The sequence below is a fragment of the Diospyros lotus genome, chromosome 8 (assembly GCF_014633365.1).
Source record: "Diospyros lotus cultivar Yz01 chromosome 8, ASM1463336v1, whole genome shotgun sequence".
In the NCBI taxonomy this organism is placed as follows: domain Eukaryota; kingdom Viridiplantae; phylum Streptophyta; class Magnoliopsida; order Ericales; family Ebenaceae; genus Diospyros; species Diospyros lotus.
The window spans coordinates 40,333-182,723 of record NC_068345.1 but is presented as its reverse complement, the minus strand read 5'-3'; the positions used below and the strand labels follow the sequence as shown (position 1 = coordinate 182,723).

Genomic DNA, 142,391 nt, shown 5'->3' with positions numbered 1-142,391 from the left:
TTCTAGTGTTGTTTGCCTCATCTCCAGTGCTACCTGGCCTCTCTCTAGTCGCTGCAATTGAGTCCTCATTTGACCCATTTCCTGGTCAAACCGTGTCCTCATCTGACTCATTTCTTCATCCATCATCCGCAGTGTCTTAAGCGTTAGAGTCAGCATCTCGGTGATTTGCAAAAGATAAAAAATCAAATTAAAAATTAAAAAATAATTACAAAAAATATAAATTAAAACTATTATTATAATAATAATCATACCCCAATCTCATATTGTTTGTGGTGCGAGCTGTTGAATGTCCTCCCTCCTGCCTAACTTCTGATCTCACCTCTTTATGTACAGGCTTTTCCTCATCCTCATCCTTATTCTCTTGTCATCCCATCCCCAATGTGTCCTCATGTATCCTACTTGTTTCCTCCTTATCCCCACCATTCTTCTCCTCCTCGTCACCCCCTTTACCCCCAAATTTGTACACGACGACTCCAACTGAGTGATGAGCGTTAAAAGACCTCCAAAATTTTGTTTCTTGCTCAACATTGGTGGGCTTGAGCATCGGACTCAATCCTCGTGCCTTCAAAATTATATTATTTAAATAGATTTTATATAAAAAATTAAACAAAATTTAGGTTATGTTACACACTTACATCATTCGTAAGGCAGTCATAGTAATTTTTTATTTGTGGCCTTTTCTTGGATAACCATTTTCTGCACCTGAGAATGACTTGGTCGGATATTCTAATGGCCTATGTATTCTGAATTCATGGGAATACTTCAATCAACCACCACTGTAAAAGGAAATTAATAAAAAATAAAAAAATAAAAACATTTAATTAGTATAGACAAATCATATATAATAATGTAATGTAATGCAATACGAAGAGAAACATATTACTGATTGTACCTGAAATGGCCACCCAAAACCATAAATGTTGACTTTCTTCCCAACTGCACCAGTCAGCTTCCCATCACTTGTGGCCAGCCGGATGTAATATTGACTCTTACTATAGACATATATCCTCCAAGGGAACACCTCAAATGCATGTAAGTCTTCGGCCAGAGTCCCAAAGAAATCTTCTACCTATACGCACTCATCTTGGCCCAACAATAACAAGTTGACCATAAATATGTAAACTAGTTTAAGGACATCCTCTGAAACCAAGTCATGTCTAGTACTAAGTAGAAACTTCATGTCGTCTCCAAACACTCTTTTCTTAAGCGATGGAAACAATCGCGCACGTAAACTATTAGGTTCAATAGGTCTCATTTTAAGACATTCCTTATCAATCGCTCCAAACCAGAGTCTACTAATAAGTATGAACTCCTATTTCCCATACATGTATGGCATGCCACCAATTTCAAACCACATTTCATCATCACGGGCACCTAAAAATGTCACCTCTCTTACTAGAACATGAGATATCAATTGTGGTGCAGTCAAATGGAGGGACAAAGGGATCTCCGAAAAATGTCCTAATGGGCCCTGCATGAATCTATTCAATAACTTATATCGCTCTAAAGCACAATGATTTGCATCAAGGTGTTTGATCCCACAATGAGTAGTGACTCACGTTCCCAACAATATTACCCTGTTTACATAAATATAAGTAAATTGCTTAATCTGTTGGTCTGCCATCTGTAGAAAAAAAAAATCATGTTAGGATTCAATTCAACCATAATATCACTTAAAATTGTTAAAGAAACATTGTGCAACAGTGTGTGAATAATTGTGCACAGTGGAATGGAAGAGATGAGGCCTGAATGTTGGGTTTCGTCCCCAATGATCAAGCTTCATCAAGTTGTCAGGCTTTGTGGCCCCCACGAAGCCCACTGTCGGGCTTCATGGGCGGACGAAGCCTAAAGTCGGGTAAGCGGACAAAGCTGTCATACGAAACCAGAAGTTGGGCTTAGTGGGGCTACGAAGCCCAACATCGGGTTGAGTTGCCCAATTGGTCGGGTAGGACGCCCCAATGATGGGCTTCATTTGCGAAGAAACTCAATGACCAGGCTTCGTCGTCGGTGACCATGTCCACCAGCACCAGTACCATATTTCATCCAACAAATCTACACCAAAATCACACACAAAAAAACTAACCTCGTCCAACGATGATGAGATTGACGTCAGTGGTAACGGTGGCGATCACAGCGGCGGTAACTGTAAAACCCCGTTTTTTAAATAAATAAATGCAAGAAATGTTTCGTGAAACTTGGCATTAAAATGGCTGAATCAAGATCTTTACTGTTTTTTAGCCGAGGCAATCGATGGGAGTACCTCAAAACTTGAGCAATTAAAAAGAAGGCCACGAGGTCGTTAAGTAATTCGAGATATGAATTTTAGCGCTGAAAGAAAACGGATTCGAAGCAGTTTTCGATGCGGCTTCGGTTAGAGCTGATAAAATCGAATCACCAGAAAGAACCTCCAAAAAGGTGACTAAACCATTATGAGGCTTCGAATTATTAGGTAGAGCAACCCTTCAGTGTTTTCGGGTGGGAACGAGAAGATTTCAATAAAAATATTACAGTCGGGCCTAAGCGCAGTTTTTTAAAATTTCCCGAGGGAGGTCTAAATGTTGTTATTTATAAATCCTCAGGGTATGAATGTATATTCCTGATTTTAGGGGTCTCATTGGAAGCAATGGAAACTTTAAGGGATTATGTGAAGGACCAAAAGTAAAAAGGTCTAAATGAAAGGGGGCTAAAGTGTAATAATAGGAAGTTTGAATCTGCCATGGCCGACAGTAGCTCTGGCCAGCCATCCTTCGACATCTTTGACCCTGGGAATTCTGAGAAAGTTGGTTGGGGAAGCTCGAGCATCAACCAAGGCTTGCAAACAAGCACGCGGGTGGCCGAAATTTCAAAAAATTTTGGAAGGCATGGCCAGTTTGCAGCACCTATAAATGGGCCATTAAGGAGGTGGTCAGATGCTTTTGGGGCGACCAAGGGCGGTGTAAGATGTGTAAGACCTAGAAAGTAAGCAGCCATGGGCGTTTCGAGGTTCTATTAGGCTTATAAATAGAGGTTTAATGACCGAGGATGTTGCCAAATTGAAGCATAAAATTGAGCGAGTTAGAGGCCGAATCGAGAGCAAGTAATAGAGGGCTTTTGCTCTAGGGAGGGTAAGGATCATTTTTGGAGAAAATGGAGGGTTTTGGCATGCATTTGATAGGGTTTTGAGGGCTCGTCGGAGAAGGAGGCGGTGGTGTCAGCCGAGAGTTTGAGGCCTCGGTTGAGGCCCTTCTAAGTGTCATTTCGAGCTTCCAAGCACGCCAAAGTGATCGACTGAAGAAGGAGATCAACCCAGAACCAAAATCGAAGAAATTTGGTGTGCCATCGTCGAAAAAGACGACCAGAGCGTGGCCTCTATGTGCTTCTCCCACTCATAGTCCACACGCTGAGCACGTGAGAGCGCGTGCGCATCAGGTTTTTTCTAAATTTTTTTTAGAATTCTTAGAAAATTATTTTACAATTTTTCATGCAAAAAGATTTGGAAAAAATGGGATGTAGATATTTATTTTAGAATTTTAGTGAGGAAAAATAGAGAAAAATTAAAGGAAAAATGTGAGAAAAATAAGAAGAAAATTGGTTTTGGTATTTATGGATTGAATATGATGTTTAGGGTGCCTTAGGGCTTGAGTTTGGGTATTGGTTCGAGTTTCGCGAAATTGCGTTAATCAAGGTGAAGCTTATTTCGAGGAAAACCAAATTTGTCAAAGGTGAGTAGTTTTATTCCAAAGACTTGATTTAATGTGAGTGTCCTGATTTAAACCTTGGTTAATGTGATAATTCTTATCTAAGGACTGAATTTATTAGGAGTGATTCTACCTAAGCTTGATTTCATGAAATTGATTTTACCATGTTGACATGTCTTGATATGCTATGCATCACCTAGATTACTTTACATGTTATGATGAAATGTGCATATGTATACAATGAAATTATTGATCATGCATCCGCATAAGGGTTTGAGAGTATGGGTCAGAACAGCTGTTTTTCCAAAGGTGAACCCATACACCTCGGCCTGGGAAGAAGGCTGTAAAAATGGAGAGTAACATTAAGGTGCGGTTGGCTCAAACCGAAATGAAAGGAAATGACATTTTGCATTCATGCATGAAATGTGTTTATTATACTCTCACTTAGATGATTCATCATCTAACTTGGGCTTCACCCCTAGAATATTCAAACGTTCCAGATATTGTTGTAGCAGAACCAGATACGGAAGAAGCATGTGACGGCACTTTGCATGTGCAAGATGAGTTATGATTATGATGTTGAGATTAATGTACGTAAAGTTCCTGCTACTCAACATTTGAACATTTGAAAGACATTGATGTATTATTTGAGACATGGTTATTGTAATATTAGGTTCGATTCTTAGCTTTCATGTTTAATGTTTACAATTCTCCTTGAGATGGATGGGAATTTTAGGATAAGGAATGATATTATATATCAAAAAAAAAATATTATCCCAGTATTGTTTTAATTTATAACATGCCCGAGAAAGTGGAGTGTTACAATAACGACAGCTATCACGGTAGCGATCAAGCAGTGATAGTGAGAGAGATAACACATCTGAGTTTGTGAATGGTTTGTGAGGGTTGGGTGAGGGTATTTTAGTATTTGCATAGTCTTGTGGGTTTAAAGTGTGTGAGGATATTTTGATATTTTTTTTTATTTTTAAATAAAATGAAGGTTAAATCTAGTAAAGTGGATATTTTGATATTTAATTAGTTTATTTGAAATGATAAAAATATATTTTTTTACAGAAAAGTGGTTAAAAATAAATTTTGTAGTTGAGAGATGGTTAGTTTTTGCAATTTCCACTACAGTACGTATATGCAAACATAGACAAACATATGCATATCTTATATATACATATTGTTATATATATTTTCTGATCGCATGAAGCGGGCTGGACTCGACCCAGTAGGCCAGCCCAATCTCTTGAAGCCCAATGGGCTCAAGGCTGAGCTCACCAATATGAGGTCGCACATCGCCCACTCTGAGCTCAGACCACGGAATCATGCGAGCTCCTAGCAACACATAAAGCTCGTAGACCGCGAGACCCCCGAGCGAGCTCCCAGCGACGCGTTCAACTCACAGGCTGACCATTCAGCTCGCATATGCAAGAGGGCCACGAAATAAGCAGAGAACAGTCATGGACTAGGCATCATTCTGAAGGATCATAAACGAGGAAACATAGCATGCAACGGAAGCGGTTTAAAATCAAAACCGTTCCTCGTATTGATTAGAATCTAAGAGACTTACTTTTACGGCGGATTACCTTTCGGAATGGAGCGATAGGAGCAGGATGAGCGGGAGCTACGGCGCGTGGTGGAGACGACGGCTGTCCTGCGATCCTTCGGCTCCTTCGCATCAGAACTTGGAAGCTCTCTTCGGTGTTCCGAAATATGACTCGAACTCGTGGCCTCCCTTCGGTGAAGAAGAGCAAAAACGACCTTGGATGAAAAACAAGCAAAGAGAGATATATATAGGGAGAACCCTAGGGTTAAAACCCTAGTAGGCCAAACCCTAATGGGCCAAGTCCATTTAATTAATTTTCTAATTGGGTTAGCCCAATTTAATTAATTAAACTAATGAACTATTATTTTATTCTAGCCCAATTAATTATGGACCATCATGAATAAAATAATTCTCTCTTAATGTAATTCACCCAACAAGCCAAATGTATTAAAAAATACATGAGTTACATCGAGCTACCCCGGGGACCAAAAGACAAATTATTCACGGTTACTAAAATGACCAAAATATCCCTGCTATCTAGTAGCTATATTTTGTCATTCTAAGTGTTCCAACTATCACCATATGGTAACACTGACCCCACGAATAATTTTGCATACGCCATGTCTTTGACCTACTAGTGTAATGACGAAAATACCCCTCTGCGTAACACCCATCATTTAGAAAGGAATAATGTACTAACACTTCTCTAAATGATTTCTACCATCCTTAGATCACTAGTCCAATAATCCGTGACTACTCGAATGTACTTGCTTATCACTAGGAGCTACCCAGAAGCACACACTCTTAAGTCACGTTCCCAGGGCCCTGGATTATTTGATTATTCTTGGACAATCACAAGGGGGTGAATCACAGAAACTGTCTTGTATTAGTCTATCTTAGCTAATTAGAAACCATACTCCCAACTCAAAAGGATATTGATCTTTGATAGACCTCACCTACAATGAATCTAAGAATATAGCTCTAGGTTCACTAGACCACCAACTAATACTCAAGTATTAGAGTACTCGTCCACGTAGTAGCAGTGATAGACTAGCTCCATGATAATTAGTACTTTGTCATTAGCTTCTATCACAGGTCCACTCTACGCATTCCAAATGCGCTTGTACAATTAGAGTAAACGGACTGTTTACTGGCTAAGGCAAGCCATCCTCCATTAGGATCTATTGCACAATCATCTTATCATGATAGAATGTCCAGTTCTATCAAAAGATCAAGAGTAATGTTTTTCTTGCTTATTAAGTACCCATGATTCATGCCTAACTGTGAAGAACGACCCATCACATGAATCACTTACTTAATAGCATTGACACTTTTTCCAACAATTAAATGCAAATAATATATGTGCCATGAACTGAATAAAAGAAACATCATTACCATAAATTAAACAAAACATGTCTTTAGGGCATACATTTCCAACACATTCTGGTTGGACCGTCCAGGCCCAATTTAGCCCCTTTCTCTCGGCTTATCTCTTGGTCCATGTTGGTCCCATCCTGGCCCTATACCAGCCTGTATCACATCTTTGCAGCCTTTACTAGGTATCTATGTGCCCATCTACATCCACATTAATGAGAGTCCCGTCAATACTATGTTGTCACCTAGGAACCCGTGTCGGCACTGATATTCAGTCCCATCACCTACAAAAGCACGATGCAAACGGAGATGACATCTCCTCCTATATAAACAGACTCTCTTCAGGGCCAAGGTATGCTTTTTCCACCAACTTGCTGATACTCTGCATTTCCTTATTTGCTTACTTACTTGAACGTTAGAGTATTATTGCAGGGACCGGACAACGAATCAACAGACCAAACTAGATAACTCCATTTCTTCTCCCTTTCGGATTCATCACACCAGTGCGGGCCAACGAATCACGGTCGATCAATTTTGAACATCGACATAAGTGCGGTGGGGCTCCCACGTCAAGTTGCCCAGAGGGCAACCACTGAAGGGCTCATAAGTGCGGTGGGGCTCTTGGCCATTGAAGGGCGAGAGCTGAGAGTTGATCCGCGAGTGTGGGCCCATGATGATTACACGATGTGTGTAATACCCCAAGAGCCCAGATGAGAGTAGTATATATCGAGAATAAGTAAGGAAAGAAATAACACCAGATGGATACCTTTTGGACTGAATGCAGGCAAAAGAACTCCCAAGTTAAGCTTGTTTTACCTAGGGAAACCCAAGAATGGGTGACCTCCCTGGGAAGTTCGCATAGGTCCATCAGGGTAAGTTATCCCGAACTTTCCTATCGCGCGATACAGGGTGTTACAAAAATGTGTGTCAACACATATATACATATATCCATATAGATATACATATATATATGTGCATATGTGTACATATGCATATATATATATGTGTGTGTGTGTGTGTGTTTCTATACCTATATTGCATATATCCATATAGATATACATATATATATGTACATATGTGTACATATGCATATATACATATATGTGTGTGTGTGTGTGTTTCTATACCTATATTTGCATATATGCATATTTATATATACAGATATATGCGTATAACCATATATCTTTATAGATTTATGCATATATACACCTAAATGCATATATGTACCTATATATACTTTTGCATAAAAATGGATATACCTATATTTATATGCATATGTAGATCTGCATATATGACATATGTACACAGATAAATACATATATACATATACATGTATATCTTTATATATAAATTTAGAGATATATACCTATATACTTGTGTTTATACCTATATGCATATATAGATATGATTATCTATCTACCTATATACATATATATATGTATGCATATGTACCTATCTATGCATATTTGCATATATGTAATCTTATACACACACACACACACATATATATATATGTATATGCTCTTACATATATGTGTATACGTTTATATTTATGTATATATTAGTGTATGCATATGCTTAAATTTGTATACATTTTATATATGCGCATATACATGTACACACATGCATATACAATATACATATATAGGTATATATGCATATTTGTATGTATTTACCTATGTATAAACTTATATATGTATTTAGACATAGATAGATAAATACTTATATGTGCACATACAAATGCATAGGTACTCTTGCCTTTTTATATAAATATATATATATCTATACATACATATATATGATGTATACGTATATAACCATATGTTACACCGATATATGCATAAATATATATATGTATACACCTATATAAACCTATATATGCATAATTGATTTACGTATAAATGTATATGTACATATACATATATGTGTATACATATTCATATATTATATACATATGTGTACCTATATAAACATACATAACTACATTAAAATATTCGTATATTTGTATAGAAGTAAAAACACATATATATACACATATCCATATATGTCAATGTATGCATGCAAATGTATATGTATATGTATTTATAGGCACATATACGCATACCTACAAACTTGCACACATATATGAAAACATAGATACACATGTATTTGCCTATATACTTATATATACATATATCTATCATACATATTTGTATATATGTATGATACATATAGAGGTATATATTTATCTATGTATACATACATATATATGCTTATATATATTTGTATATATAGGTTTATATGTATATATGTAAATATATATACATATATATATTTATATATTTGCGCATGTATACATGTGTATATATATCTATATGTATGTATGTTTGTATGCATATATATATATATATAAATATTTGTATGTATAGGCAAAAGGCATAAGTATGCCCTTCCAACTTTACCATTTGACCTCCTCAACTATAGAGTGGACCTATCATATCCCTCAACTTTTAATTTTGGAATAATAACACACCTCACTTGGTAATTAAGAGTGTGTGAGTTACAAGCGCTATGCAAACCCTTCTGTCACAACCCAAAATCTGATATGTCATGATCGGCACTAATCCCTAGGCCCAGCGACCCCATAATAGACTAGTAAGCCTCTTCTCTAGCTTGATTTGAATAAAATGATACTACTGGCAAGATATAGAACATGAAAAAAATACCAATTCATATTTTAACATAATATCTCAATATTCCATATACAGCAGCTGTACAAAATAAGAATATCTATCACACCGCTGTCATAAATACATGTCTGATCCCATATCTCGGGCCCTTGGCACAATTATGTGCCAACAAAAATAAAAGACAAAACATCATACTTTACAATACGTGTATGTCTCCACAGAGCATCCTATATCACATCAAGGTTCAAAAGAAGGTCTGATATTATACCAGAAGATCTGCTGGACCAATAATCAAAAGGAGAATTCCCTGAAAATATTTTTAATAAAACGAGGTGAGTCTTGTGGACTCGCGAGTATAAGGTATGTCATGCCCACTAGGAAAGTATTCAATAAAAATGCTAAGATGATCATTATGAGTACAATAACATAATAACAGTATAAACAACAGAAATATGAACCATAAGTTTAAATAATTTAAAGTTTCAAAAGAAAACGTAGTGTAGGAAAAATAGGTGCCTAAAGACAACCCCCATAAGTTGTTCCCTAACCACCTAAATCCCTATACTTTTATATGAGATGCATGCACTGATTCTGAGGACACACTAGTAGAAACTGGCCTAACGCCTATATACACATGCACACAAGTATATATATCGGCACATACATCATCATCACACAATATCATCATAATGGCTCACGTGATAGGAGTGCTGAAACATACTATCCGTGTCTCTCATAGCCTTGGCATGCCAAGCCTCACAGTACCATGATCTTTTTCTGCTGTGAGTCACTAGGGAATCTACTAGATAGTCCTCTAATAGTAATGCAAATGATACCCTAATTTATGCACAAGTCATAACCATTTATCAATTTAAGTGGTGCCTAAAATACACCATTTCATCATATATTTCACATGCTCAAGATAAGAATTCAGTTAGGGTATCTTTCTGTTTATGTCTCTCCTAGTAGGATGAAAATATTTCATGCAATTTAGGAACATTTAAAAGAGAATATTTTCTATGATTCGCATATAGAAATCATTTACAAGTTATGCATAGAACAATTTATATACGTGCATAAAAATATGGTAAACATAACATATCCTGTCTACTCGCCTGGGAAATGATGACTCAAGTCCGAGTCTGGGGAGAAAATCGAACAAAGTCCTGAGAATCCGAGCCTACAATAAATAGAATGGGTGGTCACATTTAAGTAACAAGAGTACGAAGAAATGAAATTACCAAAAACCCTAACCATTACCTAACACCCTGAATTGATTATTTTATACCTTGGCCCGCGCAATATTCAAATCTGGCGTCTTGGAATTTGTCGAGCTAAGCCATCGACTACATCATCATGTCTCGCCTTGCTTACTACGCGTAAGTGTATAGTAGAACTACACACCCACTTACAGGCTGCAATAACATAATATATGTTGACGTACGAGAACCGTCAACCAGAGTTTGAGAACCCACAATACGATAACAGGTGCCGAAAAGTAAGGAACAGAAGCAAAAGAACAAACAAGAAGCACAAGAGATTTTTACGTGGTTCGGCCCGAATGATGCCTAGTCCACGACTGTTCTCTGGTTATTCCGGCAGAGTCACAGTATGTAATTCAGTCATCGATCCCTTTACAGTGGCGTATCCTTCTCTATAAATAGAGTCGTGTTGTTTACAATTCGAATCAGTTCTAAGTATGGAAGGAGTCTATTCCGTTGATGGCGTTTTCCTTATCGGCTTCAGAATATCAGGGATAGGTTCCTTGTCTTCAGGGATTTGAATTACTTCTGATAAGCAGGTGTATATCACTTCCGATTATCTCGCGGTCTTCTAGCTGTTCTAATCTTTGGCGTGTCTTTCGGCGAAGCTGAAGTCGTGATGTTGTGATGCTGGGATGTTGTTTTGAGCGAGCTCGCTATCTTCAAGCGACCTAACTTTTTACCGTGAGACTCTTCATTGGTGGTTCTCGATCTCTGGGCCTGGCGGGCCTCTAAGGAATTCCGGCCGGCCTATTGGGCCTTGGGTATTTTGGGTTCGCCCTGCGGGACCTAGTCCAGCCCGTCAGCTAATTCTCGGAGATTGCCCAACTTTTTTCATTAGCTCTCCTTTTTAAAAGGGTAGGCCTTGAGCCTCCATCCCCTAGGATCATTAGGTTCCTCTTCTCTTTCAAGGGTTTAGGTAGCGGGCTGTACTATCTCACCGCTCGTAGGTCCAAATATAAAGATCTTCTGCCAAAAGGTAAGGCAAAGGGGAAGTCCAACGTAGGGGCATATAAGGCACGGTGGTTTTTTGCCTCTTGCATTTCTCTTCACGAGCTCACGAGCTACGACTTCGTTCAATGTCCCAGTAAGTGGGCTCATATCCTTGTCTTTCATGCTTTTCCCTTATTCTTTTGACTAACTGCTTTCATTTTCAGATACCTTTGGTGAAAAGCCCAGCTTGACCAAGGACGAGGTTGAGTTGCTCGAGAGTGTTGCTGCTCTGAAAACGGACGCCGATGACATCGAGCCTTCTGACGACCTGCTTCGCAAGTTCGGGCTCGCCCCCTCCCTCAACGTAAAGGAGATAGACAAGAAGAGGATAGGGGTCCGGGGGTGGAAGGACGTTAAGTCCGCCCTTAAACAGATTGACTTGGGTGCGAGCTCGGACGAAGGTGATCGAGAAGAACAGGCCGGTCAATCGATGCCGAAGACGGTAAAACTGAAGTACGCCCCGTGCGGCAAGCCGGCGGTGACCTCTGCTACAACTCCTTCAGCTCTGACCTCGCAGGCTCGGGTGGATGCGCCTGGGTTTGAAGGGTCCATAGTACCTGCGGCTGATCCTCCGGCGATTCCATCTGCTCTACCCGCCCAAGAGACAGTCACGACCCACGACCCCAAGGTGGTTGTGGCCATACCTGCTCATAAGAAGGCTCAAGTCGAAGGTCAAACTGCCTCAGCTTCTGGGAGCAAGAGGAAGGCTCCATCGACTTTGTCTCCTACTACAAGGAGCCAAGCTGAGAAGAAGAAAAAGGCTGCCGCTCCTCCGGATTCTGCGGCTCAAGAGGTTTCTGCGGGGGGAGTATACTTCGACCTAATTTTAGACAACCTGAACCGAGTCCTTGGGAATTCTGCCCAGGCCTTAGAGAGGGAGAGTGTTACAGGAGAAAGACTCCCACTCTTTTCTGCTCGTCACGGCCTCTTGGTAAGCTTTCCTTGTTTTTCATATCTTCGTCGTTCCTTTTGTTTGCAAGTTTACACGTTTGTTTTGCCTTTCAGTTTGTCCTCAGTTGCGTCAAACAAGCTGAGGAGCTCTCTGTCCTCCTGAAAGAGAAGGACAGGCTTGCGACTCTCGCAAAGGACCTCAAGGAGGATAAGAAGAAGTTGCAAGATAGCCTCTCCTATCTGACGAAGGAGACCCGAAAGATTCGGAGTCACTAGGAGGGGCTCGCAGACCGCGTCCGGGTGGCCGAGGAGGCTAAGAGGGAAGCTGAGGACGAGCTCTTTAAAGAGAAATCCATGTATGTCGAGGCCTTTTCCAGTTATAACGTGAAGCTCAAGAAAGCTTCGGAGGAGCTGGAGGAAAGCAGGAAGGCACAGAGGTCGGCCGAGGAGCAAGCTGAAGCTGTTGCTCGCGAGCTGGAGAAGTTCAAGGAGGAGCTTGTGCGGAAAGAAGTCGAGGTTGGAGCTCGGGTAACCCGGGAGCGCGAGGAGGGTGCTTCAGAAAATTCAATCGAGTTTCTGTATACTTTGTGGACAGTTCACCCCGATCTGGACGTCTCTTTCTTTGGTGCTGATGCCATGGAAGAGTTCACGAGGTATGCAGCTGAGGCAGCTGAAGGAGGGGCTATTGGGACTTCCACTCAGCCTGATCAGACCGAGGTAGCTGAAGGAGAGGCTGCTGGGACTTTCACTCAGCTTGATCAAACCGAAGCTGCCCCTCCTACTCAGGATGCTGCCGGCCTTCCTCATGAAACCGCGATTCCCCCCTCTAGCTAGGGTTTTTCTCTTCTTTTTTTTTTGTAAGACATTTATGTTTCAATGAAACCCCGATGCTTTTGTATCTCTTTGGTTTTTTCTTCAAGCTTAGATTTGGTCGAGCTTTTGGGTCTTGGTAGCTCAAGTCTCGGTAGGTCGGGCTTCAGGGTGCAACTTTTAGAGAACTTCATAAATAATCAAAGTAAACTCAATCAAAATTTTGAAGAAGTGGAACTTAAACCTGACTTATCGAGTTGGGACGTTAGGTCGTGTCGGAGCGGGCTTTGAATTGGCTTTGGGTCGTTGTTTCGAAATTTCGAAATTTTTGCACTGCGAGCTCGTTATTGGCTATTCGAAGACCCGTCAAGGAGCTTGCACCTCGCAACGCTTCGAATATTGGCCCAACTCAACCTCGTACCTCGCAACACTTCAGGTATTGGCCCTGCGACCTATCCTTTGCTTTACGAAGTTGGACCGTCGTCTTGGGACTCGCCATATCCTTGGGAACAATTTTTGGGCTCCGAAAATAGTTAGCGGACCCAGGAACAATGGCTACCATTACGGCCCCGCTTTTCATGGTTTTAACCGTGCGTCCCCCCTTGTTCCAAGACGGGGCTTATAAATACCCCATTTGTTTTCAAGCTATCAAGGCTTGTTTATTCTGGGTTGCTTAGTGGAATGTTCTTGAAGGCATGAGACTGCTCGTTGTACTTTGATATTTCAATTATGGCCAAGCGGTCCGGCAATCTTCTTCTTCCTTTTCTGTCGAATGTGGGACGAAAAGGATTGCCGGCCGCTCGGTCAAAGCTGAAGGTTGTTGGATCGCGCGGCTAAAGCTTGAAGATTGCCGGGCCTCTTGGGATCCGTCTAACTGTGTCTTTTTCTTGCTTTCGGGGGAGGCCAAATATCATTGTGGACTCTGGTTATCTTCTAGTTTGTTTAGGCTTCATTCCTTCTTCATGCTGTAGTTCGGTAGAAAATTCTTGTATCAGATACCTTCTTGTAATAAAACGATGTTCGCTTTGAATTAATCATGTGATCTTAAAGAGTTTCTCAGAACGATTATTCTTTAATAATAAATCTTTGATTGTAGGTCGCAAGTTGCTTGTCTCGAAAGCTTTGCCTAGTTGAGCAGCAGGTCGTAAATAACCTTTAGACACTTTAATCAGTTCGTCGAGAGGATAAATGATCTACTGTTGAAATAACTTATAAAATCAAAACGAGCTGTTGCAAACATAGAGAGAGAGAGTTGTATTGCGACTTGGCCGAATCATACGCCTGCATAGACCATTTCACGATCTCAGCTAACGGGCTGTGGCTCGAGACGAGCTTCCTGTGGGAGATATATTCCTGCAGAATAGTTGAAGACAGCCAAGATACATGTCCAGGGCAGGTCGCGGAGCGACCTCAGCTAACATATCAGGGCTTTTCTTGTAAATTCGTGTAGGAGTCGATGATCCAGCCAAGATATATGTCCAGGTAGGTCGCATATCGGCCTCAGCTAACATACCATGGCTCTTCTATAATTTTTTGCATGGGAGTTGAAGACCCAACCAAGATATATGTCCAGGTAGGTCGGATATCGGCCTCAGCTAACATACCATGGCTCTTCCATAAGTTTTTGCATGGAAGTTGAAGACCTAACCAAGATATATGTCCAGGTAGGTCGCATAGCGGCCTCAGCTAACATACCATGGTTCTTCCGTGGTTGGCTCGAGGGGGGGGACACCCAGGTAGACCGCAGATCATTGCCGTATTGGAGATGAAAGGGGTCTCAGTTAGTGATCCCTTCGCTCGAGATGGAAGTGGTTGCCCAGGTAAGCGCCAAACCGTGACATTGGGTCAAGATGAATGGGCCTCAGCTAGCAAACCACGACCTGGGGGAGGACCAAGAGGAATGCTCAGATAAGCCACAAACCATAGCCCGTCGACTAAGATGAATGGGTCCCAGCTTGCAAACCATGGTTTTTACCCTTCCCCCGAAAATGTTAAGATGTTGTGGTGGAGAACAGACAACAAAGTGCAACAAAATTGATCAGGCAAAAATTTATTAATCTCAATTGAGCTTAAAGAATTGTAACATGAAACATAGGCAAAGATAAACACTTTTACTGATAGTAGGGGCGGAGGTGCTCCGCGTTCCAGGCTCGCGGGAGGACAGCCCCGTCCATGTTGGCTAGATGGTACAACCCGTTGCCCAAGTCTTTGACAAATGGTCCTTCCCAGTTTGGGCCAAGCGTGCCGTCACTGGCTTTCCGAGCTGCAAGAAGTATTAAGCGTAGTACGCGATCTCTAACTTTATAATGCCTGATCCGGACTTTTCTGTTATAGTAACGCGCTACCTTTTGTTGGTATATGGCTATCTTTAAACAAGCTATGTCTCTTGCTTCCTCTAGTAGGTCCAAATTTATAGCTAGCAGTTCGTGATTCCCTTCTGGGTTGAAGGTGGCTCTTCGCTGGCTTGTCACCTCGTTTTCTGCTAGAATCATAGCTTCGGATCCGTAGGCCAACGAAAAGAGAGTCTCTCCTGTGATGGTGCGAGCTGTTGTCCGATATGCCCAGAGCACTGTTTGCAGTTCGTCTGCCCAAGCACCCTTCTTGTTCTCCAGCTTCATCTTTAAGGCGTGCTTGATGATTTTGTTAACTGTCTCGACCTGCCCGTTCGCTTGGGGGTGGTCTACGGCCGTGAAGCTCTTCTGAATGCCTAGTGACTCACAAAATCGAATGAACTGCTCGCTGGTGAATTGAGTCCCGTTGTCTGTAATTATCTGCTATGGGACCCCAAACCTGCAAATGATATTATCCCTGATGAATTTTTGTACCTTGGAGGTGGAGATTTCGATTAGTTCTTTCGCTTCGGCCCACTTGGTGAAGTAATCTACCGCCACGATAGCGTGCTTGCAGTTGCCTCGAGCCGTTGGGAGCGGCCCAATCAGGTTCATGCCCCAAAAAGCAAATAGCCATGGGCTGCTCATCTGTTGGAGGTAGACCGGAGGAGCTCGCGGGACTTTAGCAAACCGTTGGCACTTTTCACACCTCTTCACCAGCTCTATCGCATCCTGTTTCATTGTGGGCCGATAGAATCCCTGCCGAAGTGCTTTCTGGGCTAGCGACAGAGCCCCAGTGAGGTTGCCACAATGTCCAGCATGTATTTCCTCCAGCACGGTCCGACAATCAGGGCCCTCGATACACCTTAACAGTGGAGCTGTGAATCCTCGCTTATACAACACCTCATCGTAGATACAGTAGCGGACAGCTCGAGCTCGCAGTCTGCGCACTTCGAGTTTGTCTATTGGCAGCTTTTCGCCCCGTAGATACTCCAGAATAGGACTCATCCATGAACCCTGGGGCGCTCCAATCACCATCGTCTCAACCGATTGTTCCGTGTTAGGGGCGGCTAGAAATTCCACCGGTATAGCCCCCAGGAACTCTGTATCTCGCGCAGTTGTCAGTCGAGCTAGTGCGTCTACATGGGAATTTTGAGAACGGGGAATCTGGAGTACCTCGAATTTTGGGAGAAGACCCAGAAGCTCGCACACTTTGAGCAGGTATGCCGCCATCTTTGCACCTTTCGCTTGATATTCCCCCCGTATTTGATTAACGACCAGTTGGGAGTCGCTGAAGATTACAACTGCTTCGGCTCGTACCTCCTTTGCCAGGCGTAGCCCTGTGAGCAATGCCTCATACTTGGCCTCATTGTTGGTAGCTTGGAAACCGAATCGTAGGGCATAGAGGATCCTGTGGCCCTCCGGGCTGATTAACATAACTCCAGCCCCAGCTCCTTGATCGCTTGACGATCTGTCAACATATAGCTCCCAAGACGGTCCTTCCGAGGCTTCTTCTCCCACTTGGGCTGGTCCAGTGAATTCAGCAATGAAATCCGCGAGTGCTTATCCTTTGATAGCCATCCTTGGTTTGTATTCTAAGTCGAACTAAGCGAGCTCGATCGCCCATTTCAGCAGGCAACCTGAAGTGTCTGATTTCTGCAAAATCTGCTTCAGGGGGTACTTGGTCAGAACGTCGATCTGATGGGCCTGGAAATAGGGACGCAACTTCCTCGATGCTGTGACTAGGCAGTATGCGAGCTTCTCCATCGGTGTGTACCTTGTTTCCACGTCCACCAACCTCTTACTGATGTAGTAGACGGGGTATTGCACTCCTTCTTCCTCCCGAACCAATGCTGCGCTAAGAGCGTGCTCTGACACTCCCAGATAGACGACCAATTTTTCCCCATCCTTAGGTTTTGAAAGTAACGGCGCTTGCCCCATGTACACCTTCAACTGCTGGAAGGCGAGCTCGCATTCTTCACTCCAATTGAAGCCTTGGGCCTTTCTTAACGTATTGAAGAAAGGAATACACTTGTCAGTTGCCTAGGAGATAAACCGGCTTATGGCAGCGGCCTGACCGGTAAGGCTCTGCACATCCTTCATCTTTGTGGGAGATCTCATATCTAGTAAGGCCTTTAGTTTTTTCGGGTTGGCCTCGATGCCTCTGTTGTTGACCATGAATCCCAAGAATTTCCCGGAAGCCACTCCAAAAGCGCACTTCAGTGGATTTAGTTTAATGTGGTAGCTCCTGAGCATCTCGAACATTTCTCCTAAATTGCGAACGTGATTTGCGACCTACTCAGATTTAACCAACATATCGTCGACATATACCTCTATTGTTCTCCCAATCTGGGCTTCGAACATCGTATTCACGAGCCTCTGGTAGGTGGCCCCAGCATTCTTCAGTCCGAATGGCATAACTTTGTAGCAGTACAGCCCACGATCGGTGATAAACGACGTGTGCTCCTCCTCACTAGGATTCATGGGGATCTAGTTGTATCCCGAGTAGGCGTCCATGAAACTGAGGAGCTGGTGCCCTGCTGTTGCATCCACGAGCTGGTCAATCCTGGGAAGGGGAAAGCTGTCTTTTGGGCAGGCCTTATTCAGGTCGGTGAAGTCGATGCAGGTCCTCCATTTTCTGTTCTTTTTCTTCACCAGGACTGGATTGGCTACCCAGACTGGGTACTGGGCTTCTCTGATAAATCCATTGTCCAGGAGCTTATCCACCTCCTCCTTAAGGGCGGCATAACGCTCTGGAGTCATTGGCCTCCTCTTCTGTCGCACTGGTCTGTAGTTGGGGTCCACGTTAAGCCTGTGCGACATGACCTCTGGGGCTATGCCTACTATATCTTCATGGTTCCATGCAAACACATCCAGGTCAGCTTTAAGGAATTCAACCAATTGGCACTTTACCTCAGGGGCCAGATTCTTTCCGAGCTTCAGACACCTTTCAGCATCTACTTCGCTGGCCGGGACTTCTTCAAGTTCTTCTTTCGGGCCAGAGGCCTTGTCACAATCCACTTCTCGGGGATCTAGGTCATAGTTTACCCCGCTCTGACTTGAAGGTCGCTGAGCTCCTCCTGCGACCACGTTCATTTTCTTTCCTTTGGCCCCCATCTTGACCGCGTCCTCATAGCAGCGTCTCGCGAGGTGCTGTTCTCCCCGCATGCATCATGTTCCATTGTTGGTCGGGAACTTGACGGTCAGAGACCTAGTTGAGGCGACCATGTCCAGCTCGTTCATCACTGGCCGCCCGAGTACGACGTTGTACGCTAAGGGACAGTCAATAATGAGGAATTCCGCCATCACCGTTGCTTCGCGACCTGGGCTCCCAACAGTGAATGGGAGTTTAACCCTGCCCTATGGGAACAACTGCGTCTCCCGTGAATCCGTAAAACGGCTCTGGGGACGAGCTCAACTACTCGGGCCCTAGTCCCATCTGGTCGAAACAGGCCCTATAAATCACGTTCACCAAGCTGCCAATGTCCACCATTATTCTTCGTACCTCCATGTTGCCGATGTGAGCACGAATGACAAGCGCGTCATTGTGCGGCCAGTGTATGTCCTTGGCATCATCTTCGGAGAAGGTGATTTCTTTCATTGCCACCCTAGCTCATTTAGATGGTCCCGTCTGCTCAACAGATCCTGCTATCAAGACGTGATTAGCTTCGCGTACATACCTTTCATGCGACCTATTCGATGTGCCTGCGAGGTGAGGTCCACCGTGGATTGTGTAGATCGTTCGAACTGTAGGCGCATGCTCATCCTCGAGGGGAGGTCGTTGTTGATTCGTCTGCTAGGGGTGGTTGGTTTGCAGGTCGCACCACGTAATCTTGCAGTCAGCCCCTTCGAATCAGTTCTTCAATTGCATCTTTCAGGGCGTAGCATTCGGAGGTGTCGTGCCCCACCTCGTTGTGGTACACACAAAACTTCTCCCGATTTCTGAACTTATTGGGAGTTTTTATCGGGTTCGGCCTCCCGAAATCTCCTCTCCTCTTTTCCATAGCGAAAATCATCTCTTGAGAATCCGATAGGGCCGCGTAGTTTTTGAAACGGCCCTGCCTTGGAGGTCGCTCCTCTCGCTCTTCCCGTCGAGCTTGCTTGGCTACCTGATTGCTGGACCGCTCATCACGGCTGTCTCTTCCATTTCCCCCGTCGTTTCTTTTCCTGTCTCGACTAAAACTTCCGGCTTCCTCCGTATGTCCGGCGGGCTTCTTCAAACCGAATGCCTCTTCCCACCGGATCTCCTTTGCAGCTCGCTCATAGAACTCTCTCAGATCTGTAATAGGGGATTTGTAAATGCTCTCATAGAGCTTCCCATCTTTCCGGAGGCCTGCCGAGATGGCCGTCAAGATACTTTCATCAGAGGGACTTGCGACGTTACTCACCTCGCGCCGAAAACCTGGCGATGTAGTCCTTGAGGGACTCGCTCGACCTTTGGAAGACCGTGGCGAGGTGGCACGGAGGAGCGAGCTGTCGCCTCAGTGCCCTGTACTGACTGAGGAACCTCCGCTGGCATTCTTCCCAACTGCCAATGCTGCGAGATGGAAGGCTTCTGAGCCAAGCACGCGGAATGTCTCCCAAGGTCGCAGGGAACACCCGACACCTTACCAGCGAGCTAGTGGTTTGCAGGTTCATCTGGACATTGAATGCGTCCAGATGGTCATAGGGGTCGCTGTTGCCATTGTACTGCGGTATGCTTGGAACCTTGAATCTCCTGGGGAGAGCTTCGAGCTCGACTTCTCTCTTGAACGGCGTCCTCTCTTCGTAGCCACTACTTTGGCCATGAGCTCCTTGCCGTGCCTCCAACTCCTGCACCCTTTGGAGCAACTCCTCCACGGCTGTGCCCTGGTCGACAGATCGCTAGAGCTGCGGTCGCCTGCTTCCTCTCCCCAGGGAGCGATATAACAGGGGGTCTGTACTCTTGGACCTTGAGTTAGAGGAATTTACTGACCCTTCTGGCGAGGGAACTCTGTCAGCTTCTCCATTTGGCGGGGGCCTTTCCTATCATGGGTGGCTATCTCTCCGGGGTGATGGTGGTTCTAGCTGTCTCGGGATCGTTTGCGACTGGGCCCGGGCAAGGGCCCTGACCGCTTCAGCGAGCTGCCTTACGGTGTTTTCTAATGCCTCCTGACGTTGCTGCCAGGCCTGAATCGCCTCTGCTCTGACGGTTAGGGTGGCAGGTTGAGTCGGAGCCCGCGGGGGCACTCCAGCAGAGTCAGTGACTCCGGTAATTAGTGGAACCAAAGTTTTCATTGCTGGGGCAACGGACCCTCCGACAGGCGGATCGTTATGCGGTTGGTTGTGACGATTTTCTGGTAAATCGGCGATTGCATCAGAGCTTCGTGCATTCCTTTCTCTTGCCATTGCTATCGATCAGTATGGGCCCTTCTTCTAGCACCAAGATGTTGACGTACGAGAACCGTCAACCGGAGTTCGAGAACCCACAATGCGATAACAGGTGCCGAAGAGTAAGGAACAAAAGCAAAAGAACAAACAAGAAGCACAAGAGATTTTTACGTGGTTCGGCCCGAATGATGCCTAGTCCACGACTGTTCTCTGGTTATTCTAGCAGAGTCACAGTATGTAATTCAGTCATCGATCCCTTTACAGTGGCGTATCCTTCTCTATAAATAGAGTCGTGTTGTTTACAATTCGAATAAGTTCTAAGTATGGAAGAAGTCTATTCCGTTGATGGCGTTTTCCTTATCGGTTTCGGAATATCAGGGATAGGTTCCTTGTCTTCAGGGATTTAAATTACTTCTGATAAGCAAGTGTATATCACTTCGATTATCTCGCGGTCTTCTAGCTGTTCTAATCTTTAGCGCGTCTTTCGGCGAAGCTGAAGTCGTGATGTTATGATGCTGGGATGTTGTTTTGAGCGAGCTCGCCCTAAGCGAGCTCGCTATCTTCAAGCGACCTAACTTTTTACCGTGAGACTCTTCATTAGTGGTTCTCGATCTCTGGGCCTGGCGGGCCTCTAAGGAATTCCGGCCGGCCTATTGGGCCTTGGGTATTTTGGGTTCGCCCTACGGGACCGGGTCCAGCCCGTCAGTTGATTCTCGGAGATCGCCCATAACAATATATATATATATATATTTCTATATTTACCCATAAACCAGTTTTCTTTTGATATAGATAATATATATATATATATTTTTATCTAAATTCATCTTTTATAAAAAATACATATATATTTATATTTATAACTAAATTGATAAATTTTCTTAAAAACTTAATAATTAATTAATAATTTAATAAATGGTTTAAAATGAATAAATTGCAATATTCTAGCCTCAGAATAAAAGGAATCCATCAGAAATCAGGATTTGAAATAAACACACGTCATCATCATAGGCTAGCCTAGAACGCACTCGGGGTCAGTCTTACTCGGTCTCGAGTCATCTAATAGGGCTTCGTTCTTAGAACTCTGATCAACAAAATGACTCGCCAATCATATCGTCAATTCTAGGAGACCTAAAGAGAACCCAAATTAGACCAATCTCGATATCCTAAGTAAGACCAACATAACCAAGTCATCTTAGGTCCACGGAGAAGCGACGAGGGAGAACAAGCCGAGTGGGCTAGCCCAAGGGCTGCCACAACTGGGTCAGTCATGCCCAACACATTGGGCCATCCTAAAACCCAATCGGGCCCCGCTATCCTAGGCTAAAACCTAACCCGACATGCCTAACCCCAAAAGCCCTCATTTCCTTTTTCGTTATATTTTATTTTCTTTCCTTCTATTCTTTTTCTTTTCTTTCTTTCTTTTCCTTTTCTTTTCTTTTCTTTCTTTCTTTTCCTTCCCAGCAAACTGCCATCGCCAACGACCACTGCCGGCCGACCAAAAACGGCCGATCAATATACCGATACGAAGCCCTCACCACGAATAACAACATATCTTAAAATGAAACCCATCGGACGGTCAGATCTTAATAGATCTGAGAATTAATTTTCGGCCAAAAATAGGGGCGAAATCTGGACATTGCCGTTCACAGGCCGCCGGCCATTTTTCCAACGATCAGAGGCTACCCCGAGGTGCGCAGCACCAAGGAGAGCAACATACCCCAAAATGAGAAAGATCGGACGGCTAGATCTTCGTAGATCTAGAGTCAAACTCTCGGCCATAATGGACAAACAAACTGCCAACGTCGCCAGCCACCGTGGTCGGCGATTTCCGGTGATCCAAGACCGCCACCCAACTCCCTCAAGCAAACCGACCATCACATCCAAAAATCAAAGAAATCTAATGGTCGGATCTTCGTAGATCTGACCTTGAACAACCGGCCAAAAAACCCCATCGCGCCTCAACCCACATTTCACGAAAACAACAAGAAAAATCGAAAAGATGAAGCCAAAATACTTACCTCTTTGTAGATCGGGGGCACTTTAACGGTAAAAATGAAGTTTGATCGACGATCGAATGGTTCAATCGTTTGGAATCGCCAAAAATCGAGAGGGAGCAAGAGAGAAAATAAAAGAGAGAGAGAGAGAGAAAGAGAGAGTTGATTCTGTTTGGGGGGGGGTTGTCGAGCGCCTCCCCCTTTTCTTTTTATATTTTTGCCTTTTTTTTAATTATTATATATATAATTTAATTTAATTTTTTTTATTATTTTTCTTTTTCGAATCTTTACATTCTCATCTACAACACCATCTACAAATATGTTAGTAAGGTCGGTATCCACAACACCTACGAGGGATGTGAGAGATGGGTTGGCGGCGATGGAGGCTAGAGGTAGGCCACCATGAAGTTGGTTCGACAATGCAAATCTCGAGGTAACACAATCACGAAGAAGGTTGAACTGTCAGTCAATCAGTACAAATGAGGCTAGATTGGCATATTGGGTTTCTTGGTCGTCTTTCTTGTGCTTTTTCTCAAGAGCGTGGTCGGTTGATTGGCGTGATGGAGGTTGATGGTCAATCCATTGGGTCTCCTAATTGTCTTTCTCATGCGAGAGAGGTCGGTTGATTGATTGGCGTGAGGAAAGCTATGTCAACGTGATGGGTCTCATAGTTGTCTTCCTCGTTCTTCTTCACGCAAAGGATGTCTATTAATCGATGCAATGGAGGTCAAAGGTCGGTCCATCGTCTTTCTCATCCTCTAGTTGGTGGGTCAGCGACAGGCAATATAGTTTACCCATCACATTTCTCTATTGTGCATGACTTCACGTGCAATGCTAACAACAAAAAGCAGTGCATGATTGGTCCAAATTTGCAATATGAGAAGTGTGATTGTTCCAAAATTAAGAGTTGAGGGACATGATAAGTCTCCTCTCAAGTTGAGGAGACTAAATGGCTCCAAAGACAAAATTTGAGGGCATATTTATGCCTTTTGTCTATATATAAGTATTTGTACACACATGCATAGATATGTATGTATATAAATATACATATACATACAAATACACATCTACAAATCTACATGTATATAAATACATATGCGAATATGATATACACATATATATATGTATATGCATATATGCATATATACACGTATATGTTATATATCTAAAATTTATGTATACATATGTATATTTTTACGTTATGTATGTTATATTATGTATCTATATACGTGTATACTTATATATGTTTATATAAATATGTAAATATATTGGTATATATATGTATATACATATGTAAATATATGTATATGTATGTATACATACATACAAGACGTATGTTTGTACGTAAATTTCGTTGGATGAATTTGTGTGCTAGTTTATGCTCGTATATGGTTGAGATTTGTAAGCTATTAGTGTAACAGTGTTTTATTGATGAATTTATTTAATATATATTTAATAGGTAATATTTTTAGGTTCTTGTGGTTAAAAAAATAGAAAGCTTTTGTTAGCCATCTTTCTTTTGAAATTTGTCAAACATCACTTGGGTATGGGTTTATTGAATATTTAGAAGATATGCCAAAATGTATGTAATATTCATGATTAATTATTAATTATTATTAATATTATTATTATTATTATTATGAAGAATCAAAGATGCGATAATTTGTAATTAACCGACAATTTAGGCGTGCACACAAATAATGTTTTGAGGCATAATGAAGTTGAAATAAAATTTTGATAATAAAAGAAGAAAACTATTCCGCAAAGTGCCACATATTGATAAAAATATGATTTCCTTGTTTTAGAATGTAAGAATAACAATCAACGAACTAACAATTTGGCGCTTGTATGTAGCATAACATGTAGCAGTTGGACGACGATTATTAATTAATTAATTAATAAATCACACACACACACACACACACACACGTATATATTTATATATATATATATAGAGAGAGAGAGAGAGAGAGAGAGCGAGCAGAAGCAAAGCCGGCAAACCCACCCGCCACGCACCCGGATCTTTTTTGGATTTCCTTGCGTCTCTCGTCCTCTGTTTCTATATATTCTTCCTCTCTTCGCTTTGACATCGCAAGAAAAGCAGGTTTTTATTATTTCTTTTCCATAATTCCATCCGATCCCTCAAAGAAAAAAGAATACGAAAATCCAATCTAAAAGCTCCTAATTTCTTCTTTTTTACAGTTGTATTTTTGACCTCGGATTGGAGTTCAGAGGCAGAGCCAACCACGTCCAATCGCTTCATCCGCAACGGTCCATTGCTCGTCGATCGTATCTGACAAAGATTTACAGATTTTTACAGAATCATCCTTTAACCTCTTCTCTTCCTTCTCCTTCCTCAACAGTTTCTTTGTGCTTTATTCGAGACTCTTTTTGTGGGTGGGTCTTTCTTAGAAAGAGCGCAAAAGGGCTCACATGCCATGTACATATAAAATTCAATTTCTTCCCTTTCTTTTCTCTCTCCCCAAATATATTCATTTTTTTTTTTGGACAAATAAAATCCAGTGAAAAACCCCCAACCCAACGGAGTTTGATGTGTTTTACTTCGTCAAACCCCTTTGGGTTGAGCCCTCCAAAACTCCAGATATCTACGTTTTTCTTTCTTATTCTTTGACTTTAAGTTTGCGTAAAATTCAAGATCTCTTAGATATTCTCAGCGTTTCCCTTTCTTTATCTTTTGCGTGTATATGTATATATATGTGTCTGTATATTTTCCCCAAGGTTTTGTTATTAGAGATTGGGACCCCGAATTCAGTTTTTGAACAGCTTTTGTTTCGGTAGGCTCTTGTTTGGACTGAAAGAAAAAAAAAAAAAAGAAGAAAGGGCGGGCGCAGCTGACCATATGTTTTTTCGACTGCAATTGTTGAGCCTGGTAATGTTATTTTTGGCTGATTTGGTTCTTGTCTGATCTGGGTCTTTTGTATTGCCAGCAGATTCTTCGCCTGTCTGAGGTGAGTCAGTAATCCAGAAAAATGGTTTCTTTATATTATTCTTAACCTGAATCCATATGTTAATTGTCATGGATTTTCTGGGCACATTGAGCTGGAAGAATCTTCCTTTCCGGTAATAAATTTTGCAGGTGTTGTTTATATTAAGATCAAGACTAAATAAGAGCTTTTATTGACTTGCAAAAGCAATTTTTTTGTTTCTCATCAGACCTAAGAGTTTAGGATAGCACATTATGGCTGGTGCGTCTATTTGGTATTGTCTTTCATTTTTTCGATGTGGTTTTAATGTTGTCTTTCTAAATTCCTTCTGTTATTTTAATCTACTCATGAACGAAAATCATATTCTTCGTTTGGATTAGATTTGGAAGCTTGGTTGTTGAATTTGAGATTTGCAAACTTAACTTCATCTTCCATTTTTTATCTCCTTATCACAATTGATTGCCCATCCAGTATTTCTCCGCGGTCTATCCCTCTTGCTTGCAATTTCCGTATTTTAAAATTCAGTTGCATGAAAATTTCTTTATTTTGCCTCCTCCCATTTTTGGCACTACCAGTTGAATCTGCTATGTGAGAGAGATAAAAGTGTTCCAGCGAAGATGCAGTTGTAAGAAGGTTGGGAGGTTGATCATCTTCATCCTCCGTTGGTCCCTTAGGCGTTCTGAATGTTTGTTACCATTTCCCGTAGCATTTTGCAACCATTTGTTCTGATAGATAATAACTCTTATTTTATGTTGTAGACATCTCTTTAGTAGTGGCATTCGTTCCACAGTGCGGATTATAAAATTTAAATTTTGACTGAAAATTATTTGCTTTGTTCTTTCGTCTGATTTGTTATGCACCATGATGATTTTTATTTGGAAACTGGTTAAAATTCTACTTTTTCTTTTAGAACTTGTATAATTCTTCACCATCTAGGAGAAATATAAAGAAGCATTGCTGTTAAAATATTTCGTAACTATAAGTGTAAATGTATTTAGATTTTGTATGCTGTCAAGGTCCTGAGGATAATTGGGGCATCTGAAATATTTTGGGTTCTATTTTACTTTTCACTGAATAATGGCTATTCTTTTTCTTGAACAAATACTTCCTGTGCTGGTAACAACTTTCTTGATCATGCTTGGGTAAAATTTTTATTTGGAAAGTGGTTGCAGATTTCTACTTTTTTCTTCCCATACTTGTATAATTCTTCATTATTTAGGAGAGTGGATGACATATTGCTTTTAACATATTTCGTAATTGATAAGCATATATGTTTTTTCATCTTGTATGCTGTGAAGGTTATAAGTATCATTGAGGCATCTGAAATTTCTGCTTCTACACTTTTTCTCACAGAATAAAGTCTGTTCTTTTATTGAACAAATAATTATTATGCAGGTAAAGGCTTTCTTGATCATGCACTGATAGCATTTCTTATTATGGGCTGGCTTAGCAAATTCTTCAAGGGCTCAAGCCACAAAATTTCAGAAGGACAATATCATTGGAATGGGGGATATGGAGAGGATGCAATTGGGAATGATCCTTCGAGTTTAGGGGTATTCATTTGCTAGTCCTTACATCTAGTTTTTGTCTTGCTACTTGTCATCTATTGTAAATTTCTGATCATTGTTTTCTTTATTTTATTTGTACCTTAACTCATGTTAAATGCTGGGAAACTTGACTGTTGTCAACCATTTTTCTTTTTTCTTTTTGCTTAGTCTTTTTGTTAACCTACTTGATTGGGTCACTATAGGATGCATGGTCAGAAATGGAAGATATTGATCGTGCTATTGCACTATCCCTTTCAGAGGAGGAGCATAAAAGGAATAATATTGTTGGTGAGTAATATTTTCCTATGTGATGATATCCATGACTACTTTTGGAAAGATAGTTTGTTCTTTGATGTGGACAAATATTCTAGCTAGCTTGTTCTGTACTTCGGATTAGCAATCAAATTTAGATGATGAAATGGTAATGTTTATCAACTCGCAATCAAATAATTAGAAGTGGCAAAAATGGATTTTTTTTGGGTAAATTACTATAAAATGGCTTTGGGTCAAGGCACAATGCATTGGTCTGTGGTTGAGTATGATTCTTGTCCTTTAGAACTATACATTTTTGATGATATAGTGATGTTCAATTCAGTTAATCTCCTTACTACTGCGATAATACTTGTGATATTCTTATTTTAGTCCTTTTGTTCTCTTGTGCCATGGGTATTACATCTCATGATCATCATTGTATTTGTACCATGTCCTCCTATTCTAGATGGGGAACCCTAGACTCAGTAAACAAAGAATCAATCATTCAAATGGGCTTACACATTGAATACAAAAATTGGAGGTGCATGGTTAGTTACTTGACAACAAGATTGTATGGCATGGTCGCAAATAATATACCAACTACCAAGACATATGATGTGAAAATAATATATACCAAAGCTTTATGACTTCATGCATTACAAGAACAAGGGGTACGGGCTCAGTACAAATTCTTGGTATGATCCAATTGTAACTATAAAAGTTTTAGTATGTGTTAGAACTTGATTTTGACAAGGGATTCTCTCGCGCAGGAATTGCGAACCGAAAGAAAGGGAGAGAATACAGAGAGAAAGAGAGAGAATTGAGAGAGAATACGAGAGAGAGAAATGAGATCCAATTGTATTCAAGCATACCCGCTCCAGTTACGTGTGTTGGCTTATATACCTCTCTCGAGGAGTGGCGCTAATATTTGAATTATATGCAGTTAACTATCGATCTTCTACATTCTTCTATCCTTCTAACTGCTTGCCCCTTTTATTATACTATTACCCTTCTTCTAATAGGCTATTACACGGCTACCGTTATCACATGACAATTCCCCTCCCCTTGGAATTCTTTTTGTCCTCAAGAAGAGTTAGTAGTCCTACCGCCTTTGGGAATTGTTGGAGTAAGTCCAGTAAGTACTCCCATGTGTTGTTCTCGGGGTGTAGGGTGGACCATCGCACCAACACTTGGGTAAGGGGTAGTTTTTGTTTGCAGATCACTCTCTTGCCCACAATAGCTACAGGTTCAACCACCTGTTGGGTCTCTGGAACTATCGGGGGCAGGGTAACACTCACTGGACTACTGCTTGGAGAGGGTTTGAGAAGTGATACGTGAAAAACTAAATGGATGGAGGTCTCTTATGGTAGTTGTAGTCTATACGCTGCCTTTCCCACCTAGGCTAGCACCTCATAAGGCTCATAGAACTTGGGATTGAGTTTAGTCACTACCTTTGGAGAGAAGGTCTTTAATTACGATTGCCTCAGTTTCAAATATACCCGGTCCCCAATTGAGAAGGATCGTTCGCTCCTCTTCTTATTAGCATACTATTTCATCCGGTTTTGGGCACTTGCCCATTCCTTCTTTAGAGTTTGCATGACTTACTGCTGCTGATCCAAATAATCATCAATTGTGGCCACCAAATTAGGACCTCCACTAATGGGTAACAGTGGTGGTTTGTACTCGAATAGTGCCTCAAACAGAGTCATCTTTAGGGTGGAATGGTGGTTGGTGTTGTACCACCATTGTGCCAAGGGTAGCCATTTGTGCCACCCTGTCGAGTGCACTAAGCACACGCACCGGAGATAGGTTTCAAGACATTGATTGACCCATTCTATTTGTCCATTTGTTTTCGGGTGGTAGGCAGATGACATATGGAGTTGTGTGCCCAATGACTTCATTAGCTCCCTCCAAAGTAGGCTTGTGAAGACTTTGTCTCGGTCTGTCACAATGACTTGGGGCAATCCATGCAATTTACCCACCTGCTCTAGAAACACCCGTGCAACCTCTTGGGCCCTGAAGGGATGTGCTAGGCTTAGAAAATGGCCGCACTTCGTAAATCTGTCCACGACTACCAGTATGCAGTCCTTGCCCTCTGACTTGGGCAATCCTTCAACAAAGTCCATGCCGATGCTTGACCAAGCCTGCTCTGACATATGCAACAGTTGTAGCAGCCCTAGGGGGTGGATGTTCTCATGCTTACATCGGTTGCAAATGTCACATCCCTTCACATATTCTTGCACCGCCTTTTTTAGCCCCGACCAATAGAATTGATGGACTCTATTGTAAGTACTCTAAACCCCTGAGTAGCCTCCCATAGGAGAATCATGTAAGGCTGTCAAGATCTTTCGTCGTGGCAACTCATCATCTCCAATCACCAATTTCTCTATGTACCTTAGCAGTCCATTCCTTAATGAATAGCTCGGTTTTCTAGTTGGGTCTAGGGTCAATTGCTCGATTAGATCTCTGGTCCAGTCTTCCTTCTCATAATTGGATGCCACTTCCAAATACCATTTAGGTATAACAGAAGTCATTGCCGTCGAAGTCCCTTCTTCCATGCAGCAGGAAAGGGCATTTGCTGCTTTGTTCTCATGTCCCTTCCTGCATTGGATAATATAATTAAGACCCATTAGTTTAGACATACCTTTCCTTTGGAGGTGTGTATGGAGTTTCTGCTGCAATAGGAATTTTAGACTTTCATGGTCTGTTCAGATAATGACTTTACTCCCCTCTAAATAGTGCCTCCACTTTTCTACCGCTATTAGGACAACTAGTAGTTCTTTCTCGTATACAGTGAGGCCCAAGTGCTTTGGTGATAAAGCCTGACTGATAAAGGCTAGTTGTCTACCCCCTTGTGCTAACACTGCTTCAACCCCATAATTGCTAGGATCGGTCTCTAGTACAAATGGTTAGTTGAAATCAGGCCCAATGTAGGGACCTCACTCATGGGCCTTCTTTAGCCTGTCAAAGGCGGCTTTAGCTTCATCACCCCAAAGAAACCCATAATTCTTCAGCAACTTAGTTAATGGCTTGCTGATGATGCTATAATTTTTAACAAACCTTCTGTAATAGCCTGTAAAGCCCAAAAATCCCGTAGGGCCTTCACGTTCGTTGGCCTTGGCCAAGTAGTCATTGCTGCCACCTTTTGGGGGTTCGTGCTCACTCCCTTTTTAGATATAACATGGCCAAGATATTCCACTTGGGTTTGTGCAAAGGCACATTTGGACTTCTTGATGAACAACTTATTGAATTTGAGGATTTGTAGAGTTATCCTTAAGTGCTCTAGGTGTTTAGGAAAATTGGGGCGGTAAATTAGGATATCATTGAAGAAGACCAAAATGAATTGGTGTAGGTAAGGCTCAAATATTTAGTTCATGAGGGCTTGGAAGGTTGTGGGTGTATTAGTTAAACTTAATCCAAAGGGTATTACCAAGAATTTGTAGTGCCTTTGGTGGGTTCTAAAGGCTGTTTTATGGATATCTTGGGGGTTCATATGGATTTGATGATATCCCGAACGGATGTCGAGTTTAGAGAAAACTTTACCCCTATGTAACTCATCTAATAGGTCCTCGATGATTGGAATAGGGAACTTGTTTTTGATGGTAAGAGAGTTGAGTTGGCGGTAGTCAATACAAAACCGCCAACTGTCGTATTTCTTTTTTACTAAAAGTAGAGGATAGGCATATGGGCTGATGCTAGGTCTGATAACTAATTGGTGTAACATTTCTTTTATCATGCGTTCGATCTCAGCTTTTTGTTTTGGGGGGTACTGGTAAGAACGAATGTTAACAGGCTCGACATTGGATTTAAGGTTTATAGTATGGTCCAAAGGGTCTAGGGGGTGGGAGAGCCTTAGGCTCCTCAAACAAATCCTTGAATTCAGCTAAGAGTACATCAAGTAAGTCCAATTGGTTTACCTCCCAGGGAATGGAGCCATTCCTCTTTGAGTCTAGCATAAGTTTCCCACCATAGTCCGGTTCCTCCTCTTCCTAGTTAACTACTTGCATCGAGAACAGTTGAGTCACCTATGTCCACTTGTTTTTGGATAGCTTATGCAATCTCTTTCCTGAGATAAGTTTGCAAGTACCAACCTTCGCACTGCCAGTGATAGTAATTTTTTTTTCCCCTTTTTCAAAAGTAACTTCCATTTTCTTAAAATGAAAGCAAATGGGGCTTACTTCTCTCATCCAGTCCACACCCAAGATCATGTCACAGCCTCCCAACCTGAGGAGTTTTAAGTCAGCCTCGAAGACTTCCCCCTGCATTTGCCAACAAAATCCCATACAGGCTGATTTGCAAATTACTTTCTGTCCATTCGCGACAGTAACAGACAATGGTCGAGTCCCTGTTAGTCTGCAATGAAGCCTCTTAGCTACGCCTTCATCAAGGAAGCTATGTGTGCTTCCACTGTCAATGAGTTTTGACAGGTCGTTGTCTTGTGCTTTACCATCTACTTTTATGATCTTACTAGTGGACACTCCCCTTAGAGTATAAAGGGAAATATAACGACCCGCTCCCACTTACGGGCGTTACTCGTGAATAGTCACCGAACCACTCACACGTTTGGGGCATTTTGAGAAGAGTTGGACTATGTTTTTTAAGGGGAAACGCCTTAGATGGGAACTTGCTTTCGTTCTTCCCTTCGGTCCACTCAGGTTCTGGGCAAGAACCCAAACTCCTTGGTGGTCATCATCCTTCTTAGGCCAACTCAAAGCCTGAGGATGACTATCCCAGGATCAACTAGCACTACTCTAATGACGCCTCAAATCCCTAAGGTTGACGAACTACGACAAAGGTCAAGGGACTTTAAAAAAAATTCTTCTTCCTTTATTGGTCCTTAATTTCGAATTTTAAAGAAAAATCCCTCCCTTGCCAAATTGTATAATTTATAAACACTTGGGCCCAATTTAGGCCCATTATTTGCCTTAGAATTTCCAAAAATTCCCTTTAAGCAAATTTATCGATTAACAATGTAAGGGCCCAACACATACCCTACTCTTTGCCAAACTTTATTTTAAATTGCTTTAATCTTCCCCCAATTTTTAAAACTCCACTTGGTTTCCCAAATTATTCAAAGTAATTTAGGCCTTCATAATGGCCCATTATTGCTTTTAAATCTCCAAAAATTCTCAAGTAATTTCTCAAAATAACCATATTTTTTTTTCAGAAAAGTCTTAAATTTTCCAGAAATGCCCTTCAGCCCCTGAAATATCCTTTTTAAAAAATTTAATTTTTTTCCCTTATTTGCTGTTTTTCCACCTCAAATACATTTTCTGTGAGACATGCACCAAGAAACCCATTTCCAACTTTATACATCCACAAAATCAGATTGTTTACAAATATTGGAACCCCAAAATTTTATGCTTAAACCCTTAAAATGGCATGACAATATAAGCATCACTCCCTTTCCCTTAGAAGACGTACCATCTACAAGTGAGGTAAAATAAACCTCATGAGCTCGAAAGCTCAATAAGGGTGCATGGTATGTAAGCATGAACATAACATAAATGTGATGACAAATGCATGTTTGAGGCTTAAACCTACCCCTTTTTCCCCTAACCTCATGGCCATAGGTCTTAAGATCACTTTGCACATGCCAAACATTCACATAGAAAGTTAAAGAAGAACTTACTACATGCTAGCCACCATCCCATGGGGCTCCCTTACCTTAGATTTTTGGATGCTTTGGAACAAGGTTGCTTTCAAGAGCCCTTAAGCTTCCAATACCCTAAAAGAAATGAAACCCCCCTTTGAATCAATCAAAATCTTAAGGCTAGGAGATAAGAAGACTAAATCTTGAAGTAGATTAGATCAAATTTAAATGTTGGGAGAGGTAGTATAAATAGGGAGGTTGTGGTTGACGGCCAAACTTTGCTTGGCTGAGAGGAGAATTTGCTAGAAGGAAAAAGAAGGGAGGAAGAAAGAAGGTATGTTCTTGAGTTTAACTTCTTTGAGTAAAGAGAAGAGTCCTCTTAGTCTTCAAGATTTAATCTACTTCAAGATTTAGTCTTCTTATCTCCTAGCCTTAAGATTTTGATTGATTCAAAGGGGGGTTTCATTTCTTTTAGGGTATTGGAAGCTTAAGGACTCTTGAAAGCAACCTTGTTCCAAAGCATCCAAAAATCTAAGGTAAGGGAGCCCCATGGGACGGTGGCTAGCATGTAGTAAGTTGTTCTTTAACTTTCTATGTGAATGTTTGGCATGTGCAAAGTGATCTTAAGACCTATGGCCATGAGGTTAGGGGAAAAAAGGGTAGGTTTAAGCCTCAAACCATGTTGGTTGTAATACCCCATGTTTAGACAAGGTTGCCATGTAATTTTAATAAGTTTAGAATACCGAAAAAATTGGCTTGATAATAGTTATAAGTACCAAATCGACTGTAGGGAATGCCTCGGAGTGAAATTGTCTAAAGAAAATTATATGGTTCTCGACGAGCGTTTCGAGATAGGATTTATGGTATCGAAAGAAATCGAATTGGAACAGTTTTCGGTACAACTAAAATACAGCTGCTAATTAGGCTGTAAAACTGAATTGTCGTAGGGGACTCTCGAAAAATCAACGGAACCCTAGGGGGGCTCTGATTTTGCTTAATGAGCAACCCTTCAATGGTTTCGGGATCAAACGATAGCTCAGTGAGGACAATGGGACAAAATTGTCCAAATTGAGTAACCTTAAAGTTATTAATAATGGATTTTCAGTATTGAAATACAATTTAATTCAGCGTTTGAGGGCGTATTTGCTATAAGGGAATTACTCAAGTGATAATATGAGAAAATTGGAATTTAATGCATACTTTTATATATATTAATGTAATATATGATATATAAATATATATATATATATATGTGTGTGTACACGCATGGCAGAGGCCATGCCTCTGTAAAACGCAATGGCCATGCGCTGCCACTCCATACTTCAAATCCCATGCCCTGCAACTCCAGATCAGCTGCGCCCCTACAAGATTCAAGCCATGCCTCTGAAAATTGGCCGAGATTTGCGCAAAGAAGGTATGGGCAAAAGCGTGAGGTGAGGCGATGAAAATCGGCTATAAAAAGGGCGAGGTTGAGAGCAAATGGGGAAGTGCAACAGAGAGTTGCAGAGAAGGAGAGAGAGCAGCCGCGAGCTTAACGGCTGGTTTGCAAGTGTGGAGTAGCTCCCACGGTGGTTCTGAGGCAGCGGGCGAGCTCGGTGGAGGCGCGAAAGGCTTCCGGCGTTGGCGGAAGCAACCATGGTAGTCGTGGAGCTGCCATTGCAGCAGCTTGGTGACGCGGCAGTAGCGCGCAGGAGCCACGGCAGCGAGCATGGGAGGCCGAAAGCGCGGAGAGGCGATTGGCGGAGGCGCGCGGTGGTGCGAGCAAGTAGCGGCGGCTGGCGGAAGGGCCGGGTGCCGGCAGGGCGCGATGCTGTGCGTGCGTAGGTGTTGGTTGCAGGCAGTCGCGGGTGAAGAAGAAGAAGAGGAAGAGAAGAAGGAGAAAGGGAGAAAAAGAAGAAGGAAGAAGAGAAGAAGAAAGAAAAGAAAGAGAAAAGAAAGAAGAAAAGGAAAAAAAGAAAAAAGAAAAAAGAAAAAAAGGAGCATGGTTGTATGAGCATGGGGCGGGAGGAGGAAGAAGAAGGTGGAGAAGAAGAGGTGAAATAAAAGAAAAAAAAAAAAAAGAAGAAAAAGAAATAGAAAAGAAAAGAAAAGAAAATGGAAGAAAAAATAGGAAAAATAGAGGAAATCTGGAAAAAATTTCTGAAAAATAGGAAATAGAGTTTTATGGTTATTTCGGCGATTTTAGGCAAGAAAATGGTTCGGGCACGCATTTCGAGATCAGGGCACGTATATTGAGAAAGCTAGAGATGCTAAGTTAAGGTGAGTAAAATTCTCTAGAAAATTTCAGAAATTCAAAAATATTATTTTATGAATTGTCGTAGTGAAATATTTGAGAAAATAATTGAGAAATATTTAGTTTGGATTTATTGAGGAAAATTAGGAAGAAATAGAAAGAAAATTAAAGAAAATGCTAGAAATTATGGAAAAATAGGTTTTAATATTTATTTAAATAAATATGGTGATTAGGATGCCTGAGGATTAAATTTGAAGAGATTTGTGCAAATTTTGAGGTTGGCACGCAAATCGAGGCGATGCACGGATATCGAAGTAGCCCGATAAGCTTGAGAAGGTAAGTGGTACTTCTCAATTGAATTTAGTTTTATGGAAAATGCCTGGTTTGTAAGTGATTTATGTTCCTCGAAAATGTTTTCATCATATTGACATACTCTGATATGTATTCATCACGTAGACTGCATACATGACATGACTGTGAAATGCATAAATACACGTTAATATCATTGATCACTCGCATTGAGGTCATAGGGAGTACGAACTGGCACCGCTGCTTTACTAAGGGTGCACCCATACACCCCGGTTTCGAAAGAGGTGGTCGCAAAAATAGTAGGTAGCATGAGGGGTGCAGTTGACACCTACGATAAAAGACATTGCATATACACATGATATAGCATTATGTACCCTTACTTAGATGGTTCATCATCTAATTTGGGTTTTTGCCCCTGAAATATTCAAACGTTTCAGATAGAGATTATAGTAGATTCGAGGATAAATGAGGTATGAAATGACACTTAGTAGAGTGCATGAAAAATGAAATGTATGTTATGTAGCCCATGTATTTAAGTTCTGCTACTTTGAATTCTGAACGTTTTTAGAAACGTTGATGTATATCCTTATGGTTAATAAAGATATAAGATTTGATTTATTATCAATGTTAAGATATCAAGTTTCGATCATTGCTTCCGCATTTGATGTGTATAGTGATTCTCTTTTGAGAAAAATGATTGGAAGTTCTGGGACAGATTCGAGATATGATGTGATTTAGCATTAAGTTTGGAAGAAAAAAAATTATTGTCCTAAAATTGTCCCAAGTTTATAACGCGCCCGGGAAATGGGGCGTTACATTGGTGGTGAGGATCTAAAGCCCTTACTTGTTGCATGCATTTGTCATCACATTTATGTTATGTTCATGCTTACATACCATGCACCCTTATTGAGCTTTCGAGCTCATGAGGTTTATTTTACCTCACTTGTAGATGGTACATCTTCTAAGGGAAATGGAGTGATGGATGCTTGAAGCTTGTTGGTGTTGAAGACTTCTCTTTGTGTAATTATTTTGCCAAGATTGGAACCATATCTCGTGATGCTTATATTGTCATGCCATTTTAAGGGTTTAAGCATAAAATTTTGGGGTTCCAATTTTTGTAAACAATCTGATTTTGTGGATGTATAAAGTTGGAAATGGGTTTCTTGGTGCATGTCTCACGGAAAATGTATTTGAGGTGGAAAAATAGCAAATATGGGAAAAAATTTAAATTTTTTAGAAAGGATATTTCAGGGGCTGAAGGGCATTTTTGGAAAATTTAAGACTTCTGAAAAAAAAAATATGGTTATTTTGAGAAACTGCTTGAGAATTTTTGGAGATTTAAAAGCAATAATGGGCCATTATGAAGGCCTAAATTACTTTGAATAATTTGGGAAACCAAGTGGAGTTTTAAAAATTGGGGGAAGATTAAAGCAATTTAAAATAAAGTTTGGCAAAGAGTAGGGTATGTGTTGGGCCCTTATATTGTTAATCGATAAATTTACTTAAAGGGAATTTTTGGAAATTCTAAGGCAAATAATGGGCCTAAATTGGGCCCAAGTGTTTATAAATTATACTGTAGTCTTTAAAACCGCCACACACTCACAACAAACTATCCCTCAAGAACTCACTGATTATACCTCTAACAATAGACACACAATCACTCAATAGAAAGGACAAGAATAGAAATAGAAAACAACAACAAGATACACCAGATTTTATCCTGGTTCAGTCTCATAATTGAGGCTTACATCCAGACTGCCTTAGGCCCATGAAATCTCCACTATCTTGACAACTTTACAGCAATTATATGAACTAGGAAACCCTTTCTTTCCCTTAGTCTAAAACCCTAGACTACCAAGAGAAGAAACCCCAAGAGAAATATAGAATCTCTCGGCCTAGCGCATCAGCTCAACCTTTACAAGATATTCCTGAGATCTCACACCCACAACCGAGCCCTCCCAGCCCCTATTTATAAAGCATAGAGGCGGGCAAGGCAGTTACAACCAACTGCCCTAACGGATTGAGAAACTAACTAACTAACTTCTGGACAACTATAAAAAACAATAAGGAAATTCATTACATCAAGTAAACTATGGTAACAGATTTATACAAGCAAATAATCTAAGTACATAAACTAATCTAAAACAAATGTCTTCACAATTCTCCACCCATTTGAATTAGATTCTCTGCACTTTAGCTTTCTGCACTCCTACTCCATCTTCAATTCTGATCTGGACTAAGATTCAGTTGCTTGATATGATGCTGAAGCTTTGAAACTGGAACAACTTTAGTAAATATATCTTCAGCATTATTTTCACCTGTAACTTTGATTAGATCAACAAGTTTATTTTCAATGATATCCCTAATGAAATGATACCTAATATCTATGTGTTTTGTCCTCTCATGGTGAGCCTGGTTCTTTGATAAATGTATGGCACTTTGACCATCACACATCAAAGTAACTTTAACCTCTAAACCTAGAAGCTCTCCCACTAGCCCCTTAAGCCATATAGCCTCTTTAATTGCATCAGCAACAACTATATACTCTGCCTCGGTAGTAGATAGAGCTACCACATGTTGGAGGCTAGACTTCCAACTAATAGAGTAATTCCACAATTTAAACACATAACCAGATGTGGATCTACGCTTATCAAGATCAATAGCATAATTTGCATCTGAGAAGCCTAAAATGCTAGGATTTTCACCTATCTTAGCTCCACCATAGGACAATACATTCTTGCTAGTGACCCTTAGGTATCTAAGCATCCATTTTACAGCCATCCAATGGGATCTACCTGGGTTTGCCATGAAGTGGCTAACCACACTCATTGCATGATCTAGATTGGGGCGGGTACACACCATTCCATACATTAGGCTGCCAACAGCATTTGAGTATGGAATGTTCTCCATTTCTCTGCTCTCCACCTCATCTTTAGGGGACTGTTTTGAAGATAATTTGAAATGAGGTGCAAATGGCACGCTCACTGGTTTTGAAACAGTCATACCAAACCTAGAGAGTAGCTTTTCTATATAGGATTTTTGAGATGAGAATATTTTCCTATGCTGTCTATCCCTTGAGATTTCCATCCCTAGAATCTTTCTAGCCTCACCTAGCTCCTTCATTTCAAATTCAGCCTTTAATTTCTGCTTAAGTTGCTGAATTTCTTTATGGGATTGACTTGCAATAAGCATGTCATCCACATATAGCAGTAAGTATATTGAAATGCTAGGAGATATGTGCTTAAGATACACACAACAGTCATAGGAACATCTTGAATATCCTTGGCCTATCATAACAGTATTAAATCGACGATACCATTGCTTTGGAGATTGTTTGAGCCCATAGAGAGACTTTTTGAGCAAACAAACTTTCTCTACCTTATCCTTAACTTCAAAATCTCTAGGTTGGTTCATATATATCTTCTCTTCCAACTCTCCATGAAGGAAAGCTGTGGTAACATCCATCTGCTCCAATTTCAAGTTCAATTGGGCAGTGATGGCCAGCAAAACTCTTATTGATGTATGCCTTACAACTGGGGAGAAAACTTCATTATAATCAACCCCTTGGACTTGAGTAAACTCTCTAGCAACTAGCCTAGCATTGAATCTAGGCTTAGAATTTTCATCAGCTCATTCTTTTATTTTGTAGAGCCATTTGCAGCTTACAATCCTTTTCCCTATGGGTTTTTCTACTAGTTCCTAGGTTTGGTTTTTCTTAAGGGAAGATATTTCTGATTTCATGGCTTCTATCCATTTTTGGGAATCCTTGGATGCTATAGCTTGGTCATAGGATTGGGGCTCTTCATCAGAAATTTTGGAGGCACTATATAAAGCATAGGCTACTAAATCTGAGTAGCCAAACCTAAGAGGAGGCCTACGGACTCTAGGCTGCCTATCTCGAGCCACACTATACCTATTAGGGTTTGGGATATCTGCAATGCTAGAATTAGCATCACTGTCAGCCTCTTCTTCCTCATATTGAGAGGTTTCAGCATGCTGTTCTTCATCTTGAAACTAGTCATTTTGGTCCAAAAATGATCCAGGTTCTATCTCATTTATTTTAGACTCTATTCCATGAATATCTACCTTCATAGAGTCCCTCTTTTCACCTAGATCCTTCTGGGTTTCATTTGTGCTTAGACTCATGGTAGTTGACTCATCAAATGTCACATCCCTTGAGATTATTGTCTTAGGTCCTTCTGTTTCAAGGTTCCATAGTTTATATCCCTTTACACCAGTTGGGTAACCTATAAAGAGACATTTCTTGGCCCTAGGTTCAAGCTTGCCTTGCTTCACATGAGCATAGGCTAAGCACCCAAATACCCTAAGGTGGGAAAGACTAGGCTTGTGGCCTGTCCATTTCTCATAAGGGGTTTGCAAATCTATGGCTTTAGATGGGGTTCAGTTGAGAACATGGGCTGCAGTGGACACTGCTTCCCCCCAGAAAATTTTCGGCAAATGAGCATGGAATAACATGCATCTTACCCTTTCTAAAATTGTCTGATTCATCCTCTCAGCCACTCCGTTTTGCTGAGGATTTCCAGGCGCTGTTAAGTGCCTAATTATGCCATTTTCATTGCACATTTCACTGAATTCCTTATTGCAGAATTCTAGACCATTATCTGTCCTAATGGCTTTAATTTTCTTTCCCATTTGAGCTTCTATCATTGTCTTCCAATTTCTAAAGGTCCCACAAGTTGGATCTTTAGTTTTCAGCACATAAACCCACAACATTCTAGAATAGTCATCTATGATTGAAAGAAAATATCTAGAACCTCCATGGGTTGGGGTTGGGGCTGGTCCCCACAGATCTGAGTGTATGTAATCTAAGATAGACTTAGATGAGTGAATGACAGTCTTATTGAACCTAAGTTTTGCTGCCTTTCCATAGGTGCAAGACTCACATTTGGACAAAACCAAGACTTGGCTCTTTTCTAGAATCCCTTGTTTAGCTAACTCCTTGAGCCCTTGCTCACTTATATGTGACATCCTTAGATGCCACAGTTTTGCCAGATCTTGGGATTTGCTGCTTACTGCTGCAGCCTCACCACTTAAGGTGCAGGCTTGTAAGATATAAATGCCATTCTGCAATTTAGCCTTCATGCAGACAAGTGACCCCTTGGTTACTGTTATGGCTCCTGTCTCCTCTTTAAATTTTAGGCCATTTCTGTCCAATTCTCCAAGGGAAACCAAGTTTCTCTTGAGATCGGGCACATGTCTGACTGCAGAAAGAGTCATAACAGTGCCATCATTCATCCTCAGCCTCACATCTCCCACTCCAATAACCCTACACTTATGATTATTTCTCAGCAAGACCTTACCCCCATTGATTTCTCTATAGTTTTGAATCAAAACCTTCCTTGGGGTCATGTGGTATGAACAGCTCGAATCCATTACCCAATCATCATTTCCAGCCATTTCAGTGACAGTTAATGCCTCTGAACTATCATACCCAAGGTCAACTAGATTTGCTCCACCATCGGATGATTTCTTTTCAGCCATATCTTTCTTCCTTTTAGGGCAATATCTCTTGATATGCCCTTCCTCCTGGCAGTAGTAACATTTAGTAGGGCCCTTTCCATTTCTAGATTTTGATCTAGACTTTCCCTTTTTCCCTTTTGAGTCCTTTTTGGTACTCCTAGACCTTATGGTTAGGGCATCACTAGGGGTGGATTTTACATCCATTTTTATTCTCAATTCCTTTAAGTTTAGGGCTCCTATTACATCTTCTAAAGTTAGCTTGTCCCTGCCATGTTGTAGAATGTCTACAAAGTTTTCATAAGACTTAGGCAATGAATAAAGAAGAACTAGGGCTCTATCTTCATCCTCATAGTTTACTCCTATATTCTCTAAGTCAAGACACAGCTTTTTGAATTCATTTAGATGCTCTTGAAGTTTATGATTTTCTTGCATCTTATATGTGAAGAATTTAGCCTTTAAATACAGTCTACTGGATAAAGTCTTCTTTAAATAAAGAGACTCCAATTTCATCCAGATTTCAGTAGCTGTTTTTAATTTTGAAACTTCTCGGAGAACTTTGTCTCCAAGACTCAAGATAAGCATGTTGTATGCTTTCTTGTTAATTTCCTTATCCTCTAAAGATATGGTTTTAGGATCCTTACCTTCAGAGCTTCCCTCGGTAGTTACCTCTTGTTCGATTGCTTTTTCCAATCCAAGACTGCACAGCAGGGCTTCCATCTTGATCCGCCAGAGACCAAAATCATTGCTGCTGTCGAACTTCTCCACATCATATCGAGTGGCCGATGAGGGTGCCATAATCGCCTACCAGAACTGACTCTGGTTTCTTGAGAATCTTGAAAATCTTGATAGAGTTGCTGGAGATGATCCCTAGAGCTCTGATACCAGATTGTAGTCTTTAAAACCGCCACACACTCACAGCAAACTATCCCTCAAGAACTCACTGATTATACCTCTAACAATAGACACACAATCACTCGATAGAAAGGACAAGAATAGAAATAGAAAACAGCAACAAGATACACCAGATTTTATCCTGGTTCAGTCTCATAATTGAGACCTACATCCAAACTGCCTTAGGCCCATGAAATCTCCACTATCTTGACAACTTTACAGCAATTATATGAACTAGGAAACCCTATCTTTCCCTTAGTCTAAAACCCTAGACTACCAAGAGAAGAAACCCTAAGAGAAATACAAAATCTCTCAGCCTAGTGCATCCGCTCAACCTTTACAAGATATTCCTGAGATCTCACACCCACAACCGAGCCCTCCCAGCCCCTATTTATAAAGCATAGAGGCGGGCAAGGTAGTTACAACCAACTGCCCTAACTGATCGAGAAACTAACTAACTAACTTCTGGACAGCTATAAAAAACAATAAGGAAATTCATTACATCAAGTAAACTATGGTAACAGATTTATACAAGCAAATAATCTAAGTACATAAACTAATCTAAAACAAATGTCTTCACATATACAATTTGGCAAGGGAGGGATTTTTCTTTAAAATTCGAAATTAAGGCCCAATAAAGGAAGAAGAACTTTTTTTAAAGTTCCTTGACCTTTGTCGTAGTTCGTCAACCTTAGGGATTTGAGACGTCATTAGAGTAGTGCTAGTTGATCCTGGGAATCTGGGATAGTCATCGTCAGGCTTTGAGTTGGCCTAAGAAGGATGACGACCACCAAGGAGTTTGGGTTCTTGCCAGAACCTTGAGTGGACCGAAGAGAAGGATGAAAGCGAGTTCCCACCTAGGGCGTTTTCCCTTAAGTAACATAGTTCAACTCTTCTCAGAATGCCCCAAACGTGTGAGTGTTTCAGTGACTATTCACGAGTAACATCCGTAAGTGGGAGCGGGTCGTTACATGAAATCTTCATTTTCTCATCCTTTTCTTTTTTCTCTTGGTTATCTGTTTCACCAACCTCTTCCTCCTCTCCCTCTATTCCTTCTAGTAGCATTAATTGGCGTTTGCACTGATGGTCCGAGGTGTACTTGTCCCCACATCCAAAGCAAAGCCCTATTAACCTCATCTGCTCCCTCAAACTATTCCCAAATGACTGAGATGGAGCCAGGAGAGCTAACCCCTCACTGCTCTGTCCCCATGTTCCACCCCCGGTTACTCTGTTGCAAAGGCATCGCCTGCCATCCTTTGCTCATCCCCCTTCTGCTTCTTTGTTAATGCCTCTACTGTTAACTTTTGCAACTTAGCACACTAAGTGGCCTGTTGTATTGTTTTTGGTGGGAACATTTTCACTGTGGGACAGATCTCCCCGTTCAAGTTGCTGATGAAACTTAACACTAAGTATCTCTCAGTAAGGGTGGGATTGAAGATCAGCATGAGGGCCTTCAACTCCTCAAACCTTTGCTGGTAAGCTTGCACAGACCCCCCTTGTCTAAGCTTATTAAATTCTTCTACCATGTTTAACATTCCTTTCTCCCCAAATCTCCCACCTAGTCCTTCCACGAATTCTTCCCAGGAGCACTTTTCCTTCACTCCCATCCAACCTTGATACCATGCATCTCCTACGTCGTTAAGATAGGCCGCGACGATTGTTACCTTCTGCTGTTCGGCCACATTGTAAAGGCTGAACACTCTCTCACATCGTCTCACTCGCCACCTCGGGTTTTGGCCATCAAATAGGGGAATCTCCATTTGAGGCATAAGTAGACCAATTTGGTTTGATTCGTGTGCAACGCCCGGCCTCCTAGCTCCCACATTTTCCTCCATCATTGGTTGATTTGTTTCTAATATGGCAGATCCCTTTGATCTGCAATTACCTCCTTGGCCATTTAGGATCGGTTTTGAGTGCTCCCTCGAAGGGAACTCAGGTGAGATTTGTACTTGAGTTTGGCAAGAGAGCATCATCATAAACTGATGTATGTGATCTCAAAGGGTTTGGCTCTATTTTCTCATCTGTTCCTCTAATCGAGCAGCCTGCGTTCTACTCTCCTCACGCCATACGTTCACTGCTCCATCGATTCTTCTTTCCACCGAATTTTCAAACGTGTCCATCCTATTCTGCATCTTCGATACCGACGTCGTCACCTGCTGGAGTTGCGCTTCCATCTGCTTCATCTGTGTTCTGTCTGCCATGGCCTACCCAATCGCCCAAGAACTTGTTCTAATACTAGATTGCCAGAACTCGATTTTGACTAGGGATTCTCTCACAATTCAGGATGAATTGTGTGGGAATTGTGAATCGAAAGAGAGGGAAAGAATACAGAGAGAAAGAGAGAATATGAGAGAGAAAGATGAGATCCAATTGTATTCAAGCATGCCCGCTCCAGCAGCGTGTGTTGGCTTATATACCCTCCTTGAGGAGTGACGCCAATATTTGAATTACATGCTGCTAACTACTGATCTTCTACATTCTTCTATCCTTCTAACCGCCTACCCCTTTTATAACACTATTACCCTTCTTCTAATAGGCTATTACACGGCTACTCTTATCACATGACAATATGTTCTCCACAAGTTCTAACGCACATTTTTGCATAATGATACATGCCCTTAATAACTGGTATATAAGCAATCTGAACTCTTTTCTTCTCTAAAACTATCAATAGTACTTCTTTGGGGAGTTTGTTTGTGTTGAATTATTTGCCCAAGGATTAGACATATAATCATGGTTGGTCATGGGAGAGGAAGGTTGAAGAGAAGGAGTTAGATTAAAGCTTCTAGAAGACCGGTAGTTAGGGATTGTAACGGTAATCCCCACTTGTGTAAGGTAGTTATCGAGGTTAGTGCCCTTATATTTTCTCGCCCTTTATACTCTATAAATAGAGGGTTCGAGGGGTCTCATTCACTCACTAATTAGTTTTCATTTCTATCTTGAGAAAGAGTATGTGTTGTGTGTATGTGTGAGAGAGGAAAGTATTCATTGCTTTGTAATCTCTGAGTAGGGTTGCTTGGTAATAGGGCTGTGAGTGAAATCAATGCATATAATCTTGTTTTTCCATTTTCAAGATAGTAAAGATCGAGATCGTCCTAGTCTGGATATAGATTCTCCGTTAGGAGTTTCGAACCAGGATAAATTCTCTTGTCTTGTGTGTGAGTGCTTTGTTTTGTGTTGTTTCTTGTATCCTACTTTCTGTCCTATTTGTGTGCGAGAAATTGTATCCAACCTAAGGGAGATTTGAGTATGAGAGTAGACAGGAATTGTCACAACAGTTTGTCATGAGTTTTTTTCCCAAGTCTATAAATAATGCAAATCCTTTTGTTGATCTTTGGACCTTTTCGTTAAATCCACTAGTAATTAGATAGCTTCTATTGTTAACCTACCAGGCACAGGAAAAATTGATTTTCAGAGACTCATTTTGGTTTGGGCCTTTTTCCTCTGGCTCTGTTATGACCCATTTTGCAATGTTCTGAATAGTAGTGGCTATCTCAATCCACATTTGGTTAGTCTTTCCTTTTATATTCCAATTTCTTCTACCAAATACCTTTTCCTTGGAGCTAGCTTGTTTTAAACCCTTTAAATCTTGCCATTTGATTCTTGGGCTTCTGTATTTATTTATTCTTCCTCTCTCTTTCTTTCTTTTTTTTGTTTTTTGAAATGGACATTAAGAACTCTAAGCCTATGTTGAGGACTAGACACTCTCTTGGTATAACTTCACAATCCTTAGAAAATGTTCCTTTGATCTCATAAAAAACTAGTCTATTTGGTTAGTTGGTAAGACTCTTTATATGTGACCATGTTCATTGTGCTTCTTGAATATAGTATTAACCATAATGAGATTATTGCTGTCACAAATCCAAAATAGTTTAACTTTATTATTTCTTTCTCCAAAACCATAACCTCTATGGCCATATTTATGCCTATTCACTTCTCTATCCACATGACCATTTACATCACCGAATACTATTGTATTTAGCCTGGGTATTCCTTGTAACAGCCCTTGTAAATCCTCCCAAAATTTTGCCTTTATCTCTTCTCCTAACTTAGCTTGTGGTGCATCTGTACTAGCAACATTCAATGTCTTCTAAATCAACTTTAACTATGATAATCCTCTCTCCCCACCTCTTCGCATACACTACCTCACCTTTTAAAGTCTTCATCTATAATATTCCCTATTCCATTCCTGATACTTTCTTTGAAAACCAAAGTTCATATCCAAAATATCTCAACGTTTTGGCCTTTTTGCCAACTCATCTCGTTTGTTGAAAGCAAATAATATTAATTCTTGTCTTGATCATCAAATCCACCACTTCTATACATTTTTCAAAGCACATTAAATTCCCACATGTTGGTTTGAGAAATTATTAGCAATTTGATGTGGTTTTGATTAGATTCAACCCTAGAAAGTTATAACATACAATTTTTTTTTTTTTTCGTAAAAAGAAGCAGAATGGTGGTTTAGGTCATCAAAACTAGTGTTACTGTTGTTATGTAAAGAGATGGATTCCATTAAGGGGGCGTTTGTTAAAATGAGCAAAATCAGCGGTATCAAGATAAGCTTGGAATGCATTTTGGATCAAGATATGGAATGATCAAGATAAGGCCGAAAAACATTCCAAGATTTCTATTAGAGTGTTTGTTAAATTTTTTGGAATCCATTGGTAGTTGTATTTTTTTTTTTTATGTGTTTGTTAATGCATATGATAAGTACCAAGATAAGAGTTTTTTTTACCAAAATATCTCTATTATTAAATTTATGATTAAAATACTATTTTATGATTAGTATGAATTGTCAAAAAAAGAAAAATAATATTTTATTTTCTAAATTCATGTTCAAAAATAAATTTAAAAGGAGTTGAAAAGTAGAAATAATTATTATTAGAATTACAATAATTCCACTTAGATAATTAAAAATGGCCAAAACATATTTTCATAATAGATAATAAAATATAAAATTAAATAAAATAATTTAAAAATTGGTGAAATGAATTATATTAGTTAATAATATATATATATATATAGAGAGAGAGAGAGAAATTTAAATTTTAAAAATCAATGAAATGAATAATGTCATTTAAATTTTAAAAATTGTCAAAATATATAATAATTTTAAAATGTATTAAATAATATTAATTATAAGACTTAAATAAATAAGTTTTTTTAAAGAAATTTAAATCTTTAAAATGCATTAAATGGCATTAACTATCCTACAAGGGGCATATAAGTAATTGAGCCTTATCTTGAAAGAGCCAGATAAATTTATCTGAGGAGAGAGGTCAGATAAATTTATTTTGAAAGGGGGAGGTAAGAGGTCACGTGAAGTTTTTCTAAAAATTGTCAGATAATTTTAACAAACACGTTGGAAAGACCAAACATCCAGAATGCTTCACATATCTGACATTTTCTCCCTTTTATCTTGATTAACAAACGCCCCCTAAGTAGATAAAGTTGGCCTCAGATTTATGGCTGCAATATGCTGGTAAAATGGTTCAAAATTTCAGTTCTATGCCTTTTGATATCTTCTCTTGTTAGCCTGATCTGATAATTTGCTACAGATTGTGATAATATGTCCCTGATTTGATTGGATAGATAATGAGTCTCAGTTGAAAGAAGATGAACAACTTGCCAAAGCTATACAAGAAAGCTTGAATGTTGAATCTCCATCTCGAGATGAAAATGCTAATATTTATCAACCTATACCTTTTCCCCCTTCAACAGGGTTCAGGTATGTGCTATTTGTGTCACTTACATGATCTAGCCCTTCTGCAATCTCTTCTTGGTTTGTTTGAGTATTATTTCACCCCATGTTTCTGTCTTCTTCTCTTCTCTATGGCAAGCACATTACTGTTGTTGGAATTGATGACCTGTTGTTGATTGGTCTTATTGCTCTCACGTACTTTTGTGGTATTATCTAGTCTAACTTAACTATTGATGTACAGTCTAGAACTTTGAAATGTAGAACAATAGGAATATCCCAAAGCCATGCATGATGTTACAATTAATATTACGATTAACTATTTGATGCACAGTCTTTACCCTTCTTTTATTCCACTACAGGAAACTTGTAATATTACTATGTTGGTTTTTAATAGCTATACAGTCTTGAATGATGCTTATGTTCTTAAAAAGGAGGATAAAACATTTGAAAATAACTCTTAGGAGTTGAGTCTGTTTGAATTGAAATCCCCTGAGATTTTAGCAAATCATATATATATATTTAGATGTACAACAGATGGTTTTCAATGTAAGTCATAATTCTTGTGCCAAATTTTAGTTTTATAATTTTTTTTTTTTTTGCACGGAAAAAATTGTGAAACTGAAATTTGGAACAAAAAAAGGAGCAATTATGAAATTTTGCACAAATTTCAGTTTCATAATTTCTTTGTTGTATAGTCCTGTGAACCAATATAATCTTTGACACTAAGTTTTAATTAATGGCAACCACTGTTCAATGTTTGTTGTGTTTCATGGGCCTTCAATTTCTAACCTGTGAACATAGAAAAAGGAAATCTTGATGATATGCTCTGACTACCTTTACATGATTATAAGTTTGTAATGGGACTTAAAAACACAACTCTCTCAGGTTCCATGAAGCAATTGTTACGTTCACAATAACTTTCTTTCAGTGTTTTGACTTATGTTGGAGAAAAAAACTAAGCAGATTATGCACTTTTTTTTTTTTTTGGTTAGGATATGTGCTGGCTGTAACACTGAGATTGGTTATGGAAGATTCCTGAATTGCATGGGTGCAGTTTGGCATCCAGAGTGTTTCAGATGCCATGCCTGCAATCAACCAATTTGTGATTATGAGGTAAAGTTACTATTCTGACTAGACTGCTAGAATTCTTCTTACCTTGAACCAGTAGTTAATTTACTTTTACTAGTGATGAGCTGTCAATAATATTTCCAGTTGTGTACATTGGTGAGCTTTGCTTATATTGTTTTTTCTTTGTCTAGTTTTCTATGTCTGGGAATTATCCTTATCACAAGTCTTGCTACAAGGAGCACTATCACCCAAAATGTGATGTCTGCAAGCATTTTGTAAGTATCAAGAAATGACCTGCTGATTCTATGCTAAACAGTCTGGTTCTTTTTCTAATGGAAGATGTTGATTTCTCATACTTGCCAATGATAACTGCATTGATGCTATTGTGTATTTACATTCTTTCCACTAGTAGATGGCAAGTACCATACTGCTTGTTAGAAGTATATGCCAAGTATTTAGTTTTTTTTAGAGACCCAAAATACATATCATTGCATAGCATTTCATATGATAGACTGATACTAGGCCATGTAATTGATAATTCAATATTTGTTGTGTTTTTAACACCATTTTATCTAAAAAGCCTAAACTTGTTGAGAGAGGGGTACTTTTATCTTGTTTATAATTACTTTGATCTTTTTATAATTATTTTTACTCTCAATACGTCCCTCATTGCATAGTTGATCCAAACATGTATGACTCTTTAAATCTTGGGTTGGTAGTAAAGTTTGAACTCTTGACCTTTGTTTGTCTTAATACCATGTTGAATTTTGAATCATCATCTCATCTTAGAGAGGGGTAATTTTATCATTATTTGTACTGTCAACAATTTCTACATCTTGTAGTATAAACATAGTGTCATGACTAGGACCCTGGTTCATGGTATTTTTTAAAATTTTTACTGCTGTAATTTCTGTAGTAGTTAGTTTGTAGCCATGTGCAAGTGGTTAGAGTGTAGTGGCAGGTTGTTACAATTGTGGAAGAGTGTAGAATCCACCTTAGCAAGGGATCCACTCCTTCGACCCCTTGTATAAATCCCCAACAACCTTTGTGGATTGGGGTATGCAGAATATTGAAGAGAATTCTGTTTTCTTCCTCAACATTCTCTCGCTTCTCTCTCTGTCTTTCGCTCTCTTTCCTTTCTCTCATTCTACATTTTCTCTTTGATCTCTGTTTTGTGCCTTACTAATTCATACTGAATTAGGAAGGAAACAATTGTTAGGCTTAGGCCATGACAATTTTTGGTATCGGAGCTTGATTCTTGGCCATAGCTCTATGGAAATCTAATCGATGGTGGAGGGAACCCGCATGAAGAATCTTGAGTTGCAGCTGCAACAAGTTAACTTGACTATGACAGAATTTTAGAACAGAGCCGATCGGTTGGAGATTAGGTTTACATGAAATCACGAGGCGATCATGGCGATGGATCGTAAGATGGGGAGTTCAATAGAGGGGTTGGAACGATGATTAGATGGAGCTCTCACTTAGATGCAGGAGGAGATGGGAGCACAATTGCAACAATTTATGGTGATGTTTACTCACCAGAATTCGGTAAGGGTGTCTCTCGATTTTCCTCCTAGGGAGAGAACAGAGCCTATTCTATAGGGGAATAGGATGAATCGTGTGAATGAGACCTCTGAAATTGAGGTGGATCCGGAGGAGGAAGTAGAAGCAGTTATGGATAGGGGAAGAGATGGTCAAGCCAATCCTTATCATCCGGGGTTCCCTATGCCCTGAATGGAGATCCCTGTGTTTAAGGGAACCAATCCCAAATGGTGGTTGAGGAAATGTGAGAAGATGTTCAATTGGTATAATATACTAGAGAGTTAGAGAGTAACCTTAGCCACGACATACATCAATGATGTAGTGGATGCCTGGTTTTAAGGTTAGGCTAGAGTAAGGGGGAACTATACTTGGGAGGAGTTCTCTGGAAAATTTTGTGAATGTTTTAGTGAAATGAGTATGATGGATGTCATAGAAGAGTTTAACAAGCTGAGGCAATTTGGAGAAGTGAGGGCCTATCAACAAAGGTTTGAGGAATTGAGGTCTCTAATGATCAACCACAATCCTCATCTTTTGGAGGCCTATTTTGTGTCTAGTTTCATGAGTGGCCTTAGCGATGAACTTAGACCCATGGTTAAAATGATAAGACCCTGTACAGTGGAGCAGGCAGTTGAGAGTGCTTGGTTATAGGAGATGGTGGTGGAAGTTTTGATGAGAAAGCAAAGACAACAACAGAAGGGAGTGACTTTGGGGACATCCAATTAGGGAGGAAAAGGTTATAGCTAAGAGTTGGTGAAGGGAAGTACCGAGGTGAAGAGTTGGGGTGGACCAAGTTCAGGCCATAATATAACACCATAAGGAGGGAAACTTATTGAGCATAGGAGAGAGTCTCGCTTGTGCTTCAGGTGTGGGGATAAATATTATCTTGGACACCAATGCAAACAACAACTATTGCTTTTGGAAGGAGAAGATGGGGAAATGTTGGAAGAAGAAGAAATTAGTGAGTGGAGAATTGGGGGAGGAAGATAATGGAGAGATCTCACTACATGCCTTATGATTTTAATAGATAGTGGGAGCACCCACAGTTTTTTGGATGAAGGCACAACTAGGAGGTTGAAGTGCCATCTCTTGGGTACCCAACCCTTGAGCGTGACAGTGGTTAATGGAAATAGAGTAGTAAGTTAGCCTGTAATGGCTTCTACAGGGAGATGCAAGGGGGGGAGTTTGAGGCTGATGTCAGACTTCTACAATTGGGGGGCTGACATAGTGTTAGGGGTGGATTGGATGAAGGGGATGAGTCCCATAAGTTGACTTCAATCGGATGGAGGTCACCTTTGAGAAAGAAGGGAGGAAGATGACTCTCATCGGAGGGAAAGAAGTTGGGACTTGCAAGATGATTACTGGAAGGAGGCTACAGAAGGTCTTCAAGAATAAATGGAACCAACTGACGCAACTGTTCTCAATTGTGGCAGTGGAGGGGAGCCCTAACAGCAAGGAAGCGCATGGGGAACACTACTTAACAGTCAGCATGCCCCTGGGGAGGAATGATCAGGTACATCAACTACACCTTCTTGATAATTTGTTGGTAGAATTTGAGGACATATTCCTGGAACCTAGAACCCTTCCTCCCACCCGAGATTTTGACCATGCTATTAACCTCAAACCTAATGTTGAACCTATCAACATTAGGTCCTATCGCTATTCCCCAATCCAAAAGATAGAGATTGAGAAAATGGTTAGGGAGATGTTACACCAATATTTCATTAGACCTAACCAAAGTCCTTTTGTTTCCCCAGTTTTATTAGTCAAGAAAAAGGATGGATTATGGTGTTTTTGTGTGGATTATCGCCAGCTTAACGCCATGATCATCAATGACAAATTTCCTATACCTCTTGTGGAAGACCTTTTAGATGAGTTACACCTTGCCAAATTTTTCTCTAAGCTTGACCTACGCTTAGGCTACCACCAAATTAGGATGAAGCCCAAGGATATAACAAAATAGCCTTTAGAACACACCATGGACACTTTGAATTTTTGGTGATGCCATTTGGGCTCACTAATGCACTACCCACATTTCAGTACCTCATGAATCGAATTTTTGAACTGTACCTACGAAAATTTATACTTGCATTCTTTGATGACATACTTGTCTACAACCTTGACTTTAACCAACACTTGGCTCACCTAAGAACCACCTTTGAGGTCCTCAAGTCTAACCAGCTCTTTATTAAAAGAACTAAATGTGCCTTTGGTCAAGGTCATTGTCAGCACCAATTGGTTTGATAATGTTAGGGATGGAATTCAAGGAATTCTAGCTAATCGGAGAAGAGAATAGAGAGAGAGAGAGAGAATAGAGAGAGAATAACAAAAAAGAGAGAGAAAACAAGAATATTCTCACTAATCATGCCAAGCATGGCTCCACTACATCCAAATATATAGGCTGTTAGTGGGACCTTCTAGAAGGTAGCCCATGACTCAGCGTCCCCTACACTGCTGAGCCTCACCCATTAGGCGTTACAAAATATGGATGGACTTATCAACCCTTAATACATATAAGCTTTGTGACAATTCCCCCCTCCTTAAAATATTTCTTGTCCTCAAGAAATCACAAGAGTCCAGCTACCCGAGGAAACTGTTTGAGCAACTCAGGGAGGTACTCCCAAGTTGTGTCATTTGGAGGCCGATTGGTCCATTGTACTTGCACTTGAATTAAGGGTAAGGAGCCCCGGTAGATGACCATCTTGTCAACAATTGCCATAGGTTTAGACACTCTCGGGAAATCCTCCTCCAAGGTTGGTGGTTTTGCACTTACAACTTCATGTGGCCCTACTGACTTCTTGAGTAGTGACACACGGAAGATTGGATGGATGCCTACTCCATCTGGTAGTTGTAATCTATAAGCGGAGCTCCCTACCTTAGCTGTTACTTGAAAAGGGCCGAAGTACTTAGGCCCTAGCTTAGAGGGGGGCTTACCGGTAGATATTGGCTGCTGAAACCGTCTTACCTTCAAGTAAACTGAATCCCCTTCTTCAAAATTCCTTTCAGTTCTCCTCCTATCAACCATCTGTTTCATTCGATTTTGTGCCACCATTAATTATGTTTTAATTAACTGAAGGGCTTCTTGTCTCTGCCTTAAGTATTGATGCACATCTCGTTCCATGTTGGAGTAATGCATCACTGCTAGGATGAGTGGCGGTTTGTAGCCAAATAGTGCCTCAAAAGGTGATCTCTTAAGTGAGCTGTGCAAATTTGAATCGTAGCACCACTGAGTTAGGGGCAGCCATTGATTCCAGCTTTTGGGTTTAGTGAAACACACACCTTAAATAGGCTCCCAAGCATTGGTTCACCCTTTCGGTTTGTCCATCCGTCTCCGGATGATAGGCTCTAGACATGTGCAAGCCAACTCCCAATTGCTTGAATAATTCTCTCTAAAAGTTGTTAGTAAATATCTTGTCATTGTCTGAAGTGATAGACAAAGGCAAGCCATGCACCTTTACCATCGAATCCAATAGCACTCTAGCCACATCTGAAGCTGTAAATGGATGAGCTAGGCTGAGGAAGTACTCGAATTTAGTCAACCTATCCACTACTACTAGAATAGTGTTCTTCCCTTCGGACCTAGGTAGCCCCTCCACAAAATCCATGGAAATTCTTTGTCAAGCCTGGTTTGGTATCTCCAATGGCTGAAGTAAGTCGGGGTATGGAACTTGCTCGTGTTTGTATTTTTGGCAAATAGAGGATGCTAATACATAAGCTATCACCTCCTTCTTCATTCCTGACTAATAGAACAATTGTCTCACCTTGTTGTAAATAGCATTCAAGCCGGAGTGCCCTCCAATGGGTGATGCATGCAATGCTTGCAGGATTCGGGTCCTGAGTTGAGGGTTTTCCCCAATCACCACCCGCCCTCTATACCTCAATAACCTCACCTTCAATGTGTACCCCTTCTGTTCGCCGCTTCTAGCTGCTAAATTGGTTATGAGTTCTTGAGCCTAGGGTGTCCTCTCATAGCTACTTGATGTTAGTGTAGGTGCTCTAGACCCAATCAGATTGGGCATATTGTACACTGACAACTGTAATCATATTTATTATTGAATAAGGAGTTATTCAATTTCACAAGAAGTCATTCTATTAGTTTCTTGTTATTATTGTAATAACTGAATGAAACTAGATAGAAGTCCATATGATGTATACTGTGATTAATCTATAAAGATGTGAGATGATGCATCATAGTTTCTAGACATCATTAAACGTCCCAAGTTGTAGCAATGTCAAGAATGGACATTGACAATTGCGGCAAGACTTGTATGTGCTATGTTTTTGCTATGTGATAGCAATAGGGGTCTCACACCCATAGGCATAGGGATGCCTAGACAAGTACATAGGTGACTAATGTTGGAGAACGTGTCACTGGACATGACTCGCCATGAGAATCCATTTTGGTTATATGTTGATGGAATTCTCATACGAGATGGGTGTAACTAATCCTTGGACATGAGGTTGTCACGATCATCTCATAAGAAGACTAGTATGCTTTGACATCGTTTCGATGGGCCTAGACAAAGGCTGCACGTGGGCGATTGTTGGGTATATCGTGAGGCTTATGGAGATGGGTGTATAACCAAGATGGGACTCGTCTATCCCTTGATAGAGGATGATGTATCTAAGGCGCCTTCGGTGGATATTCACTTTAAATCCATGGCCATGGTGAAAGAAATCAATAAAGAGTTATTGATTTACTTTCTAATTAAGTGAAGATATCCGGAAGACCGAAGAAAACTCGTGTGATCGTTATCAAGCAACACATCGCCATACTTGAGATCACATAAGATACATTGACGAGAGGATCGTATTACACGGTAACCATGCTCGTGAAAGGTTATTTGCGGATTATGAATCCTTTTGAATAATTGGGTAGGCATGATGCCTTACTAGAGGCCAATCTTGTCTTATGTGTTCGTACCGATACATTGCCAACATATTCGGAAGCCTAATGAGTCATACGCAATAGGCACGGTCCCTGGCTTAAACCAGGAGAGTGGACGTATGGTTAAGTGGGACACTTCGGCAAGAAGTTGTGCCGTCGTAGGTTCTCACGGAAAAAGAACAAATAGACTTAATGATGTCGATATGGCGAGGGGTCGTCATAATGGAAAGAGTTTCCTAAAATGGTAATTGATTAAATTAGGAAGGAGTTTCTAATTTAATAATTTTCTATTTGTTGGAGTGGCAAATAGGAAATAAAATATATTTGGGTTTAAGTTAATATTTGGACTAAATTAGATTTGGGCCAAATATTAAATTAAATATTTGGACTAAATTGGATTTGGGCCAAATATTAAAATAAATATTATATTTGGACTAAATTAGATTTGGACCAAATATTAAATATTATATTTGGACCAAATTAGATTTGGGCCAAATATTAAATAAAATATATTTGGGCTTGAATTAGATTTGGGCCATAATATTTTATTTAACCTATAAAAGGATTGGGCCATTTAATTATATTTCTAGTTGGACTAGAATAAGATCACTTAATATTCTAATTAAATTAGAATTAATGGGCTAGCCCAATCCATTAGGGTTTTAGAAACCCTAGGATATTTCACTATAAATATCCCTTTATGGGTTGCCCAAAATTTTAAGTGTTTTTGGTGTCGTTTTTCAAGAGTTGAAAAACGTATTGCCGTTCACTCTTCCCCATTTCTTTTGGCATCGATTTGAAACATGGGTGTTCTTTTACCGTCCATACACAAGCCGCGCAAAGGAGACGGAGCTAGCACTCCTATTTCGCTCTTCTTGCCAACGTACGCGTGCCGCGTATTACGAGTTAGAGGCCGGACACTTGGACGGCTTGAATCCGCGAACGACTCGATAATCTAAAGGTTAGATTTATTTATTTGTTTGTGAATGATTTAATTTCGACGTTGATCCAATCGCCGGGATCGGGGTAAGTTCAAAATTTTGAACTACGCTGTTTACCCCGTAGCGATCTTACTTTACTTTCACTTGACACCTCTTTAATCCAATCAGGAGCAACCACAAAGACTGCTTGGCATTTGCCCATTTCTTCCCTTCTTGACAGTGCATCAACCGTTGTATTTTCTTTTCCCTTACGGTATTGGATGGTGTAATCCAATTCTAGCAGTTTGGTTACCCCTTTCCTTTGTAACTGTGTATGCAACCTTTGCTCTCCTAATCACTTGAGGCTTTCATGGTCAGTCTTGATGACAAACGAGTTTCCTTTCGGATAACACCTCCATTTGTCTACTGCCATGAGTACCGCTATTAATTCCTTGTCATAGATGCTCAACCCCAAGTGTTTGGGAGCTAAAGCCTGACTAAGGAAAGCTATTGGCTTACCTTCTTGTGCTAACACTGCCCCCACTCCCGTGTCACATGCATCTATCTCTAAGGGGAAAGGTTTGGAAAAATTTGGCAAAGCTGGAATTAGAGGTTGGGTTATAGCCTCCAGGAATTGAAGGCTGTTGCTGCTCTCTCCCCCCATTCAAATCCATTCTTCTTGAGTAGCTCAGTCAACGACTTACTGATTATCCCATACCCCTTAATGAACTTCTTGCAATAGCCGGTTAGCCCAAGAAAGCCCCTCAATTCCTTGACGGTCTTAGGAGTAGTCCATTCCACCATAGCGGTTATTTTTTTTTTGGGTCAGTGATCACGCCTTCTCCAGTGATGATATGCCCAAGGTATTCCACCTTTCCCTCTACAAAGATACATTTAGATTTCTTGACATACAATTGGTTAGATTTGAGGACTTGGAATGTGGTTTTGAGGTGGGTTAGGTGTTGCTCCATGGTTGCACTGTAAACTAAGATATCATTGAAGAAAACAAGGATAAATTTTATGAGGTAAGGGCAGAAAATGTGATTCATGAGGGCCTGGAATGTAGTGGGTGCATTAGTTAGGCTGAACGGCATTACTAGGAATTCATAAAGTCCTTGATGGGTGCAAAAGGCTATTTTGCGAATATCTAAGGCACTCATTCGGACTTAGTGATAACTAGATCTGAGATCAAGCTTAGAAAAAATGGTAGCCCTAGAAATTCATCTAGAAGGTCATCTATAATAGGAATGGGGAATTTATTTTTGATGGTGTGGGTGTTTAGTTGTCGATAATCGACACAAAACCTCTTAACTCCCATCTTTTTTCTTAACCAAGAGAATAGGGGAGGCAAACGGGCTTTGACTTGGTTTGATTACAGTTTTGGACAACATATCTTTCACTAGGCGTTCAATTTCGGCCTTTTGAAACAGAGAATAGCGATAGGAACGAACATTTATGGGTTCAGTATTTGGTTTGAGGTGGATGGTATGTTCTAAGAAATGGTCTGGGGGTAAGGAAGTAGGTTCCAAGAATAATTCCTCAAATTCAACCAACAAAGAATGCAAGAAGTCATTAAATTGTACCTTGCTTGGGGAATTAACTGAGGTCTGTATCCTGAACCATTAATCATCTTCTATTTTCGCTATTTCTGCTTCCTTTTTCCCTTCCCACACCTCAATGGCATAAACTGAATGAAGCTGAGCAATGGTTCCCTCTTCCTGCTCAAAGAGTTTCTTCAGGTGGCTCCCTGAGATTGCTTTGCACTCTCCTCCATCCCCACATCCTGTCAACGTTAACCTTCTTCCTCCTTTATCAAAAGTCACCTTTAAGGTGTTGAAGTCAAATATGAGGGGGTTGACTGTTCTCATCCAGTCTACTCCCAACACCACTTGACACCCACCTAGTTGTAAAATTCTCAGATCGGCAGAAAACTCATGCCCTTGCATTCTCCATGTAAAACCTTGGCATTTGTACCAGTTGATCATTTTGTGACCATTAGCAACTGTGACATATAGGGGAATAGTGGTTTGGAGTACGCACAATAGTTCCTTGGCTATGCTTTTGTCCAAGAAACTATGTGTGTAACATCTTGCATCGAGCGATAGGAAGGATCAAAACAACTTACCCTGATGGGCCTACGCGAACTTCCGAGGGGGTCACTCATCCTTGAACTTCCCTAACTTAAGCACGCTTAACTCGAGAGTTCTTTGCCTGCATTCAGCCCAGAAGGTATTCAACTGGTGTTATTTCCTACCTTGCTTATCTTCGATATATACTACTCTTCTCTGGACTTTTGGGGTATTACATTTTCCTCCCCTTGAGCACATGACGTCCTCGTCATGCGACCTTACAACTGGTCTCAGATTTTCTCCCCTTTGGGGGGCTGCCATCCTAGAAGCCTGCTAGGAGCTGCTCCTTGTACAGGCTCTCGAGCCTCGGTGCCACTCCTTGCCCTCATCGGACCGCCTTAACCAAGGGTCGGCTCAGATACCATCTGTAACATCCTGTATCGAACGATAGGAAGGATCGAAACAACTTACCCTGATGGGTCTACGCGAACTTCCCAGGGGGTCACCCATCCTTAAACTTCCCTAGCTCAAGCATATTTAACTCGAGAGTTTTTTGCCTACATTCATTCTAAAAGGTATCCAGATGGTGTTGTTTCCTTCCTTACTTATCCTTGACATATACTATCCTTCTTTGGGCTTTTGGGGTATTACAATGTGAGCTCTCACTATCTATCAATATAAGAAGTTTCCTCTTCCCTATGTTACCTCTAATTTTAATCATTTGGTTCGAAGGGTGGCCTTCTAGGGCGTGAAGTGAAATTTGCCCTCCTTCTCTTCCACTTGATCCCCCATTTCAGTGTTAGGCATTTCTTCTTCATTCTCGTTATCTTCCCCTTCCATTTGCATTAGTGCCCTTTTGCATTGGTGCCCCACCGTGTATTTCTCCCTGCATTTGAAACACAATCCCATCTGTCGTTTCTGATCTAATTTAAGGGATCTTATGGGATTGGCTACAGTCTATGCCTTTGGTGGGTAACTCCGCTTATGCATTTGAGAGTTGCGCCAGCCTTCTGACCCCCCCCCCCCCCCCCTATGGAGCCTTGCCAACCAACTCCAGACCCTTTTTGTGAGAGTCTGTGCTTCTTAGCGAAAGTGTCCAGCCTTGGCATCGGCATGTGATTACCAGATTGGAAATTAAATTCCTTTACCTGAGGTTTCGTCTCACTTCCTTGCACACCTTCCGACTCTGATTCTCTTGGAGGCCTCGGAAGTATACTAGATTTGTTTGAGTTTGATTTAGCTTTGGATCGAGGGGGAAATTCTGGGGGTAAACGGAATTGTGGTAGGGATTGCAACATGTTGAACAGGCTGTTAATCCTATGGCCGAACTGATCCATCGCATCCCTATGCCTTTCCAATTCTCGTTGCGTATCCTCACGAGAAGTCGTCAATTCCTCCTGTATTCCTTCTCGAACTGCAACTACATCTTCTCTGCCTTGAGTGATAGCTTCGTGTGTCTGTGTTATCCCAAACTCTGGCGCTTTCATTCTCGACTCTAGTTGTTTGAGTCTCGTTCCTTCCGCCATCTTTTGCTCACAATTCACCACGCTTCCACTCATCGCCAAGGGCACTAGCTCTGATGCCAATTGTCAAGTCTCGGATCTGAGATTTGGACAATTCTGAGAGAACTGAAGTTTTGGAGAGGAAAAGGAGGGAGAATTTGAAGTAGAGAGGGAGAAATAAAGAGAGGGAAAGAATTTAGAGAGGAAAAGAACCGAATGCTTTCATTGATAGTTCCCATCCTCTTATACAATGCCTTTTATAGTCTAACACTCTCGGTTTGTTAATGTAACCAACTAGGTACAATCGGCCTAAGTGGTGACCGCTAGTCACATGCTACTATCCGTTTATTATAGCTATAACTATGCATCTATAGGCTTATTACAATTATGCCCTTAGGCTTGTGATAGATAGAAGGGTGGTATACAAGCAAGGTGCCCCACTTATACAAGTTCTGGTAAAATGGCAAAACAGCTCGGTAGATAGCAGTATTTGGGAGTATCTGTCAGATTTGTTCAAGTAATTTCCAAGATCTGCCAGTCTCCTCAGCATTTCTTGAGGACAAGAAATTTGTTAAGGAGGGGGAATTGTCATGAGTAGGACCCTGGTCTATGGTATTTTTTAAAATTTTTACTATTGTAATTTCTGTAGTAGTTAGTTTGTAGCCATGGGTAAGTGGTTAGAGTGTAGTAGCAGGTTGTTACAACCGTGAAAGAGTGTAGAATCCACCTCAATAGGGGATCCACTCCTCCGATACCTTGTATAAATGATGCAGTCACCGATCAAGACCCGGTCCAAGGCTAATCTAACCCAAACCGAGTAGCCCAAAACCGACCCAAATAGTAGCGCAGGAACAGTAACGAAACTTCATGAGTTTTAGAACTTTACTTCATGTTTAATTAGGGTTTTATTTCTATTAAGATTCTAGTTGGATTTTGTTTACAAGTATTAGATGGATTAGCCAAACTCGATAAATATATCTAAAATCTAGGGGTTGTAATAAGTTTTTTTATTTAATAAATTCCAGCAAACTAGTTCGATTTTTTCCTAGCAAGCAGCTTTGGTTCTTACACCTAGTTGAGAGTTTAACTTTGGTTGTTGAAGTTTGTTCTCTCAAGAGTACTTGAAACTTATTGCTTGGTTTTTTCTAGTTTGGTTGTTTCAAGGGTTTGTACACACGCGCTACATGCTGCGTTAGGTGGTATGAGAGTGGATAATCAACCAATCTGATGGCCAATCTTGAAGGTAATGGTAGCAACCAGGCTCGTGACGATGGTCAACGGTTGTTCGCGGTTTGGAGAGCAATCGAAGAATAGCGAGCAATAACTCGTACCATCCAGCAGCAATTGGAGCAAATCAACAACCAATTGAGCGCCTTACTACGAGTTGATGATGATAGGAACTTGAATAATGGGGTAAATCAAGCCAGGGCAGGAAGACCACCCATTAAACATGTCCTTGTTAATCCTAGAAGACCAATGATTGAAGATAGCGATGAAGAGGATAATCTTGGACAAGCAATAACTAACCTTGGTGGTAGGGGTTAGGAGGAATGCGCATCAGCACAACCATTGTGGCAGCGATGAGTATAAACTAAAGGTTAATATTCCTACCTTTAGTGGAGATCTTGATATTGAGGGGTTCTTGGATTGGATCACTAAGGTTGATCGATTTTTCGAATACATGGAGATCCCAGATGAACGATAAGTTAAGTTAGTGGCTTATAGATTGAAGAGCGGTGTATCTATTTGGTGGGAGTAATTGAGAGAGACGAGATTGAGGGAAGGCCGACACCTAGTTCAAATATGGAGACGAATGAACTAGTTGTTAAGAGATAGGTTTTTACCCCCTGATTATAAACAATATATGTTTGAAGTCTATCAAAGATGTGCATAGGGAATGAAGAGTGAATGACTATACCTCTGAGTTTCTGAGATTGGCAAAGAGAAACCAATTGTCAGAAAGTGACAATCAACAAGTAGCTTGTTACTTGAATGGGTTGAAGCCTGCTATTCATGATAAAATTGTGGTTCAGATGGTTCTGAGTGTGCAAGAAGCAAAGAACTTAGCTTTAAAGGTTGAGTTAATGTTGAGTGATAGAGCTCGTAATGACAACTATCGTTGGTACAGTGAGAATGAAAATAAACAAGCAACTTTTGATAGAGGCAAGTCGGTTCAGGGAGGCGCAACCCTCTAATCCATCTTATATAGTCAACCCTAATAAGGCTACATCGGGGGGAAACATTCGAGGTACTATTTCTAATATTCCAAAATCCCCTAATTCTTATGCAAAGCCTATTCTTTTAAAGTGTTTCAAATGTAATGAGGTTGGGCATTGATCTAGTGATTGCCCAAGGAGGAAAACAGTTAATATTGTAGAAAGAGAGGAGGAAGATGTGAGGAAGTCTATTGCGGGCCTGATGGAGAGGATGACGAAAAAGAGTATAACCATGAAGCGTATACATGTGTAGTAAGGAAGTTAATGCTATCTCAAAAGAATGAAGATATTACTTAGCAGCATAAGCTTTTTCGCACAAGGTGTATGGTGAAAGGAAAGATCTTTGAGCTGATTATTGATAGTGGGAGCTAGGAGAACATTATAGGAAAAGATGTGGTGGAAAAGTTGTAGCTGAACCCTGAAAAAAGCATTCAAACCTTTACACGATTGGATGGATCAAAGAAGTTGGTGGCATACGTGTGGATGAATGCTGTAGTGTGCCTTTCTCTATTGATAAGTACTATGACGAAATTTATTATGATATTATCGATATGGATGCTTGCCATATTTTATTCGGGAGACCTTGGCAATTTGATGTGGATGCTAAGCACTTGAGTAGGAAGAACGCATATCAGCTTGAGAAAGAGGGTGTGCGTTATACCTTGTTACCTATGGTGGAAAAGAACCAAACCAAAGCTTTTAAAGTGGAGGGGAGGAATTTTCTTACCATTACAAACAAACACAAACACTATAAGTTTGTGAGGGAGTGTAAGGATACCCGAGAGGTTCACCTGTTGGTTGTAAAGGGGGAGAGTGTGAGTGAGCCATTGTAAGTGAATCAAATTCCAATGGAGGTGCAGGGATTGTTGGAGGAATTTTCTGATGTGGTTCCTGAGGAGTTGCTTAATGAGCTACCTCTTATGAGATATATTCAACACCAAATTGATTTGGTTCTTGGTGCTAGTTTGCTTAACCTGCCTCCAAGATGAGTCTTAAGGAGAATGAGATTTTGTGGGAGCAGGTAGAGGAATTGTTGAGAAAAGGGTACATTCATGCTAGTATGAGTTCATGTGTAGTGCCAGCATTATTGACACCAAAAAAAGATGGGAGTTGGAGGATGTATGTTGCAGTTAGTGACTTAGCCGAGCAAGTTCAAGCGGTTTAGGAAAATGTCAAGCAAAAGTTGTACAAGGCAAATGAGAAGTACAAGGCGACAATTGACGAGCATAGGAAGCACAAGGTATTTGAGGTTGGAGATGAAGTCATGGTATTCTTGAAGAAGGAAATGATTCCAGTAGGAAAGCAAAACAAGTTCAAACCAAAGAAATATGGTTCTTACAAGATTACAAAGAAGATCAATGACAATGCTTAGTGGATTTACATAATTATATGGGTATTTCCAAAACTTTTAATGCTGCTGATCTTTCTTTGTATTTGCTGGATGCTGTGTTGTCATGCCCGAATCATAATTCGAGGACGAATTCTTTTCAAGTGGAGGTGAATGATGCGGTCATTGATCAAGACTCAATCCAAGGTCGACCCGACCCAAATCAAGCAGCCCAGAACTGGCCCAAACAGTAGCGCCTGAACAGTAGTGAAACTTCATAAGTTTTAGGATTCTACTTCATATTTGATTAGAGTTTTATTTCTATTAGGATTCTAGTTGAATTTTATTTACAAGTATTAAATGGATTAGCCAAACTTTATAAATATACCTAGAAACTAGGGGTTGTAATAAGTTTTTTTATTTAATAAATTCCAGCAAATCAGTTCGATTTTTTCCAGCAAGCAGCTTCGGTTGTTGCACCTAGTTGGGAGTCTAGCTTTGGTCGTTGAAGTTTGTTCTCTCAAGGGTTTTTGAAACTTATTGTTTCAAGGGTTTCTTTGTGTGTTTTCTTTACACACGTACTACACATTGCTTCAATAAATCCCCAACGACCTTCGTGGATTGGGGTATGCAGAATATTGAAGAGAATTCTGTTTTCTTCCTCAACATTCTCTCGCTTCTCCCTCTCTCTCTCTTTTTCCTTTCTCTCTACATTTTCTCTCTGATCTCTGTTCTGTGCCTTACTAATTCACACCAAATTAGGAAGGAAACAATTGTCAGGCTTAGGCCGTGACACATAGTTATGGTAGTTTGTGCTTCTGGTTGATATTGCCTCATGGTATATGATAGTAATGTAGGAAAAATGAACTGGCCAAGTAATTTTTAAGTCAATGAGATTTTGATGAAAATTATCTAGTGGCTAATTATCTTACAACCTTGTATTTTACCCAATTTTAAAGTACCATTGCTGCCATTATTGACATGTACTTGCTTTCATAATCTATTATGGCTTTTGATTGTTGAGATCCAAATAAGAAAGTACAGATAAAAGAGTAGGACGGTGTTTTCTTTGTTCTGTACCCTTTCTAAGATTGAGTTAGACAACCTTAGTCATTATGTTGTATCTGAAAGATGACAAGTGAAATTATATAGGAGATAAAACATATTTTACAGATCGCATACACACACAGAATGGAGGTGGATTCCACTTGAACTTCAATCCTTGCCTCAGTTTCTTAAGTGGATGATTTCATTATGAGTGTGCCTTAAATATGACAGAAGCAACAGTTAGTATTAACATGAAATTGATCTCTCCAATGGGCATTTAGTGAATGCATATCCTTGGAACTCAACACAAAAGCCTTTGAAAAAATTAAATTATCTTGTGATTCCTCCATGGTTAATCATGACTAATACAAAATAAAATATGCATTTAACTACTTATTTTCTGAGCTATGTAGTCCTGGTTTTGGCCATCAAAAATAAAGAAAAGGGACATATCCTGGTAATGGAGCTACAAGCGTGCTCCCTTTCTGAGAACTTCTGGAGATTATTGAGATTTGGGACAACCTTCTCTTGAGTGGAGAAATTTTTTTACCCCCATATGTCATTTTTCTTGTATTAAGTTTATTTTTTATTTTTTACTTTTATGAAGCATTTTTTATTACTTGACACATAGGCCTTCTATTTTTCTCTTCACACTTGTTTCAAATAGTCACTTTCAATTTATTTTTTGGTCCTTTGAAACTTTTATAATATTTTTATGATCTTTCAGATACCAACAAATGCTGCTGGGTTAATTGAATATAGAGCGCATCCTTTTTGGGTCCAGAAGTACTGTCCTTTTCATGAGCATGACGGGACTCCTCGGTGCTGTAGCTGTGAGCGAATGGAGGTTGGTCTGCATCAAGTAAATTCTATCTAGAATCCACTTCAAGTGTGTTTGTTCATGGGAAGGGGCATCTAATTCTCATTCCAGCAGATTCCCTTTTTAATTCTATTGATATCCAAAATCTTATTCATTTTGGGGTGAGATATATACTAGTATTGTTAGGAAATTCAGGGTTTCTTTTCTTGTTTGTGTTCCTGCCAAAACTACAGCATTTGAAGTTAGTCTGATGACTGCATAAGCATGAGAACCATTATCCTTGATAAAGAAGTCTGAGAAGCAACCTTATAAAATTAAAATTATGTTCCAGATTAAAATTAAAATTAATTGGTGAACCATCAGATAAGACTGAACCGTCTTTTCCATGGCATGGCATATCATGATATCCAAACATATGAATATTGATATTTCTTCCCAGTCTCTTTTACATCTAATACTTGATTATAGATGCCAATTCACAAGTCCACTTCCCTGACAACAAAAATAACCATTCATGCTGTCCAAGAAGAATCTACTTGACCATGTCTTTGAAGAGTATTGATTTTTGGGACCTTTACTCATTATATGCAGCAAAGGGAAACAAGATATGTTGCCCTAGATGATGGTCGAAAGCTCTGCCTAGAGTGTCTTGACTCAGCAATAATGGATACTAATGAGTGTCAGCCCCTTTACCTTGATATACAAGAATTTTATGAAGGATTGAATATGAAAGTTGAGCAACAGGTTCCATTACTCTTGGTAGAGAGGCAAGCACTGAATGAGGCAATGGATGGGGAAAGAAGTGTAAGACAAATCATTTTCTTTTGATATGTATATTTTCTTTGTTTCTTTTAGTGATTTTTATCTTTCCCTTTGTCCAGGGCCATCATCACATGCCTGAGACAAGAGGACTCTGCCTTTCTGAGGAACAAACTGTTAGCACTGTAAGGATTATTTTATTACATCCCAGCATCTTTTTTCCTTCAGAGTCCATTGAAATTTTTGTGATCAATAGCCCATTTTTTGTCTTATTTTCTTTTTACATGGCTAGATATTGAGGCGGCCAAAAATTGGAGCAGGAAACAGGGTTATGGATATGGTAACAGAGCCTTATAAACTCACCCGTCGTTGTGAGGTGACCGCAATTCTAATATTATATGGCCTTCCCAGGTACACTCCTCCCTTCCTTTGTCTCTGCCTGATTATACAGTTTACTGTAGGACACATGATGTAGAAAACTTAGTCTGCACAAGAAATACTTGAATGGAAAGAGCGCCACAACTATCAACATGTCCACAAACTGTATATTGGCACCTGTGTCAGCATTTATAACACATTTATGCTCTTATGACTGCAAGCTCGGTTGAATCTAACAGCAGTGTTTGTTTTTATAATAATTTTGGTTTTGATTCTCTCATAAATGCCCCACAAATAACCTGTTTTTTAGTTGTAAGTGCTTACAAGTACTATAATGAAGATGGAAAACCAAAAGTAGATTAATCATAGTTTCTTGATTGGATTATTTCAGGCATTGTTGATAGAAAATCTATAGGTCCTGAAAGCATAATGAATTTTCTGTCCTTTGTGCACAAACAAGTTTACTGTTAAGTTCCCTTTTGCCTCTCTTCCTCCTTCCCTTCTTTTACCTTTCCTCTTTCTAAGTGTGTTTGGCTTTGCTTATTTTTTGGCCAAAGGGGGCTTATAAGCTTCCTATTAGCTTTTAAAAATTTTCTACCTGTCCAGGTAACATGAAAGGACTTATAAGGTACATAGCTTACAAGCTCTTCCAACTTTTCCCAAAAGTTGGTCCCCCCTAAATTTTTTTAGAGAGCTTATAACCTATTTCAAAAAAGCTCTCATTGACCAAATAAAAGACCAAAATGCCTTAGAAATAACTTAAAAGCTCCTGCAATTTAAGCTAAGCCAAATGCCCTCTAGATCAGTATGACAGGACCCCAAAAACTACCCTGTTCTAGCCCTTTTTGATTTGGTTGTACCGAACAGTTTCTCTTAATAAACTTTTGGGGAAATTATATCTGAGAAGTTGTACCCCCTCCCTATAGGAAAAACTTTAGTAATAGTAATGTTTTTAGGGCAATTAATTTGAATTGATCACATAATCAGAATAAATAAATTATAAAGTAACTGAGAATTGATTTGACCAGAATGGTACTAAATTACTGAAACAACTTGTAATAAAGAAAGATGACAACAATAATACCAAGCCTTAATGCCGGTAGGTGTGGTTGACTATATAAATTCTAGCTTTCCAACCTTCTTTATCTATAGTTATATCTTTTGTAAGGCCAGTATATTACATCTCATGTTAAAAGGTTTTCCACTAGGTTTTATTTGGTTTTCCTCTACTCATTTGCTTCCAACCTCTCCCATTCACTTGTCATGACCCAAGAATCTATAGAGGGCAATATAGTAATAGGTTAATAATAGTTGTTAGAAGATATTTTAGATATTTTAGCAAGTGGTTATAAGCACATGGGAGCATGTGCTAGGTTGTTAGAAGGCAAATAGGCTTATAAAAGGTTGCTGTAATGGTTTGTTTCCTTATCCAAGAAATTAATGAATTGAATACTATTTTCTCTCTAATATTCCACTCTCTCTCTCTCTCGTTCTTCTTCCTCTTTCTTCTATTCTTCTATTTCTCCCTCTCTTTCTCTTAATATCTCTCCCTCCTTCAATCTGATTTTCTTCCCCATTTCTCCTTTTAACCTATACGAACCCTAGGTTCGTGACAATTGGTATCAGAGCAACCCATCCTTGGCTGTGGTATTGATTCAAGTTTCGACAGTGATACGAGTTGAATTTGAAGTAAAAATCCAAGTGGCGCAACAGGTATGGGATCGGAATTGGAGAGACCTTGAAGGTGGAAGCGTGAATCGCTTCAGATTAGGTTGTTGAATTGAAGGTGTAATAGCAAGGTGATTTGTTGCTGTTTTCCGGGTTGCTATAGTTGATCAAGAAGGTGAGGCGAGTGCAGGAGACTTTGCAACAGACGAGCCAGAAGGCGGAATCGGATCCGTTGCTTAGCTGTTCAGTTTGCTGGAGTTTGGAAATTCTTAGTGTCTGATCCACAGTTGCTACGGGTGACCCTCGAAAATTGATTCTGAAGCACGGGGTGGAACGTTGGCTGCTAATTGAGGCTGAAAGTGGAACGCGAAGCAAACCCAGCGAAATTCCGATAAATTACGTGACCGAGCTAGTGGTCCAATCCAAACGGACGGTGATTGGGTGAGGCGAGCACAAGCAAGCAAATCCGATCCAAATGGTGGACGTTTCGAGGGGATCGGAGTCCGTCGGAGGGTGAAGAGAGACGGATTTGAAAGGTGAACTCGAGGAGTGCGGGGGGTCCTCCAACCATTAGTCGGTGATTGGGTTATTCGATTCCAAGCGATCTTAGGGCGCGATTCTGAAGCAAGGACAGCAGTGGTGTCAAGGGCCGTTGCAAATCTGGATTGACAGCAGATGGGTTGAGTTGATGATCTGATTTTTGGATATTGTTGCAGACGTGGTTGTTCGAACAGGAAAAGCGAAGAGCCCCGGCCAATTCCGTGAACATCCGTAGCCTTCAATTCCAGCGGCTTGTGTAAATTACAGCTGTTCTAGTGGCTGGATCCAAGTCGCTGTGTGTGTTAGAAGCAAGCAAACCCAGGCGCTCTTGGCTGTTGCTTCTTAGCAACAGATCTCGGCCACCGCCCAGCTTCCGATCCCTCTTACTGCCGCTAAATTTTGTGGGGTCTCAGCCAAATATAAGAGGCTAAAGTCCAAGATTGCAAGATTGCTTGGGTGGTAGGAGATGGACGAACAGTTCTGGCCCAGATCGAGAAGGTTAAGGCAACTTGTCCGTGGCTTCGGGGAAGGGATTGAGCAACGAATTAGTGAAGAGGAATTCCGCATGTGGTAATTCCAATCAAATCCTAGGCTGCTAGTAAGGTAATTTCAACTTTGAATTGGGTAACTTTGTTTGAATTGGAGAGGTGAAGAAGAGCAGTATGTATATAGCTCCTTGGACTTCGAAGTATACTGTTGGTGAAAAATCAGCCATGGAAAGCAGTGCATACATGAAGCAGAATGCTTCACCTTCAGCTGGAATGGAACCTCAATGGCAGCCAAAGAAGGCTGCATTTCCAGTTAGGTGTCCTACACGTGAAGCTAGGGGAGGCAGTGCATACATGAAGTAGAATACTTCACTTTCAGCTGGAATGGAACCTCAATGGCAGCCAAAGAAGGTTGCATTTCCAGTGGGTAGCAACAGGGAACAAGAGAAGGGGATCAACCCATTGGACAAAGGAACCAGCGGTGGGTTTGATGAAGAGTGCAAGGAATTTGGCCGTATGTTCCGCGAGAAGTTGCAGGAGTTTGCGATGATACTAATTAAGAAGTATCATTACAACTTTCCAATAGAATATTTTGATGATTATCACGGAAATTTTAACAAGAAGGACTTCCTTGGAGTAGAGCGGCCGAAGGAAGAGACAAGAGTACGAACGACCGATTCATTGCCTACTCTAGACTTTGGGCAAAAAAAGAAGCATTGTGACGGCGGCAACAGTGACCAGAAAGATGGCTGCAATATTGAGAGTAAATTTGGTGGTGAAAAGCATAATCTCAAGGAAAATTATAATGCACAGATTGATAGGGCAGCCAATGCAAAGGGATCATTTGATATTGCTGAAAAAGAAGTCCAAATAGAGGGGAATTGCAGCCAACAAAAGGGAAAAGAAGTTGCTGAATTACTTGCAGGGAATCAAGAGATCATAACTGAAACTTCAGTCATCATTAAGGATGTTCCAGGTGATAATCGAGGAGGTCCAAACCAAGAAATGATTGGGGTAGTCAATCAAAAGACAGTATTGATGGGAGCCAACAAGAAATTGGGAGACTTGGACATGAATTTGGCCACAGCTGCTTTGCAACCAGCCTTGCAACAACAATTGAAGGCTGAAGGACTGCAAGTTTCAGCTGTTGCTTGTGTTCAGAAGCAGCTAAATTCAATGAGGGCCCCAAATGATGATATATTGACTGGATTTGGCATCATATTGGATCCTCAATCTATGGGTACAAGCTATCTTAATTTGGTAGCTATCACCAACCCACGGAAAATGGTATGTCGCTCCTTGGAGGAAGATGCAGCTTTGATTGCACTGATTATCATTTTTGTTTCAGCTGAGGAGTATCCAAGAACACACAAGAAGCGGCCTAGAAAGGGAATGATTAAAGAAAGAGCAACCAAGCTAGAGAGAGTTGGTATTGGTTGAGGAGCAATGGCTAAATTGTTGTAAGTTCTTGGGGACAAGAACTCTCTCAAGGAGGGAGGAATTGTCATGACCCAAGAATCTATAGAGGGCAATATAGTAATAGGTTAATAATAGTTGTTAGAAAATATTTTAGATATTTTAGCAAGTGGTTATAAGCACATGGGAGCATGTGCTAGGCTGTTAGAAGGCAAATAGGCTTATAAAAGGTTGCTGTAATGGTTTGTTTCCTTATCCAAGAAATTAATGAATTGAATACTATTTTCTCTCTAATATTCCACTCTCTCTCTCTCTCGTTCTTCTTCCTCTTTCTTCTGTTCTTCTATTTCTCCCTCTCTTTCTCTTAATATCTCTCCCTCCTTCAATCTGATTTTCTTCCCCATTTCTCCTTTTAACCTATACGAACCCTAGGTTCGGGACATCACTATAGTCACCTGATGGGTGCATCTATTGCATCTCACATTAAGTCCGTTATATTCCAACTCATGTTTAAAGGTTTTCCACTAGGTTTTCTTTGGTTTCCTCTGCCTATTTGCAACTAACTTGTCCCATTCTGTGTAGTCACCTGATGGGTGCAACTATTGGTTTTCTTGTTACATATTTAAAATCATCTTACTTGTGTCTCACACTTATCTTCAATAGGTGCCACTCCAACCTTATTACATGTACTTTCATTTTTATTCCTATCTTTCCTTGTACGACCATCATTAACTATAATATCCTTATCTCAGTGGCACTCATATTTTGCACATATCAGTACTTAACCGTCCAACATTCTAAGCTATACAATAAAAATGGTCCCTTGGCCATTTGATAAAACTTCCCTTTTAGCTATAAAAGTATGAAAACAAACACACAGCTCTTTTTCAAATTAATGTCATTCTGTAGTGAGCTTGTTCTTACAGTCTTATTTTTTCCAGCCCCTTCTTCACTGAACAAGTGGGAAAAGATTCTAGTAATTTACATGCAGGCATCTAAAGCATGAAAAATGTCCCTCCATCAGAGTTTGTCCATTGAAGGAAACAGTTGATATGGAGAGTGAGAGAGAGAGAGAGAGAGAGAGAATGGAAAGAGAAGAACTTGTAATATTCTTGATGCCTTTTCTTCCCATAGCCGCAGGTCTCTTATAGAGCCTCCAACAACATAACAACTTCTTCTAACAGTATAACAACAAAGAGAATATGCTAACTAACGTAACAACAATGGAGTAGGCTGTTGTACAGTTAACTAACCCCTAACCACTTAACCCCCCCAGCTAATAGTTAACGGATAATACAAGTGGTTAATTACAGATAACAGTTACTGATTTACCCCTAAGGTCGTTACAATCCCCTCCCCTTCAAACAATTCTTTTCCTCATGAATTATGAACCTCCTCAAGTAGGGTTGGAAGATTTGGTTCATCAATGCTTGAAAAGTAGCCAGAGTATTGGTCAGTCCAAAGGGCATAATAGTAAATTCATATAGCCCTTGGTGGGTTCTAAAGGCTGTTTTAGGAATATCGGAGGGCTTCATGCAAATTTGATGGTAATTGGACCGAAGATCCAGCTTAGAAAAGATTTTAGCACCAAACAATTCATCAAGTAAGCCTTTAATTCGGGGTATGGGAAATTTGTTTTTGGTGGTATTAGAGTTGAGTTGCCCGTAATCAATGCAAAATCTTCACGTTCCATCTTTTTTTTTTTTTTTTTTTCAACAAGGAGGACTGGAGATGCATAAGGACTTTGGCTAGGTTGAATAATGGTTGCATTTATCATAGATTTGACTTGTTTTTCAATCTCCATTTTTTGAATTGGAGAGTATCTATAAGCTCTTATATTAACAGGGGCTGAATTTGGCTTAAGGTGTATAGAATGATCTAAGGGTTGTTGGGGTGGCAAAGAATTTGGCTCCTCAAATAGGTCCTTAAACTCAATCAAAAGTAAGCGCAAGTTATCTGAAAATTGTACCTTATTCGAGAGCTGAGAATCAATAGAGTTAGCTATAGGCTGAGGCTCCTCCTTCGAATTGCCTTCTTCTTCCACTCCCACAGCTTGTATGGAATATAATTGTGCTATTTGCGGCCCTTTTCCTCAACATCATCTTTTGTAGCTTCTTTCCCTATCATCTTACATTCCCCTTACTCAACACTGCCCATTAAAGTCAACTTCCTGCCCTCAATCTCCACCGTGACTTCTAACTTGTTAAAGGGCTCACAGTCCTCATCTAATCTACTCCGAGGACAATGTTACAACCACCCAATTCAAGAATCCTCAAATCTGTCATAAACTCTTGCTCTTGCATCACCCATTTGAACCCCCCATACATTTATAGTGGTTGTACATTTTACTCCCATTCGCTACAGTCACTAATAGGGGAGTAGTTGCTATTAATGAACACTTAAGACTTGTGGCCATGGCCTTACTAAGAAAACTGTGGGTGCTCCCACTATCAATCGGCACCATTAGTCGTCGTTTACCCACATGGCCCTTCACCTTAATAATTTGACCCATAAGACTTCCTTTTAAAGCGTGGAAGGATATTTCCCCTCCTTTCTCCTCTTGAACTTCCTCTTGAATACCATCTTTTTGCAGCTTCTTCTTCCTCTTCCTTTTCCCCATCCGATCCCTCCATGTTCATCAACTGTCTCTTACATTGGTGCCTGGGGTTGTATTTGTCTCCACACCTATAACATAGCCTTAATTGTCTCCTTTGCTCCATCAAGTTGTTCTTAGTATCACTGTTATTGTATGGTACTCTAGTTGCTGCTTGGTTAGGCCCTGTAAGCATGGGCCTAGAGTTCCCACCTGCTTGTTGTCCTGCCATTAAGCATGGCTTATAATGTGCTTCTTGAAAATGGCCTCCAATGTTAGTTCTTTTAACTGTGTTGTGAGAAGTTAGAGGTAGAACTTCAATTTGAAAAGCTACCTTAATAGGTGGAGGGATACTCCTCTTTATATATAGCCCGGGTCTCCCTTGCTGAGGCGATGTGGGATTCTCACACATCCTTCCCCCCCCAACGCCGAAACTTCTCCAATAACTGATACATGCCCAGGTGATCGGGTAGGGTACTGGTCCACGACCACGATCGAGGATAGTCCCCTAGCCAAGGGTTGGTTCTGATATCGTGTGAGAAAATAATTATAAGAGAAAAACCTAAGAGACTACCTTCTCTTAGTTTGTTATTTATAATAAGCATAATGGGCCTTAAACATCTATGGGCTAACCTATGGACTTAACCTAATTACAAATAAAATACACACATATAATAATTGTAATTATACTAATAATTCTAACACTCCCTCTCAAGGTGGAGCATAGATATCGTATGAACCAAGTTTGTTACAAATATATTTCACTCGAGGACCCTTTAGAGACTTGGTGAAGACATCTGCAAGTTGATCATTAGAGTTAACAAACTCTGTAACAATAACACATTCAACTAGGTTTTCTCTAATAAAGTGACAAGTTGATTTCAATATGCTTAGTCTGCTCATGGAACACTGGATTGGAAGCAATGTGTAAGATAGTCTGATTATCACAAACAAGCTTCATAGGGGATACTTCACAAAACTTGAGTTCTTGCAAAAGTTGTTTAACCTAGATAAGCTCACAAGTTGCATTAGCCATAGCTCGATTCTCTGCCTCTGCATTAGATCTAGCTACTACATTTTGTTTTTTACTTTTTCAAGAAATCAGATTTTCTCCCACAAGAACACAATACCCAGAGGTTGACCGACGATCAGAAGGAGATCCTGCCCAATTTGCATCTGCATAACAATAAATATTTGTGTGTCCCTTATCTTCATAGAGTAGCCCATTACCTGGCGCTCTTTTGATATATCTCAGAATTCGATAATATCATCCCAGTGAGAATCACATGGAGAACTGAGGAACTGACTAACTACACTCACAGAAAAAGTAATGTCGGGACGAGTGACTCTGAGATAGTTCAACTTGCCTACCAGTCTTCTATACCTTCTAGGATCTGAATAAAACTCCCCCTGTCCTAGCAAGAGTCGGACATTCGGATCCATTGGGGTGTCAACTGATTTGCAGTTCACCATACTAGTTTCTTCTAAGATGTCAAGGGCATACTTTCTCTGAGAAATTGAGATACCATCTCCTGACCGAGCAACTTCAATACCTAAGAAATACCGAAGTCGGCCTAGGTCTTTGGTCTGAAAGTGCTGATGTAGATGTTCCTTTAGCTTCTATATTCCAACTTGATCACTCCCTGTGGTAATAATGTCATCTACATAAACAACAAGGTAGATACATAAGTAAGAAGAATGGCGAATGATCAGCTTCACTTCGAGTGAGACCAAAGGCTTGAACCACAGTGCTGAACCTGTCAAACCATGCCCGTGGAGATTGTTTTAGATCACAGAGAGACTTTTTGAGTTTGCAGACTACATTGGACCCCCCTTGAGCAACAAAACCAGGTGGTTACTCCATATATACCTCTTCCTGCAAATCACCATTAAAAAATGTATTTTTAATATCAAGCTAATAGAGTGGCCAATGATGCATGGCAGCCAGAGAGAGAAAGAGACAAATAGAGGCCATTTTCGCAACAGGAGAGAATGTTTCATTGTAATCTAGCCCATAGATCTATGTAAAGCCTTTGGTAATCAAGTGGGCCTCAAGACGTTCCACCTGGCCATTAGTACCCACTTTGGGAGTGAATACCCACCGACAACCAATGAGAGTCTTTCTTGGTGGCGTCAATCTCATCTAACATAGTCTGGCGTCAATTAGGATGGGACAGAGGTTCACCTGTGGTTTTAGGAATAGAAATAGAGGAAAGACTCGAAACAAAGGCACTATAAGAAGGAGACAAATGGTCACAGCATAAAAAGTTATAAATAGAATGGGGATTACAAGTAGACCGTGTACCTTTGCGAAGAACAACACGGAGATCGTCGAGCTCAAGATCTGGAGCAAGAGGGACCACAGATGGAGAGAGCAAGTCAGGAGAGTCCTAGGCTAAAGGAATGCTAGCGCTAGTAGCGGGATGAGGACGACGGTGATATGTAAGAAGTGGAGGAGCCATGGAAGGTGGACCAGAAAATGGTAGGGTTGGCGCCACGGTGGTCCCCATAGAGAAGACAGACGAACCTGATGAGGATAACGGAAGAAAAGGAAAAAGAATAGGTAAAACTTAGTGAATATTCTGTGAATCAGGTTGAGCAACTGAAAAGAAAGACTGTTGTTCAAAGAATGTGACATCAACAGACAAAAAATAGCGGTTTAGCTCAGGAGAGTAACACTTATAGCTTTTCTGCAATCGAGAATAGCTGAGGAAGATACACTTGAGAGATTTTGTAGCAAGCTTATCTTGTCCAGGTGAAAAAGACTGCACAAAATAGGTACAACTAAAAACACGAAGAGGAACAAAATAAAGCGACTGTGTAGGGAACAAAAGAGAATGAGGAATTTGGTCCTATAATGCTGAAGATGGCATGCGATTGATTAGATAACATGCAGTTAGAATAGCATCGCCCCGAAATTTGATGGGAAGATTGGCATGTAAAAGGAGCGTCCATGCAGTCTCAATAAGATGACGATTCTTACGCTCAACAACACCATTTTGTTGAGGTGTGTAAGGACAAGAAGATTGATGCAGGATGCCATTAGCAGTCATAAAGATAGTAAATTGAGAAGAAAAATACTCAGGGGCATTAGCACTACGTAAGGCACGTATAGAAACTCCAAACTGTATTTTTATTTTAACAGTAAATGTTTAAAAGATAGAAAACAACTCAGATTGACTCTTCATAAGAAACAACCAAGTGTAACGAGAAAAGTCATCGATGAAAATAACGAAATATGAAAGGCCAAGAGTAGAGTGAACACGACTGGGCCCCCATACATTAGAGTGCATAAGGGAAAAGGGAGCCTCAACCCTATCATGGACTCGACGAGAAAAAGAATTATGGGCATGTTTACCACGCTAACACGACTCACAATTAAACATGGACAATGATGACAAACTAGGAACTAATTTATTCAGTTTGGAGAGGCTGGAATGACCGAGACGATAGTGGAGAAGATTTGGAGAAGCAGCACTGGTGCAAGCTACTGGTAAACTAGGCACAACAAGATGATAGTGACCCTGTGACTCACACCCGACGCCAATCGTCCGCCTCGTGCCCTAGTCCTGAACACAAACAGAGGTAGGAGTAAAGATAACAGAATAGTTGAGGGTTTTGGTGAGTTGGCTAATTGAAATCAAATTAAAAGGACTATCAAGAACATATAAAACATAATTTAATAAGAAAGACGAGGTGGGTGCATAGTTCTGAAAGGCGCAAGGCGCAGCGAGGAGCAAAGGGTCTTGGAGCCTGAGGCGCGAGGCGCACGAGGTGAGGCGCGCCTTTTAGAAAAAAAACTCAATTTTGTAAAATCATAAAAAACTATCAAATTATTAATAATAACACATGCATATCATTAATGATTCATTATCTTCAAATTCTAAACTAACATCATCAAAGTTGATTCATTCATTATGCAAATTCTAAACTAGAAACATCATCAAAGTTCAAACTTAAAGTCTCAAACTCAAACAAGTACCAATCATCATGCAAAGTTCTAAACAAACATATAAACACTATAAGTCCACAATCAATAAAGAAGTTTTAATCAATCATCATCAAGGAGATCATCAACATCAAAGTTAATATCTTCATCATCCCCTTCAATCAAGAAAATGTTTTCATTTTGAGAAATGCTATTTTTCTAAGTCTGGAAGATTAACGCATTATAAGGAGACATATAAGAAAAAGTTTTCATTTTGAAAAACTATCTCTTGATATTTTGATAGCTAATATTCATTGTTATTAAAATAATTTTTAATGAATTTTTCAAGAAATAGTAGGTATGTATTTTGGGGGTGGTAAAATCGCTAAATCCTGAGTTTGTACTAAAACCAAAATTCTATTTTCTTATAGTTATGGATTTTGATTTTTTAGATATTTTTATTGAATCCAAATGAAGGATATTTTCTTATTTATATTTATGTATTAAAGTAAATGGAAGGTAAAATATAAATAAAAGAAAATGTGGACATTTACTTAAACTAAAGAAATGTAAATATGTTGTAATGTATACATGTTGGAACTGAGAAGAGGGGAGAAATTGCGCTGCCTAGGTTTTAATCAAAACCTAGGTTTCATAAGGCGTGCCTCTCACCTCGGCGCCTCACCGTGCAAGGCGTGCGCCTCACTGAAATCACCTCACCTCAGCCCAGGCGAGGCGCTGAACTGGCGCCTTGCGCCTAGGCGCGCTTTAACAACTATTGGTGGGTGTGATTTGGCCGATCCCTTTCACTGCATTTTTGGTACCATCAGCCAGAGTAATAGTAGGCAAGGTATCAGAATAGATAAGTGAGGAGAAAAGAAGTTTATTACCACACATATGGTCAGTGGCGCCAGAATCTATAATCCAAGGACTAACAAATGAGCCTTGAGCAACACAAGCAACGGGATTACCAGGATGAGACTACTAGGTGGCCTGGAACTTCAGGAAGGCATCATACTCAGCTGCAGACATAGGTACCAATTGCGAATCTGGTAGAGATTGAGCAGAACTAGGATCACTCTGAAATACAACCGTTTAAAAGAGTCCTTCATGGTAGGACTAGCAAAGCTGGTCAAGATTTGATGCCTGACGGCGTCAAACTCTGGTTTCAGGCCGAAGAGAGCAATCCATAAAAACTTCTCTCATTGAGTAATTTGTTTAGTGAGGGTCATAGTAAGAGGAAGAAGAGCATCAAATTCTTGCATGAGAGCCTGAACCTGCCCCAGATAAGATTCCATGGACGACTCCTGCTTGAGATTCTTGATATTAGAGACCACAGTATACAAACGTTGAATGTCGTTTGTATAACACTCTTCAGCTTCTTTCCATACATCAACACAAGTTTCAAAGGGGCGAAATAGCTGCATGATGGACGGATCAATAGACTGCCATAGGAGGCTACATAACTGGGCATCAACTTGTTTCCATCTAGCCCGATTAACTTCTGGCACACTTTCAGCCTTTGTGGTAAGATGATCTACTTGGCCTTGCTCTTTGAACCACATTTTGATAAAGGCTACCCATGAGAGATAATTAGCAAACCCTATCAACTTGACGGTAGGAATATTGACCATCCCAAGATTGGAGACAGTAAAAGCAATAGAGGCAACGGTAGAAATTGGAGCGGGAGTAGCACTGGCAGAAAAACCAGATCTCCTTTACTGAGGCGATGTGGGATTCTTACACACATTCCCCCCCCCCCCCCCCCCCAAAAAAAAAAAAATGCCGAAGATTCTCCAGTAACTGATACATGCCTAGATGATCGGGCAGGGTATTGGTCCATGACCACGATCGAGGGTATTCCCCTAGTCAAGGGTTGACTTTGATACCATGTGAAAATTCTTCCCTACTTTGAATCATCTCCTTTTGAGTTTGCAACATTCCAATCTCCAAGGCTTCCACCCTAACCTCCAATTGCTTCATCCTGGTGCCCTCCACCATTCGCCTCTATGTACAATCGCAATTCTCCACTTCGGTTGCTGCACTCCCTTGATCACGTCGGAATAGATATCGCCAGAAAATTCCGACACCCCTACCCTCACCGTGTTGCTACCTGTCAATCATCTCATAGCTGGCTCGTTCAGCTTTGATAACACAATTGTCAAGCTCTTGAATTGGGGCTGGGCAATTCCGGTAATCCAAATAGAACAAAATGCAATAGAGAGAGAGAGAGAGAGAGAGAAGAACTTGTATTATTCTCGATGCCCTTTCTTCCCACAGCCGCAGGTCTCTTATAGAGCCTCCAACAACATAACAACTACTTCTAACAACAAAACAACAAAGAGAATATGCTAACTAACATAACAGCAAAGAAGTAGGTTGTTGTACAGTTAGTTAACCCCCTAACCAATTAACTCCCCAGCTAACAGCTAACAGTTAATACAAGTGGTTAACTACCGGTAATAGTTACTGATTTACCCATGGGGTTGCGACAACAAATGATGACAATACTTGTGAGGACACACCCCTTGGCTTAGTCACATGACCCCTCTTCTCAAGCACATTACCATTTGCCACTTGGAGCCATGCTGGCGTTTGTGTAGACCTCCCATGAAAGATGCCTCCAACAGCTACAACTAGGGATGGCAATGGGTCAATAATGGGTCCATTTACCCATTTAAAGTTAAAATGATTGTGAAAAATTCATATTTCAAATCATGGAGATAAATCTTATTTGAACATTTCTAAAATAAGCCCTAATTACCCATTTAAAATTGGAATAAGTTTGAAAAATTCATACTTGGAAGGATATAAACACAAGACATATTTTGAAATTTATAAATGGGTATGCAAATGGGTAAATGGATGACCCGTTGCCATCCTAGCTATAATGATCTACACTGCGTAATGGACTGGCGTCTTTCCCTACCAGGTCTTCATGGCTTTATGGAATGGAATTTGGAGTAAAGGAGTTCATCTTTCATCTTGATTTGTTCATAGAGAGAATCTGGAAGACATTAATGAGCACATGTAACTATTGGTACCTGACACATGCCTTGAACATGTTTACATGTTCTCCACAATCCAGTGATATCGCCACTTCTCTACTAGTTGCATCATTCCCTCCACAACTATTGTAACCTATTACCAGATCCTAGGCCATTACTCAACCACATCCTTTGGACGTAGGCTTTTTGTCCTGAGCCCTCCACTATAAATATGGGGTGTAATTCTTTGTCCAAGGATGATTACAAAGAGGAGACCTAGAGAATTCTTTGACCGAGGCTCTTTGTCCTGATAATAAGAGGAATTATCCAGAGCAAGTTCTGTGCATAAACATGTAAATGTTTACACAAGAATTGAGAAAATTGTTTTAAGTCGGCCTAGAAAGCTTGTTTGTTGATGAGGTTTTCTTTTATTGATTGTTGGAAATGAAGGTTTCAAGATTCAATGGGGGAAGACTTTCTCTCAACCTGGAAAAAAAATCACTATTTCCACCTTACATTGGATATATTGAATCTGTCATGAGATTTCATATTTCATATACACCTAAAATCAGGGCAGAAATTTGCACCTAGTTCACCTTAATATCAATCTGGACAAACAGTTTCAACTGTGGAATGGACCTTTTCCTTTCACCTATAATCTTATAAATAATCTAGGTATAGAGAGAGAGGATGATCTCAATTCCATTGAAACAGGAGTCCATAAAAGTGCTAAAGTTTCTCTTTCAGCCTTTGATGATCAGACTGTAATTATTGTGTGGCAGAAGATATTGGACTGCTTTCCCATACCATCTTTTAATTTTTAGTTCATAGCTGAGATTTCATCTCCAACAAGTCTAAAAAAAACTCTTGACAGGTTGTTGACCGGTTCTATTCTGGCTCATGAGATGATGCATGCATGGCTTCGGCTTCAAGGTGCTTCTCCTTTCCATGCATTTTTTTAGTTGTCATGCCTCTTACTTTTACCAGGAGTATCGTAGAAGTTTAGTTTTCATGATCCATGTGACTTTGTTTTAGAGAATTTGGTTGTTGAATTTTACTACATACATGGATTTGATGTTTTTCTGTTCATTTTCACAATTTGCTGAGGTAAACTTGTCTAAGTGATGAAATAATTCTTATTTTTGTTCTAAAGGCTACCGAACTCTAAGTCAAGATGTTGAAGAAGGTATCTGTCAGGTGCTAGCTCACATGTGGTTAGAGTCCCAGATAATGTCCATACCAGGGAGCAATATTCCGTCAACGTCATCCTCCGCATCACTTTCAAGATCATCAAAGCAGGGGACACGATCTCCATTTGAGCGGAAGCTAGGGGAGTTCTTCAAGCACCAGATTGAATCAGATACATCTCCAGTGTATGGAAATGGATTTAGAGCTGGTAACCAGGCAGTCCTCAAATATGGTCTTCGAAGGACCCTGGACCATATCAGGTTCACAGGGACTTTTCCTTATTAAAGTATTGGGCCTGAATTGGTTTCTGTTTACGATTGTTTTACTAGAGTTAAGGTGGCCCCTTTATATTGGAACCTTAGTCAAACCAATAGAAATTAATTACTATGGGAGCAGTTAGAAAATTTGATTGTACACGTTGTAGATGTAGTCATTCCTGCACTCGCAAAGAAAAGTAATAAAAATTATTGATTATTTAACTTATGTCACATATCTTCTCTTAACTCAGTTTTGCTAGCTTGAACATGACATTCAACGATGAAAGTGCGATCAAAATTTACCTTAGGTGCTCAGACAATAGAGCCTTGGAACCTAAGTTTTTTTTTTGTTCTTAATTGATGTGAATCGAAGTGTGTGTTTTCCGAGGCTCTTGTTGGCTTCCTCTGGAGTCTTGTGCTGACTCATGCAAAAGGCCTGCAGCAGCTTCATTGACTTCCATTTAGTATTACAATATGGGGCAGGTGCAGGTTTGGTTACTTGTTAGCATATGGAATTGAGGCAGGTTTAGTTGAAGCTCTGTTTTTGAGGTTGCAGATTGCAAGGGGCTGGGATGTTTTTAATTGCCTTTTACGTATTTTATTATAAATATTTGTATAATTATAAATTTGTGATGAAAAGGTAAAGTTGCTCTTTTGTGACTAGAAAGTCATGGGTTCGAAGTTGGAAACAACTTAAATTAAGCTGGTGAACTTGATCCTGATATGGTTAGTAAGTTGTCTGTGATTCATGTAACGATGGTGAGGGATCAATCATACCTAGCTCACTTTTTATGTGTGTGTGTGTTGGTTTAATTCTGAGAATTGAGAAACTGCAGGGTAGTTGTGAATAGAGAGGGGCAGGGTACAAAGTAGTAGTACATGAAAATATATAATTTTGTATTCTACAACTTTGGTCATCTACTCTAGACTTATTTCAGAGAAACTAAAGGTCGTGGATTGATCTGAAGGAGACTCAAAATACATTGATACCGATTTCTGCACGTCCACTTCAATTTTCAACAGAGCAGTCACTACCTCAGCCATGCTTGGCCGCCTTACCGGATCTCGTGCCAAGCAGGTTAGACTTAGATTTGCCATTCTTGCCGCATATACCCTACCTTTGTTTTCTGCAAGACCTGGTGGATTGATGAAGAAACCAAGCTTGGTTTCTGCATCTTCTCCCCCCATGATGGAAGCTACTGCTGCTGAAAGCAGAATTTTGTTGCCTTCCTGTACAAATACAGCATCTTTTCCTGTGATCAGTTCCAACATCACCACCCCAAAAGCATATACGTCAATTTTGGGAGAGACTTGCCCTGTTTTTACATACTCAGGTGCCAAATAACCTCTGGTGCCTGCAACCCAACTTGGCGCAGCATTACACGAACTGTCTGTTCCCTTCACTATTATTCTTGCAAGGCTAAAATTTGTAATCTTTGCCCTTAGGTTTCTATCAAGTAGAATGTTGCTGCTCGTGACATCCTTGTGCACGATGGCTGGGTTAGTAAAACTGTGAAGATAATGGAGTCCATTAGCAACATCCAGGGCAATCTGAATCTTCCTTGTCCAGCTTTCGGCCTGGGCTGAATTGTTCTTCTGAAGCCATTCTTTCAGAGACCCATTCATCAGGTACTCGGAAACAAGGTAGAAGCAGCCACGGTGTTTGCAAACACCTTGAAGCTTTACCAGATTCAAATGGTTGATCTTGTTCAGGATGTTCACTTCCTTGGACACATCCGTGCCCATTCTCTTAACTGCTAGGACTATGCCAGCGAAGACTCCACGGAAAACAGAACCCTTTATCCTGTTTCTGCGGCTGAAGTTATTGGTAGCCTTTTTTAGTTCCTCAAATTCAAACACTCTCAGTCTGAGGGCTTGGTCTATGCTGGCAATTTCCACAAGGAGGTCTTTCTTTACCAAAGCCCAGTGATCCCCCTGTTCTTGGCAATTACTCTGAGAAACTCCGTCCCCACCTGTTTTCTTCTTGTGGAACAAAAACAGGGTGAATGGAACTGCACATGATAGTAGTAGCAAAGAGCCTGCTGCAACTCCAGCACCCACATAAACTTCGCCCTTGGATGCTTTGTTTTCCTTGGTAGTCATACTTAGTGGGTGTAAAATGGCGGGCTTCGCGTTGTGAATTACGGTCTTTGAACTTGAAGGTTCAGTGGCAAGGGAATTAGAACGGTTGTGAAAGGAAAAATTGTAGGATTTTCTTCAGAAAACCCATTTGCATCGAGTATGCTTTCTGTGCTTACATTAAACCTTGCAGCGATTTTACGGAGGGTTTCACCCCAGGCCACTGAGTAAGTCACCAGGTACTTGGTGTCTCCGCCAATTTGCTTCCTTGTTGGACAAGCACATCGAAGGGGCACGAGCAACTCAAGGCCAGGCTGCAATTTGTACTCGCTGTATGGATTGGCACGCTCAAGGGAGTTGCAGGTTGACAGCCCCTGGTATGTGTCACGGGCTATTATGTAGTAGGTGTATCCGATGGTGGGAATATGAAATGTGGCGTTGGCTTGAAAGTAGTGGCCGGAGCAGGAGCAGTTGAGTGGAACGATAACCTCCTTGCCGGTTGGGAAATCTGTAAGCTTGGTGACATTGTTGATGCGGGCAATCTCCGATGGGGTTGATGAAGTGAGAGCTGCTATGGTGGAAACTGAATCGTAAGGGGGTTGGGATTTGAAGAAGAGAAACGCTTGGCAGCTGGAAGAGTCCTGGGCATTGCAGGTGTAAAGAAAAGCAGGGTAAGGCCTTGATTCGTCGCTGCTGTCGCAAGCCAACGCATAATTTCCCGAAGATTGTTGCTTGCTGTTGGTGCATGAAACAAGAAAACGGAGAATGAAGAGACAGGGGATAGCGTGTTTCATGGTGATTACTTGTTTGGTGGATATGATTTTGAGAGTGGATGCTAATTAATCTCAAGAATTTGGGGGGAAGGGAGCCAAAGACTAATAATAACAATGTCGGTCTAAGCTGGTGCAGGGATTTTTTTTTTTTTTAATCCTCTGCCAATGGGGACATAGCGAAGGTCTAACGCTAATTCTTTGACTTGTCTTTAATGATGATGATGGGAACCCAACCCCACTGCTAGGGTGCCTTAAGCTTTGTTCGTTTGCAGTTTGTCCATAAAAGGACCAAGGTATCTAGGTATTTATTTATTAGTGAGTAGTTGCGATGAGTTAAGTAATGTTGGGGAGGGTGTGCCGTGTGCATGATCATGGTGAAACTAATTAAACTGGATATTGGTATTTGATTTGTTAAGGTGGTTATTGGCGGCGATTCAAGTCACGGGATGACAAAGTTATTAATATTTTGATATATACATATAGTTTGATCCATTCATTCATTAGTATTATATTACAACCTTAATAATGCCATCCTCATCCTTGTCCTCGTCCTTTTTTAAGGAGAGGAGAATTGGTCAATATATATAGGAGTATAGTTATATTAGTATTCTAATGTACGTTGAATTAGAACCTTGCACTTTGTTGCTTTAATTTACTAATATTTTTATATATATATTTTAAAAATTATTAATAGAATATAAAAAATTATAAAAAATAATTCAAATATAAACAATAGAGTTTATAAATATATATGTTTTGGGATTCCATGGGCAATTCACCAAAATTTGAAGTTTCGGACAAATATTATAATTCAATTTCCCATTGTATTTATACAATAAGACACACACACACAAACAAAAATTACCTATAGATGAGGGAATGACTGAGAAGCAGCAAGAACTAAGAAGCACTGAAGTAAATCAAGCAATCGGTGACGACCAAGAGAGGGAACGACTGGCAGTGACCGCGAAGGGGAATGACGACCTTCGATGAGGCTCGATCTTCAGGATTCGACAGCAAGGGAATTATGATCTTCGACAAGGGAATGGCGATGAAGAAGCAAAACGCAACGACGACCGAAAGTGAGGGAACTTGAGAGAGCAGCAAACTATAACGATCGAGAGAGCGTTGGGTTTAGGGTTTTTTTTTTCTCTATAAATAAGAATTATATAAAAAGAAACTAACACCAAAAGAGTCTAGAAGAAAAAATCAAGGCATACCCTAGTGCACATCAAAAGCAAAAAACTAACACTACACTTAGAATCTCAACAAATGAAGCAGGATCAAAACAAATAACAAAATACATCCCAACCAAAACTTAACCAAACCTATTCAAACATTGGCAATAATCAACCCACTTCTTCAAAGCAAAAGAAATAACATCTTTAATGATAGAGTTGTACCTTGGGAACCAATCATAAGAGTTGTGAATTGACTGCATTTCTTTTAAATCTCAAACATATTTTGATTAATAAAAGTATTTTTTTTTAATACTTGGCAATGCGTTCGTCTCTATGTTTTCTTATTTAAATGAAGTCCAAAGAGTGTAGCGATATCAATCAAGTTATGATGAGATCATATTAATAAGAGTAAATGATTTGTGCTTCATTCTTAAACTAGTCCTAGTCATAGGATTATAGAATGAGGCCTTTATAGATGTTTGTAAAGAGGGTAGTTAATTTCATTGACTACTTATGTGGTGACACTAATGCAAGTGTGTAGGTGATCATTATTGAATGAGTTCGCTGAATAACCTAACCCGAGAACACTCAAGTGGTAATTCTTACTAAATGTCAATTGGGAGTTATCTGTGGCGACATGTGCTAGTAATCACTTGTCTTGAGGTACCATGATTATCTTGTATGATGAGTGTCATGCTTTCATGCCACTGTATAGGGTCTAGGAAAATGGGTCTCTAATAGGGTGGTTATTGGGTGTGATCCGAATCATACGAAGGTATATGCCCTATGTGAATGAAGTCACAACTCAAGTTTTGTTGGCCAACATGAATAGTTGAGAATGGATAAGAGTTATTAATTCAATTATAGGAGTTGTGAACTTAGCATTTGTACACATAGCATGCATATTAGAATGGTGTTTATTACTTATACACATGGTTTTGTATCGCCCCTACTTCCTTGAGAATGATGTCGAACCGATGTGAGGCTAAGTTCTTAGTGAGTCGAGGAGACTCAATGTGGTCATGGCAATATTAATGTGTTAGTATGGTTGTCCTATAGGGCAATGGTGGTCAACTGACCAGCCTCCGTGTAATCTTCAATATTATCAAATATGTTGGATCAGTCAATAATGTGAATAATAACAGGTGGTATCCCTAATCTTGAAAGTGAGGTGGTATAATACTTTCCCATACGAGGGATCCATAACTGTATAATAGAAACATGTTAAATATTAATGTGTTAACTTGTGAATATGGGGTTAATGCCTTATGCCATAAATATGTTGGGAACATACAAATATAGGTTCAATGACGTGATTTGCATAACGTGGAACATGTGGGCTCTTGCCTTGAACTACCTGAATAAATATTCCCATAACAACTGTGTAAAGACCCTTGCATACATGGTGATGTGAGTTGCATATGATCATGCATGACATTGCATTTATGTTTATCAAGTGAGGTTTATAATGGGTATTTGCTCTCTTGGACTCTGAGCGAGGGCACTGCTATTGCTGTGTCGATGACGTCTAAGTAGGGTGGATATGTGTTGCCATGCCAAAGAGGTGACATATGGTTGATGCACAGTACGGGTTTTGTTATTGTATATGATATTGTTGAGCATATTGACAGGTGTGAGCCTAAGGGCTATTTGTATTTTGTTGAGCATGTGCATGTATTGCATTATAATATGAAACCTTTTATGGGGATACATGATAAAAATGACAATGTGAACGTGAACGTGCATGTCGATGCACAACATACAATGTGAATTGGGCTCGAATGGCCACTTTCATAATCATAAATATGTGACATACCAACCCGTAGAACCTAACATAATGAATAAATGCAATAACTTGAGACATGATGTGAGAACGTATGTGGGAAGCCTTGATATGGCTAGTCTTGTGCAATATCTTCTTGTTACAATATCCTATGGTGCCGTTTATTTCCATTATACTTGTTGAACCTTATGGCTCACTTTATTTTTAACATCATTCAAGGTTAAGAAAGAGGAAGTTCGAGCTCGAGTTTAATGTTGTCAGATCCTTGACGATAACTATGTGTACAGGGCTCTCCTAACCAAAAAAATCATTTGAGGTGAGTTTGGACAGGGGTTCAGATGGGGTGTTTTGTTAGATTTGATTAATTGGTGCTATGTAATGTATATAAGAGCCCTTGAAAAGTGTAATTTTCATCAATTTGCTTATGATGTTGTCAATAAGAATTGAGGTGAAAATCTGGGTTGTTACAATTTATTTGAAAATGTAGTCGTTATATAGCATTTAACACATGAAGAGTTAAGTTTTTCAGACAAATTTAGTGCATTTAATGCAATCTGATGGCTTTCTCATGCAAATGGAATAAAATTTGAGTTCAAATCTTGATTACTAATCATTGGAATGCATGCAAAGGAAATGTTTTTTTGCAAATGATAGGGTTTATGCTTTTATTTATTGGACAAAAGTGCAAGGCATTAAAGATTCTAAGTTGATGTGAATATTCTCAAAGTCATTCTCGAATAAAAAATAGCTCTCATTGCATACATTATTTGTTAAGTGTAAAACTTAAAGAGATTGTGCCCTATTTATTTAATCATTTTCAATCCCTGTATTTGTGAGAAGCCTTTTATTGTTGAGTGTTTTATTATAAGCTTCTCCAAGTGTTTCAAACCTAGCTTGTTGTGAGCTATTTGTGGTTTGTGTTTGAACCCTAAAAAAATACTTGTAAAAGTTTTAGCTGATCCTGGTAAAAGATGTGTAAAGAGGTTATAGCTTAGCCTTTTAAAAAGCTATATAGTAAGCCAGTTGAAAAATCATTGGTGAGGAGACAAGGTAATGGACATAAGTAGTGGAGTCGAACCATTATAAATACTAAGTTTTGTATTCTTTAAATTTTTATATTTTGATCAAATATACGTTTTAATTTTAGGTAAGCTTAATTCAACCCCTCATAATCCAACAATTTCTTTCAAGTGGTATTAGACTAGGTCTCAATCTATAGGTTTAACAAGATATGAGCAAAGATCCAAATGGCACAAGAAGCAAGCAGAAGTTTCCAAAAATACCAATCGTGCAACAAGCCTCCATTTTTTTACGACAATGATTATGCTTATTTGGAAGAACATGATGAAAACCTTCATCGTGTCTATAGACATTGAGGTATGAAGAATTATAGTGGTCGGTTTCAACATGCCTACAATGACCATAGGAAATGACTTGGTGTCAAAATCGGAAGAAAATTGGACTGATTAAGATATGAAATAGATCAAACTTAATGTAGTTTCCAAAAATATGCTAGATTGTGCACTAAGCCTTGAGGAATACAACAAAGCTATCTACTTGTGAGACTACAAAAGAGATTTGGGATAAACTTGAGATAACACATGAAGGGACCTCTAGGGTAAAAAGTTCCAAAATTTGAATGTTTAAACATGATTACAAAATATTTTTAATGCAGCAAGGTGAAACAATAAAAGACATGTATACTAGGTTTGTAAGGGCCCACTCTCGAATATTCCCACTAGCATAGGGTATTCGAACGGAGGTCATCACAGCGATAATATAGAACACACCATATTAAAACAAACAATTCATTTCATTATTAGCAACGAAAACTAAATTAAGGTTCAGTTATATTTCCAATATCTCATGAGTCTAGGCTCGAAGGCCGTACAAAGTAAATAAGAGGCTCTAGTATGAATTAACAAAATAAAACTCATTTCATTACATACCTCTCCAAAATGCTACTAAGGATTTTCAAGTTATGACGTATCTTTGTACACCATTATCCCTGAGCCTTAGTCCCACTGGACTTGCCCTTAGTAATAACCTTTCCTTTACCTGGAATGGAAAAAAAGATCAAGTGAGCCATAAGGCTCAACAAGTTCGAGAAACAATGAACAATGTATAGGACCCAAGAACGTGATGACACTAAGAAAAGTAATTAAGGACTCTGCAGTTATGTATAAGATTCATAATTTATGAATTCAAATTTAAATACATCATGCCACCATGTATCGCTATGCAAATGTGCATAAATCTCAATGTCAGTATCAAATCTTGCAGGCTCTCAAGCCATGAATCAACACATGTAAAAGTGCATCATTTCAATGTCAGTATCAAATCTCGTAGGCTCTCAAGTCATCAATCAACACATGCAAAAGTGCATCATTTTAATAGAATCTCACAAATAAATATGGAGTCAACCTGCTAGGCTATGACCACCTTATCCCATGCCAGGTGCTCCAGGATACCCTTTCCCTCCACGCAAAATAGTAGGTGCGCAAAATTCATAATAATAAGAATATATCATATACGTGTCATGGAACATATGTAATTCAAGCTAGACTACCAACATTAATGCCAAGCAACCAAATGCATATATAACTATCCACATGCTTTAAATCCATGTATTGATGATGAACATATCTCTACTAAAATTTCAATTTGATTTGAAGTTTACATATAATTAACAGAACCACGTCAAACACATTAGTTCATTGCTAAATTTGTACTAATCTGAACACTCAGTGGGTATTTAATTTAATAACCATATTCTAATGAATATTTAGAAGTACAGGGGAAATTTGATATAAGTAGGGTATTTCACTAAAGCATCTCATAATTTGGATATATTTGGAATCATTTAAAATGGATAAATCATGCATTTAATATACATACTCGCGTTTATATATTCTTACTTGCTATTAGAACTAGCTTTGGTTTGATGAACAAGAGTATAACTTACGGCAATTTGAATAAGCTTGCAAATATATATATATATATATAGGAGGGTCATTCAGATGGGTCAAGAGGTAATTCACATTGGCTGTGTATGTATATATATATATATAAGGGGTATGATTCAGATGGGTCCAGGAGGCATTCGAATGGCATATGGATGGTGAGTGATTCGAATCAGTCTGGGTCATTCGAATGAGCATATGTGTTTATGAGGGGTGTGATTTGAACCAACCAGGGCCATTCGAATAGGGTATGGAATGATTTGAAACAGGCATGCATAGCGTTATTCTAATGAGTGAGGGTATATAAATAGGGACTATTCGAATCAGGGGGTATATAAATAAGGGTTATTCGAATCATGTGTATTATATATATATAAGCTATCTGAATCAGTCATGTAAATATATGGAGGCTATTCGAATCAATCTTGGTATGCATATATTAGCTATTCAAATCATTTGTGTGTGTATATATCTATATAATAAAGCAAGACAATTTTGAATTGTATAACACAAATGTGAGGGAGACATTTTTTGAATGGTTGAGATGAGTTTTCAAGAAGATTAATGGTTGAGATCAACACATTTCCCCCCAAAAACCATCCCATCTTCCACACTCACACACTCATCCCTCTCTGCCCAACGCACACTCACACAGCCAAGTCTTCTACAGTGGCCTTCAAAATTTAAAAATCTTTAGGCATTGGGATTGTGGCCTAGAGAAGAAGAGATAGCAAATGAAAAGAGAGAGAGAGAGAGAGATAGAGAGAGAGAGAGAAAGAGAAGAAAGAGCAGGTGACCGAGAGCAATCGTGAGAGAGAGAAGGCTGATCGGTGGCAGCGGCAAGTCACAGTGGAGGCATTGGTGACCGGTGATGGCGGCTAAGGCAGCAGTAGCAGCAGCTAATAATAGTGGTGGAGGCGGCCGAAGGCAGTGGTAGTGCCCTTTCTCTCTCTCTCTCAAAGCGCCAAACCCACTGCTGGTCGCTCTGCCTCTATCCTTCCCCCTTTCTTTCTCTCTCTTTCTCTATCTCCACTACCCCTGTAACCGCTCGGACCGTCATTGCTCCCATCGGCTGCCCACATCGCCCCTACCAACGCCCCCACTCGGCCACGGTCGTCGCCCCCTAAAAAACCCATGAAACTCACTATCGTCGCCCCTGCAGTCGCTCACACCCATCATCGCCCCCACCCGACCACAACGCAACTCGCCTCGCTGTCCCCGTCGCCCCTACCAATGCCCCCACTCGGCCACCACTGTCGCCTCCCGCCAACGCCACCTGAAGCTCCACCTCCAGCTCAAAGGTATATATGTGTATGTATTTTGTGTGTGTGTGTGTGTGTGTATGTTTACATATATATATTTCTGTGTATGTATGTATGTACGCCAAAAACGATGGTGTTCGTTGTTTACATACATATACATGTATTTTGTGTGTTTGCTGCTCACGATTAGATTGTGAAGAAAGTAGTCAAATTTTATATGTATGTACGCTGTTCTTTGGAATTAAACTTTAATGTTTGTTGGAATTATATGTAGTCAAATTTTGGAATTATATGTATGCACAAAAGCAATCTAATGTTTGATGTTCTTTGTTTTTTCTGTGTATGTATGCACAAAGTCACGTGTATGTATGTATGTATGTCAATCCGGGTGTCTGTGTTCGTCATTTCTAACAAATTTGGAGCACACGTGCCTTTGTCAATCCGGGTGCCTTTGTGTTCGTCGTTTCTAACAAATTTGGGTTTTATGAACTGAGTTTTTTACTATGGCTTGATTAAGTTAGAAGTCTGTGCACATGTGCCTTTGTGTAACTCTTTTTTTGTGTATATTTATGAATATGTTGTGTATGTATGAATATAAAACAGAAATGCTCAGCCTCTGGAGAACAATTCTCCAGGCCATTTCTCATTTCAATTTCAATTTCAATTCTCCAGGCATGTAAGTATGCCTCCTGCCAGCTCTTCTCACTTTGTGTCCCACTTCAATTGCCAGTGACTTTTCCAATTAGAGCTTCTCAATACTTCTTGAAGTTTCTCGCGGGAACCCCTAACCCGCGGGCCCCTGATCGGCTGCTGTCGGGGGCCCTTGAAGCCCCTGACCAGCGACAGTCAGGGACTTCAATTTTTTTTTTTAATTTTTAATTTTTTTAAAATTTATTTTTAAAAAAATCTTTATTCAAGGCCAAGGACTATTTTTCAATTTTTTACAATTTTTATTTTTTAAAAATTTAATTTTTAAAGCATTTAATACTTAATTTTTAAGTATTCTAAATATCAATGGTGTAAATTTTTGAAATTTTTTAAATAAAAAAACACCAACAGTGTAAGTTTTAATGTATAAGAATTTGACATGGATGATTCAATTCCAAAAGAAATAATTACATTTGGAATTTAATTACGTTTTGTGGTTATTCTTTAATCTTATTTATGTTTAGGCACAACTATGAATTTATTTTGCAATGATAAATAGTTTGAAATAGGCAGAACAATGATTATTATTGTTTTGATACCTAAATCAATTGGTAAATAATCATGTTTAAGCATGACGATGGTTAATATTATGATGTTTTGTGGTAATCAGCATGCATATGACATGGTTTGGTTATGATTATAAAATATATAAGTTTTGTAGATAGATTGATATATTTGTGGTATCATATTTTCTAAGGATATTTTGCCAAAAAATTAAAAATTTCTTACATTGATTTCAATTTACATTTTCAAATGATACCCTCTCATTACATGGCTTTTGAATTAAGCAAATTTTTTAGTGACCCAAAATGTAATTCAATACCTCTTGCTTGGTTTGTGTTCATTCATTGAGATAACGATTGATTTATAAGTAGTTTATGTGATTTTGTTTTGTGATTAAAGTAGTCTGTGATTGAAAAATTTTATGGATTTATTTTGTCTATCACTTTTACAAGCGTTGATATAAGTGTTTGTGTAGGAAAAATGGTGTTGTTGCATTATATTTTTAGAGGATACCCTATCAAATTTTTGACAGAGTATCCACATTTTGATCCTTTTTATTTCACTAAAGTCATGACATTAAAAATGATAAAACGATTTTTAGCTTAATGCATGTTTATATTCATTGTTTGATTATTTCGTATTTAAGAACTATATACATTGTCTTCAGACAAGTGATATAAGGCGAGTTTAGGCTTTCAATTTAGTACGTGTCCAAGTTTAGTGCTTGATTATTTTGCATTCAAATTCAATGTTTGATTTTTTTTTAGTTGCACCGTGCCTTCAGGCACGAGTTATCCCTAGTATATATATATATATATAAGAATGCTATTTGAATCAAATAGTGAGTATGCAATAAGGGTTATCCGAATCATGTAAGGGGTTATTCGAATGGAATAGTAGGTATGCATAAGGGCTATCCAAATCATGTAAGGGTGATTCGGATCAGTCCAAAGCAATTCAAATTGGGCATGTATATATGTATATATATATATATATAAGTGATTCAAAGCAGTAAATTCCATATTGTTGGCTACGATTGATGGGGCCATTACGGACTCAATATAAAGCCAAATAATGCAAGTAATATATGAAAACGAAGCCTAGGACGTCTAGTTTACATCCTAACAAGCGGATCTCAATTCAAAGATGGGAACAGAAAGTTATAGGCCAAATAACACCAAGTGATTAGACTACATGAAAACAGCAAGTTACAAATTTCTTGGCAGAAATTAACCAGGTTGTTATAGGCCCAAAACGTAACCAAATCATTCGAATAATACATCGAATCAAAGCCTATGAAGTCTAGTTTCCAACGCATCGAACGGATCTTAAATCAAATATCATCATAAGGAGATGTACCCAAAAGAATGAAGCATAGTCAGACTTACTATAATATTGCATTCAAATGGAGCATAGAAGCATTCAAATAGGAGGAAAGTGGTGGCAGGGTCATTCGGATGCTACAACAGCTCATTCGAATAGCTTCTTGAATTTTTGGTAAGAGTGATTCGGATTAAGGAATGAGTGATTCGAATTGGGAAATTTTCAGTGTGCGGTTATCCCATTGAAGCCCGATTTTGACAATGATTCTGTTAAAACGGGAGGTGCTATAGCACACACCAAGAGGGGGGTGAATTGGTTATTTTAAAAACTTTATTGATAGAACTTGAAAAACTTTTTGATACAGATTGATGTTTTAGAGTTTTAAAGCGTAAAGCATAAAAATGACAAATAAACAAAGATAAATATGTGAACCGAGTGAGGAATAATGAAATGCTTGGAAAAATAAATATATCAAAGAACACAAGCACAAGAAAACATAAGGATTTATAGTGGTTCGGCTTAGCTCCTCACTAAGGATTTTTCAAACTATCTACTAAAACCCACTACTTAAACCAAGTAGGTCCTCTAGTTCTAGACTAGGAATTACAAAACCTCCCACTCAAATGGGCCCTCTAGCTACACAAGCTAGGAATTTCAACTCTTTACTTCAAACAGCAAGTCCTCTAGCATAATAAGCTAGGAAAATAAAAATGATACAACTGAAAGAGAGAAGCTAAGAGTTAACACTCTTAGTTACAAGTTCTCTCACAATGAAAACGAGACTTAACAATAAATTTACAATGATAGAACAACGAAGCCTTGGAGAGAAAAATATAACAACGAAAGCACAAACACTGTAAGGTCGAATAAAATGATTTACAATCTCTAGATCAACTCGTTTCCGTCCATTAGCCTTCTCTTGATCATCCTTGATATGTATATATAAGCATCCCAAGAGCCTTGCCCAAAACTAGCCGTTTTGTGGCCGTTGAAGTTTGAAAAACTAGCCGTTATATCTTTCTGTGAGAAGACATAGTCGACAGAATATAATGTATAGTCGACAGATAAGAAGGCATAGTCGACTATATTTTCAAATAAAACTAAGGCATAGTCGACAGACAAGAAAGCATAGTCGACTATTTTCTAACAAAAACTACCCATAGTCGACAAACCATTCTCATAGTCGACAGATGAAAAATTATGAAGAGAATTTCAAATATCATGCACAAACATAGTCGACAGAATGGAATATAGTCAACAGAAGCCATACATAGTCGACAGATCATATAGGCATAGTCGACTATCCTTAGGCATAGTTGACTATCCTCAAGCACATAGTCGACTATTGACAGGCATAGTCGACAGCACTAAAACACATAATCGATTATCCATTTGAAAAATCTGAAAACTTAACAGATAACATGTGGAAGCACACTTGATTGATACAAAACATCACAACATATTTACATTTCTTTAGTTTAAGTAAATGGAAGGTAAAATATAAATTAAATATAAATGTCCTTATTTTGTTTAATTTATATTTTATCTTCCATTTACTTTAATACATAAATGTAAATAAGAAAGTACCCCCCATTTGAATTCAATAAAAATATCTAAAAAATCAAAATCCATAAGAATAAGAAAGTAGAATTTGGGTTTTAGTACAAATTTAGGATTTTGCAATTTTACTACCTCCAATATATACACTTTCTATTTCTTGAAAAAATCGTTAAAAATCATTTTATCACTAATAAATGTTAGCTATTGAATTACCGGGAGTTAGTTTTCTAAAAAGAAAATATTTTCATATATGTCTCCTTATAAGGTGCTAACTTTCCAGACTTAGAAAAATCTGATTTTAAAATCTCGATACTTGAAATTCATTTAGTTTTCATTCTCACAAAGTAATACTTGATATTGAAATTGATTTATATTGAAAACCACAACCTTGATTCATGACTTAGGAATTGAATAAAATATTGTTTTTCATCATCAAAACTAAGTATACAAAAGTAGAACAACAGATTCAATTTGAATCTCTCAAAACTCAAAACATGAAAGTTGTAGATATTTCTCTTGTCATTTTATAGCCTTAATCGGATCTCAGACGAGAGAGTTATGCCAAAAATCAAAAGGATATCAAATATGTCTAGAATATGTGTTTTTCAGTAAAAGCCTATATATGTGTGTGTATAAATCTCTATAAATCTCGCTTCTTTGAATACAAAATGAGCGAAGTTTAGTACCTTTACCTACTGCAAATGCCATTCACTAGAAAGGAATAAGGGTGATGCAAGTCCCCACTGTAACTTCAATAAGACTTGGTACATACAAATACATATATATAGATATGTGTAGCTTTCTCATACAATAGAGCAGAATAGTAGGAGGGGTAAAATATATAAATATATATATATATACACATATATGTGCTACGCAGATGATTAACAACAGAAATCCAACCAAGAGGGCTAAGAGAACTTGTAGGTATTAAGAGGTGTACGAGAAAGAACTTATAGAATGTTAAAAGAGAATGCGAAAGGAACTTGTTTGATAATGAAGGGTGAAGAAGAATCACTTGTTTCCTCACTTCCACTTAAGCTTCTATTAGCCCAAAACGCAGCACAGAGAAGAAGAAAAGGCAAAGAAGGAAGAAAAAGAATAAGAAGACAAAGAAGAAGAAGCTGAAGATAAAGTCATAGACAAAAGACGAACAAGGAAAGAAAGCAAGCGAGGACGTTGGATGTTGGAAATGATACACCAAGGAGGAAATCCTCGGTGTAATAAAGGGAATAAAGAGAAGGCTGTAAGTCTTCCCCTTGCATCCCATAACAAATTATTAACTGTCTTTCACCCTAACAACGGTCAAACGAAGGCCCAAGGGCACTATTGACATTTGTCATTTTCCCTTTTCCTTTTCCCATATTCTTTATTTAGCCCAATTGTGGAATTACACACTTGCCTTTACCTTTTTTCCATGCATAAACATTCATTAGCCCATTTTAGACATTTTACATTTTATCTCAAATTCATATTAATATTTCAATCATTAATTGCAAATGGGCTCAAGCGCAACCCATTAATCTATCTCAAATAAACTAGGCCCAGTTAAATTAAGGGCCAATGGTTCTTCTTTCAAGTTTCACTTATTTGTATCAATTTTACACTTGGGCCTAACTCAATTCCAAAGCCTAATCCCCTTCATTCACAAATAAAATTCTAAACATATCTCAATGGCCCAATTCATTTAGACTTTTCCCACATTTTTAAATCCCATTTGAATGGGTTCCTAAATTTTTATTTCCACTTACACTTTATTTTATAAAAAAAATATTTTCAATCTTCAATTAACTAAAGCAAAAATTTTGAGCTCATAATAAAATACTCGAAAAATGCCTAGACCCCCTAACAGGTCGTCACAAGATTAAATATGACAGTTTCTACATTAAAGAACCTACAAAACCAATTTCAAATAAAGATATTATTGAAAATATTTTACAATGTTTACCATCGAAATGACATCCAAAGGTTATGGCAATTCAAGAAGCTTAAGATCTTGAGAAGCTTTTATTGGAAGAACTTCTTGACTCACTCATGATAGTTTTGAGTCAACTCATGATAGTTTTGTAGGAACATGTTTGAGAAGACTGAGAAAAAAAGATGCAAAGAAGGAAGTTAGATGCTTTGGATGTGAAAAGCTTGGCCAACCTGAATAAATAATAAAAGCTTAAGGATAGAAGGAAGAAGGAAAAAATGTTTGCCACGTGGACTGATAAGGATTCATCATCTACTTCATTAGATGAAGAAATCAAAAAAATGTCAAACATTTGCCTTATATCAAAAGATGAATATGAGGTAAGTGATTATGACTATTATTTAGATTTAAGTGATGATAAAAATAATTCTATTTTTAGAAAGTTGCGTGAAAAATTGCTTGTTGAGTTAGAAAAATTTAGGGAGAAATGCAAAAGATGAACTGAAATCAGTTACAAAAAAATTATGGGTTGTAAAGAAAAATAATTTTGCAAGGGATTAGAATACTAATCTTATGGACTCAAGTGTTTTGTATACCAAATTTTATTTATTATCTGATTGCAATCTGTATGCTTGAAAGCCAACAACTTGATGGACAAACGGTTTATTGACAACGACTGTTCCAAGCATATGACCGGCAATAAAAATTTGTTCAACCAATTGGAGAAGAACAAAGGAGGATATGTGACATTTGGCGACAATTCCAAATGTAAGATCGGAGGTATAAACAACATAGGTATATCATCTCAAACCATTATTTATAGTGTTATTATGTAAATTGTTAAAAACATAACTTGTTTAGTATTAGTCAATTATGTGATAAAGACTAGAATGTTATTTTTAATAAATGATATATCATGTAACAGACAAATTCACAAATAATGAGATATTCACTGGTAAAAGAAATGGAAATGAACATCGAAAAAAAATTAAGATTAACTTAGTGGATAATAAAGGAACCCCCAAATATCTCATGGACAATGAACCCCTCGTAAAACCTCATTTTGAATAAAGCTCCTCCCTTAAAGTCTCGTAAGCACGAGAGATAAAACAATATCTCTTTGAGTGATTTGCCTGAAAACCTAATAATGCAAACGAGACTTTAAAATACTAACAAAGGAAGGGTCCCTATGAGAAAATAATAGCAAATCATCTATAAACATGAGTATTATCATACGCATTTGCTCACATCTCTTATGAATTTGAAAATCAATAATCTGAGTATAGTGACGCACAATACGTTACAAGACCTGTATGAACAAGAAAAATAAGTAGGGCGACAAAATGATCTATTTGCTTTAAACCTTGGTCTCTAACAAAAAAACCATGCAACTTTCCATTAATATTAACAAAACACTAGAATACATTCTTTAATCCAATATTGTAACTGAGGCGGGAAATTTATCAAATGATTATTTATTATTTTGATAAAGTATATGACATATAGAGGATTTACAATGGGTTTTTCATAAACTACATGTTATTTGGATATAATTTTTTTTACAAAAGCACAATAATACAAAAATAGTAGAAAGTTAGGAAGAAAAAATCAAAGCTTCTTTTTTGAGGAGTCATAATAGAGTGTTTTAAAACACTACTTATTTATTAGTTTGATAGGATTTTTTGTACCAAGTTATATAATAATACAAGTAGCACTAGGAAAAAATCTAAAAAAAACAATCTTTTAGGAGTGATAATTGGGTTTTTAAACAAGTGCCTGTGATTTTAAAATGATTTTTTGAACAAAGCCATATAGTAATACAAAAAAACATTAGCAAAATTCTAAAAATATTGGAGGATTTATAATGATTTATTTAAAAAAAGAACTTATTTTTATATGATTTTTTGATAAAACCATATAATAATACAAGGAGGACTAGAAAAAAAATTTAAATTTTTTTGAGGAGTGGTAATATATATATATATATATATTCAAAAATTACTTATTATTTTAGTATGATCTTTTACGCAAAGCCATATAATATCTAGAAATATAAGAAAAAATCTAAAATATTTGAAAATTTTACATGACTAGAAAAAAGTTTGAAATTTTTTTGAATAGTCATAGTGAGGTTTTTTTTTAATATTATTATTTTATGTAATTTCTTGCAAAAAGCCATTTAATAATACATGAAACACCAGAAAAAATTTAAAATGTTTTTGAAGAGTCAAAATGGGTTTTTTAAAAAATTACTTGTTACTTTGATATGATTTTTTTTGCACAATATCATGTAATAATATAAGAAGCACTTGAGAAAAAAATCTAAAAAATTTTTAAGGAGTCATAATGAAATTTTTTCTAAAAGTTATTATTATTTTGATATGATTTTTTGCCCCAATCCATATAATAATAGAAGAAACATTAGGAATAAATGGCCAAAAAAATTATGATGAGTTCATAATGGAAGATTTAAAAAAATGTACCTTGTAATTTTGATATAATTTATTAGATAAAGCCATAAAATAATACAAAGCATTAGGAAAAAGATTCAAAAAATTCTTGACAAGTCACAATGGGATTTATTAAAAAATTACAGTTTATTTTGATATAATTTTTTAAATAAAGTCATTTAATAAGAAGAAAAACTAATTTTTTTTAGAGTTATAATCATATTTAAAAAAAACTACTTATTATTTTGTTATAAGTTTTTAAACAAACCCATATAATAATACAAGAAACACTAGGAAAAATTTCAAAAAAAATTGAGTAATCACAATGGGGTTTATTAAAAGATTACTTATTATTTTGATATGATTTTTAAGACAAGGATCATACAACAATACACGAAAAAAAATCTCCAAACACACGCACGATTGCCTCCTCAAAGGTCTCTCCAAAATTGAAATAGGTTCAACACAAAGGATAGGGGCGCCTTAAGCAAAATGTTCAGTTACACCAAACTTCAATAAGAACCTCTTCTGATTGCAGTCTAGCATTTCACTAAGGCTACAACGTACATTCCTCTGTTTCAAAAGTTTTTGCCTCCACTCCAACCTCTTCTCGAAACCATGCTTGAAAAAGTAAGGGTAATCAGTTACTTCTTCTATTCGTCTTTCCATCACCTCTACCAAAAACTTGATCTGTGGTTCTAAAGAGTAATTGATGCTTTTGATCAGAATAGGTGGGTAACTAGTCACCAGAGCTGTTATTTGTCCACCTCCAAATCCACATTTCTTTAAGTAATCAACATTAGGTCTTAGAACCTTCTTAACATCTCTACACAAAACCTAGGTGTAGTTTATTGCAACTGTTTGAAGATTTACTTTTGGTCAGGCCTATAGATTTTAGAAATTCCAAAGTCGGCTGTAGCCTTTTATCTACACTATAACCAATAATGAATGGATTTTTCACCAGAACTTTACCAATCATCCCTTCTTCGTGCAGGCCAAGCCTAGCAAGAAAGTTCACAATTTGTGAAATCTTTGATTCAATGTTGTAGTTAATGATTCTCAGATTGAGCAGAAGCATCTTACCAAGTTGCTTTTTAGGCACCCCAAGAGCTTGAAAAAAAGCTAGGAGAGGACATAACTTCTCTTCCACACTGTGCTACAAGATGTGAGGAAATTTGGTAATAGCAGAAGCAACTTGGCTGGGTCTTGTTCCCAATGTTGTAAGGCATTGGTAAGTGGGGATAAGCTTTTTTTCCAAATTGATGGTAAGCATTTTGGGGCACTTTACTACAACAGAAGGAAGCTTCCGCTCTTTGGATGCCAATGCTTCTCAAGTAGTCCCAGTTTTCACAGGCTCTTTCCTTTTGCACACCCTCGAGATGCTTGCACTTTTTGAACATTTCATTAATACTTTTATCGTCAAAACCTCTGTTCTTGAAGAACCACGTAATGCCATTGCTATTGCTATTGGCAATTTCCAATTTTCCTGATAAGATATTAACTAAATTCAACCAATGTAATAAATTCAATTTTCAGAATTTTAAATGGTAGAATCAAACATGAAAATGTTATGCAACCTACAAGACAAAGACGAGGAATATAGCATCTAAAAGCATATGATATTATATCCAAAAACAAAACCAGCCTATCCATGATGTAGAACTAGTATGAAGGTAGGAGAAGTTTAAGGAGAAGAGGAACAGAAATGAGAGAGAGGTAGGGCATGACGAGGAGAGAAACACCTAATATCCAATATTTGACTCCAAAATCCAACTCTGACACCATCCAAATGTAGTAGGGTATTTACATATAAACTTGTATAACAAAACAAGGAAATCATCACAAGAAGCAAAGGACATACTTATGCAAGGAAGAAACAAGGGAAAAAAAATCAAAATCTTATACACAATGGATATGCTGGAAGTAATGAGATGCCGAACAATGCAAAGTTGCCAAGCAAGTTGGCCCACACAAATTTAATGTCTTAAAATTAGTGCATCACTTCAAATCCTGACCTATGTAGGATAAAATAGTGAATGTTCTCTTCATAATTGAAACTTTATCATCATGTGGACAATTTTTCAATGAATTCATTCGTGCAAAGGGGCTTGTGCACTTAGGAAACTCTTTTACTAGATATCCCCAGAAGTTAGCTAAAAAATCCTCCTGAATTGGAAGACTCTCTCAGATCTTAATCTAATATACTCATGCCATGGTAAAAGTGGTGGAAAGTGAGACATGCTCTTTAATCTGGATAACAAGCAGGCAACAAAACTAATACACACAAAAAGCACCAAAAAACAAGATCTTCCCTTTTTTTTTTTTTTTTTTGCTAACAAGGTCTTCCTTTTATGACTTGTATAGTCACAAAGTCTTATCTTAAATAAAGAAATAAAAGAAAATAATAAAATTCAAAAGTATGTATGTCTGAGGTATGCTTCTGTTAAGGAGTGATTCATCTTACTCGGACTATAGGAGGTAGGTGCATGCTCTTTGCACGAATTCAAAGCCATGAGCATCTGTCACACGTCCTGGTCTTGGATTATTCACGGTTTTGTAGGGTGTATCCTTATCCCCCTATTTGTTCAGTGTTTAGTTTGACATATGGTTTTTTACAAGCAACCATATATGCATCCTGGTACAAAGGATTGTCTTATATATATTGTTAGCCATGATTTCTTCCTTGTTTCATGAAGTATCTTCATTAGGGAATGGAGAGGTCCCATTGATATGTCACATCTTTCATTTTCACTTTTCAATTATTGGAAAATATACATTTAACCCAATAAAAGAACACTCGACTCCAAACGAACCGTTGATCTGTCATTCATGCGGACCTTCATGAAAGCAAGAAAAGGAAGGGAAAAAAAAGACATAGAAAGCCTGTCACGATAAAAGTAAAACTTAAGAAAAATATTTTATATAAGCTATTTCAATAAAATTCAAAACAGAGGTAAAGAAACAACAGGATAATATGGAAGTCAAACAAACGCTAACAGGAGTGCTTCCTTTGATAAGGAATCGTGCTTACCCGAACTGGAAGAGGTAGGAACATCTTTTTGCCAATTTGAGGCCATGAGTAGCTATTAATCATAAAGAGGCGAAAACGAAATTTGAATGTTAAATCCTCAAGATGTCCACCAAAAAAAACCCTTTAAAATAGGGATTCTAATGAAACGGTCTATGCATAAGAAGAATGATGCCAAAAAGCTAGATCAGGACCTAGAGGGATCCTAGATTTTGCCGCGACTAAAAGAATAGATTGAGAATTTTACCTAGTAAAAGAGAAGGAACAGATTTGGAGATATAGAATCGACGGCTTGGGTAAGCTCTAGACGCACTTAACTAACAGTACAGAAGTTTTCCAATCCACAGTCTCTGGCAAAAGTTTTCATATTCGAGATTTTGAACCGATCTAAAACCCTATCCCCCACTAAGCTGTGAGAATGGGTACAAAAAAACATAGACTTTAGTGGGGATATGCTGATTGTTTCGACGGGCCATCATAGTTTAGAAGAACAAACGAGTACACTGGTCTTCTTCCGCAAACCATCTGACCCGCACTTGGAGGCGAACAAAGTTAGATTCTTATGCCAAAATAGCCATATAGTCTTAGCTCAATTCCAAGTCTTGCAAGTTAACCAAGATATCCTGTTGCACCTCGACCAATTTGCCCCGGAGATCCATGACTCTATCTGAAACATGGCCTCGAGAGCTATTGAGAAGCTTTATGATGCTCTTAACAGCCTTGAGCTTTCGCACAAAGCCTAAACATGGGAACTCCGCTAACTCTCATAGCCTAGCTAGCAGTTACTTTGTTAAGAAACAAAGGATGGTCTGTTAGGTGGTTAAGGAAGTGGAAAATGGACCTCATTAGACCTACGATTATCAGATAAACTCACTACAATATAGGACGCTGGTTGGAGATTCCCAGTCGTAGGAAAGAAGCCTTGCTTTCAGGATAGCGAGAGAGCTAACCATCATTAACCAGGGCTCTATTCAACTTCCGAAAAATGTAATTCTCCCCTTACCTTTTATTATTCCACATCAGGGTTGGACCGCTATACACCAAATCCTAGAGCGAAACATCAGTGTAAAAACGTTGGAATATGTGCATGCCTCACATAATAGAGGAACCATGAGTCATCAAAAATAGACAAGCCCACATTCGTCATAGAAGACCTCAATCTCTCTTGATCCACCTCCTCATTCCTAGCATATATACATGATAAGAAAAAGAAGGAAGGGACAAGATAACTCGACACTCGAAAATGAAGGAACTGATCAAAATTACTTAACATGGCTAGATTAAGGATCAACGGATCATAACTGATCCAAATACACCGACCCTCACATACATGATAGTTAAACATCCAATCCCAAAAAGTCATGATCAAGCAAGAAATATCACTAGTGTGAACCTCCTGGACTCGAGTTTCCAAAAGCACCACAAGAGAAAGCATAAGTTGAGCAATGAAAGATTGGACTTCCCACTACTTCGGGGCTTGATTGTTCCCCTGTACATTCCATGAGACAATCTACATCATGGAGAATTCAGAGACATGGAATCTCGGCTCGTGGACCCCTTGATCTGCGTGGGTCGACTGCCAGACAGAGATTGCATCAACACTGCCTCCTCTATCCCATCTCAATTGTCCACCGAACCATCCCAATGAACCTTCATTCCTAGCCAACTGTCATTTTGAGCCACTGTCCACAAACCCTTATCATCACGATCTCCAACTTCCCCACCCATCAGAGCCACCCCGTAAACATTGCCTTGTAAGCTAACTTGGTTATCCATCGCCATTTCTGTATGTTAATCCTCCACTTCCTTTCGATGGCAAGCTAACTTGGCCTACCTTCGCTCTATTGTTTATATATGTCATATATACATATAATATGCGTGTTTATATACATGAATATATGTATCATTATTTATGTGTATGTATAGGTATACGTATATGTGTGTGTATGCATATGTACATGGATATGTATATGTATTATTACATTCATATATATCTCTATATTAAAAAAATCAAACAAAATCTATTAACAACCCAAATAAAAAAAATACAATTTGGGGAGAAGAAAGTGGTTACTGATGGACATAACGTATAGATATATTTCCTATTATGGCCATCATCACCAATATTGATCTTCTAGGTTGGCTTTTGTAAGAGAGAAGAAAGTGGTTACTGGCCTTGAAGGCACACGTCAAATGATTGATTTATGATAAGTTGAAATTTGCATTAGTATATCGTGTGTTCGATTCCTTGCTCTACCAAGTGAGACAAAGGCTCCACCGACAATTTACCTCTTCTGCCGAAATCGAGAGCACTAGCAGCGGGACCATGAAAGGGCGATAATCCCAAGAAAGTGGTTACTGATGGTATTGTCTAGAAAAATACCCAAGATGAGGGGTGAATTGGGTATTTTAAAAATTAATAATTTTAATATTTTTAAAAAAACTCTTAAATTTGTGATCTTAATATATGGTGATTGCAGTAAAATTGATAACAATAAAATCACACAACCACAAGGAACAAGAGAAATTTATAGAGGTTCGGCTCTAAAAAACCTAATATTCTCTTTCAAGATTTAATTTGAGATTCCACTAGAGAGAATCAACACTAACTTTTAATTAGAGTTAGAACCAACATACAATCCCTCGTCTAAACAAGAACCACTAGCACACTACTAATAAATATAATCTCCTCACATAACAATTGAGTAAAAATAACAAACTTATAATCAATGACAATTACAAATAAGTCACTAACGGTTGAGAATTCCACCAGCCAGCACACTTCTAGCATTTCAAACATTCTCACTCTTGTTTGAATGCTCTATCAAGTTTATTCTACCTTGAGCCTCCATACTTACCCTATATATATACATCTTCCAAACACACTAGTCATTAAAGAAATGGTCAATATGAAGTTTGAAATTCAAAAAATATTTAGGTTTTCTCAAATAATAAGAAAACATGCATCACCTTTAATTCAAAATAACTTTACTTTTGCATAAAAAATCAAGATTTGAAAATTCAAATATAAGATTTTAAGATATAAATGATTAAAAACAATTCTCCTTTAATTCAAAATAAATTTACTTTTTGTATGAATAAGAGAAAACACGTTTAAAAGCAATTCTCCTTTAATTCAACATTTGAAAATTTAAATATAAGTTTTTAAGACATAAATGATTAAAATAGGAAAACATGTTTAAAAATAATTCTCCTTTAATTCAAAATAAATTTACTTTTTGCATGAGTAAGAGAAAATATGTCTAAAACTAATTCTCTTTAATTCAAAATAAATTTACTTTTTGTATGAGAAAGATAAAACATGTCTAAAATTAATTCTTCTTTAATTCAAAATAAATATATTTTTTACATAAATAAGAAATGCATTTATCAAGAAATGAAAATTCAAACATAAACTTTTAAGATATAAATTATCGAAACAAGAAAATATGTCTAAAGACAATCCACCTTTAATTTAAAATAAATATACTTTTTACATAAGTAAGAAATGCATTTATCAAGAAATGAAAATTCAAACATAAACTTTTGAGACATAAATGATCAAAACAAGGAAATATGTCTAAATACAATCCACATTTAATTCAAAATAAATTTACTCTTTATATCCACTTTTAATTTAAAATAAATTTACTTTTTATATGAGAAAGAAATACATTTATATCATAAAAATATTTTTGTTATCATCAAAATCGTATTTACTTACCCTTGAGCTTAACAATCACCCCATTTTTTATAATGACAAAAATTTCATGTTTTACTATATATAAACATAACTTCCCCTAAGAATATGCTCCCCTTGATTTTATGCAAAAAAAAAAAATTGATAAAATAGTTAACTAATAAAATATTTTCTATAAAATAACATATTAAACTTATCAAATATAAGATAATTATATTTATTTTTCATGAGATAGAAAAATATAGGAGTACATAAGATCAAGATAAAAATAAAATATGAGGTCATTTCTCCCTCTTTTTGTCATAATCAAACTAAGATATACTCATGAATCAGTCCTCAACTCGGGTAATCCACCCTCAAATTGCCTATACTTCAGTCGATTGAAGATCTATAGCGAAGTAGGAAAAATAAACTTAAGATAACTAAATGCATGGATGATAATAAACTTGAAGAACCATATTACTCAAAAAGTTTCAATATTCCTAATTCTCTTTTAATTTTGCAAAATTGATCATCTCCTAAGGGTTTTGTAAAAATATCAGTCAATTGATCATTTGTGCTTACATATTCTAATTCAGTGTCTCCTTCTTTTACACGTTCTCTAATAAAATAATGTCTAATTTCAATATACTTTGTTCAAGAGTGAAGAATGAGATTTTTAGTTAATTGAATTGTATTTGTATTGTCACACCTAATGGGAATATAATTGAAATTGATTCCATAATTTTCCATTTGATACTTTATCCAAATGATTTGAGCACATCAACTCTTAGCCACTATATATTCGGCTTTTAGTTGTTGAGAGTGCAACTAATATTTATTTTTTACTAAACTAAGAAATAAGTGAGATTCCTAAGAATTGACAAGTCCCACTTGTGCTTTTTCTATCAATCTTACTTCCAACAAAATCAGCATCTAAATACCCAATTAATTCAAAAGAAGATCCTTTTGGATACCAAAGTCCTAGATCTTTTGTTCTTAAAATATATTTAAAGATTCTTTTTACTGCTGCTAAGTGTGATTCTTTAGGATTAACTTGAAATTTAGCACATAAACATATACTTAATATTATGTCGGATCTACTAGCTATTAAATAAATTAAAGATCCTATCATTCCTTTATATTTCTTTTGATCAATATCATTCCCATTATCATCCTTGTCTAGCTTAGTTGAAGTACTCATGGGAGTTGGACTTACTTTGTTTAATTCAAGCTCAAATTTCTTAAGAAGATCATTAATATGTTTAGATTGACATATAAATATTCCATTTCTAATTGTTTTATTTGAAGACTTATAAAATAATTTAATTCTCCCATCATACTCATTTTAAATTCTTTTTGCATACACTTAGCAAAATCTTTGCATATTTTCTCATTTGTGGCTCCTAAAATTATATCATCTATATATATTTGAATTATGAGCATTTCATTTTCTTCATTTTTTATGAATAAAATTTTATCTAGTGTTCCTCTTGAGTAATTATTATCTAAAAGAAACTTAGTTAATCTTTTATACCAAGCTCTAGGGGCTTGCTTTAATCCATATAAAGCTTTTGACAACCTATAAACATGATTTGGATATTTGTAATTTTCAAAATATGGAGATTGTTCAACATATACTTTTTCATTTAAATATTCATTTAAAAAAGTACTTTTAACATCAATTTGGAATAATTTAAAATCTTTATAGCAAATAAAAGCTAAAAGCATTCTAATAGCTTCTAATCTAGCTACAAGGGCAAATGTGTAACACCCTGTGTTACCGGTATTAGAAAATAAAATAAAATTTCAAGAGTGCTCTTTAAGAGAGAGGCTAGAAATGAAATGATGGGCCTGGGGAGGGGTGTTCTGGTAATTTAGATAGTGAGCGATCTGGTGGACCCTACGGACAGTTTTGAGAAGTAAAATAACAAATTCCCGAATCAATGACAGGAAATGCCTTAAGACTCGGATGTCCAGGAAATTGGGCAAAGGATTATTGAGCGTTTTGAGACAAGACTAATAACGTTGAAAAGAAGTCAGATTGAGAATAGTTTCCGATACAACTGCTGTATAAGTTTAAATTATTGGCTGAATTGAATGTTCGTGAGGGCCAATAAAGGAATCACTGGAAAGTCAGAGGGGCCCGAAGGGTGGCCCAATTTTGTGAATAAGTCAACCCTACAGTATTTTCAATTGGAGATAAGGTCCTATAAAGGCATAGGGACGAGATCGATTTTATTGAGTAATGATCGATTATTAATTTTGGAAAATCAAGATTTTTAGTGTCTCGAGAGCAATGATTTAAGACCTTGAAGGGTTTAAGTACGATTATTAAAAATTTTGAAGTGGGATTAATGACATCAAAGTGAGGATTTATGTGTAATTCTCGCATAATTATGTGTAATATATGTAATATATATATATATATATATATATATATGAAAATGGCTGGAGGCCAACCCTTGCTTTGGATTCGCTTTGGATTTGAAACAGAGAGTGAGAGATCGCGAGTGAGAGCATGAGAGGTTGGGTGAGAGAGAGATCGAGAGAGAACTCGCGAGAAAGAGCAATGCGAGATCGAGAGAGAAAAGGCCGACCGAAGTCTGGTCGGGAACTCGAGCAGCCGTCATGGAAGTTGCCGACGATGAAGCACCTAGCAGCGAGGTGGCCGAAGGTGATGGAATAGCAGCAGCACGCGATGGCGCTAGGCAGCTGGTGGCGGTGCGATGTCAATGGCCGATGATGAAGCTCAGTAGTAGCGAGATGGCCGAAGGCTGGTGGCGGAGCAGCTGCAGTGGTCGCGCAAGCAACGGCAGCGGCTTGAATTGGCCGCGATGGAGACTGGTGGCGGAGCTGCTCGCGATGGCGACTAGGAGCTCAGCAGCGGCAATGGCGGCCAAGGCAGCAGGAGTAGTGGCGGGTAGGCTGCGTGCGCGAGACCTGCTGGCTATGGTTGGCTGCGAGGGAGGTGACCGGCGATGGCGATCGCGCGGTGGCAGAGGCGACTGAAGGCAAGCGACGGCGTCGGTGCTGGCTACAATGGAGGTCGAGCGGTGGTTGGCCAGTGGTCGCATGTAGGGGGCGTGAGGTTGAAGAAGATGCAGGGGAGAAGAGTGAAAAATAAGAGAAAAAAAAGAAAAAGGAAAAAGAAAATAAAATAGAAAAAAAATAAAGAAAAATCTAAAAAAATGAGGAAAAATAGCTAGGAAATTCTAGAAAATTGAAAAAAATTCTAGAAAGTATTTTGAGGCTCGAGGAGCATATCAAAAGCTCGAAAATGGGGTTTTGAGTGCGAGGTGGCATCCCATAAGGTGATACTGGTGTGAGCGTTTGATCGATTTTCTCCTCCAAATTTGATGAGGTAAAATAATTAAATTTCTTTCGAGTTATTGCATTATGTGAGATGTTGTGGAATAATATAATATAGAATAATTATTGGTTGAATTAAACTCTCAATTGGGGTTTATTGGAAGTTATTGATGGGTGATTTTGCGGTGTATAGCAAAAACATAGACCCTGGTTTAATTTCTGTTGTTGGGTTTGTGATTGCATATAGGGTCGACCGAGGAGGCGGTAATCCTAGAAGAGTTCGAAGTTCGAGCTAGCGTTCTCGCCCATGGTAGAGATAAGGCTTCATCCAGGTAAGGGACGGCCCCAATGGTGGCGATCATGCGAATGTTTGGTAATATGGTTAAATATATGTTGTGTGCAGTGGTGTGTTGTGCATGTTTTATAGGTAGTCTAGTGGAGTCTTATGGCCATGGGAGAGACTAAATGCATGTTAGGGGCAATATGTGAGATAAGTGCCTCGAACAAGTAGGTTCGGAGAGTAGTGATGCCTCGTCATTCATGCAAAATTATTTGTCATTGCATTGCATATATTATCTTGTTTACATTCATTTGCACCCTTACTGAGTCATTGTGACTCATGAGGTTTTACCTCGTGTTGTAGATGTTGCGAGTTCAGATGCAAGCAGGGATTATATCGGGAGGTTGAAGTAGCGACTAGCGTTGTTGCTGCATTGTAAACTGTATTATCTCCTGTATGTATTCATTTAGTGGTATGTATATATATATATGTCATTGTGAGTGAATGTGTATGTTGTTGGGCGCTGATGGTATCCCATTTGTTGTAATCGGTATAATGTAGTATTGATTGTGTAGACTCCTGGTTGATAGTGGCTTATTTGGGTGGAGCCAAGTTTAGGATTAGGTAAGAATCAAATAGGTATTTCCCATAAATCCCCAATACTCAGTAGATATTTGTTGTGCTAGTTTTGTGCCTGGGTCACCTTTGACTTGTGGTGAGACGAGCTGAAGAAAGGTGAAGCTCACTCGAGTTTCAGGTCCCATCCGCTGTGTTTCTTTTTATGTTTTGGGACCCACTCCTCGAGTGGAGCGAAGGGAAGGACGAAGCCTAGCCCTACCTGTAATACTCGGGAAATTATTAAGAGTATATATGGTATTTAATGAAGGGTATAATTGGAATTATCGAAAGAATAAGGCTATAGGACACACTAACGCAACTTTGGATCACCGAATTAGTCGGAGGGAGTACCCCGGACCCTAGACGATTAAGGAAAATGGTATAATATCGACGAGTGATTTAAAATATGATTTTTAGTGATGAAAGAAATTAGATCGGGAACAGTTTTCGGTACAACTATCGACAGGGCTGAGAAAATTGAATCGACGTAGGAGACGTTCAGAAGGTCAACAGAGTGGGTCAAGGACTAGTATTTAATGTGTAGAACAACCCTTAAGCGATTTTGGGTTGAAACAAATGGATTTAAGGTCAAATTAACCAGTCGGGCCTAAGTGTACTTTTCTAAATTTGCCCGAGAGAGGTCAAAACGGTAGTTTTTCAGGAGTTTCAAGGTTCAAATGAGAAGTACAAATCTTGTAGGCCTTGGTGGTATAGTTGGATAGATCAGGGGTATAATGAAAAAGGCCAAAATGAGAGTTGAAGAAATCAGGGGGTGAAAAGTGCAATAAAGCAAAAATGAAGCAGTGTGAACGTGTAGGGAATTCGGCCGCCGCAAATTGCCGGACGTGGAGGCCAAATCCGGCGATGGGACGGCCAAGGCGGACCTGGGGAAGGTGCTATTCGTCTTGGGCTTGCTTAGGGGCCAAGCTCTGCTGGTGATTGGCCGAGAAATGGCCGAAAATCGGGTATAAATAGAAGCAAGGTGGCCGAGGGTTTTTGCAAAAAAATGGAGCTTCAATCAAAGGGGTTTGAGGAAGAATCGATGAGAGTTGATAAGGGGCTTTTGATCCTCGCATCAAGGAGAGTGATTCTAGAGCATTTGGAGCGTTTTGGAGCAAGATTGGTGGCCATTCAAAGCTCGGCCGAGAACGGGTGGCGGACTGCTTGCCGCCGCCTGCAACTGCCATTTTCGACCATTTTTCGATGGCCTTTCGGCCTCAAACCGGTGCCAATAGGATCGATTAAGCGTGGGCTTCAAGGGGGTGTCGTCATTTTGGTCATCTGAGCAACTGCCGGCAGCTGGTTCAACGGAGAAGACGATGGCGCGTGCAGCTACGCGCCAGCTTCCACACACACCCACGCGCCAGGCGCGTGAGGGCGCGTGACAGGGGCATTTTTGGTATTTCTTTTCCAGAATTTTTTTTGATTTATTTTAGGATTTATCATGTTAAAACATTTTGGAAAATGTTTGAGAAAATAATTATTTTGGAATTATCAAGGTGGAAATTTGGAGAAAATAGAGAAAATTATGGAAAAATTTAGGAAAATAGATTTTAATATTTTCTTACTTAAATATGGTGCTTAGGAAAGTATTATTGCTCGAGGTTGACTGCAAATTCAAGTGTTTGTGATTTGGCACTCAAATCGAAGCCGTGCACGAAAATTGAGGCAAAAATTAACTTTTCGCATAAGGTGAGTGGTCTGACTCTAGCTTTACCCTTGTTTTGGAAATGTCTTAGTGTGAGTGTAGTGAGTTCAGGTGAATGAGTGACACGATAGGGCACTCGAAACCAGAACTCGGGATGTTATACTTATGCGTTTTATTCATGTATATATGGCATCATTTGCATATTGATCATGTAATATATTGCATCAACTGTTTTTACTTGCAAAAGAGTCGGTGCATGGAGTGTGATTTTCAAATCATTGGGGTATTGATTTTCGTGTCGTTATTGGGTCCGTATGGGACGGGATGGGGTCTTCTTGAGAATAGGACAAGGTTAATCCTGGTAAACGAGTGACACGGTAGGGCACTCGAGAGATTAAGTATGTCGCGGCAAGGTCAACCCCAACGGTGTGTGAAAGGTGTTTCCACGGGAGGTTGAGTATGTCAGGGAGATTTTTCAAAATAGACGTGTTTGCATGTATCGTTTTGTCTGTGTATGCCATGCTCGTATATTTGTTCATGCATTATGTAAACTGTTTCATGCCGTCACTTAGATGTTTTGTCATCTAACCTAGGTTATGCCCCTGGAACGTTCAATGTTCCAGCCAGGGACTATTGCGAGGGCAAGGACATGGCCGGTTGAAGGTCAACGGTGCTTAGATTGATAGTCGTTGTAAACTGTGGGGTTTTGGTATGTATTCCAGCGTGTGTATAAATAGTTGTACAATAACATTGTTATCATTTGGTTATCTGTAATATGTATTTTGTTATGGAAATGTTATGTAAGAATCTCGGTGTTTGATGTTAATGTATCCGCTGCATTATGATATCTCTCGTATAGTTGTTAAGATTATTGATCTTGTTAGTTAAACGGGCAAGACTGTGGTTTTCGGGATCTTGTGTGTGCATGTGAAGGTTGTTCATGAAGCACCGCGCGTGATGATGTTAGTAAAAAAAAAAAAATTCCTGGAAATACCCTTATAGTGACACGCCCGGCGAGGCGGGGTGTTACACCACCTAGGACGTTTCTCGATGAAACATGGTGCATCTCTTCATTGATTTTGTACTATCCCAAAATTTTGGAAAAAAAAAATATATATATATATATATCAATTTATGTATTTGAGACTTTTGAGGAAGTAAGACAATAAATAATCATAATAATAATAAATGAAATTAAATTAATTAATTTGTTAAAATTTGAGGCGGTGCGCGTATGCTTGGAAGCTACGCTTTGCACAGTGGCCACTTTCTATTAAATTAAATCAAAGAAGAAACAGAGAGTGAGAGATAGAGGGAGCGAGCAGAGAGAGAGCTCGCAAGAGATTGTGAGAGGGAGAGAGAAGGCCGAATTGGCCATGGCCACAACCTGCAAGCTTGAGCAACGAACCAGCAAAGCAGTGGCCACGCGGGTCAATGGCGGCTGTTGTAGCTGCGATGGAGGCGTCGAAGGAGCTAGCAGCGTGCGTAGGAGCGACTGTTATGATCGAAAATGAAGTTGCAGGCGGCCATCGCAGCGCAAAGCGGAGCTGCAGCGCGCAGTGATGGTGGACCGAGAGCATGTGGAGGCGGGCTGCGATGGCCGGCGACAGGCAGAGCAACCCCGGAGGCGGTTGGGCATGGCTGCGAGGTGGCTGTGCGCAAGGTGAAGGCGCGGGAAGAAGAAGAAGAAGAAGAAGAAGAAAGGGAGAAGAAGAAGGAAATAAGGAAGATGAAGAAGCAAGGCGCATGAAGCAGGGGCACGGGAAGGAGAAGAAGAGAGGAAGAAGAAAAAAGAAAAGGAAAGAAAGAAAAGAAAAGAAAAGAAACGAAAGAAAAGAAAAATAAGGGGAAAATGATAGAATTTTGGGATTTTGTCGGCATGGAAAGTGATTAGGTACGTGGGTAAAAATTAGTAGAAGCGTGATATGTTTAAATTATAAATTTTACGCGATTAGAATTAATTAATTAAAGTCCCGATTGTGTTATTTGCTAGGAAATGATTTAATTTGCACCGGGAGTACAAGAGTGGCTGAAAGCAGCTAATTTCAGGCAAGCTCCTAACCCTCTCCTCGTGTTCTTTAATTCCCGTGAAAAACCCTGTGATTTCTCGTATTTTATCCTCTCCCTTACTCTAATTCGGCGCCTAGCATTGTTTATTGAGTTATTCTATTTTACAGCGTGTATTAATTTGGTGATGTTCAAGGATGAAAACGTTGTAAACGACTAGATACAGGCAAGTTCTTTATACCCACCTCGTCGATTCTTTCGTTGTCAATTTATTTGACCTCCCTTCGTTTGTTTCGGCTGTTAATAAATTATGGAATTTTAAACAGTGTGTTTTAAAAATTTAATTTATTAACCTGGTCTCGAGGATTTTATTCGTTGGTTGCCTACGGGGGTTTGTGCCACCCCCTAGCCTGTGAGAATGATGTCGTACTCACCCGGGACTAGGTTCTTAGCTATTCGGGTATTATTATAGCTTTTGATTGTTTATAGGCTAGAGCAGTTGGGGAGTGGGGGCAAGGATTAGCTGTTTGGTGACTGTGTGACTGTTGTACGGTCTATCTTAGGCCATCGGCTGGTCTCTTTTAGTCACTGACTACTAACCGATGCCAGGCATTGCTGACTAGCTCTGTCGTTATGTGATTATAGCATGCCTGGTTATGTTTTATTCTTGTTGCATGGTTTGGTATGCACATGGGTACGGGCTGCATGTTGGGTTTATCATGATTTGGTTATACTTGGTCACGGACATTCTAGTTTGGTTATGCTACATCCAGCACGGGCATATGCATCGCGTGTGATTTACTATATGGGCGGAGCATGGCCTGATGCCTGGATGTATGGGCGCCTTGTATCACGTTGATACTCACTACGCCATTGCATTTCTATGTGCATTGCATGGCAACTGGTAGTTATTAGTTCTCAGACGGGAGTACTGTTCCGAGAGAGCCTATGGCTCGGGTGTCGAGAGTACTGACATGGACGAGTGACGGGAGTACCGACCCGGGACAACGAGCGCAGTTTGTTGGAGATACATGTTGCCTTTCAGGGCAACAGTAGGTTGGTATGAGACTTGGGTGCTGTATGTCTTGTGTGGGCCCCAAGGACTGGTATGTGCTTTTATTATGATATGCTATTGTGTTGTAGCGTCTCATGGCTTGTGTGTACCTGTGGGTTTATCCTAGGGAGAGTTTCCTGGATATGTTCATCCTTCAGCCTTTCTTTCTTTATGCTTGCTGAGTCTCTTAACTCACCTTGTTTTCCATCATTCCAGGTAGTGACAGCATGGGCCATGGCAAGGGAGTCAGCTTTAGCGGCAGAGTCGGTGTGGTGTACAGGCAGTCCCGTCATTCCCTGTCAACTCTGATGTCTAAGTAGGATTTACTCTATTATTTTGTACTGTGCCAGGTAATTCCTCGAGTCTCGTGTATATCGGCACAAGAGTCTGTGTTTATTTATTTATCATGTGACCGGTGTAATAGCGGGGTACCCGTAGTGCATGCATGTGTTTAGCTTCGTTTCCGCTATTCTTATTTTTGCGTATGCATGCTAGGGTGGTTTTTGTCTTGTGTTCATTCTTTTTCTCCTCTCGTAGGCGCACCCGTTCAGGTAGTCTTAGTGGTTGGGGATATCCGGGCGAGGGTGCTTACATTGTTGGTATCAGAGCGTAGTTTGAGTCAGTTTTGGGGATGAGTTCCTGTACACCAAGGTTGTCGGGTAGAGTTAGGGATGTCTAGGTGAATCAAATAGGGTCAGGCTGCGTTGAGTTTTGCTGATTCGTGTGAGAGATTGTGTCCCAATTTATATCGTGCAAGGGTGATAAATGCACGTAGGGATGGGACCGTGAGATGGTATGAATTGGAGTTATTTAGGACTTGTGCCTGCCCTAGGTGTTTAGATAAAAGGTTGGTTTAGTCGTAATTTATTTGCGAGATCTTTTGGGGATTGTCAGATAAACAAGTCATGTCCGCTGATGAGTACATGAATGACGTGTAGAGGCTGTCGATTGAACTAATGATGAATGATATGAGCCTTCGTTCCCATTATGATGTTTTTGTCAGGGCTGTGAGGTAACAAGTTGCCATTTGGGAGTCGTCCCAGGGACCGGTACAGGATGTGCCCAGGATTGGAGCATTACCTGATATCCAGTCAGTCCAAGTTACTGTGAGGGTACCGTTATAACTACCAGAAGAACCTATTGTACCCAGCTCTAGAGTAGCTAGCATTGAGGACTTAGCTTACCTGGAAGATGAAGTTACCTCAGTTGCCAGAGGTGATAAGAGAAGTTCTAGTTAATGGGATTATTAAGGGGCTGTAAAGTAAATGTGTGGTTGTAAATTACGAGTTTTGTAAGGATGAGAATTGTGTGGGAAACACCAGGTACAATGTTGGAAGGTATCATGTAATGAGATGTATTTAGTAACTTATGAGCCTTGGGATCCTTAGGAATCAAGTAGTCGTTGTTATTAGCAAAGATTATCCTAGTGACATGATGTGATGAATCGTATGCACTTGGAAAGTCACCGGTCAAACCTACGATAGACATTTAGGTTGCGGACCGTTTTCACTAAGATTGAGTGGATCGGACACCTGATTTGCGGTGGGTTTGTTGGGTCCCTAATCATTGTCTATTGGTGATGCAGATTAGAGATGACACGTACCTCGTCTAGGGTAAGTGAATTAAGGGAACTTTTAAAGTTATATTTAGGGCCCACATTGTGCATGATAAGGGTGTATATGACTGATTTTCTTCCCCGGTTGAAAGTGAGCGAGGGATACTCTGGATTTTCTTGGAGATTTACCAAGGAGGTTGCCTTAGTAAGGGATCGACCCTGCAATTGAACTGGGCAGCCTTGAGGTATAAATGTTCTTCATCCCGAGCAGATGATTTATCGGGCTAACTCTGGGGTGTTTTCTAACGATTGCTTGTTGTACTCATACGGCCGTTATAAGTTTGTGGACATGCCATTTCGGCTGACCGACTCCTTCACAGTATTTATGGATTGGTGGGACCGATGACAGAGATATAGGTCTAGAGCTTCCTTGGTCTCGCTAGGCGTTGCCGACGCCCTACAAAAGGTTTGCGTCACATTCATGAGAGATGAGATAGTGGTAGAATGTGAGCTGGAGGTCCATGACTGGATTTTTCCAGGAGTGGTACAAAAAGGTTCCACCATGTGGGAATGTGTTATAGGAGTCCGATAGTCAATGGTAGATCCGTAGGTATCGAGATGTGTACAGGATGTATTGGGGCGAAAATTAAAGGTTGGGTAATGCGGTAGCTCGTGTGTAGTTGATAGTTAAACTGTCTGTTCATATTCGGACAAGAGATCGGTGATGGGAATTAACTGAAGGATTATTATAGCACTGTGGACTTGGAGCTTACAACGATTATGTTGCTTGGAGATTTGGCATCATTACCTAGATAGGGTATAAATGTTTAGTTCTCACAGGTGGAGCGGAGTATAGGCGACGCCGCGGTTGGCGTGGCGAAGGACTAAGGCTGTGAGATTCTTCAATAAATAGGGTAATGCAAAGGTGGTAGTAGATGTTTTGGGCCGTCGTGGAGCATCTGTGATAAAGTGAATTAGAAATAAGAAAATCCCTCTAAGATTGTTGTTGCGAGAGATACCCGGGTATATGGCCAGGTCCGGAGTTGGTTGTATGTCTAAGTAACTGTTGGGTTCTCCTGTAAGGATAGTGGTTGCTAAGAGTACGCTCGGTACTAATTACGGACCACATGCCCTAGGGTCGGTTATTGACCGAGTGAGGAAATGAGACTCATTTGGGTGCTGGTCAAGTGGTACATCGACGGAAGCATGAGAAGGCCTGTTATGTTAGTCAGAAGAATGCTTAATCCACTTTAGATACTTTTCGTTGTTGGGGAGACCTATGAGATGCCTTAGGGATTTGAATAGTTGCTAATATGGTGAGGTGCTTTAAGTCGCACAGGCTACGGAGCAAATAACACTGGTTCTAAAGATTGTGTTCCAGCTAACGTATAGAATCTTTGAAGAGGTCAGGGTTAGTATTTAGTGATTTAGAGAAGGTATGGCCATTTAGCTATTTGGAGTCAAGATTAGCAGCAAGTCAAGACTGTGGTTACCGAATAAATCATCGTAGGTATGTCGAGTCCTTTAAGGAGGGGAGATCTGGTGACATCTGGATCTCGAGATATATGGCGTGGAGAACGTTTATTTCTTGATAGTCCTGATTAAACGACTACCCGTATTTATTGACGGGACTCTGAGCATTCGCGGCAAATTGTGGGAGGAAATACTGCCGAGAAAATGCTGTGTACCTGGTTAAGAATCAATTGAAAAAGTCAAACTAAAAGATATTGTTGTTGAATCCTTGATTGAGTATGTGGTATCGTTTCCCAGTCACGTCACCGAGTGGTAGCCTCTCGACATGCAAGAGGGTGGCTCTATTCTTGTCCGGTTATATCTAAAGTTAGCTGCATTTGTTTTGGGCTTTGTGCTGTGAATCGGTTTGTTATTGAGATTGATACGTGGTCGTGATAGTATCAAAAAGAAGTGCGATGGGAATGCGAGATAGCTTTGAGGAACGGTTGGATTATGACATTGAAATAGGTGAACCTTGTGGTTGTATGTAATGTGATTGACGACTTTCCTTAAGTCGATTAAGGTATTAGTGGTCACAACGTGATCTAAGTGAGGTGACGGATTTGGGAGATGTGCTAGTGTAATAAGTCTAGTAGTTGGTTCAGGCTTGTGGGAACTGGAAAATAATGATAAGGAAGGTTCCAGAGGTGTTGTTGAGTAATATCAAGGGAATTGTGAGTGCAACTTGAGGATATGGACTGAACGCGAATTTCGAGGACAAAATTCTAATAAGGAGGGGAGAATTGTAGTATCCCAAAATTTTGGGAAAAAAAAAATATATATATATATCAATTTATGTATTTGAGACTTTTGAGGTAGTAAGACAATAAATAATCATAATAATAATAAATTAAATTAAATTAATTAATTTGTTAAAATTTGAGGCGGTGCGCATATACTTGGAAGCTACGCTTTGCACAGTGGCCACTTTCTGTCAAATTAAATCAAAGAAGAAACAGATAGTGAGAGATAGAGGGAGCGAGTAGAGAGAGAGCTCGCGAGAGATTGTGAGAGGGAGAGAAAAGGCCGAACTGGCCATGGCCACAACCTGCAAGCTTGAGCAACGAACCAGCAAGGCAGTGGCGATGCGGGTCGATGGCGGCTGTTGCAGCTGCGATGGAGGCGTCGAAGGAGATAGCAACGTGCATAGGAGCGGCTGCTATGACCAAAAATGAAGTTGCAGGTGGCCATGGCAGTGCAAAGCGGAGTTGCAGCGCGCGGTGATGGCGGACCGACAGCATGTGGAGGCGGGCTGCGTTCGGTGGCTCGGTGGCGGCCGGGGAAGACGGCCATGATGGCCGGCGATGGGTAAAGCAGCCGTAGAGGCGGCTGGGCATGGCCATGAGGTGGTTATACGCAAGGTGAAGGCGCGGGAAGAAGAAGAAGGAGAAGAAGAAGAAAGGAAGAAGAAGAAGAATAAGAAGAAGAAGAAGAAAAGAAAGAAGAAAGGGAGAAGAAGAAGGAAAGAAGGAAGATAAAGAAGCAAGGCACAGGAAGCAGGGGCGCGGGAAGGAGAAGAAGAGAGGAAGAAGAAGAAAGAAAAGGAAAGAAAGAAAAGAAAGGAAAGAAAAGAAAAATAAGGGAAAAATGATAGAATTTTGGGATTTTGTCGGCATGGAAAGTGATCAGGTACGTGGGTAAAAATTGGTAGAAGCGTGATATGTTTAAATTATAAATTTTACGCGATTAGAATTAATTAATTTAAGTCCTGGTTGTGTTATTTGCTAGGAAATGATTTAATTTGCACCGGGAGTACAAGAGTGGCTGAAAGCAGCTAATTTTAGGCAAGCTCCTAATCCTCTCCTCGTGTTCTTTAATTCCCGTGAAAGACCCCGTGATTTCTCATATTTTATCCTCTCCCTTACTCTAATTCGGCGCCTAGCATTGTTTATTGAGTTATTCTATTTTACAGCGTGTATTAATTTGGTGATGTTCAAGCGTGAAACGTTGTAAACGACTAGATACAAGCAAGTTCTTTATACCCACCTCGTCGATTTTTTCGTTGTCAATTTATTTGACCTCCCTTCGTTTGTTTCGGCTGTTAATAAATTATGGAATTTTAAACGATGTGTTTTAAAAATTTAATTTATTAACCTGGTCTCGAGAATTTTATTCGTTGGTTGCCTACGGGGGTTTGTGCCACTCCCTAGCCTGTGGGAATGATGCCGTACTCACCCGGGACTAGGTTCTTAGCTGTTCGGGTATTATTATAACTTTTGATTGTTTATAGGCTAGAGTAGTTGGGCAGTGGGGGCAAAGATTAGCTGTTCGGTGACGGTGTGACTGTTGTACAATCTATCTTAGGCCGTCGGCTGGTCTCTTCTAGTCACTGACTGCTAACCGGTGCCAGGCACTGCTGACTAGCTCTACTGTTATGTGATTATAGCATGCCTGGTTATGTTTTATTCTTGTTGCATGGTTTGGTATGCACATGGGGTACGGGCTACATGTTGGGTTTATTATGATTTGGTTGTGTTTGGTCACGAATATTCTAGTTTGGTTATGCTGCATCCAGTACGGGCATATGCATCGCGTGTGATTTACTATATGGGCGGAGCATGGCCTGATACCTGGATGTATGGGCGCCTTATATCACGTTGATGCTCATTACGCCATTGCATTTCTATGTGCATTGTATGGTTACTGGTAGTTATTAGTTCTCGGACGGGAGTACCGTTCCGAGGGAGCCTATGGCTCGGGTGTCGGGAGTACCGACATGGACGGGTGACGGGAGTACCGACCCGGGACATCGCGCGCAGGTTTGTTGGAGATACATGTTGCCTTTCAGGGCAACGGCATGTTGGTATGGGACTTGGGTGCCGTGTGTCTTTTGTGAGCCCTAAGGACTGGTATGTGCTTTTATTATGATATGCTATTGTGTTGTAGCGTCTCATGGCTTGTGTGTATCTGGGGGTTTATCCTAGGGAGAGTTTCCTGGATATGTTCATCTTTTAGCCTTTCTTTCTTTATGCTTGCTAAGTCTCTCGACTCACCTTGCTTTCCATCATTCTAGGTAGTGGCAGCATGGGCCATGGCAAGGGAGTCAGCTTTAGCGACAGAGTCGGTGTGGTGTACAGGCAATCCCGTCAATCCTTGTCAACTCTGATGTTTAAGTAGGATTTACTCTATTATTTTGTACTGTGCCATGTCATTCCTCGAGTCTCGTGTATATCGGCACAGGAGTCTGTGTTTATTTATTTATCATGTGACCGCTATAATAGCGGGGTACTCGTAGTACATGCATGTGTTTAGCTTCGTTTCCGCTGTTCTTATTTTTGCGTATGCATGCTAGGGTGGTTTTTGTCTTGTGTTCATTCTTTTTCTCCTCCCGTAGGCGCACCCGTTTGGGTAGTCTTGGTGGTTGGGGATATCCAGGCGGGGGTGCTTATAGATTTGGTGTTGTGTGTGAGTAATTCGGTCGATTATTTACTCGTAACGCTCGTAAGTGGGAGTGAGTTGTTACAAAATGTTTCATCAAAATCGATTCCTTCTTATTGATTATACTCTTGAGCAACAAGCCCTAATTTATTTCTTAATACTATTCTAAATTCATCCATTTTATTTCTATACACCTATTTTGTTCCAATAATGAGGTAATTTTTAGGTCTAGGAACTAATGTCCAAACTTCATTTCTCTCAAATTGACTTAATTCTTCTTGTATGACCATCATTCAATTTTCATCATTTTTCAGTCTCTTCAAACTTTTTTAGTTCCAATTGAGACACAAATGCTAAATGTTCACATATATTTCTAATCGATGACCTTATTCTAATTCCTTCATTTGGATTACCTAGGATTTGATCTTTAGGATGATTTTGGACAAATTTTCATTCTTTAGGAAAATTACTTTTTTGAGTTTCTAATGAATTATTTAGTTGAGGTAAAGTTTGATTATTATTTTAAGAAACTCTAAGTAGAAAAGGTGAAAAATCATTAAAAGCAATGTGCATTGATTCTTTTATAGTTTGAATTCGTTTATTAAAAACTCTATAGGTTTTACTAAACCATTAATATCCCACAAATATTACTTCATCAGATTTAGAATTAAAATTTTCTAGAGCATCTTTATTATTATTTAACACAAAATATTTATATCCAAATACATAAAATGACTGACTTTAGTTACTTGATTTTAAGAAAGACTGATGATATTTGTTAAGAATATGTAAATAATAATGAATGTAATTTAAATAAGTAAAGATAGATAAAATTTACCCAATAAAATAATGGCGGTTAGTATGCAGGCAGCCGCAACGCGTCATTGCGTGTGGTATATAGCCCAATTACGATAGATATACGAGCCATTCATTTGCATAGATGAGGATTGAGGTGGCCCACCAAAGTCTATATTTTTTGTACCATTCTCACCGCTTAGTGGTGAATAGGGTTTTTATATCGCTCCAAGATCTCGAAATAAGAAAGCTTCCGCCAGAGCCTGTGGATTGGAAACCCTCCGTACTCGGTTAAGTGCGTCGGGAACTTACCTCCCAACCCGTGGGCTCAAGATCTCTATATCTGTTCCTTCTTTCTTCTTTCTCCCCAGGTAAAATTCTCAATCTAGTTTTTAGTTGCTGCATAATCTGGCATCAATCTGCTTGTGCTCAGATCGTTTCACTAACCCCTACTTTAAAGGGTTTTTTTCGGTTGATAGCTTGAGGATTTAACATTCAATTTCGTTTTCGCCTCTTTGTGATTAACAGCTACTCATGGCCTCAAATTCGCAAAAAGATGTTCCTACCTCTTCCAGTCCGGGTAAGCCCGGTTCCTTATCAAAGGGAGCACATCCGTTAGCGTTTGTTTGAGTTACATATTTTCCTGTTGTTTCTTTACCTCTGTTCTGAATTTTGTTGGGATAGCTTATGCTGTGAAATATTTTTCTTATGTTTTACTTTCATCGTGGTGGGTTCCATGCTATAGTTTCCATGTGCCTTTCCCCCCTTCATTGTCTTCCTTTCACTAAGGACCGCATGAATAGCAGATCAGCGGTTTGCTTGGAGTCAAGTGTTCTTTAATTGGGTTAAATGTATATTTTCCAATAACTGAAATTAAAAGACGTGAGATGTCAGTGACGGCCTCTCTATTCGCTACTGAGGATACACTATGAAACAGGGAAGAAATCAGGGGCTAACAGCATATATAAGACAATCTTTTGTACCTGGATGCATATATGGTTGCTTGTAAAAAGTCATATGTCAAACTAAACACTGAACAAATAGGGGGATAAGGAATTTCCCTACAGAATAAACAGAAACTAACATAATTGGGTAATGTAACAGCCACCAGTAGCCCAATTATAAACCCAAAGAAAGCAACAGACTAGATTCCAGACAGAAGAAACACAGAGATCAGGTGTCAGCTGTGTCACTAAGCCACAAATTCCAAACTAGACGGAGAATTAGAGAGACATCAAATGGGTCGCTTTCCACTGATGAAGAGCAGGAACCTGGAAGGTTATGGGTTTACTGGCGAGTGTCTTCACTTGTCATAACCCCTTGGCATATGTTAGCCCTGGTTTGACCTCCAGTGTCCCTTCTCCAACTCGCTTTCTTGTGATCTATGTCATGGTGACCTTTCCAGCTAGGCAGCTACAAAAGAAGAGAGAAGAGGTAAGAAATTGACTGGGTAACTTATGATTATCACGTGAAGAGTGTCAACAACTTGAGATTGGTCTCCCTTCTTTTCCACTTTTCTTATATTTACCTCTTTGTTTTCAGCTTGTTAGTGCCTCCTGATATGCCCCTTTTCATTCTTAGGGTCGCTTGTGTCTGTACCTTTTCTTTATGCCTAGGGGAGCTCCTTAGACATGCATGTCACTTCATCTGGGGTGCTTGCCTAGGCATTGCTTGATTGAAGCTGCCTCGTGTAGAGGTAGATGAGGAGCTTCCACAGAGCCTTAAGGTGTCTAGGTGAGCCGCAAGCAAGGTGCTCACCTTTGACTATAGTGATTGTGAAGATATTCGTTAAGTGGTAAATTGATACTATGAAGGAGACCTTGAAAATGAGGTTTTTGAAGGTCTGTTTCGTGAGATTTCATGTGGCCCACTGTAACACCATTCCTGGTTTGTTATTTCTAGAAAGGATTCTTTCTCTGAATGATTACATGATAAGTACAAGGGAAGAAGTGATAAGCACAAGTGTATTTGTAAGTATATTTGACTATATTTAAAATGATCAAGTTTCTCTCTGGAGATAGTGACGAACAATTGTTTTCTGTTGCTATGGTTCTGCAGTGAATGATTTTGAAAGTGGTGTCTAATTGGGGACATAATTTGGTGAAAGGAACCATATCTTGCACTCTGTGAGACCTTTGTAATTGATGACCTAGATAACAGGTAAATAGGCAATGCAGACATATTACGAATGACAAAAGCCCCAATTTCAATGGTTGACTGTGTCTTGGGTCTGCTAGGTTAAGGCATAGGGCAATGCATTCTTTGTATGAAATTCTGGTAAATTAGTGGCTGACGTGCTAATTATTGCAGAGTTGCATACTTGCTTGTTTCAGAGTGGTGCAATAACCTTAGAGGAATAAAACTCATAAAACCCTTATATTTCCATTTTATTATTTGCGAACTGGACAAATGTACACATACCTGGGTGTTTTAGGACATAGCAGCTTTATTATTTCTATAAATGCTCAAATTGAAATAAATAATAGAATGGAGTCATAAAAGTTTAGAAACATAATTCATTTGTTTTCTAAATGAATGAAACCAGCATAGAATATGAAACTGAGTCCTCTACTTTCTATGTTATTCAACCATCTTATTTCAATAAGTAACCAAAGCGAGATAAATAAGGGAATAGAAAATAAAATATGCAATGAGTGATAAAAATTGAGAAACATAATCTATTTGTTTTCTACAAGAATAAATTGAATATAGAATATTGAACTGATTCCTTTACTTTTTATGTTGTTTTGGAATTCTTATAGTTTAGCTTTATAGTGTTAAGTTAATAATCATCTTTATGTTACACTGCATTTCTATTTTTCTCTTTTTATTACTAACACTTAACAAATGGGATTTAACAGCAGCTGTTATGAGGAAGGAAAAAGTGAGTTTTAAGGCTTGATGTGATATTGTTTTTATGAGGAATGAATTTACATGTGTCTGTTTAGATTTCATACCTTTTCTTTTCACATGTTTATTAGATTATTAGTAGCTAGGTTGTATATTTAATGTAGCTGAAGCCATGCAAAGTAATTTCTGTTGGCACTCTCTGTTGAGGTTGCTTGATCTTTGCAATTACATTGTAGAAGGAAAAAGTTAAAAAATGAATAAATAGATTAATGTCATCTTATCTTTTAAAATATCATCCCATGATATTAGGAGATAAAAATGAACTAAGCAATACAAATAACTCGTTGTTTATTTCTAAAATACTCAAGGTAATTAGAATTGTATTCCTAACCATTATCACAATATCTTTCAGTTAACTGACTTACAGTTACTTCATCTATGAAGTGCGAATACCCTGATTTAGATGTCTTACCCCTATTTGCTATATATTGGACACACGTTTATCATAGATGGAAAAAATTTTATGAGACATATCATGTCACATATCCAATGGTTATATAACTTATAAGTCATTGGGCGCATTAATGTAAGTTGTTAGCACCCTAGTTGTTTGACAACGATAACATGATCCAAGTTGAGTCTACTTAAAAAGTTGGGTGTTGGAATGCTTGCTTCTTTTCTTGTGTTGTTTTCCATATTAATAATGTTAACAGAGATATATGCTTCTTTTTTTTTTTCACTAACTATTTTTGATGAATAACACATGGACTTTTCCATTTAAAATTTTGAACTCCTATATTATAGCTGTTCATGACTAATGAGGTAATATTACTTTTTATATTAAATAATGTCTTAATTTGTTAATGGAGTTAGGATATTATTTTTTAATAAATTTGGTTAGTTATGAATATTCTTATCATAAATATAGATATTATTAATTTAGGGAAAAAAAGTCTTTAATATTATTAATTTAGGGGGAAAAAAAAATTATTTTCTCATCTTTTCTTTGAGAATCTATACCCATCATATTTGTATTTGTTGTCACATTGAGACTCAAACCATGAATTGATGCATTCATTTTGCTAATTGAGAATTGGGAATCAAATAGAATTGTAAGATTCAGCATTCATTTTTGAAATCAATAAATATATATAAAATCCAAACAGAAATTTCATATCACTTAAATGAAAAATTAGTGAATATTCACATGAAATATATAATATAATATATGCATATGCATAAACATAGATACATATATATCCATACATATACACACATATATATACTGAAACAAGCCTTAGGAAATTAAGAATGCTTGCTTAGATTGATATTGAGAGGACTTTGAAAATATATACAAGTTTACAACTCAATCTCTTTCCTATAAAGTAGGAAAGAATTTTGAGTAATCTACTCTTAAAATCTAGGAACAACTATCTCCTAAAAATTAGGAGATAAAACAGATATAAAATACAAATTTACAACAATTATCTACAACTAAAAATATAATTTAAACAACTTAATATAATCTGATTTAATCTCTTTACCAAGTGTTGCAAAGCTTCCACACTCCTTTTTAACTTAGACTTCTCCTTCCACTTGAAATCTCATTCTCGTCTAACACTGCTCCTTAAGTTGGTGAATAGATGGAAGTCATTCCCAGTTTGCTAATTAGGGATTCAAAACATGGTCTTGCAACTGCCTGTCTTGAGTATACTCCAACCTTCATCCATCAAGCCTTGGCCTTCCAATAGATGAAATTCTCCTGCTCTCATCTTGCTCTTCATATGACCTGCTGCTCCTGATCACTAAAAAAAACACAAACACATCAAATAAAACAATGCTGAAAAAACATAACAATGGACCACCTTTGAATAAATTTCAGCTGCAATAACTAAACTTGCAACTCTCATTAGATATTATCCTCCTTCTCAAGGGGTTTTTCCTAATGGATATATATATATATATATATATCTAACACCAATATGATTTGACTTTTCCATGGTGAGACTAAATCCTAAGCCAAGTGGACTGCACTTTAGCTAACCCAACTTAACTTCAACTTAGCACTCCTTCAGAATTTCTGCTGCATACCCAGCAATCTATTCACCCTAAAATGCATAGTTTTCATTTAGGCACACTCCACCATAAACCAAATCCTTACTTAGTGTTATTTCTCCATTCCAAAGATCCAAACTTTTACACAGGATTACAAACACAATGCACCTCACCCGGATTGGCCTTTCACTGCTAGACTCCATTCCTAGCTCCCAAAATCCGGCCTTTAGGCTTTATGACTGCCTTTCTTCTCATGTTTGTTTCAAACTTTGAGAACTGCCCAACTCTCTTGAGACTCTTCTAACTACCAGCCTACTAAGAAATGCTTAAGATTAGGGTAACCTAGGCTGCCATAAGCTGTTCCTATTTCTATTCCAACCTCTATGCCTTAGATTTCCAGCTTATCCTTTCTCCCACACTATCAAACACTGATCTAAACACTCAGCTACACCTTGAGAGTTCTATTTGGAGAAAAAATACCAATAAAACTGTCTCTAAATATACTAGGCATACCACTGGAATACACAGCTTTTCCATGCACTCATTTTTAATCCCTTGGACCATCATAAGAGACTCCAATTCTTATAATATTTTGACTTTGGAATTACTTAACTCATAGAGAGACCTTCTAAGCAATAAAACTTGCTTACCTTTCCCTCTAACCTCTAATCCCTTAGGCTACTCTATAAGACCAATTACTCTCTTAATTTTCCATGGATACTTGCTGATTAGTGACACCTATTTGACCCAAATTAAGCCTTCACCTATTTGACCCAAATTAAGCCTTCATGTGCTGCTATAACCAATGGCCATGTCTAGCCATTTCCCATTTCCCAGCACTTAATTTACAAATAGACACTACAACAGCACTCCACCCCTTTAACCTAAGGGATATTCCATTTAATTCCAAGTTTAATTTTCTCCCCAAATTTACATGGCTCCATGCCAATCATTTGGACAGGAGTGCATCCCTCTTCTTCTACAAGAGATTCTATTTTCCAGCCTATTCCTTAGCACTCAAAACAGTGCATAAGACTCCTTAAACCCAGCATTCCATACCTCACTGGTAGATTACTTGTGGTAGGCAACACTAGCCCTTCTATTCCCTTGCTCATTATCTACAAGATGATTCTATTTCCCTTTCCTTGCTTAATCCAGATTTTGCTCAACATGGGCTACTTCATACAAGACAACACTTGCACACACCCTTTTCTCCTCACTGTTCACAAGGACCTTCACTGCAAGAGCCAAAGCTATCTTAAACACTACTACATTTGGATGGTGTCAGAGTTGGATTTTGGAGTCAAATATTGGATATTAGGTGTTTCTCTCCTCTCCATGCCCTACCTCTGTCTCATTTCTGTTCCTTTTCTCCTTAAACTTCTCCATTCTTCTATTCGAATCTCTCTTCTCTTCTTTCAGTACAATTTCTCTGCTTCTCCTACCTCCATACCAGTTCTACATCATGGATAGGCTGGTTTTGTTTCTGGATATAATATCGTATGCTTTTAGATGCTAATATCTTTGTCTTGTAGGTTGCATAACATTTTCATGTTTGATTCTACCATTTAAAATTCTGAAAATTGAATTTATTACGTTGGCTGAATTTAGTTAATATCTTGTCAGGAAAATTGGAAATTGCCAATAGCTACAGCAATGGCATTATGTGGTTCTTCAAGAACAGAGGTTTTGACGATAAAAGTATTAATGAAATGTTCAAAAAGTGCAAGCATCTCGAGGGTGTGCGAAAGGAAAGAGCCTGTGAAAACTGGGACTACTTGATAAGCATTGGCATCCAAGAGCGGAAGCTTCCTTCTGTTGTAGTAAAGTGCCCCAAAATACTTACCATCAATTTGGAAGAAAAGCTTATCCCGACTTACCAGTGCCTTACAACATTGGGAACAAGACCCAGCCAGGTTGCTTCTGCTATTACCAAGTTTCCTCACATCTTGTCGCACAGTGTGGAAGAGAAGCTTTGTCCTCTCCTAGCTTTTTTTCAAGCTCTTGGGGTGCCTGAAAAGCAACTTGGTAAGATGTTTCTGCTCAATCCGAGAATCATTAGCTACAGCATTGAATCAAAGATTTCACAAATTGTGAACTTTCTTGCTAGGCTTGGCCTGCACGAAGAAGGGATGATTGGTAAAGTTCTAGTGAAAAATCCATTCATTATGGGTTATAGTGTAGATAAAAGGCTACAACCGACTTTAGAATTTCTAAAATCTATAGGCCTGACAAAAGTAAATCTTCAAACAGTTGCAATAAACTACCCCGAGGTTTTGTGTAGAGATGTTAAGAAGGTTCTAAGACCTAATGTTGATTACTTAAAGAAATGTGGATTTGGAGGTGGACAAATAGCAGCTTTGGTGACTGGTTACCCACCTATTCTGATCAAAAGCATCAATAACTCTTTAGAACCACGGATCAAGTTTTTGGTAGAGGTGATGGAAAGACGAATGGAAGAAGTAGCTGATTACCCTTACTTTTTCAAGCATGGTTTCAAGAAGAGGTTGGAGTGGAGGCAAAAACTTTTGAAACAGAAGAATGTACGTTGTAGCCTTAGTGAAATGCTAGACTGCAATCAGAAGAGGTTCTTATTGAAGTTTGGTGTAACTGAACATTTTGCCTAAGGCGCCCCTATGCTGTGTTGAATCTATTTCAGTTTTGGAGAGACCTTTGAGGCGGCAATCGTGCATGTGTTTGGAGATTTTTTTTGTTGTATGACCCTTGTCTTAAAAATCATATCAAAATAATAAGTAATCTTTTAATAAACCCCATTGTGATTACTCAAATTTTTTTTGAAAATTTTCCTAGTTCTTGTATTGTTATATGGGTTTGTGTAAAAACTTACAACAAAATAATGAGTAGTTTTTTTTTAAATATGATTATAACTCTTAACAAAAAATTAGTTTTTCTTCTTATTATATGACTTTATTTAAAAAATTATGTCAAAATAAACTGTAATTTTCTAATAAACTCCATTGTGACTTGTCAAGAATTTTTGGAATCTTTTTCCTAATGCTTTGTATTATTTTATGGCTTTATCTAATAAAATATATGAAAATTACATGGTACATTTTTTAAAATCTTCCATTATGAACTCAATTTTTTGGCCATTTATTCCTAATGTTTCTTCTATTATTATATGGTTTGGGGCAAAAAATCATATCAAAATAATAATAACTTTTAGAAAAAATTTCATTACGACTCCTTAAAAATTTCTTAGATTTTTTTCTCAAGTGCTTCTTATATTATTACATGATATTGTGCAAAAAAAAATCATATCAAAGTAACAAGTAATTTTTTTAAAAAACCCATTCTTACTCAAAAACATTTTGAATTTTTTCTGGTGTTTCATGTATTATTAAATGGTTTTGTGCAAGAAATTACATAAAACAATAATATTAAAAAAAAAAAACTCATGACTACTAAATTTTTTTTTAACTTTTTTCTAGTCATACAAAATTTTCAAACATTTTGGTTTTTTTCTTATATTTCTAGTTATTATATGACTTTGCGCAAAAGATCATACTAAAATAATAAGTAATTTTTGAATATATATATATATATATATTACCACTCCTCAAAAAATTTTAAATTTTTTTCTAGTCCTCCTTGTATTATTATATGGTTTTATCAAAAAATATATAAAAAATAATTTTTTTAAATAAATCATTATAAATCCACCAATATTTTTAGATTTTTCTTAATTTTTTTTTGTATTACTATATGGCTTTGTTCAAAAAATCATTTCAAAATAACAAGCACTTGTTTAAAAACCCAATTATCACTCCTAAAAGATTTTTTTTTTTTTAGATTTTTTCCTAGTGCTACTTGTATTATTATATAATTTTGTACAAAAAATCATATTAAAATAATAAATAAGTAGTGTTTTAAAATACTCTATTATGACTCTTCAAAAAAAGCTTTGATTTTTTCTTCCTAATTTTCTACTATTTTGTATTATTGTGGTTTTGTAAAAAAATTTATATCCAAATAACATGTAGTTTATGAAAAACCCATTGTAAATTGTCTATATGTCATATACTTTATCAAAATAATAAGTAATCATTTTATAAATTTCCCTCCTCAGTTACCGTATTGGATTAAAGAATGTATTCTAATGTTTTGTTAAGATTAATGGGAAGTTGCATGGTCTCTTTGCTAAAGATCAAGGTTTAAAGCAAATACAAGTCTTGTAACGCATTGTGCGTCACTATACTCAAGCTATTAATATTTAAATTCATAGAAGATGTGAGTAAATGCGTATGATGATACTCATGTTTATAGATAATTTGTTATTATTTTCTCATGAGGACCATTCTTTTGTCAGTATTTTAAAATCTTGTTTGCATTATTAGGTCTTTAAGCAAATCACTCAAAGAGATATCGTTTTGTCTCTTGTGCTTATGAGACTTTAAGGGAAGAGCTTTATTCAATTTGAGGTTTTATGAGGGGTTCATTGTTCATGAGATATTTGGGAGTTCTTTATTATTCACCAATTTATTCTTAATTTTTTTTGGTGTTTCATTTCTATTTCTTTTACCTGTCAATATCTCATTATTTGTGAATTTATCTGTTACATGACACATTATTTATTAAAAATAACATTCTAGTCTTTATGACACAATTGACTAATATTAAACAAGTTATGTTTTTAACAATTTACATAATAACATTATAAATAGCAATTTACATACTAAACAAGTTATGTTTTTATACCTCCAATCTTACATTTGGAATTGTCACCAAAGGTCACATATCCTCCTTGTTGCGCCTTCAATTTGTTGAACAAATTTTTATTGCTAGTCATATGCTTGGAATAGTCGTTGTAAAAAAACCGTTTGTCCATCGAGTTTTGGCTTTCAAGCATATAAACTGCAATCAGATAATAAATAAAATTTGGTATACAAAACAGTTGGGTCCATAAGATTAGTATTCTAATCCCCTGCAAATTTTTTTTTCTTTACAACCCATAATTTTTTTGTAATTGATTTCAGTTCATTTTTTGCATTTCTCAAATTTTCTAACTCAACAAGCATTTTTTCACACAACTTTCTAAAAATAGAATTATTTTATCATCACTTAAATCTAAATAATAGTCATAATCACTTACCTCAGACTCATCTTTTGATATAAGGCAAAGGTTTGCCATTTTTTTGGTTTCTTCATCTAATGAAGTAGATAATGAATCCTCATCAGTCCACGTAGCCAACATTTTTTCCTTTTTCCTTCTATCCTTAAGCTTTTATTCTTTATTCAGGTTGGCCAAGCTTTTCACATCCAAAGCATCTGACTTCCTTCTTTGCATATTTTTTCTCAGTCTTCTCAAACATGTTCCTATGAAACTGTCATGAGTGAGTCAAGAAGTTCATCCAATAAAAGCTTCTCAAGATCTTAAGCTTCTTGAATTGCCATAACCTTTGTAAAATATTTTCAATAATATCTTTATTTTAAATTGGTTTTTGTAGGTTCTTTAATGTAGAAACTATCATATTTAACCCAGTATACATGTCTTTTATTGTTTCACCTTGTTGCATTAAAAATATTTTGTAATCATTTTTAAACACTAGGATTTTGGAGCTTTTTACCCTAGAGGTCCTTCATGTGTTACCTCAAGTTTATTCGGAATCTCTTTTGTAGTCTCACAAGTAGATATCTTTGTTGTATTCCTCGAGGCTTAATGCACAATCTAGCATATTTTTGGCAACTACATTAAGTTTGATCTGTTTCATGTCTTGATCAGTCCAATCTTCTTTCGATTTTGACACCAAGTCTTTTCCTATGGTCATTGTGGGCATGTTGAAACCGATCACTATAATTCTTCATACCTCAATGTTTATAATTCTTCATCATGTTCTTCCAATAACACAACAAGAGATTTGATTTTTTCCAGCGGTTAAAAAACTGTCGGAAAAAGTAAAAAAACCGCCGGTAAAAGTTTTATCGGCGGTAATTTTTCTGCCGGAAATACCTCCGTCGGAAAATATTACCGGCAGTTTTTAACCGCCGGGAAAAATAATTTACCGACGGTTTTAGTAAACCGCCGATAAAAATAAGAATTCCCGGCGGTTTTAATAAACCGCCGGCAAAGTTTTCACTTTACCGACGGCGGTAATACTAAAAAACAATTTTTACAGCTTATGCGCCTGCATAAGCTTAATCAAATGCAATGCAATCAAACCCCACATAAAAGACAGAGCTCCAGAGCTCCAGCAGAACATAAGGGACAACAAACCCTTATTAATTAACAGAGCTCCAGCAGAACATAAGTGTGTAATTAAATAATCTTTTACTTCACTACCAGTCACCTTCTAATTTAAACAATGCTAAATCCAAAAGAACAAAAAGAAAATAAAAAAGGTTGCTTTGACTTCATCATTGTCACCAATCCTAACTTGGTTAGGATAAGGTGCAGTTGAGGGTGATGACTTTTATCATTATCTATAACAAATTGTATAAAACATAAATCATCTGAGCAAAAAGAATTTTCATCACAAATAAAAGAAGTCTAGCATCACAATTGCCACAAAGAGACATCAAATCCTTAGTACCTATTTCATGTGGAAATACAGATGAGTAATTGACTCAAATAGAAAACCACATTTTCATTGGGTGTCTAAACTTCTCCAAAGAGACCATACTGCAGAACAGTTAGCTGTGTTTAGCTAACTGTTTATTCTCAAAACAGCAGTAAACAAAATTTGTTTGACAAAAATTATTCAAGCAAATCTTCCAAAGCATCCAATTTTTGATAAACAGGTCAAAAGTTAATTCTTTGAATTCTTAAAAATGTTTTAAATCAAATTACACAGTTCAAATTATGCTTCCCACAAAAAATCCTCAAATTGATTTTCATGTGATCGCACTGATCATCCTTTGTTCCCTTTTCTCATGAAGATTGCTCTGAAATCCTAGACTGGCCACCTTGGCAAGCCAGGTCATGCTACTCATGACTTGGTTTCTGATATACATGCAAGTATTTCATAATAAAGTCCACTAATCAAACTATTTTCCAACCTCATGGTTATATTTGTTACTAAACAGCCTAATACTTCCTTCTCTCACAAGCAAGTCCAGCTAAAAAGCCGAATACATTATGATACCCCATTAAAGGAACTTTCAGTAATAATTAGTATAAAAAGGCAGGAAAAATAAAAAATTCACAAAGTGCCAAAGTGGAGAAAACCCCAAGTGAACAACACAATACAAGGTGTTAGGAAAAAAACTAAACACAGAATTAAATTCCGTCACACACCCATGCAATGTTACAAAAGTGAGAAACTCTCACACTCAACCCCATAGCACAATACATCCAAGCTTACAACTCTCACTTGCACCCTAATTGGTGCGCCCCCCCCAGCAATCTGATAATCAGATATGCAACTCTTTTTATAGACAAAAGAAGAAAGGTCCTAAATCCAAAATTCATTTAAATTGGTATACAAATCCTATCTCTATCAGACTGTGGGTTGGTTTATCCAAATCTGAATTCAAGACAATCTCAACACAAGGGAAAGCTAAAAGAATTAATTGATAACCTGTACAAAGGAAAGTAAAATGAACAAATTGACAAACTAGCAAATCTTATTCCTATTAAGTTTAAAAGTAAACTTCCTCTCAACAGACAATTAAGCAAAGATCTCAAAAAGATTCCATTTCAATTTAAAACTCACACCTCCTGTGCCTAGAAGGTTTTATTCCTCCTTGCCTTCCAACTGCATACTCCAGAAATTCATGTAAACAAAATCTTCCTTTATGAAGATGTACACAGAGTGCATAAAAAGGGGCCATCATCCCAGCTAATGTATCAGTCACATTATGACCTGGCATGGCCAATGTGAATTAATAAGGAAACTCTTGAGTCTGGAAAAACAGATCAGAAGAATTGGGGAAGGAATTCAAGAAGAACAGAAACAGAGAGAGAGATTAGGGAGAACTGAGAGAAAGAGAGGGACAATTGATGAGAGAGAAAGTCTGAAATTCAAATATCATTCCACAACATGCATTCTCTACCTACTCTTAGCTTATTTATATGAAATTCTCTCCTTTCAGTTACAATATAACTGAAAGGTACAAACAGTTTAGCATTTCACTTGTATTTCCATTGCTTTTGGTGTTTGAATTTCAGACTTTCAGTTATATTTTCCATTGCTTTTGGTGTTTGAATTTTAGACTTTCAGTTACAATATAACTGAAAGTCTGAAATTCATGTTGGACACAGCACAACCTAATTTCACTTGGGACTCTCGATTGTACCTCTGTTATCCTTTAGTTACTTGCACTTCTCAATGATATACATGTGCCTTGGATATATAAAAGGAAGGAAAGAAAAGATGTCATGCCTGGTCCAATAATAAAGAGCATGTTTTTTGAGGGAGAAGCTGCAAAAGAAAGAGACATCAAAAGGTGGGACTCCAAAAGAGCATTTCAAAGAATTTGAGGAAAAAGGGCTAGAAATTTGTGTCCTAAAGCCTCTTTAAGCCTCCTTGTTCTTCAGCCCCTCCATCCAAACCAAACAAAAGCGAAATCCAATCCAAGCATCCGAAGTTAAAAAAAAACAGACCAAAGAGGGTTAAAATTACGTGACTTCTTTTTTAAATCTGTTATTAGTTATATCAGATTTAATGTTGAATCCATTTTAACACTTCAATTGCATTTGCTTAATTTATTATATACACGGATGGGTAATTCAATTTCCAACCAACCAAACAACACAAAAACAACAATGTTGATCAATAATTATGATCTAATAGAATGAATTATCATCTAAATCTCAACCGATAAACAGAGGATCTGGGATAACACGCAAGATTCATACGTATAGACAGATAAATAAACGATAGAACAACTGGAGACAAACCTGATCAAGGAAGAACAACTATCGCGGAGCAATCGAACTATAATTTACCCCAATTCCAATCAACACTTCTCTGGTTGCATGTGCGACTGATCAGTGAGCGAGGGAGGGCGAGGCCGAGGGCGAGAGCGACTGAGAGTGAGCGAGAGAGGGCGAGGCCGAAGGCGAGAGCGACTGAGAGTGAGCGAGGGAGGGTGAGGCGAGGTGAGCGAGCGAGCGTGGGTGATCGAGGGAGGCAGCGAGGCACGAGCTAGAGAATGTTAGGGTTTGCAGGAGGGGATTTTGGAAGAGATCGAAGGGGGTGAGGGGAAGAATTTGGCGGGTGCGCGCGGGGGAGAATGGGGCTGGATGCGTGCGGGGCTTTATATAATCCTATCCCCGGCGGTTTTAAAACCGCCGGGAATGGGTAAACACAACCCACGTTCTGATTTAAATGCTGGTTATGCTTCGAAAATCACCGGCTGGTTAAAAATCGCCGGAGATGTGTATTCCATTACCGGCGGTTTTGAAACCGCTGGTCATTTTAACCCATCACCAGCGGTTCTAAAAACCGCCGGTCTTGTTAATCCTATAGATTGAGACCTGGTCTAATACCACTTGAAAGAAATTGTTAGATTATGAAGGGGTGAATTAAGCTTACCTAAAATTAAAATGTATATTTGATAAAAATATAAGAATTTAAAGAATGCAAAACATAGTATTTATAATGGTTCGACTCCACTACCTATATCCATTACCTTGTCTCATCACCAATGATTTTTCAACTAGCATATTATATAGCTTTTTAAAAAGCTAAGTTATAACCTTTTTACACATTTTTTACCAGGATTAGCTAAAACTTTCACAAGTATTTTTTTAGGGCTCAAACACAAACCAAAAATAGGTCATAACAAGCTAGGTTTGAAAGACTTGGATAAGCTTATAATAAAGCACTCAACAATAAAAGGCTTCTCAAGCAAATGGAATGAAATTTGAGTTCAAATCTTGATTACTAATCATTGGGGGTTTAGGGTTTCGGGTTTAGGGGCTAAGGGTTTGGGGTTTAGGCTTTAGGGGTTTGAGTTTGGGGTTAGGGTTTAGGATTTGAGGTTAAGGGTTTGGGGTTAGGGATTACGGTTTAAGGGTTAGGGTTTAGGGGTTAGGGTTTAGGGGTTAGGGGTGAGGGTTTAGGTGTAACACCCTGTTAATAATTAGTAATCAAGATTAATAATTAGTACATTATGCATAATGTACTCTTACTCGTACATGATGCATTTACTCCTTCATTTTTTTCTATGACACTTCCATCTGGAACATTAAATATTCCAGGGGCATCGCCCAATTAGATGATCAGCCATCTAAGTAAGAGTATAATAATCATGTACGAGTGTAAATGCATAATGTCATTTGGCTTGTTTGAGCCGACGGACATCTATACTTCTTATGCCACTTACCATTTTCTACGACCAGCTCTTTCCAGGCCGAGGTGTATAGGTGTACCCTTGGTAAAGTAGCGATGCCTGCCCGTACTCTCAAACCTATGTGATGCATGAGCAATGATGGATTACACGTGAACACATGCATTGTAAGCACCCCCGCCCGGATATCCCAATCGCCCGGTTTATCCGAACGAAAGCGCTTATATAAGGGAAGAGAAATAGACATAAGACAAAAATACCCTGGCATGCATATATACGAAAAATACAACAGCGAAAACAAAACAATATACATGCACGCCCACAAGCATCCTGCTGGAACAGTAGTCAAGGAGTATATAAAAATATACAGACACCTGTGCTAACAAATAAAAGATACAAGGAACAACCGGGCACAGTAAAAAATGAGAGTCAGAACTCCTAACAAAACATCAGAGAAGATGGGGGCAGCTAACTATACACCCTACCGACACGGCTGGCTGCTAGGTGGCGCGGTCCTTGCCCTCGACTTTAGCTTTACCCTTACCTGGAATGATGGAAAGCAAGGTGAGTCGCAAGACTCAGCAAGTTTATATGAAAAGGAAGGCTGTAAATGAAACAGAAGAGGAGATCACCCCAAATATAAACCCACATGTACACACAAGCCATGTGATGCAACAACGCAACAGTGCCGCATGATAAAAACATATACCGATCCTTGGGGCCCACATAAACACCTGGCACCCAAGTCCCATACCAACCTGCCGCTGCCCTGAAAGACAACATAGATCTCCAACAAACCTGTGCTCACTGTCCCGGGTCGGTACTCCCGTCACCTGTATCCCTGCCGGTACTACCGACAGCCGAGCCATAGGCTCCCTCGGAACGATACTCCCGTCCGAGAACTAAATACTACCAGTAACCATGCAATGCATATAAAATGCAATGGCGTAATGAGCATTAACGTGATACAAGGCGCCCATACATCCAGGCATCAGGCCATGCTCCGCCCATATAGTAAACCACACGCGATGCATATGCTCGTGCTGGATGCAACTTGACCAAACTAGGATGTCCGTGATCATGCATAACTAAATCATGATAATCCCAACATGCAAGCCCGTACCCATGTGCATACCAAACCATGCAACAAGAATAAAACATAATCAGGCATGCTATAATCACATAACGTCAGAGCTAGTCAGCAGTGCCTGACACCGGTCAGCGGTCCTTGACTAGGAGAGACCATCTAACGGCCTAAGATAGACCGTACGGCAGTCGCACCGTCACCGAACAGCTAATCCTTGCCCCCACTGCACAGCCGCTCTAACCAATAAATAACCAAAAATCCAATAATAATACCCGACAGCTAAGAACCTAGCCCCGGGTGAGTACGACATCATTCCCATAGGCTTGGGGGTGGCACCAACCCCCGTAGGCAACCAACGAATAAAACCCTCGAGACCGGTTTAATAAATTAAATTTTAAAACAAACCATTTTAAATTTCATAATTTATTAACAGCCAAAACCAACGAAGGGAGGTCAAATAAATTGACATCGAAAGAATCGACAATGAGGGTATAAAGAACTTGCCTTTCCGAAGATAGCCTTAGGTTCGATTTGATCAAACGCGGTCAAAGTTATACAAACTGCAATATCTCAATTATTGCCAAAATTAATAAAATTGGACTCTAAACAAAATTTCGACAGCAGAGAATATTAATTACTAGCTTGGGTACATACCTGGTAAATTAAACCTTGAATTAAACTGGATTTAATCCGATTTTGAAGCCCAAAATCTCTCAAATTTTTCTCGTGCGCCCGTTGCTGTTTTTCAAAAATTTCCTTGCTGTTTGTAGCACAAAAACACGCCCGAAATCGGCTAAAAAAATAGCCTTAAATTAGCCAAAAGAAGTGGCCAGAACGCGGCCACGTGGCAGCGCTGGGGCGGCCATCGCCTCCTAGCGAAAAGACGTCGTTTCGACGTCCAAGGCTGATTAAAATCTGCCAAATTCCCTCAGCCTCGCGCGCCCTGCTCGCGGATTCGATCCTGCGTCCGCAGTCTGGTCGCCCTCGCGCGCGACTGCTCGCGCCCGCACCCACCTTCAACCTATATATGAGATATGTTATATTTAAGGTGACTTTTTGGCCTTTTCGCAATTCGCACCGGCCACCCCCAACTTCCATTATATACACAAACACCCCTTATATTAATTACACTAATACCCGGAACTTCCAAAAATCACACAATTTAATTTATTTCAATTTTTTTCTAATTCCAGAATATTCCTAAAATAATTAATCAATTACCTTAATTTCTTATTTCCTTAAAAATCACCTAATTTAATTTTATTTAATCACAACAAATTATTTTGATATTTCTTTTAAATCAAATTACCCCAAAATTAAATTAAATTGCCATTTACGGGGCGTTACATGCATATCATCATCATATTATGTAAATGCATCTATGTGACATAGGCACGCATCATATCATGTCAACATGCCGAAACATACTTTGAAACATACATCGTATTTAACATATAGGCATACTATCAAATTATAGGGCACATTTTAGAAATTACCTTTTTCCCAAAAATCACCAAATAAATATTTCTTTCTATATTCTCCAAAAATTTCTTCCATAATAATTCATAAAATAAAACACATGATTTTTTTTTTGAATTTTTTCAAAAAATTAAACATAATAAGATAAAAGAAGATATTATCAATTTCAATCTATTTGAGATATTTACACTTATATTGTAATACTTTCTTCAAACTTCTCTTTGATATGCCCAAATTTCTCTTCCTTACTCTTTCCTCCCAAATCTCTTTTACAAGCTCAATTTCTTTCTCACAATCTCTTTCTTTCTTCCTTACAACCTTTTTCTTTTTAATTTAAGTCCTCAAATTTTTTAAATTTTCTCTATTTATAGAAGGTTGAATTAAGCTTAACATAATTGTAGTGACTCACTATCTTTAATTATTTTGTCACATTTCTTAATTATTTCCCACTAAATCTCACTCATAATCTTTAATTATTTATCTACACCCTACTTTGTCTCCCACATTTCTCAATCATTTCACCAATTATATTTGATTATTTGTCCACACCCTACTTTGTCTCCCACATTTCTCAATTATTTCACCCATTATCTTTAATTATTTTGTCACATTTCTTAATTATTTTTTACTAAATCTCATCCATAATCTTTAATTATTTGTCCACTCCCTACTTTGTCTCCCACATTTCTCAATTATTTCACCCATTATCTTTGATTATTTGTTCACACCTTACTTAATCTCCCACATTTCTTAATTATTTCACCCATTATCTTTAATTATTTTGTCATATTTCTTAATTATTTTTCACTAAATCTCATCCATAATTTTTAATTATTTGTTCACACCCTACTTTGTCTCCCATATTTTTCAATTATTTCACCCAATATCTTTAATTATTTTGTCACACTTCTTAGTTATTTTTCACTAAATTTTCTTTTGAATAGATTATTCTTTCATTTAATTCATTAATTTTAAGCCCACTTTCTTAGCCTACTAACTCTAAGCTCATTTACTTATCATTTCATCTTTTTCAACTTAGCCCACTAACTCTAAACCCATTTACATAGTCTTTCCTTTTTTTTTTTTTTCAACTTAGCCCACTAACTCTAAGCCCATTTACTTAGCATTTTTTTTTTTTCAACTTAACCCATTAGTTTTCTCAATTATAATCTCCAATAGATGTAAAAATATTTTAAATACAAAAAATAATAATAATTATTATTCTCAAAATACTAGAATATTACATTAGGGGTCAGGGGTCAAGGTTCAAGGTTTCGGGTTCGGGGTTTTTTAGGGTTTAGGGTTTAACGTTTAGGGTTCAGAGTTTAGGGTTGAGGGTTTAGGGTTTTTTTTCCTGTAAATAAGAGATGTATAAAACAAAACAGGCCAAAAGACTACAAACCAAGGCTAGGGCATAACCTGGACTGCCAAAAAACCAGAGGTGACAACACATCAACAATCACTTTCTGGGCCAAAAATAGGAAAAAAAAACATAAAAATAAATGTAAAAAGGTTACACAAAACATAAAATATGTATAGTATAAATACACTGGCCAGAAGAGAGACGTAAACCATCATGAACTGACAATGTGACAGAAGAGATCTCTGACATTTCAAAGACTGATAAACAAACAAACCCAGATGAGCTGAGTATGAACGAAACATAAACACGGGAGGAGCTGGCACCAAGGATGAGGCGCCATGGACATCGCATCTTGTCCCCAAAGCAAAGCATCTCAGCGGGGATGAGAGGTATGGTTTCTTGGAAGCCTCCAAACGTGACGAAGAGCATGACTCTAAAGGGAAGACCTGAAGGAAATAGTTGTCAGCCGGGCCCACACAGCA

The 142,391-nt window shown here is 38.7% G+C and overlaps 3 protein-coding genes and 1 pseudogene across 5 annotated transcripts; 2 read left to right on the top strand and 2 right to left on the bottom strand.

The window, feature by feature from the left end:
* The first annotated feature begins 24,865 nt into the window (after positions 1-24,865).
* Positions 24,866-81,680, top strand: LOC127807400 (protein DA1-related 1-like). Of its 3 annotated transcripts, XM_052345219.1 has the most exons (13): positions 24,866-25,005; positions 25,104-25,870; positions 27,242-27,399; positions 27,597-27,681; positions 47,748-47,883; positions 48,849-48,969; positions 49,116-49,199; positions 65,160-65,294; positions 65,844-66,056; positions 66,134-66,196; positions 66,304-66,422; positions 80,884-80,942; positions 81,163-81,680. In XM_052345219.1, the coding sequence occupies exons 3-13, from the start codon at positions 27,283-27,285 to the stop codon at positions 81,480-81,482; spliced, it is 1,452 nt and encodes a 483-aa protein (XP_052201179.1). In that variant the 5' UTR covers positions 24,866-25,005; positions 25,104-25,870; positions 27,242-27,282; the 3' UTR covers positions 81,483-81,680. The 3 variants fall into 3 exon arrangements, with proteins under 3 accessions (XP_052201179.1, XP_052201180.1, XP_052201181.1); XM_052345220.1 differs by lacking the exon at positions 24,866-25,005 and having other exon boundaries at positions 25,012-25,791; XM_052345221.1 differs by lacking the exon at positions 24,866-25,005 and having other exon boundaries at positions 25,012-25,870; positions 65,160-65,279.
* A 466-nt stretch (positions 81,681-82,146) lies between these two features.
* LOC127807399 (lysM domain receptor-like kinase 4) lies at positions 82,147-84,396 on the bottom strand. The gene is given in 2 exon segments (XM_052345218.1): positions 82,147-83,622; positions 83,625-84,396. Coding segments are annotated over 2 exon segments (1,953 nt in total). The 5' UTR covers positions 84,328-84,396; the 3' UTR covers positions 82,147-82,372.
* Positions 84,397-100,391: 15,995 nt separating this feature from the next.
* On the bottom strand, positions 100,392-104,765 carry LOC127807604 (transcription termination factor MTERF6, chloroplastic/mitochondrial-like; annotated as a pseudogene).
* Positions 104,766-123,024: 18,259 nt separating this feature from the next.
* LOC127808207 (transcription termination factor MTERF6, chloroplastic/mitochondrial-like) lies at positions 123,025-130,394 on the top strand. Its single transcript, XM_052346632.1, has 3 exons — positions 123,025-123,192; positions 123,350-123,401; positions 129,353-130,394. Exons 2-3 carry the CDS (start codon positions 123,356-123,358, stop codon positions 130,351-130,353), a joined length of 1,047 nt encoding a protein of 348 aa, XP_052202592.1. The 5' UTR covers positions 123,025-123,192; positions 123,350-123,355; the 3' UTR covers positions 130,354-130,394.
* The last annotated feature ends 11,997 nt before the right edge of the window (positions 130,395-142,391 follow it).

Excerpts from the sequence above, each read along its gene's own strand:
- LOC127807400 (XM_052345219.1), top strand. The coding sequence starts at position 27,283 with ATGGGCTGGCTTAGCAAATTCTTCAAGGGCTCAAGCCACAAAATTTCA. Across the intron at positions 27,400-27,596 it reads ATGATCCTTCGAGTTTAGGG|GATGCATGGTCAGAAATGGA; the intron begins GTATTCATTTGC and ends GGGTCACTATAG. Across the intron at positions 66,057-66,133 it reads CAATGGATGGGGAAAGAAGT|GGCCATCATCACATGCCTGA; the intron begins GTAAGACAAATC and ends CCCTTTGTCCAG.
- LOC127808207 (XM_052346632.1), top strand. The coding sequence starts at position 123,356 with ATGGCCTCAAATTCGCAAAAAGATGTTCCTACCTCTTCCAGTCCGG. Across the intron at positions 123,402-129,352 it reads TCCTACCTCTTCCAGTCCGG|GAAAATTGGAAATTGCCAAT; the intron begins GTAAGCCCGGTT and ends ATATCTTGTCAG.